We start from the raw sequence: 135,216 nt of genomic DNA on the forward strand, positions 1-135,216 counted from the left end.
ACCCTAACCCTGACCCTTAACCCTAACCCTAACCCTAACCCTAACCCTAACCCCTAAATATGACATTATCACTGACTTCACCAATACTAGTGTTTGGTGCTGGTTTCAGTGCTCAACAAAATAATGGTAATTAGGCTTTCCACTAGCTTCAAACTGATTATTTATCAACTGAAGTGTCAAATGTCTGAATTACTTTGATAGTAAAGCCCGCAATGATCTGTAACTGATTGATGCCCTTGTCTTAGTGCGGACTCCAATCAGAATGATTTCACATCGATGATGGACACGGATTTTGAAATACACGTGTATTATTTCAGTAAACACCTTTTCCTTTTGTGCATCATCAGAGTTAGAATTATGTGTTATGGTATAGAAACAGGATTGAATGATCTGGTTTTTCAGACATGCTGGATGATAATCCATTTCATTTGTGCATTTTGAGGTCAAGTCTGGGAAACTATCTCTAAACACTTGTTCCATTTCTTCAAACATTGCCCTGGCGTCAGTGTTAATGTTGGTCAGTTTACCCCTAGATTTTGCAAGTATTAATGTGTTTGGTACTGGGGAAGATGTATCTATAAATGTTGATAGTATGTCACTGTTTAACGTTGGTTTCCTAGTCAGTTCCTTAATGACGAAACCACCAATGTAATGAGCGATGTCTCTCTCCTCTTCTTTGATGGGAATGATACTCTCTGCCTGACAATGACTTGAATATTGATCAACAAACTGCCTGAAGATTTGAAGTGCCAGCCACCGTGTGAGCTTGTGGTCTTGAGTGCTTGACTTCATGTAATCCACCTTGAGGCAAAAAATGTTGTGATGCAAATTTCAGGAAATTTTAAAATACGATTGATATAAAAAAAAATTGGGTATTCCTTATACGTTTCTATTTTTCTTTCTTCGATGCACTCATTTCACAATTTTAGAATCTGAGAAAAAGACGTCTTGGGGAAACATTTCATAACGTCTTTTTTAGCATGAATTAATCATTGCATCTGTATTAACCCATGTAATTATGTTATGTTGTATGGATTATGCCAACAAAAATGGTTTGGTTGAGAAAAAGAGGTGGTCTGTCAGCCTGTACTCATTGTTGGTAGTCACAGTATCTCATAAGCTATACATGCTAGCTTTAAAAAATGACAACATAGATGTCTGACCTGTGCGGGTTGTAATTGATGTTCAGGATTCCATGCTTGTCGTAACAGGTGACTAATGGGATTAGGGTGGTCAGGCTTGCTGATTGGTTGACACATGTCATTGTATACCACTTACATAGATTAATGCTCATGCGATTGATCACTGGATTGTATGGTCCACATGTGATTATTTACAGACTTCCACCATATATATGCAATACTTCAGAATGTGGCAGAAAATGAACTCACTGTATGTGCCTTTTTGGGAATGGAATTACATATGAATTCTATTTTTTGCAGTTTCCATGGAAACTGGTTTTAACTATGAATGTGAGGATGTCATTTTTTCTTCATTTTATCCCTGAAATTACGTATGATGGCTCAACGTTTGCACATGTCAATCATGATGCCTAGATATGTTGTGTTTCAGTCAGATCTGCATAATAATTTTATTTTGTGTGGTCTCCATGGAAACATGAGTGAAAGCAATATCTGGAGGGTGGACATCTTGTTCAGGGAATTTGTCATTACTTGCTGACTCTTGTTAAAATATGGGAAGGGTAGTGTTTGTTGCTTTAATTTTCAACAGAATAATTGCAAAATAATGGACATTTCCATAGATATTTTGAGCAAATAGACAATAATAGAGCTAGGGAAGGGAAATAAACTGCGACAAATTAGGGTTGGTAGGCCTCAGGAAGTACATGGTATAACCACTTATTTTGCCATTTATATGTATAGATAAATACCTTACCAGTGGGATATGTTGCATGTAGTTAATTGCAATTTGTCCTTACCTCAGTGAGTTGCATGAAATGATTCAAATTTGAACATATATATATATATCCGGGGATCTGATTGGCTAACACTATTGTGTACAAAACACACCTACCCAGGTGAAGTTGTAGTTTGCATTATTAACCAATCAGATCCCGGACCTAGTGTTGACGACCTAGTTTTGTGTACTTCCGGCACCGCAACTCGGTCTTTGGCGATTTTAACCCTGACCCTAACCCTGACCCTTAACCCTAACCCTAACCCTAACCCTAACCCTAACCCTAACCCTAACCCCTAAATATGACATTATCACTGACTTCACCAGTACTAGTGTTTGGTGCTGGTTTCAGTGCTCAACAAAATAATGGTAATTAGGCTTTCCACTAGCTTCAAACTGATTATTTATCAACTGAAGTGTCAAATGTCTGAATTACTTTGATAGTAAAGCCCGCAATGATCTGTAACTGATTGATGCCCTTGTCTTAGTGCGGACTCCAATCAGAATGATTTCACATCGATGATGGACACGGATTTTGAAATACACGTGTATTATTTCAGTAAACACCTTTTCCTTTTGTGCATCATCAGAGTTAGAATTATGTGTTATGGTATAGAAACAGGATTGAATGATCTGGTTTTTCAGACATGCTGGATGATAATCCATTTCATTTGTGCATTTTGAGGTCAAGTCTGGGAAACTATCTCTAAACACTTGTTCCATTTCTTCAAACATTGCCCTGGCGTCAGTGTTAATGTTGGTCAGTTTACCCCTAGATTTTGCAAGTATTAATGTGTTTGGTACTGGGGAAGATGTATCTATAAATGTTGATAGTATGTCACTGTTTAACGTTGGTTTCCTAGTCAGTTCCTTAATGACGAAACCACCAATGTAATGAGCGATGTCTCTCTCCTCTTCTTTGATGGGAATGATACTCTCTGCCTGACAATGACTTGAATATTGATCAACAAACTGCCTGAAGATTTGAAGTGCCAGCCACCGTGTGAGCTTGTGGTCTTGAGTGCTTGACTTCATGTAATCCACCTTGAGGCAAAAAATGTTGTGATGCAAATTTCAGGAAATTTTAAAATACGATTGATATAAAAAAAATTGGGTATTCCTTATACGTTTCTATTTTTCTTTCTTCGATGCACTCATTTCACAATTTTAGAATCTGAGAAAAAGACGTCTTGGGGAAACATTTCATAACGTCTTTTTTAGCATGAATTAATCATTGCATCTGTATTAACCCATGTAATTATGTTATGTTGTATGGATTATGCCAACAAAAATGGTTTGGTTGAGAAAAAGAGGTGGTCTGTCAGCCTGTACTCATTGTTGGTAGTCACAGTATCTCATAAGCTATACATGCTAGCTTTAAAAAATGACAACATAGATGTCTGACCTGTGCGGGTTGTAATTGATGTTCAGGATTCCATGCTTGTCGTAACAGGTGACTAATGGGATTAGGGTGGTCAGGCTTGCTGATTGGTTGACACGTGTCATTGTATACCACTTACATAGATTAATGCTCATGCGATTGATCACTGGATTGTATGGTCCACATGTGATTATTTACAGACTTCCACCATATATATGCAATACTTCAGAATGTGGCAGAAAATGAACTCACTGTATGTGCCTTTTTGGGAATGGAATTACATATGAATTCTATTTTTTGCAGTTTCCATGGAAACTGGTTTTAACTATGAATGTGAGGATGTCATTTTTTCTTCATTTTATCCCTGAAATTACGTATGATGGCTCAACGTTTGCACATGTCAATCATGATGCCTAGATATGTTGTGTTTCAGTCAGATCTGCATAATAATTTTATTTTGTGTGGTCTCCATGGAAACATGAGTGAAAGCAATATCTGGAGGGTGGACATCTTGTTCAGGGAATTTGTCATTACTTGCTGACTCTTGTTAAAATATGGGAAGGGTAGTGTTTGTTGCTTTAATTTTCAACAGAATAATTGCAAAATAATGGACATTTCCATAGATATTTTGAGCAAATAGACAATAATAGAGCTAGGGAAGGGAAATAAACTGCGACAAATTAGGGTTGGTAGGCCTCAGGAAGTACATGGTATAACCACTTATTTTGCCATTTATATGTATAGATAAATACCTTACCAGTGGGATATGTTGCATGTAGTTAATTGCAATTTGTCCTTACCTCAGTGAGTTGCATGAAATGATTCAAATTTGAACATATATATATATATCCGGGGATCTGATTGGCTAACACTATTGTGTACAAAACACACCTACCCAGGTGAAGTTGTAGTTTGCATTATTAACCAATCAGATCCCGGACCTAGTGTTGACGACCTAGTTTTGTGTACTTCCGGCACCGCAACTCGGTCTTTGGCGATTTTAACCCTGACCCTAACCCTGACCCTTAACCCTAACCCTAACCCTAACCCTAACCCTAACCCTAACCCTAACCCCTAAATATGACATTATCACTGACTTCACCAGTACTAGTGTTTGGTGCTGGTTTCAGTGCTCAACAAAATAATGGTAATTAGGCTTTCCACTAGCTTCAAACTGATTATTTATCAACTGAAGTGTCAAATGTCTGAATTACTTTGATAGTAAAGCCCGCAATGATCTGTAACTGATTGATGCCCTTGTCTTAGTGCGGACTCCAATCAGAATGATTTCACATCGATGATGGACACGGATTTTGAAATACACGTGTATTATTTCAGTAAACACCTTTTCCTTTTGTGCATCATCAGAGTTAGAATTATGTGTTATGGTATAGAAACAGGATTGAATGATCTGGTTTTTCAGACATGCTGGATGATAATCCATTTCATTTGTGCATTTTGAGGTCAAGTCTGGGAAACTATCTCTAAACACTTGTTCCATTTCTTCAAACATTGCCCTGGCGTCAGTGTTAATGTTGGTCAGTTTACCCCTAGATTTTGCAAGTATTAATGTGTTTGGTACTGGGGAAGATGTATCTATAAATGTTGATAGTATGTCACTGTTTAACGTTGGTTTCCTAGTCAGTTCCTTAATGACGAAACCACCAATGTAATGAGCGATGTCTCTCTCCTCTTCTTTGATGGGAATGATACTCTCTGCCTGACAATGACTTGAATATTGATCAACAAACTGCCTGAAGATTTGAAGTGCCAGCCACCGTGTGAGCTTGTGGTCTTGAGTGCTTGACTTCATGTAATCCACCTTGAGGCAAAAAATGTTGTGATGCAAATTTCAGGAAATTTTAAAATACGATTGATATAAAAAAAATTGGGTATTCCTTATACGTTTCTATTTTTCTTTCTTCGATGCACTCATTTCACAATTTTAGAATCTGAGAAAAAGACGTCTTGGGGAAACATTTCATAACGTCTTTTTTAGCATGAATTAATCATTGCATCTGTATTAACCCATGTAATTATGTTATGTTGTATGGATTATGCCAACAAAAATGGTTTGGTTGAGAAAAAGAGGTGGTCTGTCAGCCTGTACTCATTGTTGGTAGTCACAGTATCTCATAAGCTATACATGCTAGCTTTAAAAAATGACAACATAGATGTCTGACCTGTGCGGGTTGTAATTGATGTTCAGGATTCCATGCTTGTCGTAACAGGTGACTAATGGGATTAGGGTGGTCAGGCTTGCTGATTGGTTGACACATGTCATTGTATACCACTTACATAGATTAATGCTCATGCGATTGATCACTGGATTGTATGGTCCACATGTGATTATTTACAGACTTCCACCATATATATGCAATACTTCAGAATGTGGCAGAAAATGAACTCACTGTATGTGCCTTTTTGGGAATGGAATTACATATGAATTCTATTTTTTGCAGTTTCCATGGAAACTGGTTTTAACTATGAATGTGAGGATGTCATTTTTTCTTCATTTTATCCCTGAAATTACGTATGATGGCTCAACGTTTGCACATGTCAATCATGATGCCTAGATATGTTGTGTTTCAGTCAGATCTGCATAATAATTTTATTTTGTGTGGTCTCCATGGAAACATGAGTGAAAGCAATATCTGGAGGGTGGACATCTTGTTCAGGGAATTTGTCATTACTTGCTGACTCTTGTTAAAATATGGGAAGGGTAGTGTTTGTTGCTTTAATTTTCAACAGAATAATTGCAAAATAATGGACATTTCCATAGATATTTTGAGCAAATAGACAATAATAGAGCTAGGGAAGGGAAATAAACTGCGACAAATTAGGGTTGGTAGGCCTCAGGAAGTACATGGTATAACCACTTATTTTGCCATTTATATGTATAGATAAATACCTTACCAGTGGGATATGTTGCATGTAGTTAATTGCAATTTGTCCTTACCTCAGTGAGTTGCATGAAATGATTCAAATTTGAACATATATATATATATCCGGGGATCTGATTGGCTAACACTATTGTGTACAAAACACACCTACCCAGGTGAAGTTGTAGTTTGCATTATTAACCAATCAGATCCCGGACCTAGTGTTGACGACCTAGTTTTGTGTACTTCCGGCACCGCAACTCGGTCTTTGGCGATTTTAACCCTGACCCTAACCCTGACCCTTAACCCTAACCCTAACCCTAACCCTAACCCTAACCCCTAAATATGACATTATCACTGACTTCACCAGTACTAGTGTTTGGTGCTGGTTTCAGTGCTCAACAAAATAATGGTAATTAGGCTTTCCACTAGCTTCAAACTGATTATTTATCAACTGAAGTGTCAAATGTCTGAATTACTTTGATAGTAAAGCCCGCAATGATCTGTAACTGATTGATGCCCTTGTCTTAGTGCGGACTCCAATCAGAATGATTTCACATCGATGATGGACACGGATTTTGAAATACACGTGTATTATTTCAGTAAACACCTTTTCCTTTTGTGCATCATCAGAGTTAGAATTATGTGTTATGGTATAGAAACAGGATTGAATGATCTGGTTTTTCAGACATGCTGGATGATAATCCATTTCATTTGTGCATTTTGAGGTCAAGTCTGGGAAACTATCTCTAAACACTTGTTCCATTTCTTCAAACATTGCCCTGGCGTCAGTGTTAATGTTGGTCAGTTTACCCCTAGATTTTGCAAGTATTAATGTGTTTGGTACTGGGGAAGATGTATCTATAAATGTTGATAGTATGTCACTGTTTAACGTTGGTTTCCTAGTCAGTTCCTTAATGACGAAACCACCAATGTAATGAGCGATGTCTCTCTCCTCTTCTTTGATGGGAATGATACTCTCTGCCTGACAATGACTTGAATATTGATCAACAAACTGCCTGAAGATTTGAAGTGCCAGCCACCGTGTGAGCTTGTGGTCTTGAGTGCTTGACTTCATGTAATCCACCTTGAGGCAAAAAATGTTGTGATGCAAATTTCAGGAAATTTTAAAATACGATTGATATAAAAAAAATTGGGTATTCCTTATACGTTTCTATTTTTCTTTCTTCGATGCACTCATTTCACAATTTTAGAATCTGAGAAAAAGACGTCTTGGGGAAACATTTCATAACGTCTTTTTTAGCATGAATTAATCATTGCATCTGTATTAACCCATGTAATTATGTTATGTTGTATGGATTATGCCAACAAAAATGGTTTGGTTGAGAAAAAGAGGTGGTCTGTCAGCCTGTACTCATTGTTGGTAGTCACAGTATCTCATAAGCTATACATGCTAGCTTTAAAAAATGACAACATAGATGTCTGACCTGTGCGGGTTGTAATTGATGTTCAGGATTCCATGCTTGTCGTAACAGGTGACTAATGGGATTAGGGTGGTCAGGCTTGCTGATTGGTTGACACGTGTCATTGTATACCACTTACATAGATTAATGCTCATGCGATTGATCACTGGATTGTATGGTCCACATGTGATTATTTACAGACTTCCACCATATATATGCAATACTTCAGAATGTGGCAGAAAATGAACTCACTGTATGTGCCTTTTTGGGAATGGAATTACATATGAATTCTATTTTTTGCAGTTTCCATGGAAACTGGTTTTAACTATGAATGTGAGGATGTCATTTTTTCTTCATTTTATCCCTGAAATTACGTATGATGGCTCAACGTTTGCACATGTCAATCATGATGCCTAGATATGTTGTGTTTCAGTCAGATCTGCATAATAATTTTATTTTGTGTGGTCTCCATGGAAACATGAGTGAAAGCAATATCTGGAGGGTGGACATCTTGTTCAGGGAATTTGTCATTACTTGCTGACTCTTGTTAAAATATGGGAAGGGTAGTGTTTGTTGCTTTAATTTTCAACAGAATAATTGCAAAATAATGGACATTTCCATAGATATTTTGAGCAAATAGACAATAATAGAGCTAGGGAAGGGAAATAAACTGCGACAAATTAGGGTTGGTAGGCCTCAGGAAGTACATGGTATAACCACTTATTTTGCCATTTATATGTATAGATAAATACCTTACCAGTGGGATATGTTGCATGTAGTTAATTGCAATTTGTCCTTACCTCAGTGAGTTGCATGAAATGATTCAAATTTGAACATATATATATATATCCGGGGATCTGATTGGCTAACACTATTGTGTACAAAACACACCTACCCAGGTGAAGTTGTAGTTTGCATTATTAACCAATCAGATCCCGGACCTAGTGTTGACGACCTAGTTTTGTGTACTTCCGGCACCGCAACTCGGTCTTTGGCGATTTTAACCCTGACCCTAACCCTGACCCTTAACCCTAACCCTAACCCTAACCCTAACCCTAACCCCTAAATATGACATTATCACTGACTTCACCAGTACTAGTGTTTGGTGCTGGTTTCAGTGCTCAACAAAATAATGGTAATTAGGCTTTCCACTAGCTTCAAACTGATTATTTATCAACTGAAGTGTCAAATGTCTGAATTACTTTGATAGTAAAGCCCGCAATGATCTGTAACTGATTGATGCCCTTGTCTTAGTGCGGACTCCAATCAGAATGATTTCACATCGATGATGGACACGGATTTTGAAATACACGTGTATTATTTCAGTAAACACCTTTTCCTTTTGTGCATCATCAGAGTTAGAATTATGTGTTATGGTATAGAAACAGGATTGAATGATCTGGTTTTTCAGACATGCTGGATGATAATCCATTTCATTTGTGCATTTTGAGGTCAAGTCTGGGAAACTATCTCTAAACACTTGTTCCATTTCTTCAAACATTGCCCTGGCGTCAGTGTTAATGTTGGTCAGTTTACCCCTAGATTTTGCAAGTATTAATGTGTTTGGTACTGGGGAAGATGTATCTATAAATGTTGATAGTATGTCACTGTTTAACGTTGGTTTCCTAGTCAGTTCCTTAATGACGAAACCACCAATGTAATGAGCGATGTCTCTCTCCTCTTCTTTGATGGGAATGATACTCTCTGCCTGACAATGACTTGAATATTGATCAACAAACTGCCTGAAGATTTGAAGTGCCAGCCACCGTGTGAGCTTGTGGTCTTGAGTGCTTGACTTCATGTAATCCACCTTGAGGCAAAAAATGTTGTGATGCAAATTTCAGGAAATTTTAAAATACGATTGATATAAAAAAAATTGGGTATTCCTTATACGTTTCTATTTTTCTTTCTTCGATGCACTCATTTCACAATTTTAGAATCTGAGAAAAAGACGTCTTGGGGAAACATTTCATAACGTCTTTTTTAGCATGAATTAATCATTGCATCTGTATTAACCCATGTAATTATGTTATGTTGTATGGATTATGCCAACAAAAATGGTTTGGTTGAGAAAAAGAGGTGGTCTGTCAGCCTGTACTCATTGTTGGTAGTCACAGTATCTCATAAGCTATACATGCTAGCTTTAAAAAATGACAACATAGATGTCTGACCTGTGCGGGTTGTAATTGATGTTCAGGATTCCATGCTTGTCGTAACAGGTGACTAATGGGATTAGGGTGGTCAGGCTTGCTGATTGGTTGACACATGTCATTGTATACCACTTACATAGATTAATGCTCATGCGATTGATCACTGGATTGTATGGTCCACATGTGATTATTTACAGACTTCCACCATATATATGCAATACTTCAGAATGTGGCAGAAAATGAACTCACTGTATGTGCCTTTTTGGGAATGGAATTACATATGAATTCTATTTTTTGCAGTTTCCATGGAAACTGGTTTTAACTATGAATGTGAGGATGTCATTTTTTCTTCATTTTATCCCTGAAATTACGTATGATGGCTCAACGTTTGCACATGTCAATCATGATGCCTAGATATGTTGTGTTTCAGTCAGATCTGCATAATAATTTTATTTTGTGTGGTCTCCATGGAAACATGAGTGAAAGCAATATCTGGAGGGTGGACATCTTGTTCAGGGAATTTGTCATTACTTGCTGACTCTTGTTAAAATATGGGAAGGGTAGTGTTTGTTGCTTTAATTTTCAACAGAATAATTGCAAAATAATGGACATTTCCATAGATATTTTGAGCAAATAGACAATAATAGAGCTAGGGAAGGGAAATAAACTGCGACAAATTAGGGTTGGTAGGCCTCAGGAAGTACATGGTATAACCACTTATTTTGCCATTTATATGTATAGATAAATACCTTACCAGTGGGATATGTTGCATGTAGTTAATTGCAATTTGTCCTTACCTCAGTGAGTTGCATGAAATGATTCAAATTTGAACATATATATATATATCCGGGGATCTGATTGGCTAACACTATTGTGTACAAAACACACCTACCCAGGTGAAGTTGTAGTTTGCATTATTAACCAATCAGATCCCGGACCTAGTGTTGACGACCTAGTTTTGTGTACTTCCGGCACCGCAACTCGGTCTTTGGCGATTTTAACCCTGACCCTAACCCTGACCCTTAACCCTAACCCTAACCCTAACCCTAACCCTAACCCCTAAATATGACATTATCACTGACTTCACCAGTACTAGTGTTTGGTGCTGGTTTCAGTGCTCAACAAAATAATGGTAATTAGGCTTTCCACTAGCTTCAAACTGATTATTTATCAACTGAAGTGTCAAATGTCTGAATTACTTTGATAGTAAAGCCCGCAATGATCTGTAACTGATTGATGCCCTTGTCTTAGTGCGGACTCCAATCAGAATGATTTCACATCGATGATGGACACGGATTTTGAAATACACGTGTATTATTTCAGTAAACACCTTTTCCTTTTGTGCATCATCAGAGTTAGAATTATGTGTTATGGTATAGAAACAGGATTGAATGATCTGGTTTTTCAGACATGCTGGATGATAATCCATTTCATTTGTGCATTTTGAGGTCAAGTCTGGGAAACTATCTCTAAACACTTGTTCCATTTCTTCAAACATTGCCCTGGCGTCAGTGTTAATGTTGGTCAGTTTACCCCTAGATTTTGCAAGTATTAATGTGTTTGGTACTGGGGAAGATGTATCTATAAATGTTGATAGTATGTCACTGTTTAACGTTGGTTTCCTAGTCAGTTCCTTAATGACGAAACCACCAATGTAATGAGCGATGTCTCTCTCCTCTTCTTTGATGGGAATGATACTCTCTGCCTGACAATGACTTGAATATTGATCAACAAACTGCCTGAAGATTTGAAGTGCCAGCCACCGTGTGAGCTTGTGGTCTTGAGTGCTTGACTTCATGTAATCCACCTTGAGGCAAAAAATGTTGTGATGCAAATTTCAGGAAATTTTAAAATACGATTGATATAAAAAAAATTGGGTATTCCTTATACGTTTCTATTTTTCTTTCTTCGATGCACTCATTTCACAATTTTAGAATCTGAGAAAAAGACGTCTTGGGGAAACATTTCATAACGTCTTTTTTAGCATGAATTAATCATTGCATCTGTATTAACCCATGTAATTATGTTATGTTGTATGGATTATGCCAACAAAAATGGTTTGGTTGAGAAAAAGAGGTGGTCTGTCAGCCTGTACTCATTGTTGGTAGTCACAGTATCTCATAAGCTATACATGCTAGCTTTAAAAAATGACAACATAGATGTCTGACCTGTGCGGGTTGTAATTGATGTTCAGGATTCCATGCTTGTCGTAACAGGTGACTAATGGGATTAGGGTGGTCAGGCTTGCTGATTGGTTGACACATGTCATTGTATACCACTTACATAGATTAATGCTCATGCGATTGATCACTGGATTGTATGGTCCACATGTGATTATTTACAGACTTCCACCATATATATGCAATACTTCAGAATGTGGCAGAAAATGAACTCACTGTATGTGCCTTTTTGGGAATGGAATTACATATGAATTCTATTTTTTGCAGTTTCCATGGAAACTGGTTTTAACTATGAATGTGAGGATGTCATTTTTTCTTCATTTTATCCCTGAAATTACGTATGATTGCTCAACGTTTGCACATGTCAATCATGATCCCTAGATATGTTGTGTTCCTTGGACACACCCCACTCTGTATCATTCAACAAATCGTCATCTTGTTATTGATTCAAGTTTCGATAAACAGTCACCACTTCCAAGTATTCGACAGAAGGGTTTAGACTCCCACCACAGATCAGCTCTAACCCTCATCCCAGACTTTCTGTGGCCACCCTTGTTATTTTGTTTCTTGTTAATATAATTGTAAGTACCTTTCTGTAACTTCAGACACTTTGTTGAGCTATTTCTCCACAAGCACACCAGCATGCCAGTTAGAATAGGGTTTTCACAAAGAACCACATTGGGACCCAAGACCCTTATCATAACAGTATTCTCCCATCCACATGTAGTGGCTATGGACCCATCCTGGTTCTAGTGTGATGGGACTCACCTCAGCAGCAAAGGGGTTCTGCTATTCCTCAGGGACATAAACCTTGTCATGGTACATATATTCAAGTAAGTGCATATTAAGGTGGTAAGCCAATTCTTATGAGGCAATCATGGCGGGTACGTGTATCTTCAGCCTTAGCCGTATGGTGTGGGGTAGGAGTGAGTGAGTTTAGTTTTACACCACACTCAGCAATATTCTAGCTACATGGTGGCGGACTGTAAATAATCAGGTCTGGACCTGACAATCCAGTGATTTACAGCATGAGCATCGATCTGTGCAACTGGGAACCGATGACATGTCATGTCAACCAAGTCGGCGAGCCCGACCACCCAATCCTGTTAGTCGCCTCTTACGACAAGCATAGTCGCCTTTTATGTCAAGCATGGGTTGCTGAAGGTCTATTCTACCCCGGACCTTGATGGGTCGATGTGGGGTAGGACTGTTGTGCTAGGTGGCATGGTTCTTGTGGGCTACCTCTTTTCTACATAACTCACAAGGATATGTATATGTTAATTAGGGTGTCCGGTTGCCTGCTTTCCTGTGGGAACTTCGGATGGTTTACCTTCTTAACAACTGGAATCCAGTCTTTCCCATGATTTCCTGCGGGGAATCCAGTCTTTCCCATGATATCCTGTGGGGAATCCAGTCAACAGTTAAGTATCATGGCCTGGCGGCGTCCGCCATTTAGGCCTTAGCATTAATTAGAGATGAGCAATACAGGAGCGCCAGGCAGTGTTTGTTCCCATTTTTCACAAGCAACATAGGTCAGCGACGTTTCCATCATTTGGGCATCCTTTGGCTAGTAACAATTATGTTGGCGAAAGAAGTTCCCGCAAGGTTGAAACATTTAGGACTGTTATTAGTATTCCATTTGAAACTGAGGTAGCCAACAAGAACCTCCACAGCCTTGGCCATTAAATGCATAGTTGCGCCTCTGTTATTCTTTCAACACAGTCTCAAGGTGGGCTCTAACTACAATTTCATACAACAACTAACAATAACTACAATATATATATATATATAAAACACTGAAAGTGTTGAAGTATTTCAATGAAGTTGTCAGGGTTTTTTTTCGGACGTCTGCAGAAGTATGTCGTTCAGAGTGATGTTCGTTTTCCTCCCTGTAGGATGAATGAAACAATGCCACTATGTACCTAGTTGTGCAGTAAGAGTCATGCTAAAACAAGATGCTAAGACCAACAGTATTAAGACTTGCTACACAGGAACATCATTATTCTAAAACCGTAATTGTGCTATTCACAACAGTTACCTGCCCTTGTAGTCACTGAACAGTTTCGAGCAGCATGTCAGACATGGATCATAACTATACCTCTGTTTAACAAAGGGTGTCGGTATGTAGTCCCTGTAGTACTGCCCTGCCAACCTTCCTTGCACAACATGAAGAGGAGTTCGGTCAGTCATAGTGATACCACCTGTTACGGTTAAGAATTTGCCATGACAAAAGGTGTAAGAAATCCCCTGTGAACCAGCAAAACAGAACAAAGACAAGTTTAAAATATTCAGATATTGTATTATTTAACAAAGAGAGCAAGTTATACAAAGTCACAATTCAATTTCAAATACCCATTACAAATACAATATACAAATGAGACAAAATCTAAGGCAATGGATCACAAAATATATAGTAAACTCTGACATTTTAAGATTAAAAGATTAAATTAATAACTCAGATTGTTAGTGGTTGTACCCTCAAGCTGACTTAAAGTACTGTAAAATTATAGTCCTCCTGACAGGGTGTGAAAGTCCCAACACATTCAAAGTCAATTTAAACTTTCCAGGATTTTTAAAAGTAGTATTCTTGTTATTTCAATTTGGGTTACCATTATTTACAATGTGCAACAACTGAGGGGATGGTGTAAATCCAACTAGGGTCCATGCAGGTAGCAAAGGTACAGTAAGTCCCCATCGAATGGTCATCTGCCTTCTGTTGTTGGCAGTCTATAGCCAGTTTTTATCTTGTATTTTCCAAACAGTACCATTAGTCATAAGTTTCCACACTGGAATGCGGAAGGGGGTACTTTGTATTCAGCAACGTCTGTATAACAGCACTATGTTTGCATCCCGTTGACAACAAATACAAACAGCTGTGGGTTGTGAGGCTGATGTGTTTATTTTTACTCTGGTTATTAAGCAGCCTGAAAGAACACAGGAAATATATTAAATACAATTAAGCAGATAATGTATGTACATATTTAGATCACTCAATAAATATATAGAATTCATCTGCTCAAATATATTTGAACTATGTCACAAGGTATAATGGTACATAACATCGATATAAATATGCAGCGATCATAAAAACTATAGGTGCCTTCAGGAAATGTTATAATTAATACATCCATGATATACATTTAGGTATTACATACCAGGTTGGTGGTACCCAAGCTGATAGAAGCAGATATCCTTCTGAGTGACCACAGATCTGCATGGCAAATAACAATGTATGCAAAGAGTCTCTATACAAGTGATATGCTATAAAGTGAGGTTTAAGAGTACAACTGCATCCGCCACACAAATCAAACACGGAACTACGGATAATATACCACATATGCATCAATTTTCCATTGAAATTATCCATATATACAGTATTTTATACAATATGGACCAACCTTAAATCATCACACGACCGTAGTTATGTGTTGCTCTCAATGAAGCAAGACAGCATCTGAGCTTAAAATCTGAACTTTGTGTTAAACAGTGGTCAGCTTGGCCTATCAGCGAACAATAGAAATGACTTGAGGGTTGTGGCAAAGAGTGTTGAAAGCATGCAGTGTGACATTGACAATTAGTGGAGATTAGACTGAGTGTCAATAAGGCCTACTATGCAGAGGTATGGACTAAGAGTAAAATGAAGTGTAAAAACATTGCTAAGATTCTTTAAGTGTCCATTGTTATCAAATGGAAACAGTGCTATGATTGATACCTAAGAACAACTATATACAAATATATATATATATATACACACATATGAGTCTGGCACATACTTCCCCCCTTCACTTAAATGACGTCCCTGTCATTTATTGGCATTGTTGAGTAAGGTGACAATTAGTTGCGACATTGCACCACCAATCCGCTCAAAGATACCAGCTGATGCAAGCTGTTCAATGAGTTGAGCCCTGTCCCCCAGATCATCTACTATGGTCTGGCTCATTACATAGTCTCCTGAGCATTGCCACTCCGGTGACCGTCTCTGTCGGAGTGACCTCCTTGGTGGTGGTTTTGGTCTTGGTCTTGGATTTGGACTTGACCTTAGTCTGGGTCTTGGACTTGGCCTCTGTCTGTCATTCACGGGCACAGGAGTAGTGACTCCTTTTCCTGGGTCTGTGTCCTCTTCCTCACAAACACTAACATCTGCTGCTTCCTCTTCTCTGCCATCTGCTGTACCGGGATTATCTGGTTCCCGTGGCACATGGTCGTCACCACCAGAAGGATGGCTAGCTACCTCTACACTCATCAGGTTGTCACCTTCAGATTGTGAGATAGAATCACCTTCCAAGGATTCTTCGCTGGCGACAGTAGGATCACCAGGCTCCGTTGGAAGTCCAACAAGCAATTCATCCTGATTCGACACTGATGGTTCTGTCTCAAAGTCTGGCTCTAATTGGGTGTCCAGTCCTTGAGTTGAAGCTGATCTTGTAGGTTCTCCATTGTCCTCAGCTGATAAAGATCCTATGAGTAAGAGGAGGTTACGATGCAAGGTCCTTGTCCTTCCATTTCCGTTTTCCTTCTTTACTACAAACACTGGTATGTCCAGGTTAGGTTGAGAAAGAACTACATACGGATCCTCTTCCCACCTGTCAGATAACTTGTGTTTTCCCTCTAAAGCAAGAATCTTTACCAGCACTCGGTCTCCAGACTGGATTGTTGCACCTCTCACTCGAATGTCAGGGGAATAGCCTGTTGACTCGTGTCTGCTTGTATTGTAAGCATGAACAAGTGGACCGACAAATCCTTTCCAGTCTCGCTTCTGATTTGGCTTCAGAGTACCAAGCATGTTAAGTAGGGTCCTGTTAAAGCGCTCTGTCATTCCATTACACATCGGATGGTATGGTGTACTTCTCGACTGGGCTATGCCTAGGATGATACAGAGTTCTTTCATCATTCGACTCATGAAGTTAGCTCCTTGGTCACTGTGGATTCTCATGGGCATTCCATAATGAAGGACAAAGTTTTTGTAGAATGCTTCTGCCGTGGTCCTGGCTGTAGTGTTCTTCGTTGGCACTGCTAAAGCATATCTTGTGAAATGATCGGCGATCACGAGCACATGCTGAAATCCTCCCTTTGAAGCCTCTAGGGTGAGAAAATCCATGCAGACTAACTCCAATGGTTGTGACGTGGTGATGGACACGAGAGGGGCACAGACATTAGTAGGTGTTTTCCTCCTGAGACACCTGTCGCAGTTCTTGATCCAATCGACAGTATCTGCTTGCATGCCAGGCCAGTAGAATCTGTCTCGAATTAATGAAAGGGTTCTGTCACGCCCAGGATGACCAATATTATTGTGAAGGCCTTGCAGTGCATCATTGATGAAGTTGGATGGTAACACTAGTTGATCTTTTGTATCTCCATTTACCCTGATTTGACAATACAATATCCCACGTTGAAGAACAAGAGAATGGAAGCTCCGATATAAGCATGTATTGGCCAGTGTATGAGGAAACTCTTCTCTTCTCGGCTGTCTCTTGTCTCGTACTGCTTGTATCCAAGAAGCTAATGTTGCATTGGCAGCTTGTGCCATACGCCAGTCCCTGTCTGTCATCCCATGTAGATCATGTTCTGTCATGTGGAGGTCCTCCTCTAATGATTTTGCTGTGAGACACAGTGATTCCACAAATGGTTGAGCGTGAACAATACCACAGATGGCCTTTACAGAATCCATGGAAATGTCTTCTTGGTGTCCCAGGTCTGGCAATCTCGACAAAGTATCTGCATCTACGTTCTTCATTCCAGGTCGGTAGTGGATGTCAAAATTGTAGGCGGAGAGAGTTGCAAGCCATCGGTGGCCTGTAGCATCCAATTTGGCACTGGTGAGGACGTAGGTAAGGGGGTTGTTGTCAGTCAGTACTGTAAACCTTGCTCCAAAGAGATAATCGTGGAACTTCTCACTAACTGCCCACTTCAGTGCAAGGAACTACAGTCAATGAGCTGAGTAGTTGCTTTCTGACTCGATTAGTCCCCGACTCGCATAGCTGATAACCCTTTTGGCTCCATCGTGTTCCTGGTACAACACTGCTCCAAGTCCCTGCCTACTGGCATCTGTATGTACTTCAAATGGTTTACTGTAATCTGGGTATGCAAGGACGGGTGGTGAAGCCAACAGTGTCTTGAGGTGTACAAAGGCCTGTTCTTGTTCTTGTTCCCATTTCCATGGTTGATCAGGTGACTTCTTGGAATTCTTGGATTTTCCATGTGACATGAGTGCAGATAACGGCTTGGCAATCTTGGCAAAATCCTTCACAAACTTACGATAATACCCTGCAAATCCCTGAAATTGGCGAACTTCAGAACAATTGCTAGGCCTTGGCCAGTTTAGAACTCTCTCCACTTTGTCTGGATCAGCTGATATTCCATCTTCAGAGACAACATGGCCAAGGAATTTGATCTTCTTCTTGAAAAATGAACACTTCTCTGGGTGAAAGTTTCAGTCCTGTCTCCCTGACTCGCTGAAATACTTGGCTCAACCGTTCTAGATGTTCATCAATTGTCGATGAGAATACGATGATGTCGTCTAAGTATATGAGACATAGAGGTAGGACTTCAAAACATTCGTTCATGAGTCTTTGGTAAGTCGCTGGACTGTTGCACAATCCAAAGGGCATGCGATTGTACTCATAAAATCCCATCGGCCCAACAGTAAAGGCAGTTCGCTGCTTGTGCGTCTCCTCTATTTCTACTTGGTGGTATCCACTTTTCATATCCAAGGTACTGTAAAAGCTTGAACCTGACAGAGCTTCAAACATTTCTTCAATCCTGGGGATAGCGTAGCTGTCCTTAACGGTCCGCTGGTTCAGCTGGCGAAAATCCACACAAAGTCTAAGTTTTCCTGACTTCTTACATACTAGAACAACATTGGAAGACCATGGGGAATGAGAATGTCTGATGACAACACAGAGAAGTAGTTGATTGAGGTGATCTTTAACTTCTTCGTACATAGCTGGTGGTATTCTTCGATAACGCTGTTTAAATGGATTGTCATCTGTAAGTTCAATCCGATGTCTGACCCTGTCTGTGTGTCCCAAGTCGGTATCTCCTAAGGGAAATACATCCAAGTAGTCCTTGATGACTTCTTTTCCCTGTGCGAGCTCTCCCTCTGAAACAGCTGTTTCATTGAAGTCCATGAGGTCCAAGACGGAAGTATCTCCAGATACATTCGGTGATGAAGCAGTCTGTGGTATGTCTTCTAACGTCACGACTTGCAACTCACATAGAAGGGCACGACTGGGAACGGACACAGAGCGAGTAGTAAGATTGGAAACATGTACATCAACAAGCATCTTCTGTCCAGTTCCATCATAAGATACTAAGGTGGGTATGATGTCAAGGTCATCAGGTAGGCTGTGCAACAACATTAGTCGATTTATAGGGTAGGGGTCTATCAACATAGCCAGCAGTGTGGATCTCACAGTTGGCTGGGATAATCTTGTGACCTGGTTCAGCGCTTCTAACTTTCCCAACTGAGTAATTGTTCCTTGCAAGTTCTCTCTCCTTGAGCAGCATGCTACGGAATGCTAGGTACCAAGGTGTGTGTAGGTCTGCATGTTGTAGAAATCTTGATCCATACTGATCCTTGCATTGGTCTAGGTAGATAGAGAGGATGTTTGTGCCTAGCGTGACTGGTATTCTCGTATTGTACGAGCTGTCTGGCACTACGAGTAATATTGAGTTTATCTTGGTAGATGTGCTTCCAGTCCCTTCCAGGTCAACCACAATTAGTCCCAGGTACTGCAGGAGTTCTCCATTGGCACATTCTACATGTAGAAGTTGCTTTAGCGGTTCGAGAGGAACATCAGGGAAGTTCTGCCTGTAGAATGTCTCTGATATAGATGAGATGGTTGCCCCTGTATCCAGTAGAGCCTTGCACTTGACCCCATTAATGGTCACTGTGCTCTCTGTTGGATCCCCTACCATCTCGGCTGTTATCTGTTGATTGGTGACATGTCTTAGGCCCATGGGCCGCCCCTCCCCACAGGCCTGTGGTAGTTTAAAGAGTCTCCATCAATGACTGCTCTGCATCCCCTCTGGATATGTCCAGGCAGTCCACATCGATAGCATCTTGGGATGTCCTTAAAGGGTTGGGGTCCATGGCGTGGCACTGGGGTCCCTCGGCCACGCGGGGGTCGTGCAAAGGAGGGTTGACTTGCTCTAGTCCTGGGAGGTCGAGTCCATTGCCTAGGGGGCATCTGCCATTGTTGACCTTGTCCTTGACCCGTGGAAGACTGACCCTGTTCATTTTCTTGCCTGTCATTCTTGTCCACTTGTGCCTTGAGAGTTGCTATTTCGGCTGACATATATGTTAATAAACCCTTAATCTCTTTGAGTTCTGCGTTATCTGTGCTGACAGCTGTTTTATTGGTTGCGTACGTCTTCTTGGAGGTTGATTTCCTCTTCAGCAGATCATCTTCAATTTGACGGAGGTACTTAAGGAACTGCTCATATGAAACATCCTGATCCATTTTGTGGCTAGACAGATCTTTCAGATCAGCTCGAAGACCAGTCCACAGTGTGTCCCGGAGAATCTCTTCTGCGTCACTATTATTGACCTTACCAAGGATAACTCCTTGGCTCAGAATATCCTCTAGGCGACAGGACCATTCTGCTACAGTTTCTTCATCTCCTTGCTTAGCCGTGTAGAACTGGGCTATGATGTTATGTTCGGTATGCATATTACCAAATACACTATCGAGCTTACTGACGAGGGCGTCTAGTGGTGCATCCTTGTCGACGTGCATAGCAACCCTGGCAGCCTTGCCGCGAAGGGAACGTCTGACTGCTTCCAGCACAATGTCCATAGAGTAGTGAGAACGCATACATGTGTACTCATGCATCCACTGATCAAAGTCTGCATCTCCCGTCCTGTCACCTGAGAAGTAAGGTAGTTGTGGGGACTTGGCTGAAGTTACTGTGGCCGGTAGAGGCTGGGTGTGTGCAGCTGCTGGTTCCTCTAGTTTGGGACTATGCTTACCAAAGTGATCCATTGCAGTAAGTCTTCTGGTGTCTCAGCTTTAGGATGTAAACCTAACTTTTTCAAAGAAGAAACCAGCTGATCTACCTCCTCCTTTGACATATTCGGTGTTGCCATTATTCTGGATGAGTTATAAACCTCTGAAGTGAAGTTTAATCCCTTAACAGGAATTTCTATTGGGTATGGCGCACATGAAGCACCTGAGATAGTGATACAAACAATTTGTTTTTATATGAAATACAGACGCACGAGATGGGTTCTGTCCATGGATACTACACTCAGCCTAGTATACTACACTGTAAGACCGTGAAACATATGCTAAGGAAACATTAAGCACACATTCAAGACGTGTGCACGGAGGCTAATGAGAGAGGATGATGGCTAACCATCAGAGAAAGACGGTGTGAGTTAACAATTTACCAACCAACATAACCCTTGACTGATAAAGGTAACCAGCACTGTAACAATATGTATATATCTTGACCACAAAGATTAATGTCTAGGTATGGACTAACCCCGGAACGATGCTAACTAAAACTTAGAAGTAATACAAAGGTACTTCTAGTGGTTAGTGGTAAGTGTTAGTTACGCAGATGGTGGCAGTGCAATTGTATGTACACGCACGCAGTTGGAATATGTGTATGGGAAGCACAGGGACGACTAAGTTACTCTTTAACTAGTAGAGACAATAGTACCTACAAGTTGGGAATCACTGAACACAAACCTACTCTAACACAGACTTCTTAACAGTTTACTTGGTTAGGATGGACTATGTATTCAGTTCATGTTTTAATATCTAATGAGGTTTAGTACACCATTCACACTCACATACTTGCATGCACACCCATCCATATATATAGATATTACTCTGTGGCAGGGATGCAAATAAAATGCAGGGATATACGATATATTCCCACAGTTACAGGGATTGACTTGGGCCGCGATATCGCGATTTTATCACACTAGTTGTTTTAAAGTCGCACTCAAATCTACCTGCAGCGATTTAAAATCGCACCCTGCTCACCTGTATGATAGGAAGTTTATAAATCTGTTTTACTGAGAAAGGATTTGTCGTTATTGTGTCCTGTCAAAGATATTTCCGTTGCTTTCTACCTATTTTTAATCTTCGAAACATAACTTCTGGTATGGAACATCGAACATCGTCACACAGTGCTGCACAGAATGAACTGCGCTGAAAGGAGTATGGCAAACTCTGAACTTCACAGTACTGTGTTGTTTATGCACAGTGCGACGGTGTACAGAGTTCGCATTCGGAAGTTGTGTTCTGCAGCGTCACACAAAGGGCGGCTACTAACGAAACCATCTTATTCGATATTAAAATATTTAAATTCTTAAAGACTACGAAAGAAAACGAAGAAACAACTTGACCGACAACTTTTATCGACAAGATAAGCATTGTAAACCATTTTCCGCAATGTTATTGAAAAATAACTTTTCGCACACACATGCTTCGGCAACGGGTCCACATCCGAGTTCTCAGTGAGCAAATCAACAATGCGTAGAGGATATAAGTAAACAGATCACATAAGCTGAACAATAAAATCAACAACAGTACCCATAAAAATTATCTAACGAACATTATAATTTACCATTTCAATCTTTATTGTGCGATCGATTTTAAAACGCAGGATTTTCACGCTGTTGTATCAGGTTACCAAGCGAATTGCCACTGATATCGGGAAATACATGACCATACATATTACTTCAGAAATCTTTCTAGAACAATTTTCTGATCGAGTATAAATGAACATATGAAAGAAAAAGTGAAGGGGATGTCATGACTTGTTACAAATAAAAAAAAGGCTCCAGTTTCTTCTTCTTCTTTGGTTCATCTAGACATATAAATGTGTATGCCTGCATTTTCATTACAAATTAACTTATTTAAGTTGTAGTCGTATTACGTGAAAAATATGATGAAAATAACTTTCATATTTATAAACAGTAAGATTAGTCCTTTCAACTGGTGTATGATATGCAGTAGCAATAATAATTTATAAGTTGATATTTTCTCTTGATAAACATAAACTTCATCTATGACCTCAGAGTTGCTAGTTGGCAGTATATGCCTCTGGTTGACTGATGTTGAAAGAGTCGCTGATCTTGATGACAACCAGAATGCAGACACCAATGGTGAGGCTAGTAGATCTACAGACTTTTAATTCATTGCAAATCAGGATTGCTTGACTTGAAATTGATTTTGACAATGTCTTATTTGTCTCGTTTTCTATTTCTTCTGAACGATCATGATCAGTTAAATCTCATAAGATTTAAAAAAATCTCATGCTTTTGATCCCATGTGAGATTTTATCTCACATGTTTTCTGAGCCAGGTTTATCCCTGCAGTTAAAGGGTACTGAATATTGACAGGGGGTAAGAGTTAAGGTCGCGATCAAGACTTTTTTTTTTCACTTACATAATAACAACACTAGGGAAGTAAGTACGACAGTAACACTCTCTAACTAACTAACTACCTAACTGACGGATCGGCTAACTAAACTATCCAACCAACCAACTATCCAACTAACTAACTAACTAACTAATCAACTGGCAAAGTAATGAACTAATACAGAGTAAGTAATAATTCGGAGTGCTCCTGTTGGAAATAAGGTTTACATGTACATAAAGTTTACATCACAGAGCACATGCACAGAGGTTAACAAAGATGACTATGTGGAAGGACTGAAGACGCAGTGTCGTCAGATATGGAACGTTCACACAAAGCAACACAGTCTTCACAATGTCTGTAAGCAGTTCATGTCATCACACGGAGACAAGAGTCAATAGCCGCTGTTATGGTTAAGAATTTGCCGTGACAAACTATTTATGAAATCACCTTTGTAAACCAGCAAAACAGAACAAGACAAGTTGTTTACGTTCAAATAATATACTGATAAACCACGAGAGCGAGATATACAGAGTCACAAGTCAATATATCAATGCTGATTACAAATACAAATCAAATCTAAGTCAGTGGGTCACAAAAATACAATATATCAAACTCACCAAAGTCTTGATGTGAGAGGGAACAGCTATGGCGAAATGTAAACAAAGCGATCGGTGCGACAGCAGATAATGTTGACAGGATTTCAAGCTTTGGCAGTATATCCAAGCGTGGCAGAGAAGTAAATCCAGCAGATAGGTATGAATATCAGTGTGAGTGTCGCCCTCCACACGGCAACCAGCCTATTTATATAAACTAAGCCACTTCCCGAAAGTTCGGGCACAAACTAACATCGTCAACACTGTAGAATGGTCTTGAAACAGTATCCCGGAAGCGAAACATCAAAAACTAGGAGCAGGTAAATTCCGGAATGCCAGAATGCTAAAAGTGTTGACCAGATATTAAAACGAAATGTGACCCATAATATTAACTATCCAAAACACCAAACATTGTGACACAATCACAATTACTACTGAATTAATAACAAAATACACAGGAAATACACACTTGTAACACTCTCCCCCTTGAGGAAAAGAAAGTTTCGCAGAAACTTTCTGTTACAATCATAGCAATAATAACATGACGTAATAATATGAGTAATATGCAAACGTCTTCCAAAATTACAATGACAAAGGTCATCATATAGTTATACCCTGGAAAGTGCATCAGCACAAACATTGTCTTTGCCTTTAATGTGTTTAATCACAAGACTGAGCCCTTGCAAGGTCAAACTCCACCTCATAAGTCTTTCATTCTTATTCTTCATTTTGTGAAGAAACGTCAAGGGATTGTGATCAGTGAAAACCTCAATTGGCAAAGTGGTGGTACCAAGGTACACTTCAAAACGCTGTAGAGCTAACAAAAGACCTAATGTCTCTTTCTCAGTGGTTGAATAATTTCTTTGGTGCTTGTCAAATTTCTTTGAAAAATAACAAACTGGATGTTCAATCTCTGAATCATCCACTTGAATAAGGACAGCACCTGCACCAACATCACTTGCATCAATTTGCAACTTGAATGCTTTCTCAAAATTTGGTGCCTGCAATACTGGAGAATTCATGAGTATGGCTTTGACTTTTTCAAATGCAGTCTGACAACTGCTATCCCACTGAAATTTTACCTTTTTACCCAAAAGGTTAGTAATACAACATCTGAGAAGTTTTGACAAAACTTTCTGTAATAGCCAGCCATACACAAGAATCTCATGAGTTCTCTCTTAGATTGAGGTACTGGAATATGTACAATTGCCTCAACTTTAGCATGAACTGGTTGTACCTGGCCGTGCCCTACAACATGCCCTAAAAATTCCACTTGTGCCTTTCCGAATTCGCACTTGGCGAGATTCAGAGTTAACTTCGCCTCAGACAGTCTTTCGAAGAAAGCACGAGTCCTTTTCAGATGGTCATCCAACTCCATGTCGTAATCGATGACATCATCCATGTACGCCTCGACACGATCAAGGCCTGATGTGACATTGTTGACGAGTCTCTGGAATGTCGCTGGAGCGTTCTTCAGACCAAACGGCATCACTTTGTACTGATACAGTCCATCTGGTGTAGCGAATGCCGATATTTTCTTCGCACGGTCTGTGAGTGGAATCTGCCAGAAGCCCTTCAGTAAGTCAAACTTACTCATATACTTGGCTTGACCAATGCGATCAATGCAATCGTCCTCTCTCGGAATAGGATACAAGTCAGTTTGTGACAGTGCATTGACAGCTTTCATGTCAGCACAGCAGCGCCAACCACCTCCACTCTTCGGCACAAGAACACATCGTGAACTCCACGAACTGTCACTGGGTTCAATAATGTCATTGTCCAGCATGTATTTCACCTCCTTCCGTAGAATTTCACGATTCACTGGATTCATCCGATATGGGTGTTGTTTCACAGGCACAGCATCACCTACATCTATATCATGGCTAACAACATCAGTTCGACCAGGCACATCAGGAAATAAGTGAGAGAACTCATAAAGCAAATCTGACATCTGAACTTTCTGTTCAGAGGACAAATGTGATAGTTTCTCATCAAGGTGAGCTAACACAGAATTTTGTCAACTTTGGTGAAACATTATCACTAAGATCATCGAACTTCACATTGTTAACACAATCATCAATGTTGTCAACATTTTCACAATTGTCTTTAGTACAATCAGAAACTGGGGAGAGTGTGGCAATACAAATGACATGTTTGGTTTCTAACCTGTCATGATATTTCTTAATCATGTTGACATGACACAATCTCTTTTGTTTACGACGACCAGGTGTCAAGACGACATAGTCTGTGTTACTAACCTTTTTGTCAATAACATATGGAAATTGATATCTTGCTCTCAGTGGCTGACAAGCAATGGGAAGCAAAACTAACACTTTCTCACCACAAGTGAAATTTCTCTCTTTTGACTTTTTGTCATAGTTTAGCTTCATTTTATCTTGAGAAACTTTCAAGTTTCTTCTGGCCAACTCACTTGCTTTTAATAGCCTGTCCCTAAATGTAGACACATAGTCTAACAGATTGATCTCAGGTCTGTCATTGAGCCATTGTTCTTTTAAGTGCTTCAGTGGCCCACGCACACTGTGACCAAACACAAGCTCAAAGGGGCTAAACCCTAAACTTTCCTGAACTGACTCTCTGACAGCAAACAACAACAAATGCACACCCTCATCCCAATCTTTGTCTGTGTCAAAACAATAAGTCTTGATCATATTCTTCAAAGTTTGATGAAACCTCTCTAAAGCTCACTGTGACTCTGGATGATAAGCACTAGATTTAACTTGCTTAATACCTAACTGGTACATAGCTTGTTGAAACACCTTTGACATAAAGTTTGAGCCCTGATCAGACTGAACAACATCTGGCAAACCAACTAAGGTGAAAAACTTGACCAAAGCTTTCACAATTACAGGAGCAACAATCCTACGAAGCGGAATTGCTTCAGGAAATCTGGTAGAAGCACACATGATTGTGAGTAAATACTGATTAACAGACTTAGTGTAACACAGCTATGTGGTGAAAAACTGTAACGAGGGTCAAGCTACCTGAAGAGAGTCACGTATGCTTGGACTGGTTACTGAAGCTAACAAGTGTGTGTATGTTTTTGCTGACGATGGACAGTCTTGATAGATGACCATCGGTCTAAAGAAGTAGTTCATGTACTAAATTGTGGGGCACTGTGACAGTTAAACAGCCTGGAATAGTAGGTGAAGGATCACGACCCGATACTTCAGCCTGAGGCTATGGACCAAGTGTCGACGACCAGATGTGACAAACAGCTTAAAGATGTCGGTACGACATACCTGACAGAAAACGTGATGATAGGGTCACGAATTGGGTCAGGGGGCTCAAAGTAGGACGCACACTTCTGCCCATAAGAACGAAGGTTTTTCTAAGAGAAGAGACAGAGGCGGCAGAGGCGGCAGACGACCGAGACACAACCAACAACCTCTCCAGCAGCCCACAGCAGAAAAGGTTCCGAGCGAGACTGAGGGTCAGAGCCAGAGCCAGAACCATCGCCCGTTTAAAACTGTACTTTCTCCTTACAATAAAATTAGCCTGGATTGACGAATCGTGTTGTGTTACACGTAAGGGACTCCCTCTTCTTTTGGTGCCGTGACCCGGATCCAGGCAAGGACATCAAGTACTAGGTAGGTGACTTTTGGTTTCTCTCTGATACCATATCTCTCCTCGGGTACCATTTTCTGACTGTGGGTTTGTTGTTGGTAATTGTTAGGCATTTGACACAGTAGGTAAGGTATTACCGAGGAAGTAAGTCAGTATTATTTGAAGAAACAAGTAGCTACGTAAACTGAAGGTTAGTGTATAGGAAATTCAAGGGATTATAACAAAAATGGCAGAAAATATTGAAACTCTGTTTGGGCATATTGCTGTTCAGTTGGGACATCTCCCGGAAACAATAATGGCTGGGATGAGAGCATTGTCGGTGACGGTGGAGTCACGGGTAGGACAATTAGCTGAAGTAATAACATCTCAAAGCCTGTCCCAGTATGTAAAGCCATATGAAGGCGAACCTAGAAAGTTTAAAGAGTGGATCAAATCTCTGTATAAGTATGTCAGTTTAGCCGACATTCCCGATGACAGAATCAGATTGGTGGCGTTTCAAAGTAGTCGCGGTACATGGGCAGTAGTGATTAAAGAGCAACATTTACAAGGGAGATTTGATTTGAGGTTAGGAACACGTGAACTTGGTGATAGAATAGGTAGGGTTACACCGGAGCCTATGAAAGTAGACCATTACAGGATTCCGAAGAAATATTTCAAATGTGACATTCCGAGACATAGAGCGAAAGAATGCAATAAGGAAACAATAGAGCCCATCGAAAGGCAACCTTGGTAGTATTACCAGAAAGAAGTGAATCAGACAGTGATAATGACAATTACGGACTGAATGATACAGACACTGAGTTGATTGAGATCAATGTTAATGACAGTAATAGACGGGACACAGAAGCAGTTGGTAATACAAAAAAGGAACACAACGCAAAGACGAAACGATTACTAGAGGCGATTGTAAGCCTTTTGTAGTGATGAATCATCCTAGGGTGGGATGTAGGAATCAAACATATATGATAGGTTGTATGTTGTTGTCTCTGTTCATAGGAGCATGACAGCAGCGGTAATATTCTTCCTCTTAGGGTTAACCATTGTTAATTCACTATTAATACGTGAAAATGTAGTGTTCCGTAAGGTGAAGGATATTTCCATAAAGAGGTCGCATTGGCTGGTGACATTTGTTATAGACTTGAAACTTTATGAACGGCTTATTGACAAGTTAGAAGCAGATATAGAGGGAGTTGCATCAGTTACAAATAGCATAGTCAGTCGCAATTACAACCCAACTAAGAAGGATATTGTTGTGTTATTCAGCGGTTTAAGCAGTGATATTTCATCACTGAGAGCTACACAAATGAAGCTAAGGGAAATGTTTGAAGACTTTCAAACATTAAGTAAAGGCAGATCTAAACGATCAGTACTGCCCTATGTAGGAAAAGCACTGAGTTTTCTGTTTGGCACAGTATCTGAGGAAGACCTGGAAGCAATACATAAGAATGTGGAAATTTTGTTTAGGAATCAGAAAGCTCTAACGCATGTTGTGGAAGAAAGTCTCTCTATACTGAACACTTCCAGGGTTGAAATTTCAGAAAATAGGCATATGATCAATGAACTGGCAGATGATTTACACCAAGTGGACATGAAGTTCCTGAATATCACCAGAACATTAGAAGATAGAATGTTAAAGTTTGAACATTATGTAATAGTGTATTTGGGATGTTCGTTGGTCGTTGGAGAAATTCGTGAAGTTATACAGAAAACAATGTTTTATCTACAACATTTACAGTTACAGTTGAACATCCTGGCACTAGGAAAATTGACACCAAGTACTATTACCCCATCTAATTTGAAGAAATTACTCATCGATATTAGTACCCACTTGCCTCGCACAGTGCAATTGCCACAAGATCCTAGCAAAGAGTTATGGCGTTTTTGTAGAACTTTGCAAAGTTCTACAGTTATATATGAACATGAGATCTTAGTGATTTTAAAAATTCCTTTGCTAGATGTTAGTGGAAAGTATGAAGTTTATAAAGTTCATAATCTACCAGTACCCAGGTTTATGGAGAATCTCCAATCTAATGAATTAGATAACATGGTGGCACAACACCAGCTCGAAGCAGATTCACTTGCGGTAAATGTGGAGCGGACTAAATTTGTATTACTTACCTCCGAGGAATTAGAAAAATGTACTAGGCCCGTGACTGGTTATTGTTCTATTAAAAACCCTGTTTATCCTATAAACCTAAGTAAGTTGTGTATCACTACGTTATTCGTGAATAAGAAAGCTGACTTTGAAGACAAATGCAAAGCCATTATCAGGTTGAAATCTGTCTTACCTTTAGCAGAATACTTATCTGATGGCGTGTGGGTAGTTACAACCATGAGAAAACTAAGCTTCTCTGTTATCTGCCACGATAATGTAGCAGTAGCCTCGACAGTCATTGTTGAACCTCCATTAGGCATCGTGAGGCTAAATATAGGCTGTTATGCCTCAAATGATCACGTGACATTGCCACCACATTACCAGAAACAAAGTCAATTTCATGTAGAAGAATTTTTCTTTGAAGCTATCAAGGTATTTAATATTACAAGTCTAAAATGGTGGGAACCGGTTCATTCTACCCTCAGTACGATGAACACAACGAAATTGCCAGATCAGTTAAAAGACCTAGAAACAATATCAATGGACCAGTTAGTAAATGAATTGAAGGGAATGCAGAATCAGGTTATAGAGGATAAGGATCCAAAATGGCCATATGCCATATTGGCTATAGTAATTGTAGTTAGTATCATAGGGATAGTTTTAGGATACCACAGGTTTAAGAGATGGTTAACCCGGAGAGTGAGGGGTAGGAGAGATGCCAGGGGCACTCCTAGTTACGAGATGGCGCCGATTAATTCGGGAGGAGAAGTTTCTTCCTTCAGACACGGTGGTTGTTCTGCGCCTCTACGTCAGGACGGAGAAGAAAACACAGGGCTGGTCGTGGGACACCAGGTGGCGAAGGTTGAACCGGAGGGCAAGGTTATTGCCCACAGAGGGGGGATACCCTCTGCGCCATTTAAAGAAGAAGACGTGGAAACTGTGAACCATGCAGTGCGTCGCCTCTATCCGGCTTTGGATTCATGAGGAAAGGTGTCCAGGGAAGGCCAGAAGGGTGTGTTCGTCTGACGGTACGACGGTGTGTTTCCTAGAGCCCTAAGGGACGGGCACCATAATGTGTATGTAGCAGTATGTTATTAATACTGTATTTTTCACAGCATAATTCATAAAAATCATTAATCACATATTTCATAGACATCATTATCTGTTCAATGTTCATTTGTTCCATGTTGTCTGTGTCTTGCTGTTGAATGCCACCTCTGTACATCTTCACCTTTTTCTTCTGTTTCTGGAGCCTTGTCAACAAGGATTTCCCTTCACTTCCTTTCTATTTTTAGCCAGGTAACCCATTCTTTGGGAGTTTCCCTTTCTATTAATAGGACACATCAAAGACTTCCTTTGATGTGCTACCTATGTTCTTATTGGCTATTGTGCCCTCTGTCCTGACTTCCTTTGGCCACCTGTTTCCCACCTCACTTCACTTGCTGTTGCTGAGGTGGAAGCACCATTTCGTTTTCCAGGTATGGCCAATTTTCTAATCTATTTCCATCTGCCTCTTTACTTCATAATTCTCTATAAAAAGGTGCAAAATGTCTTTTAAACAATAGTAACATATAATTGAAAGTAATATTTATTCAATAATTCTACAAGTTTAGGAATATACATTTTAATTAAGGTAAATTGTAAACATGGTTTTGACCTTGTGCTTTTGAATGTTTGAACAACTTTTACGCAGGTACTTTAACAGGATATTGAATAATTCACTGTGATATATACACTAGCTGATAGTACTGTGATAATTTGAACTATAATATTTAAATTATTTACTTGGTTCTGAAGTTTTATGACTTCACTTGCTGTTGCTGAGGTGGAAGCACCATTTCGTTTTCCAGAACTTGACTCAGCAACAGCTTCATTCTCCATTTAATAAATCTTCATCTTCACCACCATTGCCTTGTGTCGTCTTGAGCAGCAGCCAAGAGCCGAACCATTAAACACACGGCTACAATATATATATATATATATGAGTCTGCCACATCTGTACGTCCTGTCTCTTGTTAAAGCAATATCTCATGACTTGTACCCAATGTCTTCAAATTTGGTGACAGCCTACATTGGGGGATTACCGTACACAGACACCAGTTGATTTGGGTGACCGTGACCTTATTTTCAAGGTCACCGCGACTCTGACCATTCTTCAAGCTCTTGTTAATGTGACATCGCATGAACTGTTGTACCCAATGTCTTCAAATTTGGTGACAGCCTACATATGGGGATTACCCAAACACCAGTGAATTTGGGTGATCTTGATCTTGTTTTCAATATTACCATGACACTTTGTTCCCTGTTCAAAGTTATGTTAATGCAATACTCCATACAACCAATGTCCTCAAGTCTGTCGACAGCCTACACTGGGTGATTATCCAGACACCAGTCATTTCACGCATTTTAGGACTGTGAGTGAAAAGTAGTGAATATGTTATAAATATTTCATTTTTTTAGCGGTGGGGGACATTGTTAGTGGTAAACACTTGTTCTAATAGTGCTATTCCAGTTGTTTGACTGTCTCACTCACTCACCTCTCCATCTGTCAGGTCACACATGGATCGTACCTAAAACTCCATCTTTCAGGTCACACATGGATTATACCTCCAACTCTCAATCTGTCAGGCCATACATGGATAATACCCACAGCTCACCATCTGTCAGGTGACACATGGATCGTACCTAAAACTCCATCTTTCAGGTAACACATGATCATACTCAAATACCCCTCCATCTGTCAGGTCACACATGAATCATACTAATACCTCTCCATCTGTCAGGCCACACACGAATCATACCAATACTCCTCCATCTGTCAGGTCACACATGGATCGTCATTTGTCAGGTCACACATGAATCATATAAATACCTCTCCATCTGTCAGGTCACACATGGATCATACTAATACCAATCCATCTGTCAGGTCACACATGGATCTCCCTCTCTCAGACTGCACATGGATCATACCTACTGCTCTTCGTCTGTCTGGTCAAGCATGGATCATTCCTACAGCCGTCCATCTGTCAGGTCACACATGGATCATACCAACACCTCTCCATCTGTCAGGTCACACATGTATAATGCCAATACCTTTCCATCTGTCAGGTCACACATGTATTAAACCAATACCTTTCCATCTGTCAGGTCACACATGTGTTATACCAATACCTTTCCATCTGTCAGGTCACACATGTATTATGCCAATACCTTTCCATCTGTCAGGTCACACATGGATCATACCAATACATCGAGATCTCCATCTCTGATGTCATACATGGATCATGCCTAAAACCTTCCATCTGTCAGGTCACACATGGATCATAAATACAATTTCAGTCTGTGGGGTCCCACATGGATCATACCTAGAACTTTCCATCTGTCAGGTTACGCATGGATCATACCAATACCTTTCCATCTGTCAGGTCACACATGGATCATACCAACACCTCTCCATCTGTCAGGTCACACATGTATTAAACCAATACCTTTCCATCTGTCAGGTCACACATGTATTATGCCAATACCTTTCCATCTGTCAGGTCACACATGGATCATACCAATACCTTTCCATCTGTCAGGTCACACATGGATCATACCAACACCTCTCCATCTGTCAGGTCACACATGTATTATACCAATACCTTTCCATCTGTCAGGTCACACATGTATTATGCCAATACCTTTCCATCTGTGAGGTCACACATGTATTATACCAATACCTTTCCATCTGTCAGGTCACACATGGATCATACCAACACCTCTCCATCTGTCAGGTCACACATGGATCATACCAATACCTTTCCATCTGTCAGGTCACACATGGATCATACCAACACCTCTCCATCTGTCAGGTCACACATGTATTATACCAATACCTTTCCATCTGTCAGGTCACACATGTATTATGCCAATACCTTTCCATCTGTCAGGTCACACATGGATCATACCAATACCTTTCCATCTGTCAGGTCACACATGGATCATACCAACACCTCTCCATCTGTCAGGTCACACATGTATTATACCAATACATCGAGATCTCCATCTCTGATGTCATACATGGATCATGCCTAAAACCTTCCATCTGTCAGGTCACACATGGATCATACCAATACCTTTCCATCTGTCAGGTCACACATGGATCATACCAACACCTCTCCATCTGTCAGGTCACACGTGGATCATACTAATACATCGAGATCTCCATCTCTGATGTCATACATGGATCATTCCTAAAACCTTCCATCTGTCAGGTCACACATGGATCATACCAATACATCGAGATCTCCATCTCTGATGTCATACATGGATCATGCCTAAAACCTTCCATCTGTCAGGTCACACATGGATCATAAATACAATTTCAGTCTGTGGGGTCCCACATGGATCATACCTAGAACTTTCCATCTGTCAGATCACACATGAACCATGGATCATGTCTACAGCTCACCGTTTGTCAGGTCACACTTCAAGTGCTGACATAACCTTTCTCCTTTGAATGTTTGCATGTGCAGTTTGGTGGAAAACGGTTCGGCAATTTACTTTCAGGTAATTGTATCATGAACGACTCGTGGTTAGTCAAAGTAAAGATGGGCTCAGTATTATTTGTTACGCTGCTTGTACTGTCATTCCCGAACTTGTAAGACAAGAAAGGGAGAGCACTCTACTCTCTCGCAATGACTCTTGTGAAAACACTGTCTCTCAGTGGCCGGGTAGTTTCGACATTACAAAGTTGCAGGTACGTGGGCAAGACTACCATTTAACTCATTGTATGGCTTCACGACAAGAGATCATTCTTACATGCTTGTTACACAAGCTCATAAAGCTTACATTACTTATTGTGAGCCTCGGTTTTCGTGCACCTATCTCTGTATTTAGTGCTACAGTTTATTGACGGTGTACCCAACAAACTTCGACCATTCGCTCTTAGAAAGTTAGCCAATGTGTACTAGATGGGCTACATAGTATTTTCAGTTACACTTCTCAGTTGACAGGGTTCCGATCGGTGTGTTTCTGACAATTTGAAAACATTTACAACAACCGGTCATTGCGTCAGCGACACACTCTTAATTTAGCCACCCAAACATTTTTCAACGGCCCACCTATCAGTATGGCAACTACACACAGCGATCCACTACACAAGAATTCCAATGTGTCCCAGCTCCCATTTATCAGACATGAAGATCGAGGATTAGGTTAGAAGTGATATTCAGTAACCAATGCTTGTCATTAGAAGAAGCTGGGATGGAGTGATCAGACTAGCGGCATGAAGGGCACCATTTCATAATGCAATCACATAAGGTTAGTCTGTCTCACAGTCCCAGAACCATTTTATTTTCCCCACAGCCATGCCCTCCTTGCATTGCTAAGCTCTAAATGAACCAAGTTTAGATTGATTTCCCCAAGTTCTGAATATCTGGACTCATTGGTGCTCATTGCCATTTTAAATGGGTGTATTTGTTACAGTCAGAATTATGTATATATTCATGAATAAGGGTTACTTTACGCTAAGGTGATCGTGACCCTCATACTTTTCTGTGAATCAGCGGAATTCTGTGTGTTTGATGGCACTGCTTGCGTTCATGATATATATTATATTGTTTCAATTAACACAGCTCCAAAAAGGCCTAGCCCATTTTCCTCTTTTTTTTTCACTCATACCTATACTCATCCCTGAATTTACTTAGTCATTCATGCAGTGTTACACAACATACAATTTGCGTAGTCATTCTTGAATGGAAATCATTGAATAGGTCGGGGGAATGTGCCAGGACAGTTACAAAGGTTACTCATGAACTTGGTGTCTCCATGTATTTAATCCATGGACAATACGGAGGTTTCGGATTACGTCCCTTAGTAAGTGCTCTCTTTAGAAAAGGCGAAAAAGGGTCGCTACGTCACCGGAAGGTGGGGCTGTTTCCAGGCCGTCGCTAATGTAAATATGCCGTCTCATCACTGTTGTGTTCCGGGTTGCACCGCATCGACGCGAAAGCAGCATAAACTGGAGAAGTACCCATGGCTGCAGGGGGTGACTTTTTTGTCCTTCCCGAACAAGATCAGGGCATCAAGTCTTCGCAGAAGATGGATTAAGCTCGTCCGACGAGAGCCTACATGGGCACCGAACAAGTACAGTCGGATATGTTCCAGACATTTTTTGCCCGGTTGTGACTGTCCGACACTTTTCCCTTATAACAACTTTAAAACGTCCTCCACTCAAAGGTAATGACCACTTACACATATACTTTATTTTTCAGTGATTTTGTAAAGTCTTGTAGCCTCTATTTTGACACAATTTAATGAGTTTGGCCGCAGATCTATAAATAGATCCGAGGTTTTTCATGGTGGACGTTTGTCAATATTAGTATAGTCGAAAAGACGACTGTTTTAATTATTCGTTTAATTCAAAATTATTGTCAACTTTGGCCTTACGTCTGCTCAGTATAAATCTACAAATTGTGAATAATAAAACCGAATTATTTTAGATGTTTGTTCTATTTTTGCAAGTAATAAATATTCTGTTGTAAAACACTGTGAACCTGAAAATTATCAGTTATATTTTTTTTCATAGAGTTACTCAAAACTCATCACTTAACCTGGCCTTGGATGAGAAGAAATCCACCAAAGAGCTTGCAACTACAGAGGTTCCACCTGATTTATCAGGAAGCAGAGACTTTGCCGCCATACCCTACACAGTTGGAGAGATCACAGTCCTTCAACCAACAAGGAAAATAATTTTTTCAAAAGGTCTACTCATAAATAATTTTTAACTTTAAACGATAAATCTTGTTGAAACTTTATTTTGAATACAGAATGAAAATGTTGTGTAGATTAAGTAATTATTTCTTAAAAGAGCAAATTGACCTTAATTGATTCAAGATATTCGTTTCATTTTCCTCCAGGTGCTATAGAATCAAACACACCCATAGTCAGTGACGATCATGACTATGTCATGAAGGATGAAGAGAAGAGCTGGATGTGTGAAGCTGGAACTCAGACAGATCTGACAATGTCTGACATCCATATCATGAATGAGGACCTTAAAAGTAAAACTGAAAAACTGGATGACAAAGAAACTCTATTTAGGGACTTGTTTTTGGAAACTGTTGTTAAAGATGATGAACATGTAAGGTATTATACAGGATTGCCATCTTGTGCTGTTTTATTGGGCATCTTCAACATACTTGTTTCTAAATGTTCAGTTTTGAACTACTGGAATGGCAATGCTGCTGCATGTGAAATAACAAATACTTCAAGATGTCGTCCAGGTCCAAGTAGAAAGTTGACAATGTATCAAGAATTTATTCTCACTCTTGTTCGTCTGAGACAAGGATTTCTGCAGTATTTCTTAGCAGATGTGTTTGGAATATCAAAGTCACGTGTTAGTCAGATATTTGCAACACGGATTACTTTTATGTCTCAAACCTTTGATAATGTACTGAAATGGCCATCAAAACTACAGGTTAAGAAATATATGCCATTGTCTTTTAAGCAGTTATATCCCAGAACACGAGCCATAATTGACTGTACAGAGTTCTTTTTTCAAAAACCTAGATCACCTTCAGCCCAAGCAGCTACTTACAGTTCGTACAAATCTAAAAATACTGGGAAATGTTTACTTGCCATATCACCATCTGGTACTTTCACGTTTGTCTCTGACTTATATGGTGGTAATGCTTCAGATAGGTATATTACAGAGAATTCAGGATTTTTAGACTTAATTGAACCTGGAGATATCATGGCAGACAGAGTTTTCAATATTCGTGATTTATTGACAAGAAAGCGAGCTACCTTAAATATGCCACCATTTACTCGAAAATGTACTTGGGGTAAGAAAAAGAGACTAAATGTGAGTGAAATTAAAAAGACAAGAAGCATTGCAAAACTTAGAATTCATGTCGAGAGAGCTTAACAGAGACTAAAATGTTTTCGACTTTTAAGTAACATCATTCCTTGGGAAGTGAAACCACTTGTTAACAAAATGGTGAAAGTGTGTGCATTTTATTGTAATCTTATGCCAAAACTAGTCAGGAACTAATTCAACTTCAATACCTGTTGTAAAGCAAATAATGCATTTATTTTGACTTGACAGAACAGTGTCTTGTTTTCGAATAATCCTCTGAGAAAAAGACCCAAAACAATGTGATACAGGTTTTTTTAATACATCATGGTTTATTGTTGATACTGTGATGTACAATAGTTGACATGTAATCATTTGTACATAATTATACCCACATCCAATTACTGCATTAGCATCAAACAGATCTTGGCCTAGATTTTTTAAGCTCTGTTGGCGCTAAGATAGTCTTAAGTCAATGTGAATATATGTCACTTATATGCCTTAGTGCTGAGAGAACTTCGAAAATTGAGCAGCTGGACTATGATCAATCATTACAATACTCAACAAATCAGTGTGCATTTCAGACAATCTACACAAGTGAAAACTCAGAGGCCCATATAATCTGCATATCTGGGTAAAATACACATGTAAAATTTCCAATTATACCAATTACACATACAAAATATTAGATATGCAAAAAGTATTAAACCTGGTCATGGGTTATATTTATAAGAATTGTTTGAGTAATGAAAAAGACATCGATTGTTATGAATTTGTACTGTTAGTGTAGTACTAGTGTTGTACTGTCAGTACAGGATGAGTAATTTTTATGAAATCAATTCCATTATACATTATCTGTATTTAAGTTGGTTAAGAAGATGAAATACCGACTCAACATTCATAATACCCATTCATGAAAAATGAATTCGGTACAGTAACCACATGAGCTATATCTTATCTTAGGCTCTCGTTAAAGATGACAAATACTGAATATACATTGTAGTGGTAGGTAGAAAACTTGTTAGTATGTGTCAAGTTGATGTTTATAATTAAGTGCCTCATGGTATTTACAAGGTGCTTTTTCTATGACAGATCATAAACTGTTTACACAACAGTTATCCCCATTTAACTTAACAGTACATTTGTGTTGTAGTAAAAGCCTAATTACACCAATAGGTCTGTACACAACATATGTACAGTATTACCTGGAGTCATATTAATACATGATGACAACAATAGTAATATTATTTACTACTTTTTCATGTACATGTACTTGACAGTAACAGATACTGACATCTCAAACACTGTTATGAATAACACTAGCTGGACAAATGTACAGAAATAAACTTCAATTTACGTTCCATAATATCTTGTTTCTCAATTTACATACTATAATGTATGCCAGTAAGTAAGTATTACAATTAATAGAAGTCAGTATTTGGTGATACTTGAGTTCTGTTATGATCATCCACTTCGAATGACACTGGGATGAAACAATCTGTATATGCATGTCAAAGTAACCTTTAACACTTCTCACATACACTTCATGTGTCAATAATTTGCAGGACTACAAATGCAGATCAATTTAAGACAACAGTTTAGGAACAATGAATGATTCATAGAAAGAGGTTATTGACTGGAAATCTTTTTTCCATTCCATTTTGTCAAAATAAATTCTATCAATATATATCAAATGCTTTCCAGTTTTTATGGTACCTTCAACATAGAGAACAAAATCACACCAGTGAACATTTGCAACTGCCATTTGGCACTGTATTTGCTTGTACCAAGGTGAAGACTTGGTCAGCTTTATCACTCCATTTTCATTTTTATATACATTGTAATTCTCAGAACAAATTTCCTCAATACTGCAATTTTTGTATTTGTAAGTACATTTAACCTCTAAAAGGCCCTTACCACAACATTTACAATGTACAACACCATCAGGACTGGCACCAAGATGAGGCATGCTTTCATTTACTAATAGTCCTGGAACATAAACATTCAGGACAACATGGTCTGTTTTTTGTTTACACTCATACAATTCACGGGCAAGGACTTCACGCTCTTCACCATACAATGCTGGTGCTAATGTTGAAGAGGCACAAGTACTACTAACAGCAGACAAATTTCTATACTCAGACATGACTTGCTTTACTATGTAATTGTCACTTTTATTTTGACTGTAAATTAACACATTTGGAATGACAGATGCAGTCAGTCGACCACATCGATACTTAAACCAGTTTTCATTATCTGACTGACCCACAGAAAGTGAATTAATTTCTTCACAATCACTGCTTGTCATGTTAAGCTTAACATAATCAATGAAACTTGGGGGTGAAACTGTCAAATTTTTAAATTCAAAGCCAAATTCAAGCATAGTTTTGGGAAGTGAACAGGCAACTTGACTATGGTCATTATCCAAGACTTCATTCATTTGACAATCAGTGTCCTTAATTAATTCATGCAATGCATTCTGGACATCAAAACAACATTCATTCCTTGGAAGATAATTGTTGATTGTGTCTGTGTGGAGTAGTGAAGGATTAATTTCAGCTAATTTAAGTGGTAACGACTCTTTCCTAGCATTGTCCCAAACACACTTGACATCGGTGCAGGTCTCTGTATTCCTGTCCACATGTCTTTCAGACCAGTCCACTAAGCTGAAGAGTAGGGCAACAACATGCTTACAAGCACCATCATCACTGAAAAAATATGGAATAGAGCTTATTTAATAAATATTTAGAATTTTTTAAAAAGCTCATGAACATACTTTGATTTTTAACACCTCACTACACATAATTCAACTGACTATGGCTAGACTACACACAGGAAATTACTTAGTAGGAAAATACAGATAATAATAATACTTACCCTGTACATTCACATCCTGCTGACACAATACAAGCATTTCCCCTCTCCAGCAGACACCAGGTTAAGTAGGGTTTCTCAGACTGTGATGTCTCACGGGTGCAGTGGGCTCGAACATATGTATGATTATGTGACAAACTATGAAGCTCAACAGCATGGATATGGCCATCGGTATGTAGTCGGTAGCCCTTCTCCTTCCTGAACCCCTTCAGCCTCTCTTTGCTCCAACTTGCCGGCCCTAGCAAGTAAACTAGGATGTCAGCTTGACAGAACATCGGCAGCAAAGTCAGGTTGTCGGTCCACGATTTCAGTTCGGGCGACACAACTACGGGAAATGTTACTTTTTCGTTGTCAACAACAACCGTACTTCTCTCCAAAAGGAATGAAGACGCATCATCGGGAGTCGTCAGCACTGGTAAACCAAGTTCAGCTGCCTTATTCGCCAACTCACGCAGCTGTGTCAAGGTGTAATTTGAAACAGTCATACCCCTTGCCTTTAGGAAGGATCGTAATTCTGGTTTCAGCATCGAATCGATAGATTTTGAATTACCCGCCATTGTGACACTAAAAACAGCCCCACCTTCCGGTTTGTTGCGCAACCCATTTGCGCCTCCCCGCGCAGAAGAGTGATAACTCGAAACCTCCGTATTGGTGAATGGTCCAGATGCCATGTGGTACCCTCAGCTCATACAAGAGACCTTATCTTACCTCACTCATAAATGTTGTTTTCGAAGGGCTAAGCCCTCTTTTATTTATTGTCAGTGTACCCCACTGTCAATGGCAGCTCATTCAATACTTCATGGTAGTACTTCTTTAACTTGAGTAACATTGAATCATGCAAGATGCATGGAAATTTGCACTGCTTGAACCAGGAGGGCGACCCTTGAAAACAAAGCAAGTAATGTATGCAAGAATTATTGCTACCATTGAAGTTAGAGAACAACAGATGTTTCTTGTGATTACAAGCGTCTTGGGTCGGCAGGAAGAAATGGACACTGGTCCCATACCTGCAGATTTGCAAACAAAGTTTTCAAGAAAGTGTAGCTTTAGAAATATTAATTTCATTTAGGAGATAAACATAGTGTGTTCAAAAATCATATTTTACCGAATTGAAGGCAAGTAAATTTCAGTTGGAACTCCATAGATAGGAGTGGAGAAGATTGCAATGATGGTACCTCCATAGATAAGGGTGGAGAAGTTTGCAGTGATGATACCTCCATCGATAGAGGTGGAGAAGATTGCAGTGATGGTACCTCCATAAATAGAGGTGGAGAAGATTGCAGTGATGGTACCCCCATAGATAGGGGTGGAGAAGATGGCAGTGATGGTACCTCCATAAATAGAGGTGGAGAAGATTGCAGTGATGGTACCTCCATAGATACAGATGGAGAAGATTGCAGTGATGGTACCTCCATAGATAGGGGTGGAGAAGATGGCAGTGATGGTACCTGCATAGATACAGATGGAGAAGATTGCAGTGATGGTACCTCCATAGATAGGGGTGGAGAAGATTGCAGTGAAGGTACCTCCATAGATAGAGGTGGAGAAGATTGCAGTGATGGTACCTCCATAGATGCGGGTGGAGAAGATGGATTGCACTAACTCGTTACTCCCGTAGCTTGTTGTCTGATGGCTCTGAGTTGCCAAGTTTACATCAGTGGTGGAAGGGAGACTTTTCTCTTTTTGACAGTTTTGACCCACCAAGTGCGAGAGAACCTTGAGAACTGGAATGATGGTTGAACATTTGACTCTAGTCCTTGTGGCAGTTCATGGACCTCAAATTGTAATTGCTGATACTCTGATTGTTTCTGTGCCCTGGTATTTGCATAATTTCAGTTGCAACCAACTATTGCAATACCATTGCAATAGGGTTTTCACCTCTAGTTTTTTCTCATTGAATTGTCTCATTTGAAATTATCTCCTAAATAAACACAAGTTAGAGTATTTTCAGTCTAATTGACAAGAAACTTTAAACTTAGATCAGTTAAACAGTCAAAGCTGAACTCAGAGAAGCTGTAAGTCTGCATCCAAACAATAAAAAAATACACAGCAAAACATGTTTAATAAAAACTATCATCGAAGAACTGTAAGTCATGAATTTAATGCAAGCATTTAATAAATGCAACAAATGCATCTGTACTCTTCTTGCTTTATTATAATTCATGTCTGCTGTTGAGAATTTCATGAATGAAGATCTCTGGAAGTCTGGGTTAGGGTTAGGGTTAGGGTTAACATTCATCATAACAATACAGAATACAAATACAATTTTGACATCTCGTACAATTAATTTACAAATGAGCACTAATTTCCATGATACTACTTGATATCCATTGAATTTATTCATCGGCAAATTACTAGTATGTGAAAATAGCAGAATTGTTGACACTACACATTACACCAAAACAGGTCACTTCCTCATTAAAGTAATCTCAAGTCACATGGAATTATCACTGGGTACAATCACTGGTCATTGCTTAAAGTCACTCAATCACATCAGCCAGATCTGACATTACAATCACAGGTCATTGCTTAAAGTCATTCAATCATGTGAGCCAGACTGGCCAGTTTCCATGGCAGCATAGTCCAAACAACTCTTTTCCATTCACTGATTAACAAGCTCCACACAGATTCCTGAACTTGCTCTAATTTGATGACCTAGTTTTGGCCAAACCCTGGCACTCGCACTAGGTTCATGATGCATTAATTACATGATTTACACTACACAGAACATGAACACTGAAAGTATCCAGGAATTGTACATCTGACAGTGATGTGGCATTAATGAAATGTCCAGATGAAAGTTAAGAATATTTTGAAATGTTACAGATACCAAAGCTTAACCATGTTTAAAGGACCACTAAACTCAATTTTTTGGTACTCTTTTTATCTCTGCATATGAAAGACTTTTGGTTAGTCATAAACGAAACACCATTTGTTTTTAAGAAAAACTTGTGGTTAATAAATACCAAGCGCTTAAAAGTTGCCAAAAGATCCGTCTGCTTCTCTCTCGCCTGCAAATGAAACCGCAGACAGGTTACGTAACTCTGTTGCCAGAGCCCAACAGTGATGTCATAGAAGTAACGATTTCCCGTTGAATGTATAGAAAATGTGTAGGAAGCTCGTCATTTTGCTGATTTCTCGACTTCACCAAAGACATGCCGAATTGTTGTGTTGTTGATCCTTGGGGTCAGGTGATGGTGTCACTATACACAGATTTCCACCATAAATTGGTTGTTAGTGGGTGCGAAGTGAGCTTTGTGGAAGCCCGTGGTATATACTAAATCGGATGGTTCGCCCCCAACCACGCTTCCAGGATAGAAAATGGAGATCAAGTGTCATCAAGTTTATAAAATCAAGACTGCTTACTACACATTGCTGACCAAAAGGATTTTGCATGGATATATCGCTTTCTTCCTCGGAAACGAAGTTGTGGTCAAAGTGACAATATTATCGTAAGTAATATTATATTGACCCCTTATATTGACCGATTCCAAGACTGAAATTGTTGTGTTATAAGCATGTAAAATCCTAATGTCCATCAATAAAATACATGTTTTACTACCAGTAGAAAGTAATATTGATTTTGTAAGTCGGTGAAAACAAAGTTAAATAGCATTCATCCTCAGACAGGGTGCCGCCATTTTTTATAATCGTGAAGTCACGGGCTAAAGTCCGTTAGAATTATTTAGATTATGATTTGTTCTCATCAAGTTAGAAAATCAAAACTGCTTTTTACTGGTAGCTAAATATGCATTTGAATGATGAACAAAAGGATTTTGCATGACACAACTTTTAACATAAGGACTTCTTCCAAGGAAGCAAGGTGGGGGTCGAAGTGACATTTATATTGCAAGCAATGTTATATTGACCACCACCTCACTTCCATGAGTGAAATTGTTATGTTATAAGCGATGTCATGCAAAATCTTATTGTCCATCAATAAAATACATATTTTACCGCCACCATTTTTGAAAATCGTGAAGTCAAATCCATTTGAATTAATGAGATTATGTATGGTTTGTTCTCATCAAGTTAGAAAATCAAAACTACGTAAATCCTAATCATGACCAAAAGGAGTTTACATGACACAACCTGTAACATAACTTAAGCAAGGTCGGGGTCGAAGTGAAAATACTGCGCGATAAATTTCTTCACTTGCAAAATTTACTTGGTTCATAACGTTCACTCACCAGTATGTAGACACTTGTCAGTATACGTCTTTATACTTGGTCTCATAATCCTAATCACTTTATAATCATACTTGTATGCATTTTGAAACTTAATAAAAAAGAAGTGATCTTTTATATGTATAAGAGGAATGTAATATGTAGACATTTCATAGTTTTCCTATATGAATCATAATTCGCACGCACGCCCTTGTGTATGTCGTCTGCATCATTACATTTAACGACGAAAACAATGATTCTGTTGAAAGCTACGACAACTTATAAAAAACAAAACTGCAAATATTAAAATTAAAGTTATAGGAGCAATGTCAGGCTATTACCTTTGAGGAATGTATCCATCAATATCCACAAAAACAAGTGATATATAATTCATCTGCAGATTTCCCAAGTGATGTGTCTTTTAACAGTCTAAAATACGAAAATGTGATGTATCGTTTCAGGTTTTTCACATTGCTGTATACGTTCATTGGTTACCCAAGATAGCACACCTGGCAACTAATTGCATAATGTGCGTCATTCTTTTAAAAAGTTATTTACTTAGCCAATAATGAGCAATCAGTCAATGTATTGGCAGTTAATCCTTTGAAAAAAGGGTGTTGTTTTTACATAGACACAGACAAGACAGCGTGTATTCAGTATAGAATAGTAAATGAACATACATAAACACTACCTTTTGACAAATCTCCCATTTAAATCCCCATAAAACAAATTAATCAATTAGCGTGTTATCGGTTAATCCTTTGATCAATCCAGACAAAAGAAATGCCAAATGGGGGCCTTTGTCGGGTAATCTAAGTAGCGTTACCACTAATTATACCTGTCATAAATTCATTGACAGAGCGTCAAGTGAATAATGAAAAAGAACGTGTAGGTTTATACCACCTAACACGGATTACAACCTAGCGACACCAAGTGATTTTGACAGAATCGTCTATGAAAACAAGGGTTGTAACTCAAAAACTAGGCAAAGCAGGAGACAAAACTAAATGATAGTAGATTGTGAGAACGTATAGCTTTCATTTTTCTCAACAGCTTTCGTGATTTCAGGTCTGTACAAACCTGTAAACGAAACAGTTTAACCCCTGAAGTGTAGATGAATGCTGCACGGACCCTCATTTCTATACCCACTATTACGTCACGGAGACGCGCCTCTCTGATTGGTTGAAATTTCGTATGCGGCTGAGAATTGTGCACTGTTGACAAAAAGGTCGATTTAAGGTAATTAAAGATCGAAATGAGCAGTTTTAATGACGGGGTTTCATTTGTAACGATGTCAGCAAATGATTTTGCGTTTGTACCCTATTAGAGTACGTGTGACCTTTAACATATGTTGTCAAACTAGGATTATGGATGAAGCCATCTTCGCACCCACAGGGACAGAGTCCCCCAGCCTCAGGATGAATAGACTGAATGATAACTTGGATTAAACAAGCACAAAAAGTTGGATATTTCAGAAAGTGTCTGATTAGACATAGTAACTTTATAAACATTAACGTCAAAATGAACAAATCTGGTACTCTCTGTACTCTGCGCTGCCCGCTTATCGATGGAAGTCAATCACTAAACTATCAATAGTCACACATACTATCGATGAATTGATACTTTTCCATTTCTACCATTGATTAATTGCTATTGGAGATTTGATATAGTGTCTACTTTAGGACTGCCATTTCCAAATATTTCTAAAGACCCAAAAGTATGGAGCCAGATGTAGTTATTATTTTTTTTACAGATTGAGATAGAAATGCAGCAGAGAGGGTTTGGGTGATCCTGGCACAGTCAGGCTGGTCAAGCTCATCATCAGCTCAGGGCCCTCACCCCCTCTACACGCAGCCCAGACAGCGAATGGGACTTCTCCCAGGAAACACTGCCTAGTCGAACCCACCAAGAACTTTCCGGAGAATATGGAGGCTCCCCAACACTGCAGCCTTCTGCATTACCCAGATTGTCAGAAGGGCTGTGCTCCCGGTGGAGAACCCGGGCACTCTCCTGATCTGCGCCAAGAGATCAGGAGGTACCAAACCAAGGGCACCGAGAACAATGGGGAGCCTGACGACAGTGTACTTGGGATGCAAGCGAGACATTTCAAAGGCGAGGTCCGCATATTTATCATGCTTTTCCTGAATCTTGCCAATCACATTGCTGTCAAAAGGGACAGAAAATTCTATGATATAAATAATTTCATTGGCTTTATCAAAAAGGACAAGATCAGGTTTGTTGGCTGGAATTCGTCTCAGGCTGTATATTGGCCTATTCCAGAGAAGTTTAAAAGCATCATTTTCCAGGACGCCCTGAACATGTTCAGGGTCGTACCATGGATGGACCTCAGAGTCAAAGCCACAGGCATGGCGGAGACGATAATAAAAGCAGCGAGCCATGCCATCATGTCTTTTAAGATATGCTGTTTGTGCCAAGGAAGGGCATCCACTGACAAGGTGTTGGACAGTCTATTATTATTATTATTATTATTATTATTCAATCTGCATTCTTAATCTTTATCACTACTGCAGAGTAGTTTGTTTTGTCAGCTACCCTGTTCCTCTTTGTCACTCCCATTAATAACCGTATTTGATATTTATGGCCTTTATTGGTCATCCCCCTTGGCTGTGTCTGTCATCACATCAACTGTAGAAGGAAGTGCTATTGTTTTTCTCTCTGCCCTTTGTTGAATCTTTGCCTGTCTATTGTTGTTAAAAACTATATATATAGTATTCCCAGAAATTATTGAGAATCATGTTGCGTCATGTAACTCATTACGTTTATTAACTTCTGGCGTTTTACATACATAAACATGTTAAAACATCATCCTTTTACAGTCTCAGTCTTGTTTTAGTACTTTGTTAGACCTCCTCGCTCAGCAATGCATGCCTGAATACGCCTAGGCACACTACCCATCAAAGTTTGTAGGTAATCGTGTGACAGGGTATCCCAATATTGGACCACCTCGGCCTTCATATCTTCAATATTTCTCAGTCCCTTTTGGTTTATTCTGCCCTTCATGACTTCCCACACATTCTCAATTGGGTTTAGGTCTGGGCTGTAACTGGGCCAGTCTAAAACTTGAACATTTTCGCCCGACAACCACTGTTTTGTGTAGCGCGCAGTGTGTTTTGGGTCATTATCATGCTGGAAAATCCAATCATCTTCATACAATGTCTGTGCTGTCGGAAGAAGGTGACCATTTAGAATGTCAACGTATCTTTCTTTTGTCAAATTTCCCGTGAAAACACACAATGGCGTCACTCCTCGAGCCGATATGCCACCCCACATGTGAAACTTCGGGCTATGTTTTGGTCGCTGGTAGATAGGTTTGACAGTATCTTTGGTCCAAATTTTCACACAATTAGGGAAAAGCCAAACAGAACTTTCATCCGAAAAGAAAACATTACCCCAATCTTGATTTTCATGAGCCCGACACCAGTTTAAACGTTTTTCCTTTTGTGCATCTTTCATCAACGGCGAGGGAATTCCACGTTTTTTCACCCAATTAAGTCTCTGTAATTCCTGCCTAACTGTTTCATTGCATACCTGAGGACTTCCTCTGCTAATCATTTCATTTCTGATGTTCTCAACACTTTTCAATTTGCCCCTACTCACTCTCTGCCCAAGTCTTTGGCGATCCACAACACTGAATTTCCTAGGCCGACCTGCCCCTGCTTTGTGCTCTATCCCGGTTCCTGTTTGAATATTCTTCAAAGTTCTGTATACTGTAGACAGAGGAATACCATGTCTACAAGCTAACACTTTAGCATCAGCCTCACCCCTTTCAAAATCATCTAGAATGAGCTTTCTTTTCTCTCTTGCTATAAATTCTGCCATGTCAACACAGGAAGCCGTCTGCGCAGACAAGGGAGATAACTCTTGATGTAATGAGCTGCCTTCTAAGCCTTCAAGAGCTGTCTCCCTTATTTAGTATGCTTAGTGCATAGTGAAAGCCCTTTTTCCAATCTTAGGATCATTAGAAAAAAAACAAAGATTTTCTCAATAATTTCTGGGAACACTGTATGTATGCTCACATCTATACTGAGTGTGAGATGTGAGTGTGGAGTCCGGCATTCCGACTGTCTTAGTAGGGACAACCGCGAGCAGGGGTATGCCGCTCGCAGGAAAGGCCCTGGGGTTGAGCTGGAAGTCCGCTCACCTCATTCATGTAATACCGAACTAATTCACCACAAGCCGATGACCATAGGATCCCGCGTTGACAACTGGTGTAAGAATCTGGGTAGAGTAACTTTGTAGCTTACTCCTGATCTTGAAACCTGTCTATGTGCCTACCATTGACATCATGTATCAAGGATGATTCCCCAAATTCTTCGTCAAAACGATGAGACTGCAAGGGAACATGGTCCCTCAGCTCTGCCATCTTGAATGGAGCATCATACAGCAACCACCTAATGGACAACCTACAAGTTAAGGATGGAGCAGCAAGGTATGACAGACCAAGACAGTAGGTGTGTCTCTCCCATAGAGATCTCATCACAGCCATCAACATGGAGATCGTGTATTCATCCAGAAGTCACCTTATGAACACCTTCAACACTGACATTGTATACAAGACACATCACTAGGACTTACTTATCTGTGTGTACTTAAATGACTGAGTGCAGGATATACAATGTGTTATAGTTGAAGTGCAACCAGGTATGTTTGATCATAGATCAGTACATTACTACCTTCTTATGTCTATACCATATTGTATTTCGTGCATGTGAACATTGATTACTTATATAGATACAGAATGAAGTCAGAATAGGAATATTGTTTTCTCCAGATACCCATAACCACATTTTTATCATGTGTCAATATTAAGGCATTTACAGCAAAGATGACAAGAATTTTTATGGATGATCAACTTCTTTATTGCAGGGTAGCGACGTTTCGGTATAGATTCTTATACCGTTTTCAAGCGTGTATAAGAATCTATACCGAAACGTCGCTACCCTGCAATAAAGAAGTTGATCATCCATAAAAATTCTTGTGTATAAGAATCTATACCGAAACGTCGCTACCCTGCAATAAAGAAGTTGATCATCCATAAAAATTCTTGTCATCTTTATCTCAGCAACTTCTAGAATGCCTCTCAAACAGTTCATTTACAGCAAAGCAATATTCAGCATTTTAGAATTTTTAAGTCAGAGTAGGGTTGTTATTAATACTTCTTTATTGGGCATAGCACCCACAATATATGTGCAAGCTCTGTCAACGACACAGGAATAGCCCCCATTGTAGGAGTATTATTTTTTTTTTATTGGGCATAGCACCCGCACTATATGGGCAAGCTCTGTCACAGACACGAGAAGAGCACCCATCATACTTAAAAGGGCAACAGTACCCACAAGTACCGTCTGAGTCACACGATAATGCTAGACTCCTGGTTTTAACTTTCTTAATGTGAAATATTTGCTGAGATGTTTAATGCATACTTTTATGACGCTAATTATTATCATTATTTGGTACTGAGCCTCACCACAAAGCCAGACTCCAGTTTTGAATATCCTGCTCAGACTTTGAAATATTTCTTGAAACTGTCCAAAGTAGCCAATACCCGAATGTGAAATGTACATTGCAATGATCCTATGATTACTTTTCTGGTGTCAGACTGACAACATGATCACTTTCCTACCGTCGATGCATAGAAATACTTGCAGCATGGGATGTCAACGACATCAAAAATCACTTTACAGTGATTATGTACTGATTCGCACTGTTGGTATTTACATAGCTTCACTCCTATCAGTTTGGACTCAATTTATTTGAGCTTGGGGTCCAAGCTTTACGGAACAGAGGGAAGTTGCTATAGTGTCTACTTCAGGACTGCCATTTCCAAATATTTCTAAAGACCCAAAACTATGGAGCCAGATGGAGTTATTATTATTCAATCTGCATTCTTAATCTTTATCACTACCGCAGAGTACTTTGTTTTGTCAGCTACCCTGTTCCTCTTTGTCAGGGTTAGGGTTAGGGTTAGGGTTAGGGTTAGGGTTAGTCTCCAACTCCATTTGTCCATCAGTAGGGTTTAGACTCCTAACACAGGTCAGCTCTAGCCCTCAGCCCAGAGGGTTGTACCAACTCTCTGTGGCCACCCTTGTTACTCTATCTCTTGTAAATACAATTGTAATTAGGTTCTTGTGACTTCGGACTCTTTGCTGAGTTAATTCCCCCAAGCAAACCAGCACGCCAGTTTAGATAAGGGAGCTCACTGGTACCCTTACTTGGACCCGAGACCCATATCATAACAGATTCAACAACTGCAATACATCGATAGTTTGATGCATTGCTACAGCCCTACACAATTACTTCCTCAAAATCCAGTGTGTACACAAAGAATGTTGAAAAGTTGTAATTAGTGCCATCTTGAATATAACGGAGTGTGGTGTTTTTTCTTTGGCTATGACCTGCCTGCTTTCAAATGTGTTTTTTTATACACTATGCAGTCAACCTCATGTCCGCCTACATCACTTCCTGTGCGTCCAAACTAGAAGAGGAAGGCCCCACCAGTTACCATGGTTACATAGAAGTTTCAGAACACGCAGGAAAATAGAAAAAGAAACAGGTGTAGCAACCACATCAACTCCAGGAAGCTTGCTGAAACCATTGTGCTTCTCAGTCGGGGTAAGATGATCGCGATTCTCAGTACGTGTCACAGTGTAAATGTCTCAGTGCATGGTAGGGGCATGGACAGAATGGAACAGTGTGTGGTGGGTATGGGGCAAGGTGTGATGGATATGGTGCACTGTGTGGTGGGTATGGTGCAGTGTGTGATGGGTATGGGGCAGTGTGTGGTGGGTATGGTGCAGTGTGTGGTGGGTTTGGTGCAGTGTGTGGTGGGTATGGTGCAGTGTGTGGTGGTTATGGTGCACTGTGTGGTGGGTATGGTGCAGTGTGTGGTGGGTATGGTGCAGTGTGTGGTGGGTATGGTGCAGTGTGTGATGGATGTGGTTCAGTGTGTGATGGGTATGGGGCAGTGTGTGGTGGGTATGGTGCAGTGTGTGGTGGGTATGGTGCAGTGTGTGATCGGTATGGTGCACTGTGTGGTGGGTATGGTGCAGTGTGTGGTGGGTATGGGGCAGTGTGTGGTGGGTATGGTGCAGTGTGTGGTGGGTATGGTGCAGTGTGTGATGGGTATGGTGCACTGTGTGGTGGGTATGGGGCAGTGTGTGATGGGTATGGTGCAGTGTGTGGTGGGTATGGTGCAGTGTGTGATGGGTATGGTGCAGTGTGTGATGGGTATGGTGCAGTGTGTGGTGGGTATGGTTCAGTGTGTGATGGGTATGGGGCAGTGTGTGGTGGGTATGGTGCACTGTGTGGTGGGTATGGTGCAGTGTGTGATGGGTATGGTGCAGTGTGTGATGGGTATGGTGCAGTGTGTGATGGGTATGGTGCAGTGTGTGATGGATGTGGTTCAGTGTGTGATGGGTATGGGGCAGTGTGTGGTGGGTATGGTGCACTGTGTGGTGGGTATGGTGCAGTGTGTGATGGGTATGGTGCACTGTGTGGTGGGTATGGTGCAGTGTGTGGTGGGTATGGGGCAGTGTGTGGTGGGTATGGTGCAGTGTGTGATGGGTATGGGGCAGTGTGTGGTGGGTATGGTGCAGTGTGTGGTGGGTATGGGGCAGTGTGTGATGGGTATGGGGCAGTGTGTGGTGGGTATGGTGCAGTGTGTGATGGGTATGGTGCACTGTGTGGTGGGTATGGGGCAGTGTGTGATGGGTATGGGGCAGTGTGTGGTGGGTATGGTGCACTGTGTGGTGGGTATGGGGCAGTGTGTGGTGGGTATGGTGCACTGTGTGGTGGGTATGGGGCAGTGTGTGGTGGGTATGGTGCAGTGTGTGGTGGGTATGGTGCAGTGTGTGATGGATGTGGTGCAGTGTGTGATGGGTATGGTGCAGTGTGTGATGGGTATGGTGCAGTGTGTGATGGGTATGGTGCAGTGTGTGATCAGTATGGTGCAGTGTGTGATGGGTATGGTGCACTGTGTGGTGGGTATGGTGCAGTGTGTGATGGGTATGGGGCAGTGTGTGGTGGGTATGGTGCAGTGTGTGGTGGGTATGGTGCACTGTGTGGTGGGTATGGTGCACTGTGTGGTGGGTATGGTGCAGTGTGTGGTGGGTATGGTGCAGTGTGTGGTGGGTATGGTGCAGTGTGTGATGGGTATGGTGCAGTGTGTGATGGGCATGGTGCACTGTGTGGTGGGTATGGTGCAGTGTGTGATGGGTATGGTGCAGTGTGTGATGGGTATGGGGCAGTGTGTGATGGGTATGGTGCAGTGTGTGGTGGGTATGGGGCAAGGTGTGATGGATGTGGCTCAGTGTGTGATGGGTATGGTGCAGTGTGTGGTGGGTATGGTGCAGTGTGTGATGGGTATGGTGCACTGTGTGGTGGGTTTGGTGCAGTGTGTGATGGATGTGGCTCAGTGTGTGGTGGGTATGGTGCAGTGTGTGGTGGGTATGGTGCAGTGTGTGGTGGGTATGGTGCAGTGTGTGGTGGTTATGGTGCAGTGTGTGGTGGGTATGGTGCAGTGTGTGGTGGGTATGGTGCAGTGTGTGATGGGTATGGTGCAGTGTGTGATGGGTATGGAGCACTGTGTGGTGGGTATGGTGCAGTGTGTGATGGGTATGGGGCAGTGTGTGATGGGTATGGTGCAGTGTGTGGTGGGTATTGTGCAGGGTGTGATGGGTATGGGGCAGTGTGTGGTGGGTATGGTGCACTGTGTGGTGGGTATGGTGCAGTGTGTGGTGGTTATGGTGCAGTGTGTGGTGGGTATGGTGCAGTGTGTGGTGGGTATGGTGCAGTGTGTGATGGGTATGGTGCAGTGTGTGGTGGGTATGGGGCAGTGTGTGGTGGGTATGGTGGTGTGTGTGGTGGGTATGGGGCAGTGTGTGATGGGTATGGGGCAGTGTGTGGTGGGTATGGTGCAGTGTGTGATGGGTATGGTGCACTGTGTGATGGGTATGGTGCAGTGTGTGGTGGGTATGGTGCTTTGTGTGGTGGGTATGGTGCAGTGTGTGGTGGGTATGGTGCAGTGTGTGGTGGTTATGGTGCAGTGTGTGGTGGGTATGGTGCAGTGTGTGGTGGGTATGGTGCAGTGTGTGATGGGTATGGTGCTTTGTGTGGTGGGTATGGGGCAGTGTGTGATGGGTGTGGGGCAGTGTGTGGTGGGTATGGTGCAGTGTGTGGTGGGTATGGTGCAGTGTGTGATGGGTATGGTGCACTGTGTGGTGGGTATGGTGCAGTGTGTGGTGGGTATGGGGCAGTGTGTGATGGGTATGGGGCAGTGTGTGGTGGGTATGGTGCAGTGTGTGATGGGTATGGGGCAGTGTGTGGTGGGTATGGTGCACTGTGTGGTGGGTATGGTGCAGTGTGTGATGGGTATGGTGCACTGTGTGATGGGTATGGTGCAGTGTGTGGTGGGTATGGTGCAGTGTGTGGTGGGTATGGTGCAGTGTGTGATGGGTATGGTGCACTGTGTGGTGGGTATGGTGCAGTGTGTGGTGGGTATGGTGCAGTGGGTGGTGGGTATTGTGCAGTGTGTGATGGGTATGGTGCACTGTGTGATGGGTATGGTGCAGTGTGTGGTGGGTATGGTGCAGTGTGTGGTGGTTATGGTGCAGTGTGTGGTGGGTATGGTGCAGTGTGTGGTGGGTATGGTGCAGTGTGTGATGGGTATGGTGCAGTGTGTGATGGGTATGGTGCAGTGTGTGGTGGGTATGGTGCAGTGTGTGGTGGGTATGGTGCAGTGTGTGGTGGTTATGGTGCAGTGTGTGATGGGTATGGTGCAGTGTGTGGTGGGTATGGTGCAGTGTGTGGTGGGTATGGTGCACTGTGTGGTGGGTATGGTGCACTGTGTGGTGGGTATGGTGCAGTGTGTGATGGGTATGGTGCACTGTGTGGTGGGTATGGTGCAGTGTGTGATGGGTATGGGGCAGTGTGTGGTGGGTATGGTGCAGTGTGTGATGGATGTGGTTCAGTGTGTGATGGGTATGGTTCAGTGTGTGGTGGGTATGGTGCAGTGTGTGGTGGGTATGGTGCAGTGTGTGATGGATGTGGTTCAGTGTGTGATGGGTATGGGGCAGTGTGTGGTGGGTATGGTGCAGTGTGTGATGGGTATGGTGCACTGTGTGATGGGTATGGTGCAGGGTGATGGATGTGGTTCAGTGTGTGATGGGTATGGTTCAGTGTGTGGTGGGTATGGTGCAGTGTGTGGTGGGTATGGTGCAGTGTGTGATGGGTATGGTGCAGTGTGTGGTGGGTATGGTGCAGTGTGTGATGGATGTGGTTCAGTGTGTGATGGGTATGGGGCAGTGTGTGGTGGGTATGGTGCAGTGTGTGACGGGTATGGTGCAGTGTGTGGTGGTTATGGTGCAGTGTGTGATGGGTATGGTGCAGTGTGTGATGGATGTGGTTCAGTGTGTTGTGGGTGTGGGGAAGTGTCTGGTTGGGAAAGTGCAGTGTTTTGTGTGTATGAGTCAGTATGTGGTGGGTGGAGGGCAGTGTGTGATGAGGATGGTGCAGTGTGTGATGGGTATTAGGCAGTGTGTACTGGATATGGTTCAGTGTGTGGTGGGGATGGTCCATAAGTTGTCAGTAGCGGCTGTTGAGTGTGTACATGTTGTACATATTCTTTATGTTTTATACTCTCCATTCTTTACTAATATCATTTATGTTTTGTCGTGTTGTAGGTTTGTGGTGCCAGTTTCACGGGAGCAATGGTGTGGCAGTATGAGACTCTCCGCTACTATGCCAGGAGGCTTCATAGTGATGGAGGCCAAAAGAACTTGGATGCAGCACTGGCAAAGAGTTTCGGATTCCGAGCTCATGTATTTATATTTATGAAATGTTATTTCCAATCTCTACCACATCAACACTATCATAACATCAGCACAACCACCAGTATAAACCAGCCCCATATCCACCACCCCACCACCACATCAACACCATCAGGCTTGCTGCCCCTCCAACAACCAACATGACCAACATCACATTCACCCAAATCACCAGAACAACAATCACCTCCAGCATCATTCACACCACACCCGCTACCAGGATCAACATCACATCCATCACCATCACACCACACCCACTACCAGGATCAACATCACATCCATCACCATCACTCCACACCCGCTACCAGGATCAACATCACATCCATCACCATCACACCACACCCGCTACCAGGATCAACATCACATCCATCACCATCACACCACACCCGCTACCAGGATCAACATCACATCCATCACCATCACTCCACACCCCCTACCAGGATCAACGTCACATCCATCACCATCACTCCACACCCTCTACCAGGATCAACATCACATCCTTCACCATCACAACACACCCGCTACCAGGATCAACATCACATCCATCACCATCACTCCACACCCCCTACCAGGATCAACATCACATCCATCACCATCATTCCACACCCGCTACCAGGATCAACATCACATCCATCACCATCACACCACACCCGCTACCAGGATCAACATCACATCCATCACCATCACTCCACACCCCCTACCAGGATCAACATCACATCCATCACCATCACACCACACCCGCTACCAGGATCAACATCACATCCATCACCATCACTCCACACCCGCTACCAGGATCAACATCACATCCATCACCATCACACCACACCCGCTACCAGGATCAACATCACATCCATCACCATCACTCCACACCCCCTACCAGGATCAACGTCACATCCATCACCATCACTCCACACCCGCTACCAGGATCAACATCACATCCATCACCATCACTCGACACACCCTACCAGGATCAACATCACATCCATCACCATCACTCCACACCCGCTACCAGGATCAACATCACATCCATCACCATCACTCCTCAGCCAATGCCAGGATCAACATCACATCCATCACCATCACACCACACCCGCTACCAGGATCAACATCACATCCATCACCATCACTCCACACCCCCTACCAGGATCAACATCACATCCATCACCATCACACCACACCCGCTACCAGGATCAACATCACATCCATCACCATCACTCCACACCCGCTACCAGGATCAACATCACATCCACCACCATCACTCCACAGCCACTGCCAGGATCAACTTCACATCCGTCACCATCACTCCACAGCCACTGCCAGGATCAACTTCACATCCGTCACCATCACTCCACAGCCACTACCAGGATCAACATCACATCCATCACCATCACTCCACGGCCACTTCCAGGATCAACATCACATCCTTCACCATCACTCCACACCCCCTACCAGGATCAACATCACATCCATCACCATCACACCACACCCGCTACCAGGATCAACATCACATCCATCACCATCACTCCACACCCGCTACCAGGATCAACATCACATCCATCACCATCACTCCACAGCCACTTCCAGGATCAACATCACATCCTTCACCATCACTCCACACCCCCTACCAGGATCAACATCACATCCATCACCATCACACCACACCCGCTACCAGGATCAACATCACATCCATCACCATCACTCCACACCCGCTACCAGGATCAACATCACATCCATCACCATCACTCCACACCCGCTACCAGGATCAACATCACATCCACCACCATCACTCCACAGCCACTGCCAGGATCAACTTCACATCCGTCACCATCACTCCACAGCCACTACCAGGATCAACATCACATCCATCACCATCACTCCACAGCCACTACCAGGATCGACATCACATCCATCACCATCACTCCACAGCCACTGCCAGGATCAACATCACATCCATCACCATCACTCCACAGCCACTGCCAGGATCAACTTCACACCCATCACCATCACTGCACAGCCACTGCCAGGATCAACATCACATCCATCACCATCACACCACACCCACTACCAGGATCAACTTCACATCCATCACCATCACTCCACACCCACAAATCAAAAGCAAAACAGACTACATTGTACACATTTTCACACTGCTTCCATGAAATAAAACGAAGCCTGTGACACACAGTGGAGTTTTTATTTGTTAGACTGGTGTTGACATTCCTATACCAAAGCGTTGAAATACCAGGAAGTGAAACTGTATGTTTTTATAACATGATGGATCATCAATGATTCCCCAACATTAATGAATTAAGAAGAGAAAAGGGGAAACATTCCAGTTGAAAAATAATTGACAGATAATTTACTTAAGGCCCTAAGGGCCTGAACTAATTTGAAACTGCTGGCCCGACAAAAACAGGCAGCACTGGGCCTTCGGGCCAACAGATATTTCGAACGCTAGTCACACCACACCCACTACCAGGATCAACATCACATCCATCACTGTAACTGATGTCACGCCACACCCATACCACATAGACCACCGCACCACACCCATCCTACATAGACCACCCACATCATCGACTCCATACATACCACCGCACCACACCCATCCTACATAGACCACCCGCATCATCGACTCCACACATACCACCGCACCACACCCATCCTACATAGACCACCCGCATCATCGACTCCACACATACCACCGCGCCACACCCATCCTACATAGACCACCCGCATCATCGACTCCATACATACCACCGCATCACACCCATCCTACATAGACCACCCGCATCATCGACTCCATACATACCACCGCACCACACCCATCCCACATAGACCACCCGCAACATCTACTCCACACATACCACCGCACCACACCCATCCCACATAGACCACCCGCATCATCGACTCCATACATACCACCGCACCACACCCATCCCACACAGACCACCCGCAACATCTACTCCACACATACCACCGCACCACACCCATCCCACATAGACCACCGCACCACACCCATCCTACATAGACCACCCGCAACATCTACTCCACACATACCACCGCACCACACCCATCCTACATAGACCACGCGCATCATCGACTCCATACATACCACCGCACCACACCCATCCCACATAGACCACCCGCAGCATCTACTCCACACATACCACCGCACCACACCCATCCTACATAGACCACCCGCATCATCTACTCCACACATACCAATGCACCACACCCATCCTACATAGACCACCCGCATCATCTACTCCACACATACCACCGCACCACACCCATCCTACATAGACCACCCGCAACATCTACTCCACACATACCACCGAACCACACCCATCCTACATAGACCACCGCACCACACCCATCCTTCATAGACCACCCGCAACATCTACTCCACACATACCACCGCACCACACCCATCCTACATAGACCACCCGCATCATCTACTCCACACATACCAATGCACCACACCCATCCTACATAGACCACCCGCATCATCTACTCCACACATACCACCGCACCACACCCATCCTACATAGACCACCCGCAACATCTACTCCACACATACCACCGAACCACACCCATCCTACATAGACCACCGCACCACACCCATCCTTCATAGACCACCCGCAACATCTACTCCACACATACCACCGCACCACACCCATCCTACATAGACCACCCGCAACATCTACTCCACACATACCACCGCACCACACCCATCCTACTTAGACCACCCGCAACATCTACTCCACACATACCACCGCACCACACCCATCCCACACATACCACCTCATCACACCCATCCCACATAGACCACCCGCAACATCTGCTCCACACATACCACCGAACCACACCCATCCCACACATACCACCGCACCACACCCATCCCACATAGACCACCCGCAACATCTACTCCACACATACCACCGCACCACACCCATCTCACATAGACCACCGCACCACACCCATCCCACATAGACCACCCGCAACATCTACTCCATACATACCACAGCACCACACCCATCCCACATAGACCACCACACCACACCCATCCTACATAGACCACCCAAATCATCTACTCCACACATACCACCGCCCCACACCCATCCTACATAGACCACCCGCATCATCTACTCCACACATACCACCACACCACACCCATCCTGCATAGACCACCCGCAACATCTACTCCACACATACCACCGCACCACACCCATCCCACATAGACCACCTGCATCATCTACTCCACACATACCACCGCACCACACCCATCCTACATAGACCACCTGCATCATCGACTCCACACAGTCCACCGCACCACACCCACTACCAGTGTCACTCACTAACTTCACCACAATCAACACCAAAAGTGTCCCCCACTAAAATGACCATTATCAACACCACCAGTGTCCCCCACTAACACCACAACACCACCACCATCAACAGCAGTAGTGTCACCCACTAACAACACCAACACCACCACCAATGTCACCCACTAACACCACCACCACTACCAGTGCCCCCCACTAACACCACCACCATGACCAGTGTCCCCCACTAACACCACCATCACCAGTGTCTCCCACTAACACCACCAACATCACCAGTGTCACTCAATAACACTACCACCACCGGTGTCTGCCAGTAACACCACAAGTGTCACCCACTAACACCACCACCACCAGTGTCTCCCACTAACACCATCACCAGTATCACCCACTAACACAGCCACTACCAGTATCACCCACTAACACCACCACCACCAGTGTCTCCCACTAGCACCATCACCAGTGTCACCCACTAGCACCACCACCACCAGTGTCTCCCACTAACACCACCACCAGTATCACCCACTAACACCACCACCAGTATCACCCACTAACACAGCCACTACCAGTGTCTCCCACTAACACCACCATCACCAGTGTCTCCCACTAACATCATCACCAGTATCACCTACTAACACAGCCACTACCAGTGTCACGCTCTAACATCATCACCAGTATCACCTACTAACACAGCCACTACCAGTGTCACGCAATAACACCACCACCACCACCAGTGTCACGCTCTAACACCACCACCACCACCAGTGTCTCCCACTAGCACCATCACCAGTGTCACCCACTAGCACCACCACCACCAGTGTCTCCCACTAACACCACCACCAGTATCACCCACTAACACAGCCACTACCAGTATCACCCACTAACACCACCACCACCAGTGTCACCCACTAACACCACCACCAGTGTCACCCACTAACACCACCACCACCAGTGTCTCCCACTAACACCACCACCAGTATCACCCACTAACACCACCACCAGTATCACCCACTAACACAGCCACTACCAGTGTCTCCCACTAACACCACCATCACCAGTGTCTCCCACTAACATCATCACCAGTATCACCTACTAACACAGCCACTACCAGTGTCACGCTCTAACACCACCACCACCACCAGTGTCTCCCACTAACACCATCACCAGTATCACCCACTAGCACAGCCACTACCAGTATCACCCACTAACACCATCACCAGTATCACCCACTAACACAGCCACTACCAGTGTCACGCACTAACACCACCACCACCACCACCAGTGTCACGCTCTAACACCACCAGTGTCAACTACTAACCACCACTACCACCATTTGAGTCTGTTGTCTGTAGCCTGTCTTGTTCTCAACCATAATCCTGTGTTCTATGTTTCAGCTCAACTCTATCTGGAATAACTTGAGTCCTGGTCAGAAGGTTGTTCTAGGTGTGGTTGCATCCAACATTGGTGTGTTCTTACTTTGGAGGATTCCATCTCTGACTCCCGTGCTGATGAAATACTTTTCTTCTGCTCCAGGTTTGTCAAAACTAAGGTTGACCACCGCTCTACACCATTACACTCCCTTCCTAGTAACTAACTATTGTTTCAGGTACACCATTACGCTCCCTTCCAACTAACTAACTATTGTTTCAAGTACACCATTACACTTCCTTCCTACTAACTGTTGTTTCAAGTACACCATTCCACTCCCTTCCTACTAACTGTTGTTTCAAGTACACCATTACACCCCCTTCCTACTAACTATTGTTTCAAGTACACCATTCCGCTCCCTTCCTACTAACTATTGTTTCAAGTACACCATTACACTACCTTCCTACTAACGAACTATTGTTTCAAGTACACCATTACGCTCCCTTCCTACTAACTATTGTTTCAAGTACACCATTACACTCCCTTCCTACTAACTAACTATTGTTTCAAGTACACCATTACACTCCCTTCTTACTAACTATTGTTTCAAGTACACCATTACATTCCCTTCCTACTAGCTATTGTTTCAAGTACACCATTACACTCCCTTCCTACTAACTATTGTTTCAAGTACACCATTACCCTCCCTTCCTACTAACTAACTATTGTTTCAACTACACCATTACACTCCCTTCCTGCAAACTATTTTTTCAAGTACACCATTACACTTCCTTCCTGCTATTGTTTCAAGTACACCATTACACTCCCTTCCTACTAACTAACTATTGTTTCAAGTACACCATTACACTCCCTTCTTACTAACTATTGTTTCAAGTACACCATTACACTCCCTTCCTACTAACTATTGTTTCAAGTACACCATTACTCTTCCTTCCTACTAACTATTGTTTCAAGTACACCATTACGCTCCCTTCCTACTAAGTAACTATTGTTTCAAGTACACCATTACACTCCCTTCCTACTAACTATTGTTTCAAGTACACCATTACACTTCCTTCCTACTAACTAACTATTGTTTCAAGTACACCATTACACTCCCTTCCTACTAACTATTGTTTCAAGTACACCACTACACTTCCTTCCTACTAGCTATTGTTTCAAGTACACCATTACACTCCCTTCCTACTAACTATTGTTTCAAGTACACCATTACACTTCCTTCCTACTAACTATTGTTTCAAGTACACCATTACACTACCTTCCTACTAACTAACTATTGTTTCAAGTACACCATTACACTCCCTTCCTACAAACTATTCTTTCAAGTACACCATTACACTCCCTTCCTACTAACTATTGTTTCAAGTACACCATTACACTCCCTTCCTTCCTACTAACTATTCTTTCAAGTACACCATTACTCTTCCTTCCTACTAACTATTGTTTCAAGTACACCATTACACTCCCTTCCTACTAACTAACTATTGTTTCAAGTACACCATTACACTCCCTTCCTACTAACTATTGTTTCAAGTACACCATTACACTTCCTTCCTACTAACTAACTATTGTTTCAAGTACACCATTACACTTCATTCCTACTAACTAACTATTGTTTCAAGTACACCATTACACTTCCTTCCTACCAACTATTGTTTCAAGTACACCATTACACTCCCTTCCTTCCTACTAACTATTGTTTCAAGTACACCATTACTCTTCCTTCATACTACTTGTCCCCCAGGGTACTGATCGTATTGTTTAAGATAAACCCCTTCCCTCCATGGCACTGAGTGTAATGTTTCAGGTAAACCCCATCCCTCCATGGTACTGAGTGTGTTGTTTCAGGTAGACCCCTTCCCTCCATGGTACTGAGCGTATGGTTTCAGGTAGACCCCTTCTCCCTATGGTACTGAGTGTATTGTTTCAGGTAGACCCCTTCTCTCTATGGTTCTGAGTGTATTGTTTCAGGTAGACCCCTTCCCTCCATGGCACTGAGTGTATTGTTTCACGTAGACCCCTTCTCTCTATGATACTGAGTGTATTCATTCAGGTAGACCCCTTCCCTCCATGGTACTGAGTGTATTGTTTCAGGTAGACCCCTTCTCTCAATGATACTGAGTGTATTGTTTCAGGTAGACCCCTTCCCTCCATGATACTGAGTGTATTGTTTCAGGTACACCCCTTCTCTCTATGATACTGAGTGTGTTGTTTAAGGTAGACCCCTTCCCTCCATGGTACTGAGTGTATTGTTTCAGGTAGACCCCTTGTCCCTATCATACTGAGTGTATTGTTTCAGGTAGACCTCTTTCCCCCATGGTACTGAGTGTATTGTTTCAGGTAGACCCCTTCTCTCCATCGTACTGAGTGTATGGTTTCAGGTAGACCCCTTCTCTCTATAGTACTGAGTGTATTGTTTCAGGTAGACCCTTTGTCTCTATGATACTGAGTGTATTGTTTCAGGTAGACCCCTTCCCGCCATGATACTGAGTGTATTGTTTCAGGTAGACCCCTTCTCTCAATGATACTGAGTGTATTGTTTCAGGTAGACCCCTTCCCTCCATGGTACTGAGTGTATTGTTTCAGGTAGACCCCTTCTCTCTATGATACTGAGTGTGTTGTTTAAGGTAGACCCCTTCCCTCCATGGTACTGAGTGTATTGTTTCAGGTAGACCCCTTGTCCCTATGATACTGAGTGTATTCTTTCAGGTAGACCCCTTGTCCCTATGATACTGAGTGTATTCTTTCAGGTAGACCTCTTTCCCCCATGGTATTGAGTGTATTGTTTCAGGTAGACCCCTTCTCTCCATGGTACTGAGTGTATGGTTTCAGGTAGACCCCTCCTCTCTATAGTACTGAGTGTATTGTTTCAGGTAGACCCCTTCCCGCCATGATACTGAGTGTATTGTTTCAGGTAGAACCCTTCACTCTATGATACTGAGTGTGTTCTTTCAGATAGACCCCTTCCCGCCATGATACTGAGTGTATTGTTTCAGGTAGACCCCTTCCCTCCATGGTACTGAGTGTATTGTTTCAGGTAGACCCCCTTCACTCTATGATACTGAGTGTATTGTTTCAGGTAGACCCCCTTCACTCTATGATACTGAGTGTATTGTTTCAGGTAGACCCCTTCCCGCCATGATACTGAGTGTATTGTTTCAGGTAGACCCCCTTCACTCTATGATACTGAGTGTATTGTTTCAGGTAGACCCCCTTCACTCTATGATACTGAGTGTATTGTTTCAGGTAGACCCCTTCCCTCAATTCTACTGAGTGTATTGTTTCAGGTAGACCCCTTCCCGCCATGATACTGAGTGTATTGTTTCAGGTAGACCCCTTCTCTCTATGATACTGAGTGTATTGTTTCAGGTAGACCCCTTCGCTCCATGATACTGAGTGTATTGTTTCAGGTAGACCCCTTCCCTCCATGGTACTGAGTGTATTGTGTCAGGTAGACCCCTTCACTCTATGATACTGAGTGTGTTCTTTCAGATAGACCCCTTCCCGCCATGATACTGAGTGTATTGTTTCAGGTAGACCCCTTCCCTCCATGGTACTGAGTCTATTGTTTCAGGTAGAACCCTTCACTCCATGGTACTGAGTGTATTGTTTCAGGTAGACCCCTTCGCTCCATGGTACTGAGTGTATTGTTTCAGGTAGACCCCTTCACTCCATGGTACTGAGTGTATTTTTTCAGGTAGACCCCTTGTCTCTATGATGCTGAGTGTATTGTTTCAGGTAGACCCCCTTCACTCTATGATACTGAGTGTATTGTTTCAGGTAGACCCCCTTCACTCTATGATACTGAGTGTATTGTTTCAGGTAGACCCCCTTCACTCTGTGATACTGAGTGTATTGTTTCAGGTGGACCCCTTCCCGCCATGATACTGAGTGTATTGTTTCAGTTAGACCCCCTTCACTCTATGATACTGAGTGTTTTGTTTTAGGTAGACCCCTTCCCGCCATGATACTGAGTGTATTTTTTCAGGTAGACCCCCTTTACTCCATGATACTGAGTGTTTTGTTTCAGGTGGACCCCCTTCACTCTGTGATACTGAGTGTATTGTTTCAGGTGGACCCCTTCCCGCCATGATACTGAGTGTATTGTTTCAGGTAGACCCCCTTCACTCTATGATACTGAGTGTATTGTTTCAGGTAGACCCCTTCCCTCCATGGTACTGAGTGTATTGTTTCAGGTAGACCCCTTCCCTCCATGGTACTGAGTGTATTGTTTCAGGTAGACCCCTTCCCGCCATGATACTGAGTGTATTTTTTCAGGTAGACCCCTTTTACTCCATGATACTGAGTGTATTGTTTCAGGTAGACCCCCTTCACTCTATGATACTGAGTGTATTGTTTCAGGTAGACCCCTTCCCGCCATGATACTGAGTGTATTGTTTCAGGTAGACCCCCTTCACTCTATGATACTGAGTGTGTTGTTTCAGGTAGACCCCCTTCACTCTATGATACTGAGTGTATTGTTTCAGGTAGACCCCTTCCCTCAATTCTACTGAGTGTATTGTTTCAGGTAGACCCCTTCCCGCCATGATACTGAGTGTATTGTTTCAGGTAGACCCCCTTCACTCTATGATACTGAGTGTATTGTTTCAGGTAGACCCCTTCCCTCCATGGTACTGAGTGTATTGTTTCAGGTAGACCCCTTCCCTCCATGGTACTGAGTGTATTGTTTCAGGTAGACCCCTTCCCGCCATGATACTGAGTGTATTTTTTCAGGTAGACCCCCTTTACTCCATGATACTGAGTGTATTGTTTCAGGTAGACCCCCTTCACTCTATGATACTGAGTGTATTGTTTCAGGTAGACCCCTTCCCGCCATGATACTGAGTGTATTGTTTCAGGTAGACCCCCTTCACTCTATGATACTGAGTGTGTTGTTTCAGGTAGACCCCCTTCACTCTATGATACTGAGTGTATTGTTTCAGGTAGACCCCTTCCCTCAATTCTACTGAGTGTATTGTTTCAGGTAGACCCCTTCCCGCCATGATACTGAGTGTATTGTTTCAGGTAGACCCCTTCCCGCCATGATACTGAGTGTATTGTTTCAGGTAGACCCCTTCGCTCCATGGTACTGAGTGTATTGTTTCAGGTAGACCCCCTTCACTCTATGATACTGAGTGTATTGTTTCAGGTAGACCCCCTTCACTCTATGATACTGAGTAAATTGTTTCAGGTAGACCCCTTCCCTCCATGGTACTGAGTGTATTGTTTCAGGTAGACCCCTTCCCGCCATGATACTGAGTGTATTTTTTCAGGTAGACCCCCTTTACTCCATGATACTGAGTGTATTGTTTCAGGTAGACCCCCTTCACTCTATGATACTGAGTGTATTGTTTCAGGTAGACCCCTTCCCGCCATGATACTGAGTGTATTGTTTCAGGTAGACCCCCTTCACTCTATGATACTGAGTGTGTTGTTTCAGGTAGACCCCCTTCACTCTATGATACTGAGTGTATTGTTTCAGGTAGACCCCTTCCCTCAATTCTACTGAGTGTATTGTTTCAGGTAGACCCCTTCCCGCCATGATACTGAGTGTATTGTTTCAGGTAGACCCCTTCCCGCCATGATACTGAGTGTATTGTTTCAGGTAGACCCCTTCGCTCCATGGTACTGAGTGTATTGTTTCAGGTAGACCCCCTTCACTCTATGATACTGAGTGTATTGTTTCAGGTAGACCCCCTTCACTCTATGATACTGAGTAAATTGTTTCAGGTAGACACCTTCCCTCCATGGTAATGAGTGTATTGTTTCAGGTAGACCCCTTCCCGCCATGATACTGAGTGTATTGTTTCAGGTAGACCCCCTTCACTCTATGATACTGAGTGTATTGTTTCAGGTAGACCCCTTCGCTCCATGGTACTGAGTGTATTGTTTCAGGTAGACCCCCTTCACTCTATGATACTGAGTGTATTGTTTCAGGTAGACCCCCTTCACTCTATGATACTGAGTGTATTGTTTCAGGTAGACACCTTCCCTCCATGGTAATGAGTGTATTGTTTCAGGTAGACCCCTTCCCGCCATGATACTGAGTGTATTGTTTCAGGTAGACCCCCTTCACTCTATGATACTGAGTGTATTGTTTCAGGTAGACCCCTTCCCTCCATGGTACTGAGTGTGTTGTTTCAGGTAGACCCCTTCCCGCCATGATACTGAGTGTATTGTTTCAGGTAGACCCCCTTCACTCTATGATACTGAGTGTGTTGTTTCAGGTAGACCCCTTCCCTCCATGGTACTGAGTGTATTGTTTCAGGTAGACCCCTTCCCGCCATGATACTGAGTGTATTGTTTCAGGTAGACCCCCTTCACTCTATGATACTGAGTGTATTGTTTCAGGTAGACCCCTTCGCTCCATGATACTGAGTGTATTGTTTCAGGTAGACCCCTTCCCTCCATGGTACTGAGTGTATTGTGTCAGGTAGACCCCTTCACTCTATGATACTGAGTGTGTTCTTTCAGATAGACCCCTTCCCGCCATGATACTGAGTGTATTGTTTCAGGTAGACCCCTTCCCTCCATGGTACTGAGTGTATTGTTTCAGGTAGACCCCTTCTCTCCATGGTACTGAGTGTATTGTTTCAGGTAGACCCCTTCACTCCATGGTACTGAGTGTATTGTTTCAGGTAGACCCCTTCGCTCCATGGTACTGAGTGTCTTGTTTCAGGTAGACCCCTTCACTCCATAGTACTGAGTGTATTTTTTCAGGTAGACCCCTTCTCTCTATGATGCTGAGTATATTGTTTCAGGTAGACCCCCTTCACTCTATGATACTGAGTGTATTGTTTCAGGTAGACCCCCTTCACTCTATGATACTGAGTGTATTGTTTCAGGTAGACCCCCTTCACTCTGTGATGCTGAGCGTATTGTTTCAGGTGGACCCCTTCCCGCCATGATACTGAGTGTATTGTTTCAGGTAGACCCCCTTCACTCTATGATACTGAGTGTTTTGTTTTAGGTAGACCCCTTCCCGCCATGATACTGAGTGTATTTTTTCAGGTAGACCCCCTTTACTCCATGATACTGAGTGTATTGTTTCAGGTAGACCCCCTTCACTCTGTGATACTGAGTGTATTGTTTCAGGTGGACCCCTTCCCGCCATGATACTGAGTGTATTGTTTCAGGTAGACCCCCTTCACTCTATGATACTCAGTGTATTGTTTCAGGTAGACCCCCTTCACTCTGTGATACTGAGTGTATTGTTTCAGGTAGACCCCTTCCCGCCATGATACTGAGTGTATTGTTTGAGGTAGACCCCCTTCACTCTATGATACTGAGTGTATTGTTTCAGGTAGACCCCCTTCACTCTGTGATACTGAGTGTATTGTTTCAGGTGGACCCCTTCCCGCCATGATACTCAGTGTATTGTTTCAGTTAGACCCCCTTCACTCAATGATACTGAGTGTTTTGTTTTAGGTAGACCCCTTCCCGCCATGATACTGAGTGTATTGTTTCAGGTAGACCCCCTTCACTCTATGATACTGAGTGTATTGTTTCAGGTAGACCCCTTCCCTCCATGGTACTGAGTGTATTGTTTCAGGTAGACCCCTTCCCTCCATGATACTGAGTGTATTTTTTCAGGTAGATCCCCTTTACTCCATGATACTGAGTGTATTGTTTCAGGTAGACCCCCTTCACTCTATGATACTGAGTGTATTGTTTCAGGTAGACCCCTTCCCGCCATGATACTGAGTGTATTGTTTCAGGTAGACCCTTTCACTCTATGATACTGAGTGTGTTGTTTCAGGTAGACCCCCTTCACTCTATGATACTGAGTGTATTGTTTCAGGTAGACCCCTTCCCTCAATTCTACTGAGTGTATTGTTTCAGGTAGACCCCTTCCCGCCATGATACTGAGTGTATTGTTTCAGGTAGACCCCTTCCCGCCATGATACTGAGTGTATTGTTTCAGGTAGACCCCTTCGCTCCATGGTACTGAGTGTATTGTTTCAGGTAGACCCCCTTCACTCTATGATACTGAGTGTATTGTTTCAGGTAGACCCCCTTCACTCTATGATACTGAGTGTATTGTTTCAGGTAGACACCTTCCCTCCATGGTAATGAGTGTATTGTTTCAGGTAGACCCCTTCCCGCCATGATACTGAGTGTATTGTTTCAGGTAGACCCCCTTCACTCTATGATACTGAGTGTATTGTTTCAGGTAGACCCCTTCCCTCCATGGTACTGAGTGTGTTGTTTCAGGTAGACCCCTTCCCGCCATGATACTGAGTGTATTGTTTCAGGTAGACCCCCTTCACTCTATGATACTGAGTGTGTTGTTTCAGGTAGACCCCTTCCCTCCATGGTACTGAGTGTATTGTTTCAGGTAGACCCCTTCCCGCCATGATACTGAGTGTATTGTTTAAAGTAGACCCCCTTCACTCTATGATACTGAGTGTATTGTTTCAGGTAGACCCCTTCGCTCCATGATACTGAGTGTATTGTTTCAGGTAGACCCCTTCCCTCCATGGTACTGAGTGTATTGTGTCAGGTAGACCCCTTCACTCTATGATACTGAGTGTGTTCTTTCAGATAGACCCCTTCCCGCCATGATACTGAGTGTATTGTTTCAGGTAGACCCCTTCCCTCCATGGTACTGAGTGTATTGTTTCAGGTAGACCCCTTCACTCCATGGTACTGAGTGTATTGTTTCAGGTAGACCCCTTCACTCCATGGTACTGAGTGTATTGTTTCAGGTAGACCCCCTTCACTCTGTGATACTGAGCGTATTGTTTCAGGTGGACCCCTTCCCGCCATGATACTGAGTGTATTGTTTCAGGTAGACCCCCTTCACTCTATGATACTGAGTGTTTTGTTTTAGGTAGACCCCTTCCCGCCATGATACTGAGTGTATTTTTTCAGGTAGACCCCCTTTACTCCATGATACTGAGTGTATTGTTTCAGGTAGACCCCCTTCACTCTGTGATACTGAGTGTATTGTTTCAGGTGGACCCCTTCCCGCCATGATACTGAGTGTATTGTTTCAGGTAGACCCCCTTCACTCTATGATACTCAGTGTGTTGTTTCAGGTAGACCCCTTCCCTCCATGGTACTGAGTGTATTGTTTCAGGTAGACCCCTTCCCGCCATGATACTGAGTGTATTGTTTGAGGTAGACCCCCTTCACTCTATGATACTGAGTGTATTGTTTCAGGTAGACCCCCTTCACTCTGTGATACTGAGTGTATTGTTTCAGGTGGACCCCTTCCCGCCATGATACTCAGTGTATTGTTTCAGTTAGACCCCCTTCACTCTATGATACTGAGTGTTTTGTTTTAGGTAGACCCCTTCCCGCCATGATACTGAGTGTATTGTTTCAGGTAGACCCCTTCCCGCCATGATACTGAGTGTATTGTTTCAGGTAGACCCCTTCCCTCCATGATACTGAGTGTATTGTTTCAGGTAGACTCCTTCTCTCTATAGTACTGAGTGTTTTGTTTCAGGTAGACCCCTTCTCTCCATGGTACTGAGTGTATTGTTTCAGGTAGACCCCTTCTCTCTATGGTGCTGAGTGTATTGTTTCAGGTAGACCCCTTCACTCTATGATACTGAGTGTATTGTTTCAGGCAGACCCCTTCTCTCCATGGTACTGAGTGTATTGTTTCAGTTAGACCCCTTCCCGCCATGATACTAAGTGTATTGTTTCAGGTAGACCCCTTCCCTCCATGATCCTGAGTGTATTGTTTCAGGTACACCCCTTCGCTCCATTGTACTGAGTGTATTGTTTCAGGTAGACCCCTTCACTCTATGATACTGAGTGTATTGTTTCAGGTAGACCCCTTCCTGCCATGATACTGAGTGTATTGTTTCAGGTAGACCCCCTTCACTCTATGATACTGAGTGTATTGTTTCAGGTAGACCCCTTCCCTCCATGATACTGAGTGTATTGTTTCAGGTACACCCCTTCGCTCCATGGTAATGTGTGTATTGTTTGAGGTACACCCCTTCCCTCCATGATACTGAGTGTATTGTTTCAGGTAGACCCCTTCTCTCTATAGTACTGAGTGTATTGTTTCAGGTAGACCCCTTCTCTCCATGGTACTGAGTGTATTGTTTCAGGTAGACCCCTTCACTCTATGGTACTGAGTGTATTGTTTCAGGTAGACCCCTTCACTCTATGATACTGAGTGTATTGTTTCAGGTAGACCCCTTCGCTCCATGGTACTGAGTGTGTTTTTTCAGGTAGACCCCTTCCCTCCATGGTTCTGAGTGTATGGTTTCAGGTAGACCCCTTGTCTCCATGGTACTGAGTGTACAATTTCAGGTAGACCCCTTCCCGCCATGATACTGAGTGTATTGTTTCAGGTAGACCCCCTTTACTCTATGATACTGAGTGTATTGTTTCAGGTAGACCCCTTCACTCTATGATACTGAGTGTATTGTTTCAGGTAGACCCCTTCGCTCCATGGTACTGAGCGTATTGTTTCAGGTAGACCCCTTCACTCTATGATACCGAGTGTATTGTTTCAGGTAGACCCCTTCTCTCCATGGTACTGAGTGTATTGTTTCAGGTAGACCCCTTCCCGCCATGATACTGAGTGTATTGTTTCAGGTAGACCCCTTCACTCTATGATACTGAGTGTATTGTTTCAGGTAGACCCCTTCGCTCCATGGTACTGAGCGTATTGTTTCAGGTAGACCCCTTCACTCTATGATACCGAGTGTATTGTTTCAGGTAGACCCCTTCTCTCCATGGTACTGAGTGTATTGTTTCAGGTAGACCCCTTCCCGCCATGATACTGAGTGTATTGTTTCAGGTAGACCCCTTCACTCTATGATACTGAGTGTATTGTTTCAGGTAGACCCCTTCCCTCCATGGTAATGAGTGTGTTTTTTCAGGTAGACCCCTTCCCTCCATGGTACTGAGTGTATGGTTTCAGGTAGACCCCTTCTCTCCATGGTACTGAGTGTACGGTTTCAGGTAGACCCCTTCTCTCTATGATACTGAGTGTATTCTTTCAGGTAGACCCCTTCCCTCCATGGTACTGAGTGTATTGTTTCAGGTAGATTCCTTCCCTCCAAGGTATAAGTGTGTTGTCTCAGGTAGACCCCTTCCCTCCATGGTACTGAGTGTGTTGTCTCAGGTAGACCCCTTCCCCCCATGGTACTGAGTGTATTGTTTCAGGTAGACACCTTCTCTCCATGGTACTGAGTGTATTGTTTCAGGTAGACCCCTTCTCTCTATAGTACTGAGTGTGTTGTTTCATGTAGACCCCTTCTCTCTATGGTACTGAGTGTAATGTTTTAGGTAGACCCCTTCTTTCTATGGTACTGAGTGTATTGTTTCAGGTAGACCCCTTCTCTCTATGATACGGAGTGTATTGTTTCAGGTAGACCCCTTCCCTCTATGATACTGAGTGTATTGTTTCAGGTAGACCCCTTCCCTCCATGGTACTGAGCGCATTCAGTCACTTTAGTTTCCTGCATCTGGCCGCCAACATGTATGTCCTGTGGTCATTTTCATCCATCTCGCTTGACCTATTTGGGAAGGAGCAACTTTCAGCTGTCTACCTGAGTGCAGGTAAGTGTTGTTAATGGTCAGCTGTCTACCTGAAAGCAGGTAAGTGTTGTGTTATATTTGTGTCATACATTCATGCTCCTTAGAATTACATTGTAAATATTGTGCACATTTAATCGCCAGTTGAATGTAAAGACTATTTATCAGGATGTTTACACAAGGAAATGGAGAAAAAGATAGCAGGGTCAGCTGCTGACAGGGTGCCTGTCAAGCATCGGGATATGAGTTGTTTCAGCTATCTTTTGAGGTTACCTCCAGGGTTTCTCCCATCTGTCACTCTTACAGAGACATTTACAGAGGACGTCCCCTCTTAGAGAAGAATCTGAGCTGCAGAGGACATTTAGGAAGAGATTGTGTACATGGTCCAAGAAAGCATCAACGCCCGGTGGATCAATGAATCTACATCATTTGAGAAAACATTAATGGCAGTAGATCAACCGGGCAGTAGATTCTTTAATCACAAATCATCTTAACATCTTCTCAGAAGACAGTGATGTCCACCTCTGCAAGGTTCGCAAACTCAAGCTCACAAAAACATTCATCAAAATCTTCAATGTCAAAGGAAACACTCATCTCAACGTCCCTCTTCGCCTGCAACATCAGTGTCCATGAACTCCTTTTAGGACACTCAACATTTTGTCCAAACATTCAAGTTGGCACTGTTTACAATAAATTAAGAACTGACACTTGTGTGACCATTCAATATTTCAGCTGAACCCTGGGCATCATGCATTAATAAGTGGAAATATTAGAACGTCATCTGAAAGTCAGGGTGGGTAGTGTCTCCAAAGGAAGCTGTGTCAGTAAACGTCATGGGGTGTCACTTTAAGAAGCGCCTGTAGTTTCAAATTGCATTTTATACACTTTAAATATCTACGTTTCATGCTAGAGGACCTCTGCTTATCTCAATCACACAAAAGGTTTCTTTCATATTTTGTTTTGTGAAGTTGATGATGCATTTATTGCTGAGTTTGCGTTTTGGTTTTCTCCAACCCAGCATAGACATATTGCATAGTTGACAAGAACTCAGACACACTGTCAACACCACCAATTATGCTGAGGTCCCATCTGACCGCAAATCAGCATTTGCGAATGCTACAAATTCTCAAGGATTACATATGCTGGCCCTAACCCTAACCCTAACCCTGATTACATATGCTGGCATTTAATGGGAAGAAATTTTCCTTACACTACATGGATCCAGCTAAAGCTATAGTGAGGAGATAAATAACAAGATCTAGACACGACAACAATTACCTCTTCCTAGATCACAAGCTAGAATTTATGTCAGACTACCTCGCATCTTCATCAGTGGGCATGAAATTTTTGTGACAAGGTCTCCTCTCACCCTGTAACTGGCCAGATTGTTGAGCTAAGTCATAACTGTGTGGCATACTACTGGGAGAAATGGAGAATCTTGAGAAGATGTTCCTACAGATGTTGAGAGAAGGATATGTAATTCAACTCAAACAGCAGTCTAAGTAAACTTATCCTCAGTACTTTTCGTTACTCTCCACCACTGAGTCTAACAAAACCTTATGGGAGGTCGCATCAGGTAGCCTTTGAGATTGACCAATCAGAACAAAGCCTACCAAATCGTGAAAGTGGACATCCGCACATACCTTTTGAACTTTCTATCTCGAAAAGGTTTGTACACGAAAGTTTCCAAATGCTATTTAGTGTACGCTCGCTTCCAGGTGATGCATACGGCGTGCATACAACCATGGCAACGGTGAGTAAGCAATATTCAAGCATGTCATCTTGCGGAAATATTCGCTAATGGTAACCACGTCAATAGACTCAGTGGTCAAACCATTTTGTCAAACCAATAAAAACAAATTATACTACGTTGTATACAGTTTCACAATGTTTCTACAAAATCCAGTAGCAAACCGTATGGTGCAGAGAGACTAGAAACTGGTTAAAGATATTCCTATGCACAAAGGACTGAACTTCGAGGAAGGGAAACAAAGCATCATAACATGGATGGATAACGTTCATAAAGCAAAAAAAAAAAGGGGATAGATGATTTACTGATGGCCACAAGGGCCTGAAGATATTTGAAACTGCCGGCCTGATACAATAGCAACTGGCGCCGAGCTTCTGGTCTGGTGAGTATTTGTGGAGGACAGCGTGGCAGTTGTCACCAGCCTAAGATTGGACTGACTGTCATTGTTGTATAGTCGTGAAGATATCAACTCTACAGTAACCTTTTTGGGCTTTACAACACAATTTGGTTATTCATGAGGGTTTTACAGTGCTTCAATGAGCCTGGTTTCTACAGTCAGCCAGTAACAACGTTGAGGAAGCGTGGAAACCTAATCTGTATATGATGGCAACTGCAATATTTCCCATAAAGAATAAAACATGGAAGAACAGACACAACAGCCAGGGAGACAGTCTTGTTACATCGATATTATGTGGTGAAGTTTTTTCACACGCTTCTGTTCAGCCACCTATACACATGTTCAATTGTGTAACTCTGGGACAGACCATACAGTGACATTACTGACAAGGCCAAGTGTCAGAGACTGTAGAAGATTCAATCATGATCATTTGATGGCTACACCAGTGTCTTCATTACTGATGAAATATGTGCATAGTTCATTCTACCTCAGCCAAATGACTATTTACATGAGTAATCAGCTGATTTGAGCACTGTGGCAGCAACAAGTATTTCTGCAAACAGAATTTCCCAAAGATTGATGCAATACCATTCAAGCCATGACACCACAAACAATATTCTCTCCGTTGACACTTCTACTGATGTCATCCCAAGACATGAACAGTTGCGCCCATTACAGATATTTGTCAGTGATCACCCAAACAATACTGACCCGTTTGTTCTATCAGATCATCTCAAGACATATCTGCTTTGGTGGCCTCACAGAGACATCTTCTGTGGGGGAACCTACATAAGAGAGCTGGACTGCAACCTTCATCAGTATGTAGATGCATGTTTCCAAGGATGGGGCACTCACCTTGACAGCGAAGTAGTTTCAGGAAAGTGGTTGAGACAAGATCAAGATCTATCAGTCTCTTAGAGATGAAAGTAGTGATCAGTGCAATACAACAATTGTCAAGCCTTCTCAAGAACGCCAAGCTCAGACTTCAGACAGACAACTCCACATCTGCAGTCAACATCAACAGACAGCAGTCAAATGGGTCACCAAGTTTGTTACAGTTTACGTTTCGCCTGTATAGCTTTGTTGACAAGCTGAACAGCCTCGTGAATGCATGCCACATTCCAGGAGCAAAGATATCATACTATCACGAACACTACAGCAGTCTCCAACAGAATGGATGATACGTACATCCAGAGGTGTTTTGGCTCATATTACAGACAATAGGATCCCATATAATAGACCTGTTTGCAACCAAGTTCAACAAATGGTTACAAACATTTGTGTCTCCAATACCGGATCTACTAGCCTGGGGTACAGATGCTCTCAGCACACCATGGGAGGGACTCAGAATGTACGCGTTTCTGCCACTAGTACTATTGCCTCAAGTATTACAGAAAATCAAGCTTACAAGGCATCTACAACTGACGGTGGTCGCGCCCTACTGGCTAGCAATGGTGTGGTTTCCCGATTTCCTGCAGGACCTCTGAAATCCTGGCTAAAAATTACCAGAATCTGCTAATTCATCCACACACCATGCAAGCTTTCGAAAAATCTGTCATCGTTCTAGATACCTGTTTGAACTATGTTAAAGCTTGCTTGAAGAAATGAGGATTTTTTACCCGAAGCGGCGAAGGTTGTCATGATACAAACATCCTCTTGATCACTATATGATAAGAAGTGAAAGAGATTCAAGTTATATACAAAGCAGAAGGCAGTAAAACCTCTCATCCTGAAGTGGCTGACTTCTTGTGTCAATTGTCACACTAGACATCTAAAAGGCTCTATCTTATCGACTTACTTTGTGGCGCTTAGTACAGTCATCGGTATGAAAACTGCCATAAAGTTTCCTTAAGTACAAGAAGTACTAGCATTGCTACCTTCATTCAGTTTTGAAGATGAATAATAGAATTTCAGGGCTCCTGCATGGGATCTCAACACAGAACTACAACATCTCACAGGCGATACTTATGAGCCACCAGATCAGACATCCATGGACCTGCTATCACAGCAAACACTATGTTTGTTTGTCCTTGCAACAGCTTGTCCAGAAGTCCAAAATACATGCATTGGACTGTGCACGAACACACTCGAGTGCATCATGACAGTGTACACCTTGGACTCAGGTGGGATTTTTTTGCCAGGAATCAGCTGCCTGAACAGCCTGACAGACAGTTTTACATCCCAACACTGTTGTGTCCTGTCAAAGCATTGAAAATCTACCTGCAACAGACAAAAACAAGGAGAAAGAAATTCAAGGACCTGTTCATCTTAGCCTGTTCTGCTGAGATGCCTGTGGGAGTTTCAAGGAATGGGTCTGGATGAGAACCACTATATTATACAAAGCATCAGAGCTTCTGCTACCACAAGCCTGCAATCCACATGAAGTACGAGCCCTAGCGTCCACGCTTACTCTACATGGAAACTGCTCTATAGCAACAATTAAAGAGAGCTGCTTTGGGGAATCCAATATGGTGTTTGCCAACCACTACCACAGAGATATCACCACCAAAGGCATCACTGGTCTTCACCAATTCGGTCCACTTGCTGTAGCACAACAGCTAATGGTTCCTCAGAGGTGCTACTGAGAAAAAATCTCACCCTTTTATCACATAATAAGCATGAGTCAGGATAAGCATAAAACATCAGTTTTAAACTTGTCGAATGTCTGTGAGGGGACTTATTTAAAAGAGTCCCCCTTCCTCTACATCTTTTTCAAATGGATCAAATCAAATTAGACACAACATATCCAGAGGCTCATGTGCACTTGGTTGAATGCTCGTTTGAAGAGGATGGTTTTGAGACTGTTTGTAACTGTTGATATTTTCCGGTTTTCAAACATTTTCAGGTAGTCCTTTCCAGATTACAGCACACACTCTGCTTAATGTTCTGTAACTGTATGTTATCGTTCGGACTAATGAGGCATCTAAGCTTTGCTGACTAGCTGATCTGGGAGACCTTCCAGACTTGTGAAGGTTGACTAGTTCCTGGAATGAAGCAAGCCCATACATGCACTTGTAAACAAACACAAGAAGTTTGAATAGAACTCTCTTTATGGGGAGCCAGTGTAAGTCCTTCAGGACTGGTGTTATGTGCACATACATATGTGTGTGTTATGAGCCTGGCAGCTGTGTTTTGAAAACGTTATAACTTGTTCATGCACCGCTGATGCATTCCATAGAGCAGACTGTTGCAGTAGTCTAGAAGTGATGTCACAAATGCATGGGTTGGGCATTTTACTGTCAGTGTACCTGCAAATTTGTCTGATGGAACATGCAGATTTGCAGATGTTACTCACATGATTTTCCACGTTTAATGCTGAGTTAAATCTGTCACCTTGATTTCGAGCATGGATTTCTGGTTGAAGAACCGTGTCTCCAATTTGGACTCCAGGGCCCTTTAATTTTGTATCATTGGCTCCAAACAGACAAGAATCTTTCACTTCCGTTCTTCATAGATGCATATCTGCAAGGATGTGGAGCACACGTCAACAAAGAGGTTGCATTAGGAGTTCATCTCCAGATGAAAAAACTTGCGCATAAAACATCAGGGCAATTCAGGATGGTTATCACAGCTATTCAACACAGGGCACATGACTCACACACACAACTCAACAGTAATCTTTGACATAAATCCTCAACTGACATTCCATCTCTTCAACCCAGACCTGGTATAACTCGTAGGAGAACCAACACTACTTGTACCAGATCGGCTGAATCTAGTGATCCACTCTCGCACAAAAAACTCACAGCAACAGGACTGGGGTGACACATATAACGTATTGCATTCTGCCTGAGAAAGAGGATACGTGGAGCTGTTAAGGTATTGCAGTCTGCCTGAGAAAGAGGATACTCCATTAAAGCTGTTGAGACAGTTACACTAGTCTTAAGATGTTCAACTTGGAATGTTTGTGATGATAAATGAAAAAGTTTTGATCAGTTTGCTGCATGCTCGAGATTTTTTACCATGGAAGCTACACATTCTCCAGCTGCAGAATATTATGCCATTTGAGAGCTACTAGACACCAGAAGGGATCTACACTTTCAACATACTTGGCTGCAATCAGTTCCATTATCACCATGAACACAGAGGTTAAACTCACCAGAGTACCTGAACTCACTGTTCTCATGAGTTCATTTAAACAGGAGCATGCTACCAAATAGCATGGTAAAGTCCATCTGGGACTGAGAAGGAATTCTATAGGTAAGAATAAGCTACCTGGACAAGCAGATCGTCAGTTCTATGTCCCGGCATTGTCTTCTGTCATGATACAGATTACTTGTCATTATGCCCAGTCAGAGCTTTTGAAAATATATACTAGCACATAAAGAAACTGTGCATTGTCAAAATATTATCCCAGCTGATAAGTACAATAACAATGTCAGAGGTACATATAAACTTTAATGGAGGGATCATGAGACCATAACAAGTCGGGAGAATTTCAATTGAAAAGTCAATCACAATGATATCACAAGTCCACAAGCAGGACAGGGGGCAAACAACCATGTCACAAAATGAGTTTCTCCACCTTCGGCATTGAGAACAGCAGTGCATCGACATAGAGCCTATCAAATGTTCAAAGGAAGACTTGTGGGATGTCACGCCAGATTCTCTCAAGTTCTGTCCCAAGGTCAAGGATGTTATCTGGCAGATGAGGAAACATGCTCTTTCAGTGAGAGATCCGGTGAATTTGCAGGCCAAGGCAGTGTGTCACTGTTGTGGTGTTGCAAGAAATCCGTAGCAGGCCTTGCCTTATGAGGGCAGCCATTGTCCTGTTGGAATGTTAACCCACAGAAAAGGAATTTCCGCAAGTCGAAGAATCTGATCAGTGTAGCCCACACCAGTTGCCCAGAACAATCACCAGAGGAGTTCTTTGGCATGCTGTTATTCCACCTCAAATCATCACGGAACCACCACCAAAGCGGTTCCTCTGCAAGACACAGGCCTGTGCATAACCTTCTCCCACGCGTATGTAGGCAGGTTGTAACCTTCTCCCACGCATCTGTAGGCAGGTTGTAACCTTCTCCCACGCGTCTGTAGGCAGGTTGTAACCTTCTCCCACGCGTCTGTAGGCAGGTTGTAACCTTCTCCCACGCATCTGTAGGCAGGTTGTAACCTTCTCCCACGCGTCTGTAGGCAGGTTGTAACCTTCTCCCACGCATCTGTAGGCAGGTTGTAACCTTCTCCCACGCGTCTGTAGGCAGGTTGATGTCCATCACTATGGGAAATGTTAAACCTGGATTCATCTGTGAAAACAGTTTTTCTCCATCAAAACAAGGGTCTGCAGAGATGATTTCGGCACCATATTAAGTGACCTTGTCAATGAGGTTGTGTGACTATCGTGTGGCGGGACGTCCTGGTCTGATCCCGTGATGATATACACGTGGTTGTGTAGTAGTGTTAGGATGCAGACAAAACCACAAAGCCACTGGGGTGTGAGGTGGTTGATATTTTATTGCATAAATGTAAGAAAGACGATTTAGCCTGAAACATGGTAAAACAAATCTCATTAGTACATATAGTATTCCCAGAAATTATTGAGAATCATGTTGCGTCATGTAACTCATTACGTTTATTAACTTCTGGCGTTTTACTTACATAAACATGTTAAAACATCATCCTTTTACAGTCTCAGTCTTGTTTTAGTACTTTGTTAGACCTCCTTGCTCAGCAATGCATGCCTTAATACGCCTAGGCACACTACCCATCAAAATTTGTAGGTAATCGTGTGACAGGGTATCCCAATATTGGACCACCTCGGCCTTCATATCTTCAATATTTCTCAGTCCCTTTTGGTTTATTCTGTCCTTCATGACTCCCCACACATTCTCAACTGGGTTTAGGTCTGGGCTGTAACTGGGCCAGTCTAAAACTTGAACATTTTCGCCCGACAACCACTGTTTTGTGTAGCGCGCAGTGTGTTTTGGGTCATTATCATGCTGGAAAATCCAATCATCTTCATACAATGTCTGTGCTGTCGGAAGAAGGTGACCATTTGGAATGTCAACGTATCTTTCTTTTGTCAAGTTTCCCATGAAAACACACAATGGTGTCACTCCGCGAGCCGATATGCCACCCCACATGTGAAACTTTGGGCTATGTTTTGGTCGCTGGTAGATAGGTTTGACAGTATCTTTGGTCCAAATTTTCACACAATTAGGGAAAAGCCAAACAGAACTTTCATCCGAAAAGAAAACATTATCCCAATCTTGATTTTCATGAGCCCGACACCAGTTTAAACGTTTTTCCTTTTGTGCATCTTTCATCAACAGCAAGGGAATTCCACGTTTTTTCACCCAATTAAGTCTCTGTAATTCCTGCCTAACTGTTTCATTGCATACCTGAGGACTTCCTCTGCTAATCATTTCATTTCTGATGTTCTCAACACTTTTCAATTTGCCCCTACTCACTCTCTGCCCAAGTCTTCGGCGATCCACAACACTGAATTTCCTAGGCCGACCTGCCCCTGCTTTGTGCTCTATCCCGGTTCCTGTTTGAATATTCTTCAAAGTTCTGTATACTGTAGACAGAGGAATACCATGTCTACAAGCTAACACTTTAGCATCAGCCTCACCCCTTTCAAAATCATCTAGAATGAGCTTTCTTTTCTCTCTTGCTGTAAATTCTGCCATGTCAACACAGGAAGCCGTCTGCTCAGACAAGGGAGATAACTCTTGACGTAATGAGCTGCCTTCTAAGCCTTCAAGAGTTGTCTCCCTTATTTAGTATGCTTAGTGCATAGTGAAAGCCCTTTTTCCAATCTTAGCATCATTAGAAAAAAAACAAAGATTTTCTCAATAATTTCTGGGAACACTGTACTTACCACATATTCACAAGTACTAAATGTAAACACACACATGCGCATATATTGCTAAACATAAATGCATTACCATGACAACTTCTGATATTCATATGATTAGCACCATCGTAATACATTAATTACATTACAAGAGTCTGATAATGTAAACATTACACTTATTGTAGACAGTAGAATATACGAAAAAGAATGTACTTTAACAATGAAAACATACCAGGTTGGTGACACCTCTGCTATTGCCAACTTGACACATCTACGTCATCCTGCCCACATTATCTGTAGGATGATTAAATGCCATGTGCAGATAGTAATATGTATAACAAACTATTATGGTAAAAATACAAACAACCACATCTAACCACACATACGCACATACATCTATCCAAGCATTCATTTTATTATAAGGCCGAGGGTACTAACGGCAATTATGTTTCAACATAGTAGGAAGATGAGAAGATTATTGAGATTAAACTTAAGTGAAATAGAAACTAATAACTACATGTGATACTATAATATAGGTAATTATGTAACAGAACAATTACACAACTCACTGTACTGTGAGTTACCATCATTTAAACTATTTACACATAATGAAAAGTGAATGTTGAGATATTAAAGGGGCACTGATGCGGAGCGAAAAATGTTTCTTGCAAACGGTCTAATTACAAAACCAAAGTGCAAATTGGTCAACACCCGCTCCCTCGACTGTGACGGACAAAGGGACTGGGCTCCTGTCCATATTAGCAGAATTATCTTCGCCTAAACAGTCCGGAGGCCGGACGCCCATCATATGCCATTATTTAAAAATATCCGTGGTATTCCTTGTCTGATCGTAACAAAATATCCCAGCAGTGTAGTTTTTTCGGATGCTTGGTTGGTACATATAGTGACTGATCCAATTTGATCCTATGTCTGTGTTTTTAACCTCAATATTTAATCATGTTATGTGAACATATGATGTCTACAGGCACGTAGCAAGCCATTTCAGTCCGAAAGATTGCAAAGCTTTACAGTTAGACAGATTTGAGTGTTGGTTCAGCTGTGATGGCAAATATCACACATAAATTTGAGTAGCTATGGCAGCTACCCTGGTTTATTATTTATTATAATAAAAACACACAGTTGATTTATTTGAATTTGGAAACTAAAAACGATGGCTTTGCCTTTGGTAGAGAAATCTGAAAATCTTCTTACGTAAAAAACTCCAACTTATTACACCTATGTACCAAAGTACACAGCAAATGCCTGTATGTATTTCTTATGTAACGAAGTTCCGTTGGTCTCCTCAGAACAGTTTCGGCCCATAAGTGTTTTCAGGCTGCATGCGACACAGAGATTACATCTTCCTTGCTGTAACTCGCGTTTGATGGTGTAAAACTACACGTGTTATTTGTCATAACTATAATTATTTATTTATTCTCTGGAATGGTCAATTAATGAATTTATAACAGGTATAATTAGCAGTAACACCACTTCGGTTACTCAACAAAGGTTCCCATTTGGCATTTCTCCTGTCCGGAGTAAATACTCAACATTATAAATTAAGGTCTGTAATGGCAAATGTATTGTATGTTATGTAATATGTGCATGTAAGTGATGCAAGAGGGTTTATCAGCTGAGTTACAAAAACAAACATCAATCAAAGGATTAACCGATAACACACTGATTGATTAATTACTTTCATCTTCTACAGTGGATTTGTCAAAAGGCAGTGTGTGTAGATGTACTAATCTGTACTGACTACATCCTGTTGTCAAGTGCGAGTGTAAAAACAACATCCTCCCTTCAAAGAATTAACCACCATTGCGTTGATTGATTGATTGCTCATTATTGGTTAAATTACTTAGAATGGCGGACATCATACAATTAGTTGCCAGGTGTGCTATCTTGGGTGACCAATGATAGGTTTATGAGGTTTTCACCAATGTGAAAGACGTGAAACGATGTGTTACTTTTTCGCAAATTAGACTTTTGTAAGACACACGACACAGAGCAGGGTTATTTACCAGCTGCAGATGAATGGAATATCGTTCTTTTATGTGGACATTGATGGATACATTTCTGAACAAGGTAGTAGCCTGACATTGTTGCTATGAAATTAGTCTGTTTTACATTCATTTGTTGCATTTTGTTTGAATTTATTTGTTGTAGCATTCAGCAGAATCTATATGACAGAAAACACACACGATCGCGTATGTGTGTGAAATAGGATCCACATTGGCAATCTATACAATGTGTAAATGTTGCTGTCATGTTAGAAATTTACTATAAGTATAAGCAGACCGTGTGTTCTTTTATTAATTTTCAAAATCATACAAATTTGACAATAAACTAATTAGGGTTAGTTTTTAATAATAATAATAGTTTTTTACCATTTCTACCACTGGCAGATGATTAACCTTCAAAGTGTTTCATTTGTTTTCATAATACATTTGTAATGAAGTAAAAATGACTTCACCTCAATTGATCGGTCTATAATTAAACTATCAGTTGTGCATACGGACTGTGCAGCAGTAGTCACGAACCAGTCACAAATTCTGGGAAAACAATAACAAAAGTTTACACCAGTCCACGGATATTGCTCCGCATCAGTGCCCCTTTAACAACACTATAAACAATAGCCAATGCAACTACCAACTATGAAACACACATAGCAAACCACAAGAAATATATACAAGACTAGTACTTACTAACCTTTATATCCGAAACACAGTAAAGATCACCATGATCTCGATTCCAAAAAACACAACCTGTCTGACGCTCACCACATAAGATACTGACATGAAACTAGATCAAATTAAACTTTAAATATCATGATACCTTACAGGTTTGGATGAACACAGAACAATAGAACTTACTCACTAGCCTAAGCAAAGGACATGTTTTAAGAGGGATTGACAGGAGAAAAGCATGCAGTGCAAATGAGTATTACTGAAATAGATTACATTGAGACTAGATTGGTGTTTAGAGAGCTAGGGTTAGGATATAAAATGTTGAAGATAAAATAACTGATAAATTTAGGTAGATTTAGGCTATTTAATGAGTGGACCTGGGACAGAATGTGTCCACAACACCCCATTGCTTGTCGTAAGAGGCGACTAAATTGGGCAACCTGTTTGCCGTGGGTTGCATCCCGTGCCGGTGGAGGACGGGATCCTGGTGGTTGAGGGCAGTTGGACTTTTAACTGCATTCCATTTGCCCAACACACCACTTTGGCCCTTACTTCACCTACACGGGTGGTAGAATAGGCTGGTCACGCCAAGCTCTGTGTATGAACTTAAATTTTTGTCATTACACTAATCTGTTTGGAAAATGTTGTTACTTGTGGTCTTGGCCAAATTGTTCTCTAAGCATGTTTATGATTTTGATGTATGATGTTTGTACTTTGCCTAGAGTCTTATGCCAGAGGGCAGTGGCTCATGGACCAATCTGGTAGATGTGTTGTTAATAACTCTTCTGCTGGAGTATATCATCCAAGTATCCTTTGTGCTGCAACTTGTTTTTGGCATTGTCCTTGTGATACTCCGTGGTGGGTGGGGAGCTCAGATGACGAACCATGGCTTATGAAAACCCCCCTAAAAAAAACAAACGACAACTAGACACTGATCCAATTGTTACTGATCAAAGACTGCCCACGTCCATTGAATACTGGCCACGATTTCTTGTAATTGAAACTGTTGACAAGACTCCATTAAAGTTGAACCCTTTTGCCATATCCAAGGGTATACAGGGCCTTGCAGGTGATGTCAAGAATATTAGACGTTTGTGTTCTGGTGCTTTGTTGGTTGAATGTGGGAAAAGGCAACAAGCCACAAACCTTATGAGCACAGAATTGTTTGTTGGCGTTCCAGTCACGGTTTCGGCTCATAAAACACTCAATACGAGCAAGGGAATCATCAGAGATCGTGACCGATTGTTTGCGGATATGACAGAGCTTGACATCATCTCTGAGATATAAGATCAGGGCATACTCAATGTAAAACGTTTCACAATCCGGAAGAATGATGTTGTTACAAACACCAATACTTACCTGTTTACCTTTTCCTCACTAACTGCTCCAAAATCTCTTAAAGCAGGTTATTGTAACATTAATGTGGACACGTACATTCCAAACACTCTGAGGTGTTTTAAATGTCAAAAGTTTGGTCATGTTGTCAATACTTGCACATTGTCTGTTGTATGTGCTCACTGTGGCGAAAAGACGCATACAACAGAAGATAGTGACATTAATGTTAAAAACTGTACAAACTGTGCGGGTGACCACTCCTCCTACTCTAAAAGTTGTCCTGTTTGGAAACATCAAATGGAGATAAATAGAATAAAATTCACTGAAAACATTAGTTTTGCGGAAGCTAGAAAGCTAGTTCAACGCTCAGAACATAAGGAGAGCTATGCTTCTATCACCAGAACATCTGACCTGGGTTAAAACAGAATCTCCTCTGATATTCTCACCTGCAATATCGACCTGACCTGGGTTAAAACAGAATCTCCTCTGATATTCTCACCTGCAATATCGACCTGACCTGGGTTAAAACAGAATCTCCTCTGATATTCTCACCTGCAGTATCTACCTGACCTGGGTTAAAACAGAATCTCCTCTGATATTCTCACCTGCAATATCTACCTGACCTGGGTTAAAACGGAATCTCCTCTGATATTCTCACCTGCAATATCTACCTGACCGGGGTTAAAACGGAATCTCCTCTGATATTCTCACCTGCAATATCTACCTGACCGGGGTTAAAACGGAATCTCCTCTGATATTCTCACCTGCAATATCTTCCCAAACAACAGAATCAGTTCCTAGTACATCTCAAAGCCAATGTGAAACATCCTGTGATCTTAACGTATCATCTCAGCCGACAAAGTCTAAACAACTCTCTAAAGGCAAAGGTACAAAGCCAGATTCTTTGAAAAAACTTAGTGACAGAGCCCCCAAAGGGTCAGACAATAAAATCAATTTATACAACAAATATGGATCCCTTGAGGACATGGACGTGACTGAAAACGTCCGCTCTAGGGCACACAGCTTGTTGCCCGCCCAAAAAGTACGGGGAAGATCCCCAATAAATCATCCCAAACGATAGCTTATCATAATCCTATTATACAATGGAATTGTAGGGGACTAAGGACTAATTTACATGAATTACAACTTTTAATCCAAGATTTATCTCCCTCAGCGTTCTGTCTGCAGGAGACATATTTGAAAGAGACAGATGTTCGTAACCTATGTTCGTTCAGTGCATGCCATTGTTTTTCGCCTAAGGGTGACAGGGCCACTGGAGGGTCTTCCATTCTAGTTAAACAGAACGTTATCCATTGCCCAGTTACGCTTACTACTAATCTTCAGGCTGTTGCAGTGCGACTAACTTTGCACGTTTCGTTTACATTATGTTCTCTCTATGTTTCTCCGTCTTCAACATTTCACAAACTCGATCTTCAAGCTCTATATGATCAATTCCCAAAGCCCTGCATTATTATGGGAGATTTAAATGGGCACAACCCACTCTGGGGTAGTGCAACAATAAATGGTAAAGGTAAAGTACTGGAGGAATTTTGTTCAGATAATGATTTATGTATTTATAATGATGGCTCCAATACATATTTACACCCTGGTACAGGAACCTATTCTGCTCTCGACTTGTCAGTCACAAATTCAGAACTACTAAATGAATTCGAATGGTCAGTCCATGATGACCTCTGTGGAAGTGACCATTTTCCTACTATACTAAAATCTGTAACTCCATCTGATGTTCCTCCATCATCAAGGCTGAATTTTAGAAAGGTTAACTGGGCTTTATATGAAACACTGTGTGCTGCAAAACTTAAACCTGAACTTTTTATTGACGTTCCTGATGCTATTAAATGCTTTTCTGATGAACTGAACTCCATAGCTGATGAGTGTATACCAAAGTCCTCTGCAGTTCCACATATCCGGAAACAGTGGTTCAGTGATGAATGCAAACAAGCTAGAAAGGCAAGGAAAAAAGCCGAACATTATTTCCACCGCCATCCTGTGGTGCATAATTTAAATAAATTCAAAGTTTTAAATGCTAAAGCACGGCATACTTTTAAACACAACAAACGCCAATCTTGGCAAAATTATGTATCCAAAATAAATTCTCGGACACCCATATCCAAGGTATGGAACATGGTCCAGAAAATTAAGGGTAAAGGTGCTAAATCTAGTGTCCATCATCTTAAACATGGAGATCAATTACTTACGGATAAATCAGATATTGCTAATAAACCCGGTGAAACCCTTGCTAAACACTCTTCCTCTTCTAATTATGTACCTAAATTCCAGCAGTATCAAAGACAACAAGAAAAGAAAACTATTAATTTCAATTCTGATAATGGGGAAGATTATAATGAAACGTTTTCTATTCATGAACTCAATACTGCTCTTGATCAAGCTCATGACACTGCTACAGGAGCTGATAACATACATTATCAACTCCTGAAGCACTTACCAGAGTCCTGTTTAGAGACACTCTTATCTATTTTTGATGATATTTGGACTTCAGGTAAATTTCCGTCTTCATGGCGTGACGCTATAGTAGTACCAATACCTAAACCTGGACTTGATCATACGGATCCATCCAATTATCGTCCGATTTCACTAACTAGTTGTGTTTGCAAGACCATGGAATGCATGATAAATAATCGACTTGTTTAGTACTTGGAAACTAATAACCTCATAACAGATATACTATGTGGTTTCCGTAAAAATAGAAGTACTGTCGATCACCTAGTGCGTTTGGAATCATTTGTTAAAAACGCACTAATTAATAAACAACACGCTGTGTCTATCTTTTTTGTTCTAGACAAAGCATATGACACAACCAGGAAATATGGTATTTTAAGAGACTTACATGACTTCGGTTTGCGAGGTCGTTTGCTGCAATTCATAGCCAACTTTTTAAATGATAGACAGTTTCAAGTCCGTGTGGGTTCTACCCTGTCTAATCATTACAATCAGGATCAGGGTGTCCCACAAGGCAGTATTTTGTCTGTCACACTCTTTAGTGTAAAGATAAATAGTTTATCGAAAGTTTTAAAGGATTCAATTGATGGTTCGTTTTTGTGGATGATTTTAATATTTCTTGTGGTAAAAATATGAATACCATAGAGCGGCAGTTGCAGCTGTGTTTAAACAAAATAAATAAATGGTGTCTTGAAAACGGCTTTAAATTTTCTGAATCAAAAACTAATTGTATACATTTTTGTCGTAAAGACCCATAAAGACCCTGAACTATCTCTAGATGGCACTGCCATTAAAGTTGTCAAGGAGGCCAAGTTCTTGGGATTAATTTTTGACACACACCTAACGTTTCTGCCTCATATTAAATCTCTGAAAACTAAATGCCTGAAAGCACTTGATTTGTTGAAAGTGGTATCAAATTCTAAATGGGGAGGTGATCAAGCTACCCTCCTCCATCTATATTGATCACTTGTCCGTTCTAAACTTGATTATGGATCCATTGTATATGGTGGAGCCTGCAACAGCAACTTAAAATTATTATATTCTGTTCATCATCAAGGTCTAAGACTTTGTCTTGGGTCCTTTAGAACCTCTTCTGTTGACAGTCTATATGTTGAAGCCGATGAACCATCTCTTACACAACACCGTATAAAATTATCTTTACAATATATAACAAAGCTATACACTAACAAATCTAACCCTGCATATAACTGTGTTTTCAATCCTCTCAACGAGGACTTGTACAACAAAAAGTCTTCTCTTGTTCCACCTCTCAGGCACAGAATTAAACCCTTTCTTTCTTCGGCTGGCATTGAGCTGGAAAACATAGGTCCTTGCCGTCTTCTTTTTTCTTCTCCTTGGCAGTTGGTTAGGCCACAAGTCAACCTAACATTAGCTACATTTAAGAAATCAGAAACTAATGAATTACAATATAAACAAGAATATAATCAATTGAAACATAAATATAGCAATTATAAATCCTTATTTACAGATGGGTCTAAGGACGGTGGCGCAATGGCTTGTGCCACTGTCATTGGATCCAGAACAATATCTTCTAGATTACCAGATATAGTTCTATTTTTACAGCAGAAGCTAACGCAAATATATTCAAAGACATCCTAAACATAAACAGTACATAATCTATTCAGACTCTCTTTCGTGCCTTCAGGCTATTAAAAACCTAGCATGTAAACATCCACTTTTAATAGAAATTATTGAGCTTTATAACTATCTTGCGACTGGCCAATACGACATCATCTTCTGTTGGTTACCCAGCTATGCTGGAATCTCTGGTAAAACTTTGGCTGACCTTGATGCAAAGGCAGTGCTAAACAAATCTGTGACCCCACTTCATATTCCCAATACTGATTATAAAGCTACCATTAGATCTTACATCCGTCATCTGATGCAGAAGAAGTGGGACACCCAAGTAGGTATCAATAAATTACATGCAAATAAAACCATATGTTGGTTACACCTACTTGGGTTGTCGGTCCAGATTTGAAGAGGTCATTATACGACGATGTCGTATTGGACACACTAGGTATACGCATGAATATCTTTTGAAAGGTGAGGATCCTCTGTTCTGCATCCCTTGTGATGAAATCATCACTGTCAAGCATGTCTTGCTTGACTGTGTTGAATATTCCATCACTAGGGACAATTATTTTAAATCAAGAACTATGAAGGACCTTTTTAGTAACGTACGTTCTCATTTAATTATTGCATTTTTAAAAGAATTGAATTTATTGACTGACATGTAAATAAATAGGTATTTTATGATTGGAAGTTGAATTAGCAGCTAAGATTGTTAGTGGCTGTATCCTCGAATGGGGTTGAAGTACCGTGAAATTATTGTCCACATGAGAGGGTACATAAGTCCCAAAACGGTTCAAGTCAGATTTAATCTTCCACTTTTTTAATCGTAGAATAGGTGTCATTTTAATTTGTGGCTAATCTTGCATACAGTTGCCAACAGCTGAGGGGATGGTGTAAATCCAGCCAGGGATCATGCAGGTAGCAGAGGTACTGTAAGTCCCCATGGTCCCTGGTTTGGTGATCTACCCTCTGTTGTTGGCGATCTATGGCCTGTTTTTTGTCCAGATAGTGATACTATCATTTTTTAAGTTTCCACGCTAGTTTTAATACTAACTGTGATAGTCTAGTTGTTTTACTGTCCTTCATAATATCCAGGGCCTTCATAATATCTATATATATCCTTTTTGTCATGTATGTTCTCATCACGATATGGCTGCAATATTGCCGATGTGACGTTAAATATTAACTCACTCACTCACTCTTTATATAGTCATCACCCTCCTCGATTCTTGAACTTGAATTCTCTCAAACTACATAGAGCATAATGTCCAAGTAACTCTCCATTCCTTAAAAATTATGTAGCAAAGTTAGAGCCTCAACACACGCTTTACATGGGAACTGCTCTATATCAACCATCACGGAAGGCTACCGGTGGAAATCGGACACTGCTTTACATGGGAACTGCTCTATATCAACCATCACGGAAGGCTACTGGTGGAAATCGGACACTGCTTTACATGGGAACTGCTCCATATCAACCATCACGGATGGCTGCCTGTGGAAATCGGACACTGCTTTACATGGGAACTGCTCTATATCAACCATCACGGAAGGCTGCCTGTGGAAATCGGACACTGCTTTACATGGGAACTGCTCTATATCAACCATCACGGAAGGCTGCCGGTGGAAATCGGACACTGCTTTACATGGGAACTGCTCTATATCAACCATCACGGAAGGCTGCCGGTGGAAATCGGACACTGCTTTACATGGGAACTGCTCCATATCAACCATCACGGAAGGCTGCTGGTGGAAATCGGACACTGCTTTACATGGGAACTGCTCCATATCAACCATCACGGAAGGCTGCCGGTGGAAATCTGACACTGCTTTACATGGGAACTGCTCTATATCAACCATCACGGAGGGCTGCTGTGGAAATCGGACACTGCTTTACATGGGAACTGCTCTATATCAACCATCACGGAAGGCTGCTGGTGGAAATCGGACACTGCTTTACATGGGAACTGCTCTATATCAACCATCACGGAAGGCTGCCGGTGGAAATCGGACACTGCTTTACATGGGAACTGCTCTATATCAACCATCACGGAAGGCTGCCGGTGGAAATCGGACACTGCTTTACATGGGAACTGCTCTATATCAACCATCACGGAAGGCTGCCGGTGGAAATCGGACACTGCTTTACATGGGAACTGCTCAATATCAACCATCACGGAAGGCTGCCTGTGGAAATCGGACACTGCTTTACATGGGAACTGCTCCATATCAACCATCACGGAAGGCTGCCTGTGGAAATCGGACACTGCTTTACATGGGAACTGCTCTATATCAACCATCACGGAAGGCTACCGGTGGAAATCGGACACTGCTTTACATGGGAACTGCTCTATATCAACCATCACGGAAGGCTGCCTGTGGAAATCGGACACTGCTTTACATGGGAACTGCTCTATATCAACCATCATCGAAGGCTGCCTGTGGAAATCGGACACTGCTTTACATGGGAACTGCTCTATATCAACCATCACGGAAGGCTGCCGGTGGAAATCGGACACTGCTTTACATGGGAACTGCTCTATATCAACCATCACGGAAGGCTGCCTGTGGAAATCGGACACTGCTTTACATGGGAACTGCTCTATATCAACCATCACGGAAGGCTGCCGGTGGAAATCGGACACTGCTTTACATGGGAACTGCTCTATATCAACCATCACGGAAGGCTGCCTGTGGAAATCGGACACTGCTTTACATGGGAACTGCTCTATATCAACCATCACGGAATGCTGCCTGTGGAAATCGGACACTGTGTTTGGCAACAACTATATTTGAGACATCACTACAGTAGATGTATCCGGTATTCATCAGTTTGGCAACAACTCAGTATTCCAGCCACAGTATGAGAAACTGATCATGCTGACACAATGAAGCTAAGGTAACAGACATGCTGCTTAACGTAGAGACTCGGTGTTTCCTGTCTTGGAGATAAGTCAGTGCATGAGTGATACAGAGTCAGTTATGGTAATGCCATTGCAATGGATAACTAGACATACAGGAATACAAGATTATCTAAAATCCATGAAATCTACACTAAGCACTTCTTTCATTGTATTGCATTTAATAACAGTATTTAGGAAGCCACAAGGAAGGGTTCCCATTGGGTAGATGATCAGACGCTATCTTGATCTAACAGTCACAGTGGCTGAACTACCACGTTTTTCCTTTTGATTTGGTAAGCAGTAAATCATGAGTCAGGATAAGGGAAAATATGTAATTTTATGATAAAATTGACATTTTATACATGTCCTGACCCATGATCTAAAGCCCTCCCAACCCTCTCCTCTCAGCAATGCAGGCATCACTGTAAGACATTACAGGAGGGTGTGAGAGCTGGACTCAGGTCACATAGAACTGTTTGGAAAGGGTAGTCAACTCGATGGGGGAGTAAGTTTGCAATTCTTCCAGGAACTAAGATATTCAGTTGCCACATAACTGTCAAAAGGAGAAGGGAGATAAACAAATAAGCGTGAGTCAGGATAAGTATGAAATATGAAGTCTGTCTTAAAACTTACATTATCAGCCTAAATATTCAGTGACTTTTGGAAGTAAACAGTGATTACAGTTTTGCCCCTTGTCATTACAGCTGCAGTGTCTTCCTTTGCAAGCACCGTTCACAAAGTTCTGAGAGGTCGACCTGTTCCATCTCTAGGAGCGGTGAGTGTTCTCAAGCTCCAGTGTTTCTGTCTCATTTTTCACACCTGGCTATTGTGACCAGCTAGTATTTCAAGTTCTGGTCATTTGTAAATTTTACAAGTCAAGTGATACTTCTTTTCATTGTGTGTGAAACTTTGCACCCAAACAATTAATCAGAAATGTACACAATACGTCAATGCCGCTATTTTTAGCCTGTTTCTTTTTTTTATAAGCTGCTATTTTTTTGTTTGACACCACCTCAATCTCATTGTGAAAACTTAGTCTTTCTCAAGCAGAGATAGGGGAAAATTAATTCTAAAATTTGCCAGACATGGTGACTGGCATCATTTGAAATTACCAAATATTCTGGTATATAACGGAAAACACTGGCTCTGATTGGATAGGGGAAACACTGGGTTCAAGTGGTTGTGCCAGTTCAGTGTCGTCACAAAAAGACTTTCCATCTTCGTAGGTGGCCAGCCTTGTGTTGTCACAAGAACATTAGTTTGTCGAGGTGAAATTACATCGAATCTAGCATCACAGTCAAGATCATTGCATATATAGTGCAACATGTAACTGTTTCAGTCGGGAGCCCTGATGGCCATTCTGGGAGCTGTTTGTATATCCTATCCAGATGCCAGACTCAGTATTGCGTTCCTTGGAGAGATTGTGCCGCACTCATTCTCAGCTAGTAATGTAAGTACATCACATCAGGGTGAGTGGGAGGTCATGCCGCCCTCATTCTCAGCTAGTAATGTAAGTACATCACATCAGGGTGAGTGGGAGGTCATGCCGCCCTCATTCTCTGATAGTACTGTAAGTACATGACATCAGGGTGAGTGGGAGGTCATGCCGCCCTCATTCTCAGCTAGTAATGTAAGTACATCACATCAGGGTGAGTGGGAGGTCATGCCGCCCTCATTCTCAGCTAGTAATGTAAGTACATGACATCAGGGTGAGTGGGAGGTCATGCTGCCCTCATTCTCAGCTAGTACTGTAAGTACATGACATCAGGGTGAGTGGGAGGTCATGCTGCCCTCATTCTCAGCTAGTACTGTAAGTACATGACATCAGGGTGAGTGGGAGGTCATGCCACCCTCATTCTCAGCTAGTAATGTAAGTACATCACATCAGGGTGAGTGGGAGGTCATGCCGCCCTCATTCTCAGCTAGTAATGTAAGTACAACACATCAGGGTGAGTGGGAGGTCATGCCGCCCTCATTCTCAGCTAGTACTGTAAGTACATGACATCAGGGTGAGTGGGAGGTCATGCCGCCCTCCTTCTCAGATAGTACTGTAAGTACATGACATCAGGGTGAGTGGGAGGTCATGCCACCCTCCTTCTCAGATAGTACTGTAAGTACATGACATCAGGGTGAGTGGGAGGTCATGCCGCCCTCCTTCTCAGATAGTACTGTAAGTACATGACATCAGGGTGAGTGGGAGGTCATGCCGCCCTCCTTCTCAGATAGTACTGTAAGTACATGACATCAGGGTGAGTGGGAGGTCATGCCGCCCTCATTCTCAGCTAGTACTGTAAGTACATCACATCAGGGTTAGTCTGAGATTGTGTATAGTGTATGTTTTTCCTTATCCTGACTCATGCTTATTATGCTTATGATATGCGAATGATAGAGGAACACTTGAAATCCCTTCAAGGTCCCTCTTTTGAAGAGGCAAATTCCAACAAAGGTTGATTAACATCTTGTTCCTACACTAGTATTTGTTAAACTCAGCTCTCACTGGGTGGAGGTAACGCACATCAAAACCACGCCTATTACACGTTCGATGAAATCTTGTTTCATTTGTAGGTACTGGCTGTCTGTGGCTGACATGCAGTTGTTATGTCCTTCTTGCACTAGTGTTCTTCCAGTGTTTGCTGTAAAGTTTTGTAGAATTTGTCTGAAGTAGAATTTAATTTATACTTATTTGCTGTTCATAGTTTTGCAAAGTACAAGGTTAGAATGTATTCTCAAGTTATGTCTCATAAATCAGATGATAGTGCTAGTAATCATATGTTAACTGCTGTTCATGTTTCCAATGAATTACTGATGTACCTCGGGGGCAGATCTTTGATGTAGTAGAGGAAACACTAAGTCCAAGAAGAGGTCGTCGTTGGACTTAGCCTCATCACTGACTAGAAGCAGAAGTCTACTCCTTCACCGAGGAAATAGTACCTCTGGCAGAAGCAGGCGTCTTTGATGACCCTCTGATACTGCTTCCTGAGATTCTAGTCACCAGCAAAACATCACAGCAGTTTACAGCTACATCTACAGCGTAGCTTTGTCGCAGCTGCCAGAAGTCACAGCTGTCTGTAGACTGTTGCAATGATAGTTGTCGATTACGTCTACTGTATCTTCATGAAAGCAGCAGATGACTGTTCAGCTATGCAGACATCAGCTTCCAGGTGCAGAGGCAGCGTCTCCAAGATGTATAAAGGCGAAGAGGTTGCCAGCATGATCAGCATTTGACTGAAGAAAGAAGCACACACCAGAGTGTAGCCATGTTAGATAATGTCTGAGACAACTCAGAAGATGAAGTTCCATACAGTTGCAAATGTAATGCTCATAGATGGTAGACAGGTTGAATGACGTTTACCTGCATAAAGAAGATGTCAAACGTGCACAAATGCAGTAACATTTGTGATTTTCAAGAATATTTTACGATACTTCACTGAGACCAATGGCCACTTTCAGTCAGTACCAATGTGGAAGATACAACTGCCAGTCGGACAGTCTGTTTACGTCAGTATTAAGCGGCAGAAGGTTTTGCTTTCTTCTTCCCTATATCTATACAGGTACTCACTCTTGTAACTAGTGGATGATTGCAAGCCAAACAGCGAAACTACAGACAAGGCTGAGTGCTGACAAAGGAATCAAGTATGAAGGCTGTTCACTGCATATCATTGAGAATCTGGTAACAGCATCTCCATTAGAGATGAAACGTGTACCTGTTTGGTGTTACCTCACCTATATGACTGTCTGCAGGAATATTCAGCTGATTAGAGCAGCTCTGAAGTAACGAGCCTGGCATACACAGAATGGTAACATATTACCAGGATGTTATTGAGGAAGTCTGAGTTGGATGCAATACAAGTTCTGCATTCCTGGAAATGAGGTTCTTCACAACGCAGATTTGTTAGGTCAAGATGCAAGCCATGATATCTCCATTGAATCTCTGCGTCATCACTGTAAACTTGGCAAAGTCTTCTCGGTCTACTTGTTTCGGCTCAGGTTATGACCTGGATGGGAAGACTGCAGTACATTACAACAATTCCAGATTACTCACCTGCAAAGTTTGAATCTGATAGCCCTACCGGACCAGCTGAAGCCATACATGTTATGGCAGACTCAGGGTTACTGTTTGTGAAGGCACCTATTTGACAGAACCAGACTACAACACACATCTTTATGTGTGTTGTTACAGGGATGGGGAGCCCACCTCAGGTTGCAGCAGGAAGATGGACAAGTCAGGAACAACTTCTTCACATCAATCATTTGGAGATGACAGCTGTAATCAAAGCCTTGCTGCACTGATTGAGCCTATTGAGGAACAAACTGCTGATGGTCCTTACAGTAGCATTCTACATAAAACGACAGGAATCAACAAGATCACTCAGTGTACTACAGCTCACCTTTCAACATCATTGAGGACCTGAACATTTGCCACATTCCAAGACCAAAGAAAATCCCTGCAGATGCTCTTACCTCCTCCGCAGCCATGGACATTACACCCAGATTTGTTTTGGCTTGTCAGTCAAACATTAGGATCTCCTCATATAGACCTGTTTATCACTAGATGTAGCAGGGTCACAATGATGACAGCAAAGTGAATGCAGGGTGTAAGTTCAAGTTTATTCCCAAGTGGATGAAAGTGGCCAGGAATACACAGTAAGCCCTGAAACAATTATAGCAACAATATGATAACAACCTCAGCATGTGTGCAGAACATACACTTTACATCTTTGTATACAGAGTCAGTACATTACGTGAATGTTAATACAACTTAGACGTATGAGCGCCCACTACGTTATGTGTGCATTAAAACACTTCCTAAACATAATGATAACAAAGATTTAACTTTGTCAGTATCAGGGGCGATAACTCATGATATGGCTTAGACAATGGCATAAATGATAACAGCGGTAATTGCCGCATAGCATACAATATTTACCATAGAGCGTTAACATGAGATTATGATTCTATGTTAGAATGATATATATATATACATGATGTAAACAGTATGGTACGGCACATTACATACCCTGTGTGTAGCACAGGGGCCCGTGTTCATGCCTGGCTGTCGTAGCAGACAATGGATTTATGTGTGTGTATACTGGAAATAAGATAGATTGGAAAAGGAAACAAACCGATTGGGTGTAAACTATCCATACAGACATAATGATAAGCCAGGAAAGATATTTCATACACAATAAAAGCTGAGATTGAGATACTTCGTCGTCACTTGTGCAAAATAAGGTAATAATACCTGAACCATATTCATAGTCAAAGCACACTCAAAGCAAACTCGTTATGGTTATGTTAGGGTTACATTAGATATGATTACAGATTGTTTGAGATAGTTTGTTTACTAACCTGATGAAGATTTAGTGCATGTCTAGGCTTTGCCTGTCACACAAGTTTTTTCAGTGCTGTTGAGTGACTGTCTGACGTGTCGTGGTGTGAGATGTTCATGCATAGAAAAAGCATGCAGGTTTGATTGGACCAATCGTATCATGTTGTCATTGTTGAGTAAACACTATTGATTTTATTATTGAAACTAAGCGATTAAATTTTATGAACTATTCCAGCGCTGATATGATCTGAAATGAAGAACGTGTTTAAAATACATAAATTATTATATATTTTAGTTCAGCCATTGTAGTTAGCTGAAACTGGTGTAATATGTTAAGACTTATATTTCCATTGCATGTTTCAGCGTCTGTTAGATGCTGAAATAAATATAGAGAATTAGTGGTTATTTACAATGCTTGAAACTAGAACAGCTAATTATATGTGCACACATACAAATACACAGGCATACAAAGTATGTCCCTGTCATACAGATGCCAGCCTTCATATCTCCAGTATTGTATCCATTGGCATGGGCAACAGGCACTCTCAGCATATTGTTGGAAGGACTGAACACTTATGCGTTTCCGCCTCCTGTACTACTGCCACAAGTAATTGAAAAAATCAAGCAGACAACACTGCACCAGACTTTATTTATGCCCTCTTTGCCAGCGAGAGAGTGATTCCCAGTATTCATAGAAAAAGCAGGGAGTCCATCACTGAGACTAATAGAATGGCACAGTTTGCTAGTCCATCCACCTCCAAGAGATTTTAGACATATGCAAGGTGAAAAGGCTTTACAGCATCAAAGGCCTCACATCCTCAAGATTGTCAAATGTTTATGTCATCTACGACAGACTAGATGACTGGAAGGTTCAGTGCTATGTAAAACACAATAGGGATGTCATTCAGGATTGGTACTGTAACTACTTGTTTTCTACAATTGTCGTGATGTCAAGTAGACATAACCATGACGTAATGCACTTTGATACAAAAGGAATGTCAAACAGTGGTCAAGAAGTGGCAATTACTGTGTCTATTCCACGACATCCTGGGGCGGCTGAATAACAAATGATATGAAGATGTACATGTACAGTTCATATTTTGAAACTGGTGATTGGTGATTTGTGTTTTGACACTGGTGATTGGTGATTTGCGTTTTGACACTGGTGACTGGTGATTTGCATTTTGACACTGGTGATTGGTAATTTGCGTTTTCAATTTGTAAGTCTTTCACTTTGTCTCAGGTCTTTAGTGTTGAACTCCAAGAAAAACAACTTTGTTATGGGTGTCTGTTCATTTTCCCTTTAATTGTCCTCACTGATGCCAATCCCACATGCCCGTCACTGCCCTTAGTTTCCACTACAGCTAACTTCCAGAAAATCCACTTCGAATAGTTATATATCTGGACAAAATCTCCAATTCTGATCATTTGATTTTGAGTTCCAGAGGCATGTTGAAATTCACGGAGAGGTGTTCGGTATTCTCTCTTCCATCTAGTCCAGACAAGAACATCTTATCTTGCAGGAGAACTGATTGTTCACGCTGGCTACTGAAGTTGTGGCTCCTTCATTTACCTGTCTTTCATCTGGACACCCTGGAGACGACATTCGGATCACAAAGGCTGATCTGAGAACCTTGTAGAGTGTGGTTTTGACACACTTTTCTCTTGGGTGTGCAGTGGCCGTTTCAGGTCCAACATGTAGGTTCCTGCTGTGTGTATCTGACACTAAGAGTCTTGTGAACTCATGTGATTGTGGTAGAAGGAGTGGAAACTTTGTTTCATCTGATACCTTTCATCTGGTGTATTCTTCCTCTGCTTCTGATCGGACACTCTGAGTCTCTGCAGCTTTAGCTCTCTTATCAAGCTGTTACAAACGCCTTTCCCGAGGCAGTCAGTGACATCTTTGTGACATTCTTCTTGAATGGCTTTCATCTAGTATTTTGTAGCTTGATTTAGTTCTTCAGTTTTTAGAGTCCTGTGCATCCGTGCTTGTTTTCTGCATGTTTTTTTTGAAAATGAAGGATGCAGGCAGTGACTTGTAGCACCTTTGGATAGGAACTGTATTTTTTGAGGGAAAATACATGGCACACTTCTTCCATGCATCTGTGATGTTCTGCGGCAGGGGTACATCCCATGCAAACCCTCTGTCCACTGTCCTGTGTAACAAAGTCAGCCGTGTGGACCCTGGGCCAGTGACAGGATGAAAAAACAAGTTGACTACTCACCGAGTACAACCGAGTGACCACAGAATGATCAGGGAAGGACTCTCGAAAGGGTTCTTGAAGTACCCTCCTAAATTGCAGAACAAGCAGAAGACCCACACAAAGCGCAGTGACAACAGCAGTGAGAGATAGGGTGACGAACAAGTGACCACAAGATGACGTGGGAAAAATGATGACATATCTGAACCCTGGTTGACTGGTCAAGAGTATGTGATGTTTACTCATCAAGAAGCCACCAGATAACAGAGGGGAAACAATGATTTCTGTTTGACCCCTTGTTGATCTGTCAATGGCACATGACTTCAAAGCATATAAGAACCCAGGATTCAGAGCATTGAGCAGACACAGTCTCGTCAGCAATTCAGTGCACACCCCAGCCAGTTTGGACTCAGACGTGGCTCCCAAGAAGTATAAGGGATGGATCGAAAGCATAGAAAAATATTCTATCTTAACTAATGTGACAATCAATGTAGATCGAGATCGATAGCATATCAAAGCAGCTCAGGGACAGTCAGTGACTTTATCCAAAGGTACATGAGTGACCATGACCAGGCAACCAGGGAACAGATGGAAAGTGAATGGCTGAAAGATTTGCAGAAATTGCAGATTCTCAGCATACATGCTGCTCTGAAGGCAAAACCAGGGACAGAGCTTGTTCAAATGTTTGTGGAGCATTTGCTCAACTTAGCTGAAGAAGCTTATGCAGGACTGCGGCAAGATGGGAATGGATTAGCAATCGAGAGGCATTTGGTTGGTTCTTTATTGCTGGACTGGTGTTATCTGACTATCTGAAAAGGAAGATCATGAGAGAGAACTCTGCAACTCTGGCAACTGCTGGTACATCATGGTACCGCAGGGTAGAATCCCCACCTAACCGCAGAGAATCTTTCTCACAAGATAGGGAAGAACGTGCTTGCAATGGAAAGGAAGAGCCCATGGATGTTAGCCATTTTAGGCCTCAAAATTACTACAAGTGCAACAGACAAGGGCATAAGGCGTTGCAGGCAGGGCAGCCTTGTTGATGCAATGGTGCAATCAAACTGGCCCAACATCATCAAGCCATTGCGGAAGAGGAAATTTTCGAAGCATTTTCAATAGATCTAGCAGGCAAACCAAATTCATGTAGTGATAACACAGGGGAACAAAACATTAGGTGCTTAATTGTTTCGGGGTTAGAAGTGTCCATCATGCATTAGCGAGTATTTGACTCACTACCAGGAGTTAAATTAGATGAAAAGAAAGTGTCTTTACAACGGGTTACTGGGGACTCATTAGCGGTAGGGAGCAGTGCTGCTATCACCTTTAGACTTAGAAGAATTACCCTTACTCATATTTCTATGTGGTCAGCAATATGAACCGCAATACTTGGGCACAACTGGTTGACTGAAGCAAGGATTTACTTCGAAGCAGGTGTTAATATTTATTTCTACCTATGCAGCCTAAGGGCGGGGAAAAACCCATGTTCTGTTGGAAGAAGATATCCACATCTCCTCCGTTGTAAGACTAGCTGCTAATGTGTAACTAGCGCCACAAGGTGGGAATGTGTTGAGGGCTAAAGTCAAAAAGATTGTTAGTTTAGAACTGAATGATGTATATCAGTTTTCAGCAGTTGACATGGGATGCTTAGCTAATGAATCAGGTAAACTCATTAGCAATACAGTTGTGAAGGTTAACAAAGGATGGATGTTCCAGTCATGTTGGTGAACAACACCAATAGATCAGTCACATTAAGGAAAGGTTGTACAGTCGTTTCTCGTTTACAAGTTATTTTTGAACGTATATTTTCCAACAGTGATTTTTTTGTCTGTGAAGCAGTCAATGGGGACCAAGTTAATATTTGTCGTAACCAGAACTTAGCTAAGGAGACGCCCTAGGTAGCAAGGGTGCTTCATTGCTGTGCTCAGTTCTGTGCTAGTCTGGTTTCCTGCCCAACTTAGTTGTCTGAGGAAACTTCTGAGATGACCTACTTCTTCTTGATTGAGATCATCATCTTTTTGTGCCAAGCGACTTATTGGTAAAGATATCGTCTGTATTCCATCGATATGGGGCCACGGATGATTCCTTTTTTCTGTTTGATTTCCATTCCAGTGTATTTGATGATCATTCTTCCCTCCTTTCCCGTCTTAAACGAGGTCAAATGTTATCAATGACAGTTCTTTCAAATGGGAGAGTTCCAGACCAAATGAAATGATCTACATGCATCAGAAAAATGTCTTTTAACTTGAAACTGTACCAGTAAAATGGAGATGGATTTATGGTAGATTGCAAACATCCCGCTTTCACTATCTCTTCTCGAACTCTGAAGTAGATGAATCATTGAGACATACACACATTTTCTTAGTTTCCCATCAGCCTCAACAAGTGCTTGAGGTATACAACAGGTGCTTGAGGTATACAACAGGTGCTTGAGGTATACAACAAGTACTTGAGGTATACAACAGGTGCTTGAGGTATTCATCACGATCTCTGTTATGTCCTTGAGAAAAAGCAGCCTTATGGTGCATAATTTTCCCTTTCACAGTTTTCCCTTCCAATGCAGGAGGGTGGTCAGTGAGTACATGAAGTTAGGATTGCATCCAAAGATGAGCTGGTAGGGTCTGTATCCATGGACCATTTGAAGAGAGTTCTTTGCATTGGTGGCCCATACAACTGCATTTTCTAGATCAAGTTTCGGATTGACAGCTTATATCTTATGTACACAATATCAAGTACAGTATGGTTCTTTTCGCAATTTCCATTTTCCCAAGGGGTCTAAGTTATACACACTTCAATGTTTAGACCTTCCGCCATATCACCAACAATATCATTAGCAAACACGCCACCAATGTCTGTCAAATTTTTTCCTGCACCCCCAAAAACACTGCTAATCCACAGACCAAGGCTTTTATTCACAATAGTCTCAAAATAGGCAATTTGTTGCAGATAACTGTTGCCAAACTAAATCAAGTAGTGAGAAAGTGTCCCCCAGCTTTCCACTCTTTCAGGTCAAGCGCAACTACTTTGTTGAACCTTGTCGCCATTGGTAAGGAAACAACAGGTTTGGGGAGAGTTTTCTTAAATTTCTTGCAGACATCACAAGTAACAGTTGCATCCTCTATAAGATTTTTCGTGCTTTCTTCATAACAGCCTGCATCTTCTTCTTTGCTTGTTTTGACTTTTCTAATACACAGAAGAAGACCTGTGACACTGCTACTGATGTGTCATCATGTAGTGTTAGGGTTAGGTTAGGGTTAGGGTTAGGGTTAGGTTAGTCAGGGTTAGGGTTAGGTTAGGGTTAGGGTTAGGGTTAGGTTAGCGACACACAAAAATGCCCAGAAGCAGTACACTGCAATTCTATTTCTTGTCCTAAAACATTTGCCCCATTACTTTCAAGACCCAGCATCACATGGGCCTCTATCATGGCTGGTTTTTCAGCTAGTCCTAATTCTGGAGTTGTCATATTAAACTTCTTTGTTTGGTTATAAAGTCTGTCAAATTCTGAAACATACCTCTCCATGCCCATATTTTGTGTTGTTTTAAATCTATCAAAATCACCATAAACCTGGTACACTGCCATGATTTCATCCTTCTTGTAGATTCCATCCAAACATGCAAGAAGTAATTTCGCCCTGTTCATTGAACACTTTATCCCAAATGTTATCTGTTTCTGGCAATGAAAGAGCTATTAATAATTTTGTCCGTTTGTCTGAAGCCAAGTCAGTGACTGCTTGCCACACTTTCGCTTCCTCCACCTATCGACTAAGCGGCTTGTCATTGAGAAACACTGGGGGAATTCAGTAATTTCCTGACTCTATTTTCTTTCAGTGGACACTTTGCTTCACTATTTCACTGTAATTGCCCTTGTAATTGGGAACTGTCAACCACGCCATTTGATAAGTTTGACTCACGTAACACAACACCAAGGTGCAGGATCTGTGCTTTATTCTTCTCACTTGAGTGACCACCAACACAACCATCCCAGCCAGCACATGCTTCCTCACTGACTACCACCAACACAACCATCCCAGCCAGCACATGCTTCCTCACTGACTACCACCAACACAACCATCCCAGCCGGCACATGCTTCCTCACTGACTACCACCAACACAGCCATCCCAGCTGGCACATGCTTCCTCACTGACTACCACCAACACAACCATCCCAGCTGGCACATGCTTCCTCACTGACTACCACCAACACAACCATCCCAGCCAGCACATGCTTCCTCACTGACTACCACCAACACAACCATCCCAGCCGGCACATGCTTCCTCACTGACTACCACCAACACAACCATCCCAGCCAGCACATGCTTCCTCACTGACTACCACCAACACAACCATCCCAGCCAGCACATGGTTCCTCACTGACTACCACCACCACAACCATCCCAGCCAGCACATGCTTCCTCACTGACTACCACCAACACAACCATCCCAGCCGGCACATGCTTCCTCACTGACTACCACCAACACAACCATCCCAGCCGGCACATGCTTCCTCACTGTCTACCACCAACACAACCGTCCCAGCCAGCACATGCTTCCTCACTGACTACCACCAACACAACCATCCCAGCCGGCACATGCTTCCTCACTTTTTCCCACCAACACAACCATCCCAGCCAGCACATGCTTCCTCACTGACTACCACCAACACAACCATCCCAGCCAGCACATGCTTCCTCACTGACTACCACCAACACAACCATCCCAGCCGGTACATGCTTCCTCACTGACTACCACCAACACAACCATCCCAGCCGGCACATGCTTCCTCACTGACTACCACCAACACAACCATCCCAGCCAGCACATGCTTCCTCACTGACTACCACCAACACAACCGTCCCAGCCAGCACATGCTTCCTCACTGACTACCACCAACACAACCATCCCAGCCAGCACATGCTTCCTCACTGACTACCACCAACACAACCATCCCAGCCAGCACATGCTTCCTCACTGACTACCACCAACACAACCATCCCAGCCGGCACATGCTTCCTCACTGACTACCACCAACACAACCATCCCAGCCAGCACATGCTTCCTCACTGACTACCACCAACACAACCATCCCAGCCAGCACATGCTTCCTCACTGACTACCACCAACACAACCATCCCAGCCAGCACATGCTTCCTCACTGACTACCATCAACACAACCATCCCAGCCAGCACATGCTTCCTCACTGACTACCACCAACACAACCATCCCAGCCAGCACATGCTTCCTCACTGACTACCACCAACACAACCATCCCAGCCGGCACATGCTTCCTCACTGACTACCACCAACACAACCATCCCAGCCAGCACATGCTTCCTCACTGACTACCACCAACACAACCGTCCCAGCCGGCACATGCTTCCTCACTGACTACCACCAACACAACCATCCCAGCCGGCACATACTTCCTCACTGACTACCACCAACACAACCATCCCAGCCAGCACATGCTTCCTCACTGACTACCACCAACACAACCATGCTCACCGGCACATACTTCCTCACTGACTACCACCAACACAACCATCCCAGCCAGCACATGCTTCCTCACTGACTACCACCAACACAATCATCCCAGCCAGCACATGCTTCCTCACTGACTACCACCAACACAACCATGCTCACCGGCACATGCTTCCTCACTGACTACCACCAAGACAACCATCCCAGCCAGCACATGCTTCCTCACTGACTACCACCAACACAACCATCCCAGCCAGCACATGCTTCCTCACTGACTACCACCAACACAACCATCCCAGCCAGCACATGCTTCCTCACTGACTACCACCAACACAACCATCCCAGCCAGCACATGCTTCCTCACTGACTACCACCAACACAACCATCCCAGCCGGCACATGCTTCCTCACTGACTACCACCAACACAACCATCCCAGCCGGCACATGCTTCCTCACTGACTACCACCAACACAACCATCCCAGCCAGCACATGCTTCCTCACTGACTACCACCAACACAACCATCCCAGCCGGCACATGCTTCCTCACTGACTACCACCAACACAACCATCCCAGCCAGCACATGCTTCCTCACTGACTACCACCAACACAACCATCCCAGCCGGCACATGCTTCCTCACTGACTACCACCAACACAACCATCCCAGCCGGCACATGCTTCCTCACTGACTACCACCAACACAACCATCCCAGCCAGCACATGCTTCCTCACTGACTACCACCAACACAACCATCCCAGCCGGCACATGCTTCCTCACTGACTACCACCAACACAACCATCCCAGCCAGCACATGCTTCCTCACTGACTACCACCAACACAACCATCCCAGCCAGCACATGCTTCCTCACTGACTACCACCAACACAACCATCCCAGCCGGCACATGCTTCCTCACTGACTACCACCAACACAACCATCCCAGCCGGCACATGCTTCCTCACTGACTACCACCAACACAACCATCCCAGCCAGCACATGCTTCCTCACTGACTACCACCAACACAACCATCCCAGCCGGCACATGCTTCCTCACTGACTACCACCAACACAACCATCCCAGCCAGCACATGCTTCCTCACTGACTACCACCAACACAACCATCCCAGCCGGCACATGCTTCCTCACTGACTACCACCAACACAGCCATCCCAGCCGGCACATGCTTCCTCACTGACTACCACCAACACAACCATCCCAGCCGGCACATGCTTCCTCACTGACTACCACCAACACAACCATCCCAGCCGGCACATGCTTCCTCACTGACTACCACCAACACAACCATCCCAGCCGGCACATGCTTCCTCACTGACTACCACCAACACAACCATCCCAGCCAGCACATGCTTCCTCACTGACTACCACCAACACAACCATCCCAGCCAGCACATGCTTCCTCACTGACTACCACCAACACAACCATCCCAGCCAGCACATGCTTCCTCACTGACTACCACCAACACAACCATGCTGGCCGGCACATACTTCCTCACTGACCTCACTGACGCTTCTGGCACATGGTTCCTCAATGACCTCACTAATGCCCCTGGCACATGGTTCCTCACTGACCTCATGGACGCTCCTGGCACATGGTTCCTAGCTGACACTCCTGGCACATGGTTCCCCACTGACCTCACTAATGCTCCTGGCACATGGTTCCTCACTGATGCTCCTGGCACATGGTTCCCCACTGACCCTACTATTGCTCTTGACACATGGTTCCTCATGGACGCTCCTGACACATGGTTCCTCACTGACCTCACCGATGCTCCTGGCACATGGTTCCCCACTGACATCACTAATGCTCCTGACACATGCTTCCTCAATGACTACCACCAACACAACCATCCCAGCCAGCACATGCTTCCTCACTGACTACCACCAACACAACCATCCCAGCCGGCACATGCTTCCTCACTGACTACCACCAACACAACCATCCCAGCAAGCACATGCTTCCTCACTGACTACCACCAACACAACCATCCCAGCCAGCACATGCTTCCTCACTGACTACCACCAACACAACCATCCCAGCCAGCACATGCTTCCTCACTGACTACCACCAACACAACCATCCCAGCCGGCACATGCTTCCTCACTGACTACCACCAACACAACCATCCCAGCAAGCACATACTTCCTCACTGACTACCACCAACACAACCATCCCAGCCAGCACATGCTTCCTCACTGACTACCACCAACACAACCATCCCAGCCAGCACATGCTTCCTCACTGACTACCACCAACACAACCATCCCAGCCGGCACATACTTCCTCACTGACTACCACCAACACAACCATCCCAGCCAGCACATGCTTCCTCACTGACTACCACCAACACAACCATGCTCACCGGCACATACTTCCTCACTGACTACCACCAACACAACCATCCCAGCCAGCACATGCTTCCTCACTGACTACCACCAACACAATCATCCCAGCCAGCACATGCTTCCTCACTGACTACCACCAACACAACCATGCTCACCGGCACATGCTTCCTCACTGACTACCACCAAGACAACCATCCCAGCCAGCACATGCTTCCTCACTGACTACCACCAACACAACCATCCCAGCCAGCACATGCTTCCTCACTGACTACCACCAACACAACCATCCCAGCCAGCACATGCTTCCTCACTGACTACCACCAACACAACCATCCCAGCCAGCACATGCTTCCTCACTGACTACCACCAACACAACCATCCCAGCCGGCACATGCTTCCTCACTGACTACCACCAACACAACCATCCCAGCCGGCACATGCTTCCTCACTGACTACCACCAACACAACCATCCCAGCCAGCACATGCTTCCTCACTGACTACCACCAACACAACCATCCCAGCCGGCACATGCTTCCTCACTGACTACCACCAACACAACCATCCCAGCCAGCACATGCTTCCTCACTGACTACCACCAACACAACCATCCCAGCCGGCACATGCTTCCTCACTGACTACCACCAACACAACCATCCCAGCCGGCACATGCTTCCTCACTGACTACCACCAACACAACCATCCCAGCCGGCACATGCTTCCTCACTGACTACCACCAACACAACCATCCCAGCCAGCACATGCTTCCTCACTGACTACCACCAACACAACCATCCCAGCCGGCACATGCTTCCTCACTGACTACCACCAACACAGCCATCCCAGCCGGCACATGCTTCCTCACTGACTACCACCAACACAACCATCCCAGCCGGCACATGCTTCCTCACTGACTACCACCAACACAACCATCCCAGCCGGCACATGCTTCCTCACTGACTACCACCAACACAACCATCCCAGCCGGCACATGCTTCCTCACTGACTACCACCAACACAACCATCCCAGCCAGCACATGCTTCCTCACTGACTACCACCAACACAACCATCCCAGCCAGCACATGCTTCCTCACTGACTACCACCAACACAACCATCCCAGCCAGCACATGCTTCCTCACTGACTACCACCAACACAACCATGCTGGCCGGCACATACTTCCTCACTGACCTCACTGACGCTTCTGGCACATGGTTCCTCAATGACCTCACTAATGCCCCTGGCACATGGTTCCTCACTGACCTCATGGACGCTCCTGGCACATGGTTCCTAGCTGACACTCCTGGCACATGGTTCCCCACTGACCTCACTAATGCTCCTGGCACATGGTTCCTCACTGATGCTCCTGGCACATGGTTCCCCACTGACCCTACTATTGCTCTTGACACATGGTTCCTCATGGACGCTCCTGACACATGGTTCCTCACTGACCTCACCGATGCTCCTGGCACATGGTTCCCCACTGACATCACTAATGCTCCTGACACATGCTTCCTCAATGACTACCACCAACACAACCATCCCAGCCAGCACATGCTTCCTCACTGACTACCACCAACACAACCATCCCAGCCGGCACATGCTTCCTCACTGACTACCACCAACACAACCATCCCAGCAAGCACATGCTTCCTCACTGACTACCACCAACACAACCATCCCAGCCAGCACATGCTTCCTCACTGACTACCACCAACACAACCATCCCAGCCAGCACATGCTTCCTCACTGACTACCACCAACACAACCATCCCAGCCGGCACATGCTTCCTCACTGACTACCACCAACACAACCATCCCAGCAAGCACATACTTCCTCACTGACTACCACCAACACAACCATCCCAGCCAGCACATGCTTCCTCACTGACTACCACCAACACAACCATCCCAGCCAGCACATGCTTCCTCACTGACTACCACCAACACAACCATCCCAGCCAGCACATGCTTCCTCACTGACTACCACCAACACAACCATCCCAGCCAGCACATGCTTCCTCACTGACTACCACCAACACAACCGTCCCAGCCAGCACATGCTTCCTCACTGACTACCACCAACACAACCATCCCAGCCAGCACATGCTTCCTCACTGACTACCACCAACACAACCATCCCAGCCGGCACATGCTTCCTCACTGACTACCACCAACACAACCATCCCAGCAAGCACATGCTTCCTCACTGACTACCACCAACACAACCATCCCAGCCAGCACATGCTTCCTCACTGACTACCACCAACACAACCATCCCAGCCAGCACATGCTTCCTCACTGACTACCACCAACACAACCATCCCAGCCGGCACATGCTTCCTCACTGACTACCACCAACACAACCATCCCAGCCAGCACATACTTCCTCACTGACTACCACCAACACAACCATCCCAGCCAGCACATGCTTCCTCACTGACTACCACCAACACAACCATGCTCACCGGCACATACTTCCTCACTGACTACCACCAACACAACCATCCCAGCCAGCACATGCTTCCTCACTGACTACCACCAACACAACCATCCCAGCCAGCACATGCTTCCTCACTGACTACCACCAACACAACCATCCCAGCCAGCACATGCTTCCTCACTGACTACCACCAACACAACCATCCCAGCCAGCACATGCTTCCTCACTGACTACCACCAACACAACCATCCCAGCCGGCACATGCTTCCTCACTGACTACCACCAACACAACCATCCCAGCCGGCACATGCTTCCTCACTGACTACCACCAACACAACCATCCCAGCCAGCACATGCTTCCTCACTGACTACCACCAACACAACCATCCCAGCCGGCACATGCTTCCTCACTGACTACCACCAACACAACCATCCCAGCCAGCACATGCTTCCTCACTGACTACCACCAACACAACCATCCCAGCCAGCACATGCTTCCTCACTGACTACCACCAACACAACCATCCCAGCCAGCACATGCTTCCTCACTGACTACCACCAACACAACCATCCCAGCCAGCACATGCTTCCTCACTGACTACCACCAACACAACCATCCCAGCCAGCACATGCTTCCTCACTGACTACCACCAACACAACCGTCCCAGCCAGCACATGCTTCCTCACTGACTACCACCAACACAACCATCCCAGCCAGCACATGCTTCCTCACTGACTACCACCAACACAACCTTCCCAGCCGGCACATGCTTCCTCACTGACTACCACCAACACAACCATCCCAGCCAGCACATGCTTCCTCACTGACTACCACCAACACAACCATCCCAGCCGGCACATGCTTCCTCACTGACTACCACCAACACAACCATCCCAGCCAGCACATGCTTCCTCACTGACTACCACCAACACAACCATCCCAGCCAGCACATGCTTCCTCACTGACTACCACCAACACAACCATCCCAGCCAGCACATGCTTCCTCACTGACTACCACCAACACAACCATCCCAGCCAGCATATGCTTCCTCACTGACTACCACCAACACAACCATCCCAGCCAGCACATGCTTCCTCACTGACTACCACCAACACAACCATCCCAGCCAGCACATACTTCCTCACTGACTACCACCAACACAATCATCCCAGCCAGCACATGCTTCCTCACTGACTACCACCAACACAACCATGCTCACCGGCACATGCTTCCTCACTGACTACCACCAAGACAACCATCCCAGCCAGCACATGCTTCCTCACTGACTACCACCAACACAACCATCCCAGCCAGCACATGCTTCCTCACTGACTACCACCAACACAACCATCCCAGCCAGCACATGCTTCCTCACTGACTACCACCAACACAACCATCCCAGCCAGCACATGCTTCCTCACTGACTACCACCAACACAACCATCCCAGCCGGCACATGCTTCCTCACTGACTACCACCAACACAACCATCCCAGCCGGCACATGCTTCCTCACTGACTACCACCAACACAACCATCCCAGCCGGCACATGCTTCCTCACTGACTACCACCAACACAACCATCCCAGCCAGCACATGCTTCCTCACTGACTACCACCAACACAACCATCCCAGCCAGCACATGCTTCCTCACTGACTACCACCAACACAACCATCCCAGCCAGCACATGCTTCCTCACTGACTACCACCAACACAACCATCCCAGCCGGCACATGCTTCCTCACTGACTACCACCAACACAACCATCCCAGCCGGCACATGCTTCCTCACTGACTACCACCAACACAACCATCCCAGCCAGCACATGCTTCCTCACTGACTACCACCAACACAACCATGCTCAGCCAGCACATGCTTCCTCACTGACTACCACCAACACAACCATCCCAGCCAGCACATGCTTCCTCACTGACTACCACCAACACAACCATCCCAGCCGGCACATGCTTCCTCACTGACTACTACCAACACAACCATCCCAGCCGGCACATGCTTCCTCACTGACTACCACCAACACAACCATCCCAGCCGGCACATGCTTCCTCACTGACTACCACCAACACAACCATCCCAGCCGGCACATGCTTCCTCACTGACTACCACCAACACAACCATCCCAGCCGGCACATGCTTCCTCACTGACTACCACCAACACAACCATCCCAGCCAGCACATGCTTCCTCACTGACTACCACCAACACAACCATCCCAGCCAGCACATGCTTCCTCACTGACTACCACCAACACAACCATCCCAGCCAGCACATTCTTCCTCACTGACTACCACCAACACAACCATGCTGGCCGGCACATACTTCCTCACTGACCTCACTGACGCTTCTGGCACCTGGTTCCTCAATGACCTCACTAATGCCCCTGGCACATGGTTCCTCACTGACCTCATGGACGCTCCTGGCACATGGTTCCTAGCTGACACTCCTGGCACATGGTTCCCCACTGACCTCACTAATGCTCCTGGCACATGGTTCCTCACTGATGCTCCTGGCACATGGTTCCCCACTGACCCTACTATTGCTCTTGACACATGGTTCCTCATGGACGCTCCTGACACATGGTTCCTCACTGACCTCACCGATGCTCCTGGCACATGGTTCCCCACTGACATCACTAATGCTCCTGGCACATGGTTCCTCAATGACCTCACAGATGCTCCTGGCACATGGTTCCCCACTGACCTCACTAATGCTCTTGACACATGGTTCCCCACTGACCTCACTGATGCTCCTGGCACATGGTTCCTCACTGACCTCACCGATGCCCCAGGCAAATGGTTCCCCACTGACCTCACGGACGCTCCTGGCACATGGTTCCTCACTGACGTCACCGATGCCCTTGCCACATGATGCCCTACTGATGCTCCTGGCACATGGTTCCTCTCTGACTTCACGGATGCTCCTTGCACATGGTTCCCTACTGTTCTCACTGATGGTCCTGGCACATAGTTCCCCACTGACCTCACAGACGCTCCTGGCACATGGTTCCCCACTGACACTCCTGGCACATGGTTCCTCCCTGCCCTCATACGCTCCTGGCACATGCGCATTCCTCTCACACAAAGCTACTGTCGTTTCCTCTCCAGTAGTCCAGCCACCCATGTATGTCAACAATTGTGATTGTGATTGTACAGCCTCTTCAAAAGAGGGAACTTCAAGGGATTTCAAGTGTTCCTCTATCATTTGCATATAGGGATGAGATAAGCATAATAAACATGATTCAGGATAAGTATAAAATATCAATTCTATTAAAAAAATTACATGCATCACAAAGTAAATTAAACATATTGATAATATTCATTGTTTTGTTGCTTTAGGCATTAACTGGGATCATCGTCCTTGATGTTGTTGGTCTTCTTTTGGGCTGGCGCATGTTCGACCATGCTGCTCATCTGGGAGGAATGATGTTTGGATTGTAAGTTATATGGAGAAGCGTGTGTGTCAGTATGGAGGTGATGTACTGTGTGTGTCAGTAGGGAGATGGTGTACCATGTGTGTCAGTATGGAGGTGGTGTAGCATGTGTGTCAGTATGGAGGTGGTGTACCATGTGTGTCAGTATGGAGGTGGTGTATCATGTGTGTCAGTAGGGAGGTGGTGTACCATGTGTGTCAGTAGGGAGGTGGTGTACCATGTGTGTCAGTATGGAGGTGGTGTACCATGTGTGTCAGTATGGAGGTGGTGTACCATGTGTGTCAGTAGGGAGGTGGTGTACCATGTGTGTCAGTATGGAGGTGGTGTACCATGTGTGTCAGTATGGAGGTGGTGTAGCATGTGTGTCAGTATGGAGGTGATGTACCATGTGTGTCAGTATGGAGGTGGTGTAGCATGTGTGTCAGTATGGAGGTGGTGTACCATGTGTGTCAGTATGGAGGTGGTGTACCATGTGTGTCAGTATGGAGGTGATGTAGCATGTGTGTCAGTATGGAGGTGGTGTAGCATGTGTGTCAGTATGGAGGTGGTGTATCGTGTGTGTCAGTAGGGAGGTGGTGTACCATGTGTGTCAGTATGGAGGTGGTGTACCATGTGTGTCAGTAAGGAGGTGGTGTATCGTGTGTGTCAGTAGGGAGGTGGTGTAGCATGTGTGTCAGTAGGGAGGTGGTGTAGCATGTGTGTCAGTAGGGAGGTGGTGTACCATGTGTGTCAGTATGGAGGTGGTGTACCATGTGTGTCAGTAGAGAGGTGGTGTACCATGTGTGTCAGTATGGAGGTGGTGTACCATGTGTGTCAGTAGGGAGGTGGTGTACCATGTGTGTCAGTATGGAGGTGGTGTACCATGTGTGTCAGTATGGAGGTGGTGTACCATGTGTGTCAGTAGGGAGGTGGTGTACCATGTGTGTCAGTAGAGAGGTGGTGTACCATGTGTGTCAGTATGGAGGTGATGTGCCATGTGTGTCAGTATGGAGGTGGTGTAGCATGTGTGTCAGTATGCAGGTGATGTGCCATGTGTGTCAGTAGGGAGGTGGTGTACCATGTGTGTCAGTAGAGAGGTGGTATGCCATGTGTGTCAGTATGGAGGTGATGTGCCATGTGTGTCAGTATGGAGGTGGTGTAGCATGTGTGTCAGTAGGGAGGTGGTATGCCATGTGTGTCAGTATGGAGGTGGTGTACCATGTGTGTCAGTATGGAGGTGGTATGCCATGTGTGTCAGTATGGAGGTGGTGTACCATGTGTGTCAGTATGGAGGTGGTGTGCCATGTGTGTCAGTAGGGAGGTGGTGTACCATGTGTGTCAGTAGAGAGGTGGTGTACCATGTGTGTCAGTATGGAGGTGGTGTAGCATGTGTGTCAGTAGAGAGGTGGTGTAGCATGTGTGTCAGTATGGAGGTGGTGTAGCATGTGTGTCAGTATTTAGGTGGTGTACTATGTGTGTCAGTATGGAGGTGGTGTACCATGTGTGTCAGTAGAGAGGTGGTGTACCATGTGTGTCAGTATGGAGGTGGTGTAGCATGTGTGTCAGTATTTAGGTGGTGTACTATGTGTGTCAGTATGGAGGTGGTATGCCATGTGTGTCAGTATGGAGGTGGTGTACCATGTGTGTCAGTATGGAGGTGGTGTACCATGTGTGTCAGTATGGAGGTGATGTAGCATGTGTGTCAGTATGGAGGTGGTGTGTCAGTACGTACCTGGTTTACAGGATGTATTGCGTGTTTCAGTATGGACCTGATTTACATGACGTATTGTCTGTCAGAAGAGACCTGGTTTACAGGATGTATTGTGTGTGTCAGTACAGCCCTGATTTACAGGATGTATTGTGTGTGTCATAAGAGACCTGGTTTACAGGATGTATTGTGTGTGTCAGTACAGACCTGATTTACAGGATGTATTGTGTGTGTCAGAAGAGACCTGGTTTACAGGATGTGTTGTGTGTGTCAGTACAGACCTGATTTACAGGATGTGTTGTGTGTGTCATTATGGACCTGGTTTACATGATGTATTGTGTGTGTCAGAAGAGACCTGGTTTACAGGATGTGTTGTGTGTGTCAGTACAGACCTGATTTACAGGATGTGTTGTGTGTGTCAGAAGAGACCTGGTTTACAGGATGTATTGTGTGTGTCAGAAGAGACCTGGTTTACAGAATGTATTGTGTGTGTCAGAAGAGACCTGATTTACAGGATGTGTTGTGTGTGTCATTATGGACCTGGTTTACATGATGTATCGTGTGTGTCAGAAGAGACCTGATTTACAGGATGTGTTGTGTGTGTCAGTACAGACCTGGTTTACATGATGTATTGTGTGTGTCAGAAGAGACCTGATTTACAGGATGTGTTGTGTGTGTCAGAAGAGACCTGGTTTACAGGATGTATTGTGTGTGTCAGAAGAGACCTGATTTACAGGATGTGTTGTGTGTGTCATTATGGACCTGGTTTACATGATGTATTGTGTGTGTCAGAAGAGACCTGATTTACAGGATGTATTGTGTGTGTCATTATGGACCTGGTTTACATGATGTATTGTGTGTGTCAGAAGAGACCTGATTTACAGGATGTGTTGTGTGTGTCAGAAGAGACCTGATTTACAGGATGTATTGTGTGTGTCAGAAGAGACCTGATTTACAGGATGTGTTGTGTGTGTCATTATGGACCTGGTTTACATGATGTATTGTGTGTGTCAGAAGAGACCTGATTTACAGGATGTGTTGTGTGTGTCATTATGGACCTGGTTTACATGATGTATTGTGTGTGTCAGAAGAGACCTGATTTACAGGATGTATTGTGTGTGTCAGTACAGACCTGGTTTACAGGATGTATTGTGTGTGTCAGAAGAGACCTGATTTACAGGATGTGTTGTGTGTGTCATTATGGACCTGGTTTACAGGATGTATTGTGTGTGTCAGAAGAGACCTGATTTACAGGATGTATTGTGTGTGTCAGAAGAGACCTGATTTACAGGATGTATTGTGTGTGTCAGAAGAGACCTGATTTACAGGATGTGTTGTGTGTGTCATTATGGACCTGGTTTACATGATGTATTGTGTGTGTCAGAAGAGACCTGATTTACAGGATGTATTGTGTGTGTCATTATGGACCTGGTTTACATGATGTATTGTGTGTGTCAGAAGAGACCTGATTTACAGGATGTGTTGTGTGTGTCATTATGGACCTGGTTTACATGATGTATTGTGTGTGTCAGAAGAGACCTGATTTACAGGATGTGTTGTGTGTGTCAGAAGAGACCTGATTTACAGGATGTATTGTGTGTGTCAGAAGAGACCTGATTTACAGGATGTGTTGTGTGTGTCATTATGGACCTGGTTTACAGGATGTATTGTGTGTGTCAGAAGAGACCTGATTTACAGGATGTATTGTGTGTGTCAGAAGAGACCTGATTTACAGGATGTGTTGTGTGTGTCATTATGGACCTGGTTTACATGATGTATTGTGTGTGTCAGAAGAGACCTGATTTACAGGATGTGTTGTGTGTGTCAGAAGAGACCTTGTTTACAGGATGTATTGTGTGTGTCAGAAGAGACCTGATTTACAGGATGTGTTGTGTGTGTCATTATGGACCTGGTTTACATGATGTATTGTGTGTGTCAGAAGAGACCTGATTTACAGGATGTATTGTGTGTGTCAGAAGAGACCTGATTTACAGGATGTATTGTGTGTGTCAGAAGAGACCTGATTTACATGATGTGTTGTGTGTGTCATTATGGACCTGGTTTACAGGATGTATCGTGTGTGTCAGAAGAGACCTGATTTACAGGATGTATTGTGTGTGTCAGAAGAGACCTGATTTACATGATGTATCGTGTGTGTCAGAAGAGACCTGATTTACAGGATGTGTTGTGTGTGTCATTATGGACCTGGTTTACATGATGTATCGTGTGTGTCAGAAGAGACCTGATTTACAGGATGTATTGTGTGTGTCAGTACAGACCTGGTTTACAGGATGTATTGTGTGTGTCAGAAGAGACCTGATTTACAGGATGTATTGTGTGTGTCAGAAGAGACCTGATTTACATGATGTATCGTGTGTGTCAGAAGAGACCTGATTTACAGGATGTGTTGTGTGTGTCATTATGGACCTGGTTTACATGATGTGTCGTGTGTGTCAGAAGAGACCTGATTTACAGGATGTATTGTGTGTGTCAGTACAGACCTGGTTTACAGGATGTATTGTGTGTGTCATTTTGGACCTGGTTTACATGATGTATTGTGTGTGTCAGAAGAGACCTGATTTACAGGATGTATTGTGTGTGTCAGAAGAGACCTGATTTACATGATGTATTGTGTGTGTCAGAAGAGACCTGATTTACAGGATGTTTTGTGTGTGTCATTATGGACCTGGTTTACATGATGTATCGTGTGTGTCAGAAGAGACCTGATTTACAGGATGTATTGTGTGTGTCAGAAGAGACCTGATTTACATGATGTATCGTGTGTGTCAGAAGAGACCTGATTTACAGGATGTGTTGTGTGTGTCATTATGGACCTGGTTTACATGATGTATTGTGTGTGTCAGAAGAGACCTGATTTACAGGATGTATTGTGTGTGTCAGTACAGACCTGGTTTACAGGATGTATTGTGTGTGTCAGAAGAGACCTGATTTACAGGATGTATTGTGTGTGTCAGAAGAGACCTGATTTACATGATGTATCGTGTGTGTCAGAAGAGACCTGATTTACAGGATGTGTTGTGTGTGTCATTATGGACCTGGTTTACATGATGTATCGTGTGTGTCAGAAGAGACCTGATTTACAGGATGTTTTGTGTGTGTCAGTACAGACCTGGTTTACAGGATGTATTGTGTGTGTCAGAAGAGACCTGATTTACAGGATGTATTGTGTGTGTCATTATGGACCTGGTTTACATGATGTATCGTGTGTGTCAGAAGAGACCTGATTTACAGGATGTGTTGTGTGTGTCAGAAGAGACCTGATTTACAGGATGTATTGTGTGTGTCAGTACAGACCTGGTTTACATGATGTATTATGTGTGTCAGAAGAGACCTGATTTACAGGATGTGTTGTGTGTGTCATTATGGACCTGGTTTACATGATGTATCGTGTGTGTCAGAAGAGACCTGATTTACAGGATGTATTGTGTGTGTCATTATGGACCTGGTTTACATGATGTATCGTGTGTGTCAGAAGAGACCTGATTTACAGGATGTATTGTGTGTGTCAGAAGAGACCTGATTTACAGGATGTGTTGTGTGTGTCAGAAGAGACCTGATTTACAGGATGTGTTGTGTGTGTCATTATGGACCTGATTTACAGGATGTATTGTGTGTGTCAGTACAGACCTGGTTTACAGGATGTATTGTATGTGTCAGAAGAGACCTGATTTACAGGATGTATTGTGTGTGTCATTATGGACCTGGTTTACATGATGTATCGTGTGTGTCAGAAGAGACCTGATTTACAGGATGTGTTGTGTGTGTCAATACGGACCAGGTTTACATCATATTGTAGATTCTAATAGGTACATCTCAGATTTTGGCTTTAACAGGTGGTACACAAACTATGGCAGGGAAGTTGTGTGGAGGAGACGACAAGCTGTGATGAAATTCTGGCATGACATACGAGGAAAACCTTGATGAACACTCCACTAGGTTGTCGCTGTGTGTGATATATGATGTGTTGTAGCAGCTGGAAACAAGTGATATGTTGCACCAATAAAGAATATTATTTCAAAAAATGTCATTTTTGTTTGTTTTCTCAATACAAATAGTTCATGCACTGAGGGTGTCTATAGACGGCTGGAGTTCATGAATGGAAAGTGTCTATAGACGGCTGGAGTTCATGTAATGAAGGTATCTATTGATGGCTGGAGTTCATGTAATGAAGGTGTCTGTTGATGGCTGGAGTTCACGTAATAAAGGTGTCTATAGATGGTTGGAGTTCACGTAATGAAGGTGTCTATAGACGGCTGGAGTTCATGTAATGAAGGTGTCTATTGATTGTTGGAGTTCATGTAATGAAGGTGTCTATGGATGGCTGGAGTTCATGTTATGAAGGTGTCTACAGACTGCTGGAGTTCACGTAATGAAGGTGTGTATTGATGACTGGAGTTCATGTATTGAAGGTGTCTATGGATGGCTGGAGTTCATGTAATGAAGGTGTCTATATATATGGCTAGAGTTTGGGTAATGAAGGTGTCTATAGACGGCTGGAGTTCACGTAATTAAGGTGTCTATTGATTATTGGAGTTCATGTAATGAAGGTGTCTATTGATGGCTGGAGTTCACGTAAAGAAGGTGTCTCTAAATGGCTGGAGTTCACATAATGAAGGTGTCTATAGACAGCTGAAGTTCACGTAATTAAGGTGTCTATAGACGGCTGGAGTTCTGTAATGTAGGTGTGTATGGACGGCTGGAGTTCATGCACTGAAGGTGTCTATAGACAGAGTCCTTGTAATGAAGGTGTCAATTGATGGCAGGAGTTGATGTAATGAAGGTGTCTATTGATGGATGGAGTTCACATCATGAAGGTGTCTATTGATGGCTGGAGTTCACGTAATGAAGGTGTCTATAGAAGTCTGGAGTTCACATAATGAAGGTGTCTATTGATGGCTGGAGTTCACGTAATGAAGGTGTCTTTAGATGGCTGGAGTGCACAGAATGAAGGTAAAGTTTTTACAGGATTTGTCCTAAAAATATGAAAAAAATAATATTTGCACAGTTCACTATTTGAGGAATGCAGAGAAAGTGACAACCAAGTGTTTGGAAAGCACATGCACGAGTGCTGATAAAGTTATTGATTCATCAGCCTGTGCTGTGCTGTGCTGTCTCCTGCCATTCTGGTACACTTGCCTATCCCATGCTCTACACTCCTCCCTCTGTCACATTAGGTGAAGGCGTCAAGATCCCAGAGTACCTTTCACACAATGCGATGAAGTTGAGACAACTCCTTCAGGGAGCACTTGAGGAGACCACTATAAAGTAAGACAACATAAGATATGGAAGTTCTAAAGTGTCATGAAATTGAGGGAGAATTCTAATAATAATCATTACAGATACTATGCTACTTCAGTTTCTGATTTCTTTCACAGCATATACACTTTTACAAAAGAAACGCAAAAGTAGATTTCAGATGCATAAATGTTACAGGAAATGCGTATAATCAGTAAATACGTATGATTACTGAAAATTTCAGTAGTTACGTATAATGTCTTGTTCACTTATGAATTATGTATATTAACTTAAAGTGTCAGTAGTTACGTATAATGTCTTGTTCACTTATGAATTATGTATATTAACTTAAAGTGTCAGTAGTTACGTATAATGTCTTGTTCACTTATGAATTATGTATATTAACTTAAAGTGTCAGTAGTTACGTATAATGTCTTGTTCACTTATGAATTATGTATATTAACTTAAATGTCAGTAGTTACGTATAATGTCTTGTTCACTTATGAATTATGTATATTAACTTAAAGTGTCAGTAGTTACGTATAATGTCTTGTTCACTTATGAATTATGTATATTAACTTAAAGTGTCAGTAGTTACGTATAATGTCTTGTTCACTTATGAATTATGTATATTAACTTAAAGTGTCAGTAGTTACGTATAATGTCTTGTTCACTTATGAATTATGTATATTAACTTAAAGTGTCAGTGGTTACGTATAATGTCTTGTTCACTTATGAATTATGTATATTAACTTAAAGTGTCAGTAGTTACGTATAATGTCTTGTTCACTTATGAATTATGTATATTAACTTAAAGTGTCAGTGGTTACGTATAATGTCTTGTTCACTTATGAATTATGTATATTAACTTAAAGTGTCAGTGGTTACGTATAATGTCTTGTTCACTTATGAATTATGTATATTAACTTAAATGTCAGTAGTTACGTATAATGTCTTGTTCACTTATGAATTAAGTATATTAACTTAAAGTGTCAGTAGTTACGTATAATGTCTTGTTCACTTATGAATTATGTATATTAACTTAAAGTGTCAGTAGTTACGTATAATGTCTTGTTCACTTATGAATTATGTATATTAACTTAAAGTGTCAGTGGTTATACTGAGTTCCTGAAAATCAAGAAGCACAGTTATATGTATTTACTGAAATATTAGCATTACCCTTGAACCAACAAGGTACAGCACATCGACTTTTACAAATCTGTATGTCATTGTGTTTGTGAATATTTATTTGAACATGATCACTTGCATTATTATCACCAATCCAAACAACTAGCATATCATTCATTTCACAATTTGCCCTTTCTACACAACCTTGACATGTATACTGAAAAGAAAAAGAAATGCAAGTCTATCCTTTTGTCACGTTTTTATATGGAAAACAATTTAGCAGCTGAAAATTCATGTTGACATTGAATTGAACAAGTTCAAACTAGTCCGTCAATTGGAGATACGTCGGAACGTAAAAGTGACAGTCTCTTTAGGATCAGGTATGGCCCCCTTGAGTTTCCACACAGACCGTGCAACGTTGCCTTATTGAGTCTGAAAACTTCCAGCGGCAAGTGTGAGGCATATCCGGGGAAACAGACGGCCATGGAGGAACGTCAGTGTTATTCTGAGGCAGATAATGCATTGAGGGCTGCAAACGTCCTTGGCGTTGTTGACGTGTCAAAATTGGATCCACATGTGGCTCCAGTGGCTGCTCCCGACATGAGTGACCTGTATGAACTCTTGCTTTTACGAGATTTCATTTTTGGAAACTTGCGTTTCTTCTGCTGTTCATTATTTTATGTATCAAATAGTCAAGAGTAAATTGTTAAAATGTTGGCACTGGTGACTGGCACTGACCGACGTTCATCATGGCGCACATGAAACACCTGAAAGCCAAGATAAAATGTATCTTTTCACCATACCTTGAATATCCCAAAAGAGTGTTCCGAAATATTTTGCATCGTCGAAGATTACGAAGTGTGGCCGGGAGAATGCTCCGCTACTCTTCCTGCAGTACTTGTGATCGCGGATAGGCAAGAACACCCCATAATATTTTAATGTTCTGGAGACCTTAAACACCTTGCCTCCACTTGAGTGTCCAGTGGAGTTGAAATATGACGTTTGCTTACATAGACACGAACCCTATTTGTTCTACAGCTATGAGAGATGACGGACCACATCTTTACTTCTGTCGCAAGCCTGTCCACTTCCTGCATGTACTGTTGAGTATAACGTTTCGTCTGCATAGAGACGGAAAATGGTAACTTTTTTGATGTGCAGCTTTGGTCCCTGGTCCACCTGAACAGAATAAGTCACACGTCTGGTAACGCTTCCATCATCTTGTAATACTACATGCTGACCCCTGTGTTTGGTAACTATCTTGTAACACTACATGCTGACCCCTGTGTTTCGCAACTATCTTGTAATACTACATGCTGACCCCTGTGCTTGGTAACTATCTTGTAATACTACATGCTGACCCCTGTGTTTGGTAACTATCTTGTAATACTTCATGCTGACCCCTGTGTTTGGTAGCTATCTTGTAGTACTACATGCTGACCCATGTGTTTGGTAACTATCTTGTAATACTACATGCTGACCCCTGTGTTTGGTAACTATCTTGTAACACTACATGCTGACCCCTGTGTTTGGTAACTATCTTGTAATACTACATGCTGAACCCTGTGTTTGGTAACTATCTTGTAGTACTACATGCTGACCCCTGTGTTTTTTGTAACTATCTTGTAATACTACATGTTGACCCCTGTGTTTGGTAACTATCTTGTAATACTACATGCTGACCCCTGTGTTTGGTAACTATCTTGTAATACTACATGCTGACCTCTGTGTTTGGTAACTATCTTGTAATACTACATGCTGACCCCTGTGTTTGGTAACTATCTTGTAATGCTACATGCTGGTCCCTGTGTTTGGTAACTATCTTGTAGTACTACATGCTGACCCCTGTGTTTGGTAACTATCTTGTAGTACTACATGCTGACCCCTGTGTTTGGTAACTATCTTGTAATACTACATGCCGACCCATGTGTTTGGTAACTATCTTGTAAGGGTACATACTGACCCCTGTGTTTGATAACGGTTCCACCATCTTGTAATTTTACATGCTGACCCCCGTGTTTGATAACAGTTCCACCATCTCATGATAGTACATGTTTACCTCTGAGTATTGTAACGGTTTATGAAACTGTACCGGTACAGTTCTGGCGAATCCCTGTGTTGTGTCTGGTAACGCCCCATCATCTTGTAATAGTACATGTTGACCTCTGCGTTTGATAACGGTGCCATCATCTTGTAATGGTACATGTTGTACCCCGAGTCTGGTACGTTCCATCATCTTGTAAGGGTACATGTTGTACCCCGAGTCTGGTACGTTCCACCATCTTGTAAGGGTACATGTTGTTCCCCGAGTCTGGTACATTCCACCATCTTGTAATGGTACATGTTGTTCCCCGAGTCTGGTACATTCCACCATCTTGTAAGGGTACATGTTGTTCCCCGAGTCTGGTACATTCCACCATCTTGTAAGGGTACATGTTGTTCCCCGAGTCTGGTACGTTCCACCATCTTGTAAGGGTACATGTTCTACCCCGAGTCTGGTACGTTCCACCATCTTGTAAGGGTACATGTTGTACCCCGAGTCTGGTAACGCCCCACCATGTTGTAATAGTACATGTTGACCTCTGTGTTTGATAACGGTGCCATCTTCTTGTAAGGGTACATGTTGTACCCTGATTCTGGCACGTTCCATCATCTTGTAAGGGTACATGTTGTACCCCGAGTCTGGTACATTCCACCATCTTGTAAGGGTACATGTTGTACCCCGAGTCTGGTACATTCCACCATCTTGTAATGGTACATGTTGTTCCCCGAGTCTGGTACGTTCCACTATCTTGTAACCCTAACCCTAACCCTGCCCGCACAAATTACTCCCAATGCATACAAACATGTGAAACTCATAACCATATATTCAGAAGTCCCTAAGGATGTCAGCGCCACTCCGTCAGATATACAAGATTGTATTACTTTTGCAGGTTTCTTTTATCCTGATATCAAAGCCCTGTCGTATTTTATACGCTGTGTATATGGAGTAAAGTGTTTCTACATGCTCATAGTTGTGCGGTGTTAAAGTTTGGTTTCCTAGCAGAATATATCTACCAAACGCTGTTTAAGTACGGCCATGATGATTATTTCTAACTAAATCAAGTAAAACTCCTGGCATAATGGTGATACTGTTAGTGCAGACATGAAGCAAATACTGTCATTGTTTCCTGAGGGGGAAAGGTTATACGCCCCTTGAAGGTATACTCCGGCAATATCGCACCGAGGGACACTTGACATCACACATTGCACTCTTGTTGGGAATCGAACCCTATTCTTCTGTGTGATGAGTGAACGCTTTAACCTACCGCTCATTGTTTCATAAGAAAGGCACATTATTGAACAGGGCAGTTGCAAACACATATTCCCTCATTGGGTCCCATGAGTTTATTTTAAAATACTTGACAACAGAAGTATTCTAATACAATTGAATTAATATGAACTTGGAAAGGGTATGTCAAAGGAGTCGGGAAACACAGTCCTTACTCCATTGAGTAAGCACTATATAGTCATGAGCAATGTTCATTTTTTCTAGATAACCAGATGATTCTCATTTCGACTCGGTACAGAGTTAATAAGTGGAGAAGCCGTAAAACGACCTTCTAGTAGATTCAACGCCATTATAGTGGCGTTTTTAGCCAAACAGTGAAATTATGTCTTACTCGTTTCCATAGTGGATGTCCACTACAAACATGTGCTTACAACCAAACCATATATAACTGACAACAGAGGTGTGTATAGGAGACCAGTGTTAGCAGTCAAGAGTTGAAATCGAGAGCACGGGAGTGGAGAAGACTTCTCTTCAGTGAAGTTATATTACTTTCTCCTTTGTACTGACGGCAGGCAACGCGCTTTAACGGTAAACGTTGGTCAGCCATAGTATCTGAAGGGATGGTTCTGGAGACAGGGCAGATGTGGAGTGGAATACCGTCTGCAGCGTGCACACCAGTGAGGTGCGAACGACAAACTGGGATGGATCATCAATGCTGCAAGAATTCCGCCAAACCCCAAATATGTGATCTTCCCCAGCTCTCCATGGACGTTTAGTAGTTCTAGCAAGGGGGCAGTCGAAGGTCTGTGTCGATGCGCAAGATAGACAACCTCTTCTTCAGCAGCTGTAAATTCTGACAAAGGGCTGCCCAGTGTGTCTTTGGATACTGAACACGTCTGTAAAGTATTTGGCCCGATGTGTTGCCCACCTTAGTGATGCCCGGCCTGATTCACTGCACAGAATATCTTGTATATTTGTGTGGTTTTGGTGGTAGTGGGTTTGCTCTGTAACTATTTCAAGACATTTTAGATGGACCCTTTCTATACAAATTCTCAAATATAGACACCATATCATATCACTGCATCAAAGCTATATGGAATAGTTTACAGGTTACCATTACAAGGGGTAGGAAGACGATAGGCTTTGCTGCTATGCCCTCCAGCCGTCTGTCACATGTGTGTCGGATATCACATAGTCTTCCGACAAAACAGCTTTTAGTTGTAATCAGATGTCACGCTTCACTCTCCACAGATTACGATCGCCTTCTCCGGGATATGTGAGTGCACTTGTGTGTGATGGCCGTTTGTTGTCTCGGAGCCAGTCACTCAGGGCAGAGCAGCGTGCCACTACCTTTCATTAGTCACATCGATGTCACGTGACGTATTAGTACTCCATTGACTGCATGAGTGTATATCAGATTGTTGAAGGCGACGGCGGAAGTCACATCCCACCAGACGTCTTGAAGAATAAGCACCATTCACTTCTAATTTATACTGATTCCTGATACAGGTATGTCAATTTCATATGCTATAAAATGAGGAACTTCCTAGCGTAAAAAACAAAACACTACTACTTTTGCATAAGTTTATACAGTTTTGGACGGATAAGCCTATTTTTTTACAGTTTACGGCACAGCCGGCGGTAATTACCCCTACCCGTATGCTCAGCACCGCCATCCACAGCTAGCAAACCACTATGTACTATCAAGTAACGTCTCACGTCAGATAAAACACATTTACGTGTCGTATGCGTTTAAATTTATATTGAGTTTTAACGTTATTCCGCAACATAAACGACAAAGTTTTACGCGTAGTATAAAATCAGGTAAACTGACATACATACGACCGCCAATATTGACGTAAAGATATACGATAATGCAAGTGTACACGATGCATACAATAACCACGATCATATAATACCACCTTCACCTGCTACACACCACTACCACCTTCACATGCTTCACGCCACTACCACCTCCACATGCTTCACGCCACTACCACCTTCACATGCTACACGCCACTACCACCTTCACATGCTACACGCCACTACCACCTTCACATGCTACACGCCTCTACCACCTTCACATGCTACACGCCACTACCACCTTCACCTGCTACACGCCACTACCACCTTCACATGCTTCACGCCACTACCACCTTCACATGCTACACGCCTCTACCACCTTCACATACTACACACCACTACCACCTTCACCTGCTACACGCCACTACCACCTTCACATGCTACACGCCACTACCACCTTCACCTGCTACACGCCACTACCACCTTCACATGCTTCACGCCACTACCACCTTCACCTGCTACACGCCACTACCACCTTCACCTGCTACACGCCACTACCACCTTCACCTGCTACACGCCACTACCACCTTCACCTGCTACACGCCACTACCACCTTCACATGCTACACGCCACTACCACCTTCACCTGCTACACGCCACTACCACCTTCACATGCTTCACGCCACTACCACCTTCACATGCTACACGCCTCTACCACCTTCACATGCTACACACCACTACCACCTTCACATGCTACACGCCACTACCACCTTCACCTGCTACACGCCACTACCACCTTCACATGCTTCACGCCACTACCACCTTCACATGCTACACGCCTCTACCACCTTCACATACTACACACCACTACCACCTTCACCTGCTACACACCATTACCACCTTCACATGCTACACGCCACTACCACCTTCACATGCTACACGCCACTACCACCTTCACCTGCTACACGCCACTACCACCTTCACATGCTACACACCACTTCCACCTTCACATGCTACACACCACTACCACCTTCACATGCTACACACCACTACCACCTTCACATGCTACACGCCACTACCACCTTCACATGCTACACACCACTTCCACCTTCACATGCTACACACCACTACCACCTTCACATGCTACACACCACTACCACCTTCACATGCTACACACCACTACCACCTTCACATGCTACACACCACTACCACCTTCACCTGCTACACGCCACTACCACCTTCACATGCTACACACCACTACCACCTTCACCTGCTACACGCCACTACCACCTTCACATGCTACACACCACTTCCACCTTCACATGCTACACACCACTACCACCTTCACATGCTACACACCACTTCCACCTTCACATGCTACACACCACTACCACCTTCACATGCTTCACGCCACTACCACCTTCACATGCTACACGCCTCTACCACCTTCACATACTACACACCACTACCACCTTCACATACTACACACCACTACCACCTTCACCTGCTACACACCACTACCACCTTCACATGCTACACGCCACTACCACCTTCACATGCTACACGCCACTACCACCTTCACCTGCTACACGCCACTACCACCTTCACATGCTACACACCACTTCCACCTTCACATGCTACACACCACTACCACCTTCACATGCTACACGCCACTACCACCTTCACATGCTACACGCCACTACCACCTTCACATGCTACACACCACTTCCACCTTCACATGCTACACACCACTACCACCTTCACATGCTACACACCACTACCACCTTCACATGCTACACACCACTACCACCTTCACCTGCTACACGCCACTACCACCTTCACATGCTACACACCACTACCACCTTCACCTGCTACACGCCACTACCACCTTCACATGCTACACACCACTTCCACCTTCACATGCTACACACCACTACCACCTTCACATGCTACACACCACTACCACCTTCACATGCTACACGCCACTACCACCTTCACATGCTACACGCCACTACCACCTTCACATGCTACACGCCACTACCACCTTCACATGTTACACGCGACAATCACCCTCACATGTTATAAGCGATAATCACCTTAGATGTTATACTCGACAATCACTTTCACATGTTATATGCGACATTCACTTTCACATGTTATACGCGACAATCACTTTCACATGTTATATGCGACAATCACTTTCACATGTTATACACGACAATCACTTTCACATGTTGCATATACCGGACAATCAATTTCACATGTTATACTCGACAATCACTTTCACATGTTATATGCGACAATCACTTTCACAAGTAATACTCGACATGTTATATAAACGCAACAATCAATTTCACATGTTATATGCGACAATCAATTTCACACGTACGCGACAATCACCTTCACATGTTACACGCCACTACCACCTTCACATGTTATATCCTCTCAAACATATTCACTTCTTACATGCCATCAATCTTATGTTCATGTTGCGTACAAGACGTTAACATGTTGTATACAACCAAGCATTGTACCCGTTGTATACAAATAATTAACTAAGTCGATGTCATTCAAAACAAATCACATTTACAGGTTGTCTTCAAAAAAGAAACTTAACTAACAGTTTTGGAGTTTACTTACTGAGTGCATATAACTGATTCAAACATGATATCGTTGATCAATTAAATAAAATTCATGAAATATTTTTACCAAGAAAATATCAGTATCCGGTGTGACCTCAATGAGCATCAGCAGTGACCCACAGAAGAAAGAAGATGCTGATTGCTGTCTTGAGGAATGTTTTAATACTCTTGCTGAAGTGCTGTGTACAGCTCTTTTCGTGTCTTAGGTGGCGGATTGCGCTGGCACAAGCATCGATCAAGAGTATCCCATAATGTTTAATGGGGGACAAATCGGGTGTTCGCGAAGGTCAAGGCAACACCTGAACACTTTTTGGCTGGAGGAAGTCCTGCTGTCAAACACTTGAGGTCGAGCATTTCCATGCTCCAAAGATCAAACGTTGAGGTTGACGAAGGGGACGATGTGACGTTGATCTGGTCGTCTGGCAAACGTCTGGCTTCCCATAGCCATTTGCTCAATGTTTGGTCGAGATTCGGCGCAATCCAGGAATTTGGTGTTGGTGTAGATGATGCAGTCGTGGTGTTTGAATGAAGATGTCTCATTCGGATGTAGCGATTCTGGGCGGGGATGATAACTCTAGGTCAACCTGACCTGGGCCTGTCATTAATATTTCCAGTATTGTTGTATCGGGTTCGTAGCTTTCAGATGGTCTGTCGGGACACGCTGAAGTGCCTTGCCACCTCATACTGCGATGTCCATCCTTGTAAACGGCGATGTGTCGTTGAACCTCTCTCAGTCTTTTCATTCTCTTGTCGTCTATAGTGGATTAGAGCAATGCATGTGGAGTACCATTGATGTGACTTTTTAAAGCCAACGGTCATAGACTTCGATGATGCACGATTTCATGATGCACGTGCATTTCATGAGGGTTCGTTTAAGCGATTCAATACGGAGGCGAGAGTAACGTTACGAATTTGTTCAACGTTTTATTTTTCAAACGTTTTGTCGTTGGTAACCAATCCCCCAATATATTGGGATACGGGAATCAGCATGGATTGGTTTGTGTGAAATATTCATTTTTTTCATATGTCAAGTCTCTTTTTTAGAAAAGTAAAGTATACTTGATAACCACATTTACATGTTATACACGACAAGCACATTTACATGGTAAATGCAACAACCTTGCTCATTCCTGTTTATGTAGTCGTCCACTTTTATGTCATGTCCTATCCCGCACGCGGGCGTGCAACATAATATCAGTATTTCATGTGACATACCAACAATGTTACCCTGAACTTCACACTGTCGACTACGACATGGTACATGCTTCTATGTTTAAATGTTGTACACGTCCATACTTAAATGAAATATATGACAATGCTTACATGGTATTCCATATCTATACGGTATATATGGCATAGTATATATATTGAACCACAAGAGAAACGCCGTACCGATAAAGGTTCATAAAGCACCCACTTTAATTCACTTTAATTAGCAATCAAAACGGAGGATTGAGTTCAACCTTGACAATTTTGGTTAACACAATTTTGGGAATCACATTTAGAGTTCACACAACCAAAGTCACAAAAAATGATATCATTAAGATATCACAAAGTCTGTATTGTGTGTGGCCTCTATGGGCCTCTATTCAGGCGTCGCGCCGTCTGTACATGGAATTATGAAGGCACAGTTCTCTGTAAAATGCCTGATCTAGCCCAGCAGTTTTTGGCCTTGGATGGAGGTCATTCAGTCCTCTTTGACTCTCGTCCCAGAGGTGTTCTGTTGGACTCAAATCAAAACTCAGTGCAGGCTGTAGTAGAGTGTGGATGCAATGTTGTCTCAGGACGTCCAGTGTTACTCGTGCAGTGTGGGCACGACCGTTGTCTTGCTGGAAGATGTGATTTCCGTAACGTTCAAAATGAGGCATAGCGTGGGGTCTTGGTCAATATAGCGAGCAGCTCTCACGTCATTTCCTCACCCAGATTCGTGAACACCACGGTGTCACCCACTGTACCCTACATTATGATGCTTGGGCCCACGAGTCTCTTTCACCAACACTCTCACTGGAAAACAGTCATTCAAGCCTTCACCGTACTCTCACTCTACCATCGACTGTCGAAACACAATGTCCGCTTTCATGAGAACGAAGCACAGTTCTCCACTGTCGATAATGCCAATTTCAATGCTGAGCTCCCCTGTGCAGTCGGTTTGGCCGGTGATGAGCGGTGAGGACAGGATTACGATATGGTCTGTGATAACCGGTCTCTTCCGCACACACGTCTACGCACTGCATCGACACTGATGGGTCTGTTGTGAGCCCCACTGGTGTGACGTGCTCTCTCCATCGCTCTCGGGAAGCGACCATGCAAATGCTGGTGCACAATCTGTCGGTCTTGACGTTATGATGCTACAGAAGGTCTTCCTCTGCGAGGGCGGTATTTGATACTGTTAGCGGCCTGATACCACTCCTGCAGTCGACAGATTGTCCTAACATGAACACTAAAAGAAGTTGTTGTCCATAAAAAAACTTACTTTCGTAACATTAAAACGATTGGCAGTCTGGCCAGCTTGCAATCATTGCAAGGGTTGGTTCCTCTGATCTCTTGTAATGCAGTTGTGACAAAACAAAAAAGGCGGATTTGGGACTCTCTTTCATTGGTAGGGTTGTCACGCATTTTCATTTTCATCATGTCATACGGAGACTTTTACCGTGATATGCTATTACATCAGAAAACACACTCATGTAGATAATAACTGTCAAACCAGTTTGAAAAACTTGTCAAAACGATACAGTCATATCAAAAACATCATTTTGCTTGAACAAAATATTGCATACGTTTCTTTTGTGGTTCAGTATATGACAACCCATACATGATATAACACCCGTACCCATCAGTTGTACCAACACCACTATTTAAGTAAAACGATCTTAAACCTATGTTGGAGAGTGGGTGTAACAATCATTGCAGCGTTAAGACTGCTTTGTGCAAGTGGGCGCTGGTGTGCCAACCCATCAGTTGTACAATTACCTGTGCTGAAGATGTGGAATGATGTGTTGACTCAATGATGGGGTATGTGACATCTTGAAGGAGAGAAATGTGCGGTGAGATATGAATCACTTTAATGTGTGTATGGCTTGAGGCAAAGCAGATTACCTGATAAATATCATAAGGTCTCTCAATAGGATGTTAACATGGGATATCTGCATAGCTGTTTACAAGGCGTCATCGGAACAGGAAAGAATGGTCCTTGATGAGTAAGTTTCTATCATATTTCAAAATTGATTTGTTGTGAACATGTATGTCGCACGTCAGTGTCAAATTCTGTAGGGGTTCTTCTATCTATCTCACGTGTCAAATGTATACAGGTGTTCTGTTGAACGTCTATCTCACGTGTCAGATGTATACATATGTTCTGTTGACATCTATCTCACGAGTCAGATGTATAGAGATGTCCTATTGATCTATCACACGAGTCAGATGTATACAGGTGTTCTGTTGACCATCTATCTCACGTGTCAGATGTATACAGATGTCAGATGTATACAAATGTTGAACGTCTATCTCACGTGTCAGATGTATACAGGTGTTCTGTTGAACGTCTATCTCACGTGTCAGATGTATACAGGTGTTCTGATGAACGTCTATCTCACGTGTCAGATGTATACAAATGTTGAACGTCTATGGCACGTGTCAAATGTATACAGGTGTTCTGTTGAACGTCTATCTCACGAGTCAGATGTGTACAGATGTTCTGTTGATCTATCACACGAGTCAGATGTATACAGGTGTTGTGTTGACCATCTATCTCACGTGTCAGATGTATACAGATGTTCTGTTGACATCTATCTCACGTGTCAGATGTATTCAGATGTTCTGTTGATCTATCACACGTGCCAGATGTATACAGATGTTCCGTTGACATCTATGTCACGTGTCAGATGTATACAGATGTTCTGTTGACATCTATCTCACGTGTCAGATGTATACAGATGTTCTGTTGACATCTATCTCACGAGTCAGATGTATACAAATGTTCTGTTGATCTATCACACGTGTCAGATGTGTACAGATGTTCTGCTGAATATGTCACCTGTCCATCTATGTCACGTGTCAGATGTATACAGCTGTCCTTCCGGTCTTGTATCGACTTAATGCTCACTGTAGGAGACAACAAATCAGACAGAGGACAGGTGATAAAGGAGAAGTTCTTCCTGTAATACCTGGCAAATGCAAGAAATTGTCAGAGATCTTCAGGATTCTTTGATGGCGGCCAGTTAACAGTCTTCTCGATCTTGACAGGATCGGTCTGGATTCCATCAGCAGAGACAATGCGTCCAATGAACTTGGCCAGTTCCTTAAAGTAATTTTGGCAGATAACTTCTCTCCACCCTCCCCGATGTTTTGAGAAATTGTCTCTGATCGAGACAGATGTTCCGCAAACGTAGCAGAAAATTATCAGTTCTAGCTTAATGTGACCGTATTGCCAATACCTATAACACAGAACTCCAGGTGATAATGCCACATCCTCGTACTCCTGTGATGAGTTCCCATCCTGAGAGAGGTGGGTGGGGTTGTGATGGTGGTTGTTTTTCTGCTATATCAGATCAATCTTTGCTGATACCTAGTTGATATCTCGGGTTCGAGACATCAGATACAGGCTGAGATGGAACCTCATGTGGGATAACTTTCTTCTGCAACTCCTTTCTCTGTTCAGGGTCATACTCCATTCTTCTTATGGCAACTCATGGTCACGGAATCAAACACAGGAGGCGTGGGTTCAAAATGAATTGTTACCCAATCACAGATCATTCACTAGATGTGTTTCAAGTCACATTATGGAACTGTCCAAGCCTTCAGTAGCGTGTGTGACTACCCCCTTGAATCGATACATGCCAAAACAAGGCTCTCGTGGATGACATTCGTCACTGGATGTTATCAGCAGGATTTCTGTGCCACAGATCCAAGAGAACTTGTTCGAGCTCTTTTTGATTTGCTGGTGAAGGTTGTCTTTGTCTCAACTAGCAATCCGTGATGCTCTATCGGATTCATGTCTGGAAATCGTGATGAGCAGGGCAATACATTGATGTTCATGTTGTTGAGGTTGTATTGTATGAACCTGGCAGTATGCGGACGTGAATTTTCCTGTTGAATTTTCCAAGATCGGCTATTGACGCACTTGTGGTAGCACAACTGCTCTTAACACGTCGTCTCTGCACATTTGGGCAGTCACATTTCCATGAAGAATGACAAGTCGTGTTTTCTGCTAACCACAAATCTCACACCATACCATGACGCCGTCACCACCAAAAAGGGTGCACCTCAGAGACGCAATTAGGCGTCAGTCGCCAACCCCTATCTTTCTACACATGATCTCCCCATCATTTCGGAACATGTTGAATCGACTCTCGTCTGTACAACCTCCCAATTATGTCCTGCCACCGACGTGAGTTCGAGTCCACTGTAACCTGGGTTGACTGTGTTGACTGGTCAACGCAATTCCATGAAATGGACCGTGAGCCCTGATGCCAGTTTTGCCGCCGTTGACGCCCTTATGACGATTCTGTTCCACAGGTGTATTGTAAAGGTTGTGGCATGGTAACCCTTGGTCTTCCTGTTCTTGGACGTTCTGGTGTCTGGCCGTCTGTTGGTAGCAGTTCAACAAGTTGCTGATGATTGCTTTGTTGCTGTTGAAGACTATTGCATAGTGACGCCGTGAGACGTGATATGT

General features: G+C 42.9%; 2 protein-coding genes and 1 long non-coding RNA gene across 3 annotated transcripts; 2 read left to right on the plus strand and 1 right to left on the minus strand.

Annotated features, from left to right (window-relative positions):
- Window positions 1–14,212: 14,212 nt before the first annotated feature.
- Window positions 14,213–24,206, minus strand: LOC137282037 (uncharacterized). The gene is made up of 3 exons (XR_010956784.1): window positions 23,930–24,206; window positions 15,090–15,145; window positions 14,213–14,858 (listed from the first exon to the last, which is right to left on the minus strand). It is a non-coding gene; the product is annotated as an uncharacterized lncRNA (long non-coding RNA).
- Window positions 24,207–34,199: 9,993 nt separating this feature from the next.
- On the plus strand, window positions 34,200–119,489 carry LOC137280691 (presenilin-associated rhomboid-like protein, mitochondrial). The gene is made up of 9 exons (XM_067811907.1): window positions 34,200–34,326; window positions 50,921–51,098; window positions 55,166–55,303; window positions 61,050–61,188; window positions 72,427–72,576; window positions 93,205–93,275; window positions 93,840–93,950; window positions 113,665–113,762; window positions 119,301–119,489. Exons 1-9 carry the CDS (start codon window positions 34,265–34,267, stop codon window positions 119,386–119,388), a joined length of 1,035 nt encoding a protein of 344 aa, XP_067668008.1. The 5' UTR covers window positions 34,200–34,264; the 3' UTR covers window positions 119,389–119,489.
- LOC137281546 (uncharacterized) lies at window positions 36,583–39,040 on the plus strand (the record flags this gene model as incomplete). Its single annotated transcript, XM_067812845.1, has 2 exons — window positions 36,583–37,168; window positions 38,991–39,040. Coding segments are annotated over 2 exons (636 nt in total), but the record flags the coding sequence as incomplete, so codon positions are not given.
- Window positions 119,490–135,216: the final 15,727 nt, after the last annotated feature.

This window comes from Haliotis asinina, chromosome 4 (genome assembly GCF_037392515.1).
Source record: "Haliotis asinina isolate JCU_RB_2024 chromosome 4, JCU_Hal_asi_v2, whole genome shotgun sequence".
NCBI lineage: Eukaryota > Metazoa > Mollusca > Gastropoda > Lepetellida > Haliotidae > Haliotis > Haliotis asinina.

Bases quoted from the DNA above. Each gene is read 5' to 3' on its own strand.
- LOC137280691 (XM_067811907.1), top strand. From the start codon at position 34,265: ATGACTCTTGTGAAAACACTGTCTCTCAGTGGCCGGGTAGTTTCGACA. The intron at 55,304-61,049 runs GTATTTATATTT...TCTATGTTTCAG, and splicing joins GTTTCGGATTCCGAGCTCAT to CTCAACTCTATCTGGAATAA. The intron at 93,276-93,839 runs GTGAGTGTTCTC...TAACTGTTTCAG, and splicing joins CTGTTCCATCTCTAGGAGCG to TCGGGAGCCCTGATGGCCAT.